We start from the raw sequence: 142956 nt of genomic DNA, 5'->3' as shown, positions 1-142956 counted from the left end.
ATAGATAAGTTGGGACCACATTGTGGAGGACAGTGAACACTTCACGAAGAAATTTGTACTTGAACCTTCAAATAATAAGATATTTTTCTTCTTGCACATTCTAAGGAACATAGAAACACTCTGCAGTAATCTCATCGCTTAGGAATCTTCATGGGCTCTCACAAAGATGTATCCTTTTACATTTTTTAAAAGGGAAGAAATGAAAAAGAATGAAGTATTTATCAAAGTCCCAAACTGACAATAACGAGAAGTGGGAAAAGAAAAGACACTGACATAGAAGCTAGACTAAGTGCAGGGACAAGAGCAGAAGAGAAGGAGCCAAAGTGCACCTGACATTTGCTGGCAGGTGCTGGCTCTCACTGCTGGCTGTGCCTGGGATAATTTACCCTTCGCCATCTCTGTCTGGAGCTTTCCAGTCCTTTGCCAGTAGCCTGATTGCCTAGGATGTTGCTGGCTGTGGATTGTTTTAACCTGCCCCAGTCTTCACCCAAACTAGCTTTGCGAAGCACTGGAAGTCAAGGTATTTCAAGTGTTTATTAGCCTGCCACATGACCGTGAGCTTCAGTCCCTCGCACACACAGGGCGGTCCCTCTTTTCTTCTTGCCAACACTTTCGTTTAGGTCCTCTTAGTTTTTTTACCTGGGTTATTGCGACAGAGTCTCACTGCCCTTCCCTCTCTAGACTTTTTTCCCTCTGTCTGTGCTACATACCATAGCTGGATTAATCCTCAACTACAGCTTTGATGGTGCCACTCCTGCTCAGAAACCCGCCTCTAATCAAAGTAACACTTTTCCTTGATACAAAAGGAATACATGTTCAAAGCAAAAGTGTGACAATACCAAAAAACTCAAAGGAAAGAAAAATTTCCCATAATATCACCACCTACAGATAATCTGTAACATACTGGGTTTTAGTCTTTTTATGTAACTTTTTAATACCTCATGAATTATTTCCCCATATTCTTTGTTCTTTTTGTTTGTTATGTTGACATCAGAGGAATAAAGTTTATGTATCCAACACTTACTATAGGATATTTAGGTTGCACTGAACATCCTTATGTTTACATTTTTGTACATAAATTATGATTTTTTTTCTTAGGAAAAATTCCCAGAAGAGGAATTTGTGCCTCAAATGTATTTATGTTTTAAGGCTTTCTTTTCTTTTAAATGTTTATTTTTGAGAGAGAGAGACAGAGTGTGAGCGGGGAAGGGACAGAGAGAGACACACACACAGAATCAGAAGCAGGCTTCAGGCTCTGAGCCATCAGCACAGAGCCTGATGTGGGACTCGAACTTGCGAACTGTGAGGTCATGACCTGAGCTGAAGTTGGATGCTCAACCGACTGAGCCACCCAGGCGCCCCCCTTTTCTTTTATAATAAATATTGATGAGTTGCCCTCAGAAAGGTATACCATTTTATCCTCCCACTGTGGGTAGGTATACCCATTAGTAGTGGATCAAACAGCAGCATCTTGGCCTTGAGTCAAGCCCCCCCTCCCCATCCTGGCCCTGCTGCCCACAGAGGGTTTTCTCCTTCTCTTCCGCCACAGCCCCACTGCTGTCCTGTGAGGCTAGTCTCCTAGTACTTTACCCATGCTGCCCACATTGTACCAGCAAACATCTCAGAGCATTCCCTAGGGAAGGCAGGAAACCTTGAAGATTAAGAGGGAAGGCTCTGGAGCCAACCTACCTGGGTTCAAATCGCAGCTCTACCCTGTACCTTCCTGCATGTGGGCAACACTATTAACACCTCTATCACAGTGTGGTTGTGAGAACATAAATGATTTCAGACACATAAAATGCTTCGGATGGTACTTGGAAGGTAGTAGGTATTCAGTGAACATTAGCGACCATTATCAGCAGCAATTAGGAACCATGCTCCATCCTGGGTGTGGGGGATCCAGGAGTGAGAAGATGGCCAAGGTCTCTACTTCTGTGGAAATAATCCCAGATACTATTAAGTGCCCAGCAGAGAATAAAAAGGGTGTTTTGATGGTGAGCGATAGGGTGGGAGGTGGGGCATCACATTCAGTGGCTGAAGAAAGCCCCTGTGCAGCAGGTACCTCTGAGCTAAGACCCAAGTGGAGAGATGGAGTTGTCTGTGAGAGTAGGGCTGCCTCAGGTTTTGGTCTCAGATGGCAGGAGCTTCAGAACTCATAATAGGCAGATGACTGTTTTAATGTCCTCCCCATCTGCCCCCACACATTTTCAGGATGATAATACATGGGGGTATATTTTGATCCTTCCTTGTCTTTGTATTAGTCAAGCACCGGGAATCATGTGGCCAAGGCTTCCTCTCCTCTTGCTCAAGTCATTAACTCTGGTGGGCCAATGGCCAAGGCAAGAAGGCCTTGTGGGAGTTGACATGTTTTTACTAATTGCTTCTGCTTGATTTCCTGCCTTGTTAAACCTCTTCCTGATCCTTTTGGTTTTTGAATTTTTTTCCTGCTCCCTTGAAGGACCTCCCTCTTGTTCTCTGAAGTCACTGTCTTCCTGACATGAAAAGGCCTTCAGTGAGCCAAATGCATAATGGTGTTAAGTGGAATAAAAAAGAAAACGTGAGTCTCCAATGGACAATAAGTTTTCTCTGTGCACTGCAATCTTAGGCATGGAGAGGAAGGCATCTTCCTTCTTCCTCCTCCCCTTTCCTTCCCAAACCACCCCAGCCTGAGTAAAGGGAGAATTGATCTGCCCTTAGAAGTATGCTTCTAGCTGTGGACAGCAGCCCGGAAAAGGCTGCCCCCAGTCCTGTTCTCTCTTGTGGAAGTGACGTAAGCAGTTCTGTGTGCTTTTCACTGCCTCTTTTGGGTATCTGATCTTTCAGGGTGGAACGGTCACTGGATGTTACACATGGGGTGGAGAAGCTTCCTTTGGAGGCTCCGTAGTTCCTGGTATGAAAATGTCAGGTCCCTCAGGAAAAGATAAGATACAATCAGTATCTAGGCCAGTTGCTTTCAAACTTTTTGACTCTGACCCACAGTTTACATCATGACCCAGTTACACATAAAATTATTCTTCCTCTCCTTATGTGTGCTACATTGTGATATTTTCTATTTAAAAAAAATATTGGTCACATTTCTCTGAATTGATTTTGCAAACTACTAATGGATTGGACCTGATGTTTAAAAAATGCTGCTAAGTAACTCAAAGGCATACGTGTTAGATCTCGTCCTGACTTCTCTGGTTGCAATAATATAATTATTTAAGTGCCTAAGTTACAATAAGAGGTTTAAAAACTTTGTACTATTTGATCCAGTGATTCATCTTTGAATCTGCCTCAATGAAAGATGGTTACAAGAAGGGGGATCAAGGGACCATCACGCACATTCTGTTTTCAGTCAAATGTTTAACAAGGTTGTGGGAAAGATACAAATATGAAAGTTGGATTTGATTTTAGGCTGTGAAGGAAAATTTTAAACACTTAATCCCATTTCCTCAGATGAAGTATCAGATGTAGTCACAGCTAGTTGAACAACTATACTTAAAGAGTATTTCCTAATAACTTAGCATTAACCTGGAAGAAAACTCCAACATGATACTCCATTGGTGTCTGACTTAAGCCCTAATGCTTAGAACCATCTTATTAGCAATGTCTCGGATGAAGACCTGGAAAACAGTTTAGGCAGTGCCCAGATGGCAACGTAAAGCATTTGGGTGAAAGAACAAGGATTTAAGAATTCCAGCCAGGTAGGAAAGATGGGCCAAAACTATCAAAGTGAACTAATTTAGCAAAAACATAAAGAATCAGTGTGGAAGTTCAGAATGTGAATGGCACAAAAACTGGTAGGTGCTAAAATTTGTGTTTCCTCTAGGATGCGGTTTGGCAGCATCCCCGGCCTCTACCCCAAGTTGTGACAACCAAAAATGTATCCAGACATTGCTACATGTCCTTCAGGGGACAGAATTTCTCCACTGGAGAACCACTGAGATAAACTGATGTGCTACTAGGGAAAAAGATCAAATGGATTTTTGTTTACAGTAAGCGCAGTAAATATCACCAGCAAAAATGACTCAGGGGCGCCTGGGTGGCTCAGTTGGTTAAGTGTCCAACTTTGGCTAAGGTCACGATCTCCCAGTTTGTGGGTTCAAGCCCCGCGTCGGACTTTATACTGACAGCTCAGAAGCCTGCTTTGGATTGTGCATCTCCCTCTCTCTCTGCCCCTCCCCCACTCGCATGCTGTCTCTCTCTCTCTCTCATTCTCTCTCTCTCAAAAATAAAAATAAATAAACATCAAAATTTTTTTAAAAAAATAACAAAGTGGGGCACCTGGGTGGCTCAGTCGGTTGAGCGTCCGACTTCAGCTCAGGTCATGATCTCGCAGCTCGTGAGTTCGAGCCCTGCGTTGGGCTCTGTGCTGACAACTCAGAGACTGGAGCCTGTTTCAGATTCGTCTCCCTCTCTCTCTGTCCCAACCCACTCGCATTCTGTCTCTGTCTCTCTCAAAAATAAATAAACATTAAAAAAAATTTTTAAAATAACAAAGCAAATACAATCTGAGGCTGTGTCATTACTAGCACTAAGAGCAATTAATGATTACTGAGTGCTTACTCCGTACCTGCCACTACCAGAAGTCCTTTACCTGTGAATCTTCACTCAATGCTCACACGGACCCTATGGGGTAGGAATACCACTGTCTCTATTTTGCAGCTGAGGACACTGATGTCTCTGGGTATTAAGTGACTCGCTCAAGGTCTCAGAGCTAAGGTAGTGACAGCCCACACTCTGGCCAGTTGTGCTATGAGAGTCTTTAAACTGTACGCTAGGTACACACACAGTAGCTTCCTGGGAAGAGTCAGTGCCCTCATACACCCAGAGCATGGCTGAGAGGTGAGAAAGAAGCTACCTACCCAGCATCTTAAGCAGGGACTTGCCTGTAGCTGAGGTCACAGCCTCTAGTCAGCTCACTGACTTAATTCATACAAAATTCTAATATGTTCTTTCTTCTATCAGCATGATAATAGAGTAACTTTTGGAAAGACTGTCAACAAAAGTGGTTAATAGCATGTGGTGGCACTTCATAGATTAAGTGTTAATTATCTGGAAACATTTCTCTTCCTGGGACCCTAATTTTGTTTTTTTGTTTTTTTTTTTTAATGTTTAGTTATTTTTGAGAGGGTGAGAGACAGAGTGCCAGTGAGGGAGGGGCAGAGAGGGAGGGAGGGGCAGAGAGGGAGGGAGACACAGAATCTGAAGCAGGCTCTAGGCTCTGAGCTAGTCAGCACAGAGCCTGAGGCAGGGCTTGAACTCACAAATGTTGAGAGTATGACCTGAGCTGAAGTCGGACGCTTAACCTAATGAGCCACCCAGGTGCCCCCTGGGGCCCTCAGTTTTGAGCCCTATAGCTCTGGGTCCAGGTGCAGAGTCACCAGGATCACAATCTTCCCACTCCAGGGTTGGGGCCTGCTAAACTGCCAAGGCTAAGTTGTGAAACTAGCAGGCAGGGGTGGCAGAAGGGCTCAGGTGTAGACAGTAATCCTACCGAAGTCAGAGCCAGGTGCCGCAGAAATGATTGAGAAGTGTTGGGGGATGTTGAACGTGGGGAGCCACAGCTGGGCAGTGACCTGTCTCCTCTCCTGATACCCCTCCAGTGGCAGCCTTGAAGTTCAGGTCTGTGGACTTGCAGAGCCCAAGAAACAACCAGCAGCATCACACGCAGGAGATGGGCCTGAAGCGGCTTGTTGTACGCCGGGGCCAGTCCTTTCTGCTCCAACTACATTTCAGCCGACCCTTCCGCTTTGGGACAGACTACCTCACCTTTGTGGCTGAGACGGGTGAGTTCACCCTGCCCTAAGGCAAAATTCACCTGTAGGGCTCCCACCTCCCCTTCTTGAGTGCTCCCTCCCCTCCCTCTTCCTGGGATCCCCAGGACCCTCTAAGTGCTCACCTGATAAGTGACATTAAAGAAAGATTTGGCCAACTCAGCAAATTGAAACTGTGATGATAACAGCCATTTTTTTTTTAAGTTTATTTACTTTGATAGAGAGAGAACACAAGCTGGCGAGGGGCAGAGAGAAGGAGAGACAGAATCCCAAGTAGGCTCTGTGCAGAGCCTGATGTGGGGCTCTGTGAGATCATGACCTGAGCTGAGATCAAGAGTCAGATGTTTATCCAACTGGGCCACCCAGGCACCCTGATAACAGCCAATTTTTAAATGCACAATAGGCACTGTGCTGAAACTTCATATATACTATATAATTTAATCCCCATGACAGGAGTTTTAGCTTTCAGGTACTATGATGATCCCATTTTACAGGTAAAAATACCTGAGGCCCACAGATCTTCAGTGGCTTGCCCAAAGACATCCAGTGGCAATAAAAGCCTTAAACCAAAAGGATTAGCCAGTGGTGGAAGAAGGTGAGGGTCCTCCTAGCCCCCTGGAATCATGTCACATAGATTTTAAACCTCACTGAGGGGTCATTTGTCTCTCACACAGGACCAGCGCCCACGGAATTGCTGGGAACCCGAGCCACCTTCTCCCTTACCCAGGCTCGACAAGGGAATGTCTGGAGTGCTTCTAACTTCACCATTGACACCAACTCACTCTTTGTCTCCCTTTTTACACCATCCAATGCAGTCGTTGGTCCCTACACTCTGAAGATAGAGATCTCTCAGGGCCAGGGTCACAGTGTGACTCACCCATTGGGAACTTTCATCCTGCTTTTTAACCCTTGGAATGCAGGTACAACTGCTTCACAGGCTGTAATGACAACCTGATCCACTAGGAAGGCTCAGGGAGGTTCTTCTGAGAAAGCCCAGAAGATAAAAGCTGCTTATCTATGCCATACCACGTGCTCACTGCAAACCATCTTTAAAAAAAGAATTTTAATGGCATGATGAAAATGCTTGTGGTGTGATGTGCAGTGAAAGAGATTAGGAAACGGAACACAGTGTGATCTTAACTGTATTACATGTACGTGGACAGAAAGAGTGGCAGGAATATACCAAACTGTAGTGGTGGGTGTCTGTGAGGTGTGGGAATGAGTGATTTTCATTATCTGCATTCCGTCATCCATATTTTCCAAGTCTCGACAATAGGCTTTCTACTTTTACAATCAGGAAATGATAATCATTATGTTTTAAAGTACAGATTATATCACTGGCCTCTAGAAGAGCATTATAGACTTTTAAGGGGTCCAGTTTCCATTTCTATTGCCGCCAACCCATTCCTTCCCCTATTATCCAGCAAGACACTGTCATTACTGTATTTTATTTTATTTTATTTTATTTTATTTTATTTTGTTTTGTTTTATTTTATTTTATTTTATTTTATTTATTATTATTATTTTTTTATTTCTCTGTTTGTCTTTTGCCCCCTCTCCTACTCTTAACCACTCAGAGGATGATGTCTACCTGCCAAGTGAAATACTATTGCAGGAGTATATCATGATGGACTATGGCTTTGTTTACAAGGGTCATGAAAGATTCATCACCTCCTGGCCCTGGAACTATGGGCAGGTAATACTGTCACCAGAAATGGGGCCTGGGGCAGGTCTCCTTATGCTGGTTCTTAATCAACTCTATTAGCTCACAAAAGGCCACTAACAAATGTCACAGTGTGTGGTGCGGGGCCAATTTTCCAACCAGTAAGAGGGGAAAGGAAGGAAGGGGAGATATCTTTCAAGTTTTTAATATTTTATATAAAAAACTTAAAACATTATCCAAGTAGACAGGATACTAAAATGAACCTGTCTCTCAGCTCCAGTAATGAGCAATTTATGGTGAATCTTATTCCATCTATACCAGGGGTTTGCAAACTAGAGTCCACTGACTGTTCTTGTGTGGTTCATGAGTTAAAATGGTTTTTGTGTTTTTAAGTTGTTGAAAAAGAACTCAAAATTTTTTTGTGATATGCAAATTATATGAAGTTCAAGCTGTGGTGTCCATAAATGACATTTTACGGGAACACAGCCATGCTCATTCACTTAAGTATCACCTGTGGCTGTGTTAATGCTACAGTGGTAGAGTTGTGTAGCTGAGACAGAGACCCCACAGCCTGCAAAAGCTAAAATACTTACTATCTGGTCCTTTACAGAAAAAGTTTGCCATTCCCTGGTCTGTACTGTCCCCATCCCTCCAAACTTATCACTGGAAGTTTTGAAAGGAATTTATAGATACCATATCACTTAATAGAGTACTACTTTGATTATAGCTCTAAAAGATAAAAACTCTTCCTGAAAAAGTGAATATTATCATAACTGAAAAAATAGACAACAATTCTTTAATAACATCAAATATCCTGTCAGTGTACAAACGGCAGGACCTTTGGCTCTGGGCAACTTTTCCACTTTCAACCAGTAAATATGACTGGTATACTTTCTGCCTCCCTCCCACTGACATCTCAGCCCCATCCACACTCACCAGGAGGGTGGTGGGGAGGGAGTGGGGAGACTGTGTGCTCCAACTGTGACAATTTGTGTGATTTTTTGAAACGGAGACATATGTCTGCATCCCCACCTCTCCCTCACTCACCTGTGCACATCACAGCTGCAAAGACCCAGCATTCTCCATACTTTACATAGGCATATGTATCAAGTATATGTTATAAACTTATGTCATGAACCTACACTAGCTTCTCCTGGGTTCCCAGCTACAGCTGAACTCCTCTACTTGATTTCAAGGCTCCCATACTCTTCTCCCTCACCTTTCACAGCTGCCCTGTTTTTATCCATCTGGTCTTTCCTACTCCCTCATGTCCTCCAGAAAAGAGAACCTCTAAGCCCCTGTCCTGGGCAGCACCATACTCAAAGACCTCAGGTGAACATCCCCACCCTGCTCTCTTCCTGTCTACCTGGCCCTTCCAAGCCTACTGGTGCTAATGGCCTTCTCTGATCTCTTGTCAACAGGGATCCCTCACCTCCAAATTCTGTCTGCATTTTCCATTAGAGCCACTCAGGTTCATTTTCCAGAATTCTGAATCTCATACACTCCCAATTTGACTTATAAGCTCTTTGAAGGCAGGACCTTGTCTTATATTTAACCCCATCCTCATCTCCAGCACATACACACCATCCCTCAAAGCCTGTGTTATTGACTTGAAGTTTTAGGACACTCTTCTCTTTTCTCTCCCTTGAAATCACTTGGAAGTTTGAAGAGGACATCATAGATATCTGCTTTGAGATCTTGAACAAGAGCCTGTACTTCTTAGAGAACCCATCCAAAGACTACTCCCAGCGGAATGACCCTGTGTACGTCTGCAGGGTGGTGAGTGCCATGGTAAGAACAGAAGCTCTCCCGGCCCTGTCTGAGGACAATCTGAGCTTCCCTAGGGCACTGTGGGGACCCGCCTGTCTGTCCTTTGCAGATCAACAGCAACGATGACAACGGTGTGCTGCAGGGAAACTGGGGAGAGGACTACTCCAGGGGGGTCAGCCCGCTGGAGTGGAATGGCAGCGTAGCCATCCTGCGGCAGTGGTTAGCCAGGGGCAGGCAGCCTGTGAAGTATGGACAGTGCTGGGTCTTTGCAGCTGTGATGTGCACAGGTGAGTGAGGGAGAGATGGGGATGCAGAAGCATTCATTTAATTTTTGTGATGACCCTTTGAAGTCGGGCTCTGGTTATCTCCATTTTCACATAAGTTAACTGTGGCCTGACCATAGCCCCACAGCTAAGAGATGGTGCACACAGGGACTCTCACCCAGCACACTCCATACTCTTGGGGACTCCTGCATATTTTCCTAGGAGGGAGGTTGACCCGTCACAATCACTCTGCAGTCTCCTTGATGGCAGTTAGACTATTAAAATAGTCACTTGGATAAAGAAGAGTGTGGCCCCAAAGTGGAAGCAAAGGCAGCTTCTCTCTGCCACTGCTCAGGTTTCTCAGCTCCTGGTGAGCCTGGAGTCAGGGACAGCTGGGGGAAGCTTGAAGTACAAGCAAATGGTCTGGGAAAGTCTGATCCCACCTGTAGGCAGAGCTGGCGGCTCCCAAATACTTCTTGGAGAGTTTCTTGAGGAGTTACAATAGGAGATTTGCTACTTTGCTAACTACCCACATGGAGCATCAGTGTTTTTTGCATTACCATTTATTTATGATTTAGTGCAAAGGTGTTGATCGGATTATCTGTGAGGATGAGGGAAAGACAGAATACTGAGGTGTCTGCCTGTCTTGCCCCATGCAAGGCAGGAGTACCTTACACATGCTACCTGTTGTGTTGTGATGCTCAGTGTTTGCTGAGTGAATGGGCTGACTCTGAATTGGAGGATGAGGGAGCAAAGAACAGAGAAGACAGAGACAGGGGCCAAAGACAAAGTTCTAGATTTTTCTGAGAGGGGCAGCATAGCTTGGCAGATATGTACAGGTGCTACAGATAGACGAGATGTTTAAATCTGAGTATTCAAACAGAGTGACCTCACTTTGCTCATTCATTTTCCCTGGAAAATGCTCAGCACAGCACCAGCATTTAATACGGCCACATTTGTCTTGGGCTAGGAAGTCCCTGGTTAGGCAGGTGTTGTAGAGGAGAGCTTGGGCCCTTAGGCCCTGGGATGAGAGGGAGAAGGTCTAGGTCTGCATCCTTACTCCATCTTGAAGCCTCTCCCCACTCCCAGGCCCTAAAGTTCTGGGGCCATTGAGGAAGGGGACAGCTGCTCCCACCACACAGCCTCTGGCCACTTGCAGTCCTGCTCTAGCTGTCACCCCTGCAGAGAGGTTATGAAAAGCTCAGGAGATGTGCTGGGAGTAGAGAAGTGACTGTGAGCACATGGCTGGCTCCCTTTGGGACTCTTGAATCAATTGTAACAAAAAGATTGGTCAATCTCAATAGTCCTCTTACTTTTCAAAGCACTATAATCCTCCCAGCAGCCTCAGGAGGCACCCACTGCTGGTCCTGAGCTGGAGAGGGATAGGATAAACTTGTCTGAACTCCTCGCCTCGCTGGCTGAGGTGGAGACCTATGTTCCAAAGGTCACATCTGGCTCTTGGCTTGATTTTACTTGGCCTTGGGAAGGTGTGTGTGTGTGTGTGTGTGTGTGTGTGTGTGCGCACACGCGCTTACGCTTGGGTGTGATGATGGTGTAGGTGATGTAATATCTGCTTTGTGTGAGTAGATCTTAACTACTTAAGTGAAATCTTAAGATCTTAACTCAGTTTTGGGGGCACCTGGGTGGCTCAGTAGGTTGAGCGTCCAACTTGGGCTCTCAGGGCATGATCTCAAGGTTCATGAGTTCAAGCCTTGCACTGGGTTTGCTGCTATCAGCACAGAGCCCGCTTCAGATCCTGTCTCCCTCTCTCTCTGCCCCTCCCCAGCTTGAGCTCTCTCAAAGATAAATAAAACATTTAAAAAAAAAAAAAAGAAAAAGATCTTTACTCAGCATTAAAAAGCCTTTGTAGTACTATCCTGAGATGCCACAAGAGGATGCTGTTGCCTTATCAAAGATGGCTATTGCCTCATTGTACAAGCAAGTTCCCTCTGTCTCTGATGTCTTCCAATTACTTCTATGTCTATCTTGCCCTTCTATCCTTTCTCTGATTTCTTTCTTACCTCCTCCAAATCCTTGTATTTCAGTAGAATTACAGATTCAGAATTTCAGAATTGAAAATCATCTGTTTCAATTCCTTATTTTGTTACACACAAGGAGACTAAGGCCCAGAGAAGTTAAGCCACACAGCTTCTCTTCTAAAACAGGCCACAAGGCCTGAAGTTTTTAATTTTCTTTCAAATTAGCAAATGTTTTAGGTTCTCTGTTTTTAATCTGGAAAGCTGCTGAATGGAAAAAGCGCTACATAATAAATTGAGTTGCTTATTGTTGTTTTAAGTAACCTTCAAACGATTTCTTTTTCCTAGTGGGATGGAGACCATCAATGGGGCAGGTAGGCAGCAGGGTTCTGGGCCTGGGTGCAGTGCTTTGAGAATAAAGGACTTACAGGTATGGATCTGCAAGAATCTTGGCCTTCTTTCTCTCCTCCAGCTTAAAAGTTAGAAAGCATGCATGGGGAGCTAACGATTCTGCTTGAAATGAACTCAGTGATTCTCCATGTTTTCTTTCTCTTTAGTAATGAGATGTTTAGGTGTTCCAACCCGTGTGGTTTCCAATTTTCGTTCTGCACACAACATGGACAGGAACTTGACCGTCGACACCTACTATGACCAAAATGCAGAGATGCTGCCTACTCAGAAGCGAGACAAAATATGGTAAGGGACACCATCTCAAACACATCTCTCTCCATGTCAGGAAGGGTAAGGAAGCTCTGACCTGGTTCTCTCTAGTTTTGAGGCAATATCATCCTTTATCTTGTTGCTGGTGCCCAGAGAGCAATTCCCTAACCTAGGAGACTGTTCTGGCTAATTACATCATCACACTAAACTCCCTTCAGAAATATAAGACTATGGAATAACATTCTGAAGCCCACAACCAAAAAAATTGATTTTGTGTTCTGTGACCACTAACTTCAAAATCTTTATGCATCTTACATGACTCTTCCTTCTTTGAGCCATCTGTTTGTGCCATTCTCTGTTTCTCCTCCGGGCAAAGCCTACACTTGCTGCTTTTGTCCACTTCCTCAGTCTCTCCTGTTTCCTCCTCTATCCACCTCACTCCCTCTGTGTGTGTGTGTGTGTGTGTGTGTGTGTGTGTGTGTGTGTGCCTTTATTTCTGGATCTCTGATCTCTTCCCCTGGCTCCCTTCTCCTCTGCTGTACTGTAAATCTGGTGTCATGTTTTTCCTTTTCCAGCCAGTTTCCAGGTCAGATCTTTGGGTTGTGTGAGAGCTAGTGGCAATCCTTGGAGCCCCTCCCACTCTGAGCTCCTAAAGGGCTGAAGAACCCCCGATTCAATCAGCAGTGGTGTATCTGAGAAGGCTATATCACTTATGTAGCATTCGGTGTGTGAATGCATAACCTGAATCTAATTATGAGAAAGCCTCAGATAAGCTCAAAATGAATATAGCTCTGGCAAATAAATACTGAATTCAAAATTTCAATGTAATAAAACAAAGGCTGAGAAACTGCTCCAGATCAAGGTAGACAAAGGAGACAGGACAGCTAAATGCAATGTGTGATCCTAGACTGGGTGGTAAAGAATGTAATAAAGGACACTATTCGAATTCTACCAAACATTTAAAGAGTTAATGCCTATTCTCTTGAAGCTGTTCCAAAAAATAGAAATGGAAGGAAAACTTCCAAACTCTTTCTATGAAGCCAGCATTACCTTGTTTCCAAAACCAGACAAAGACCTAACTAAAAAGGAGAACTATAGACCAATTTCCCTAATGAACATGGACACAAAAATCCTCAACAAGATACTAGCCAACTGGATCCAGCAATACATGAAAAAAATTATTCACCACGACCAAGTGGGATTTATACCTGGGATGCAGGGTTGGTTCAATATCCACAAAACAATCAATGTGATTCATCACATCAATAAAAGAAAGGACAAGAACCACATGATCCTCTCAGTAGATGCAGAGAAAGCATTTGACAAAATACAGCATCCTTTCTTGATAAAAACCCTCAAGAAAGTAGGGATAGAAGGATCATACCTCAAGATCATAAAATCCGTATATGAAAGACCCAATGCTAATACCATCCTCAATGGGGAAAAACTGAGAGCTTTCCCCCTAAGGTCAGGAACAAGACAGGGATGTCCACTCTCACCACTATTATTCAACATAATATTGGAAGTCCTAGCCTCAGCAATCAGACAACACAAAGGAATAAAAGGCATCCAAATCAGTCAGGAAGAGGTCAAACTTTCACTCTTTGCAGATGACATGATACTCTATATGGAAAATCAAAAAAATTCCACCAAAAACCTGCTAGAACTGATCCATGAATTCAGCAAAGTCACAGGATATAAAATCAATGCACAGAAATTGGTTGCATTCCCATACACCAACAATGAAGCAACAGAAGGAGAAATCAAGGAATTGATCCCATTTAAAATTGCACCCAAACCCATAAAATACTTAGGAATAAACCTAACCAAAGAGGTGAAAAATCTATACACTGAAAACTATAGAAAGCTTATGAAAGAAATTGAAGACACACACACAAAAAAAAAAAAAATGGAAAAAGATTCCATGCTCCTGGATAGGAAGAACAAATATTTTTAAAATGTCAATACTACCCAAAGCAATCTACATACTCAATGCAATCCCTATCAAAATACCAGCATTCTTTACAGAGCTAAAACAAACAATCCTAAAATTTGTATGGAACCAGAAAAGACCCCAAATAGCCAAAGCAATCTTGAAAAAGAAAACCAAAGCTAGAGGCATCACAATCCCGGACTTCAAGCTGCATTACAAAGCCATAATCATCAAGACAGTATGGTACTGACACAAAAACAGACACTCAGATCAATGAAACACAATAGGGAACCCACATATGGACCCACAAATGTATGGCCAACCAATCTTTGACAAAGCAGGAAAGAATATCCAATGGAATAAAAACAGTCTCTTCAGCAAGTGGTGCTGGGAAAACTGGACAGTGACATGCAGAAAAATGAACCTGGACCACTTTCTTACACCATACACAAAAATAAACTCAAAATGGATGAAAGACCTAAATATAAGACAGGAAGCCATCAAAATCCTCAAGGAGAAAGCAGGCAAGAAACTCTTTGACCTTGGTTGCAGCAAATTTTTACTCAACATGTCTCCAGAGGCAAGGGAAACAAAAGCAAAAATGAACTGTTGGGACCTCATCAAAATAAAAAGCTTCTGCACAGCAAAGGAAACAATCAGCAAAACTAAAAGGCAACCGACGGAATGGGAGAAGATATTTGCAAATGACATATCAGATAAAGGGTTAGTATCCAGAATCTATAGAGAACTTATCAAACTCAACACCCAAAAAACAAATAATCCAGTGAAGAAATGGGCAAAAGACATGAATAGACACTTCTCCAAAGAAGTTCGACATCCAGATGGCCAACCAACACATGAAAAAATGCTCAACATCACTCATCATCAGGGAAATACAAATCAAAAGCACAATGAGATACCGCCTCACACCTGTCAGAATGGCTAACGTTAACAACTCAGGCAACAACAGATGTTGGCAAGGATGCAGAGAGAGAGGATCTCTTTTGCACTCCTGGTGGGAATGCAAACTGGTGCAGCCATTCTGGAAAACAGTATGGAGATTCCTCAAAAAATTAAAAATAGAACTACTCTATGACCTAGCAATTGCACTAATAGGTATTTATCCAAAGGATACAGGTATGCTGTTTTGAAGGGGCACATGCACCCCAATGTTTATAGCAGCACTATCAACAATAGCTAAAGTATGGAAAGAGCCCAAATGTCCATCAATGGATGAATGGATAAAGCAGATGTGGTATATATATACAATGGAGTATTACTCAGCAATCAAAAAGAATGAAATCTTGCCATTTGCAACTATGCGGATGGAACTGGAGGGTATTATGCTAAGTGAAATTAGTCAGAGAAAGACAAATATCATATGACTTCACTCATATGAGGACTTTAAGATACAAAACACATGAACATAAGGAAAGGGAAGCAAAAATAATATAAAAACAGGGAGGGGGACAAAACACAAGAGACTCTTAAATATGGAGAACAAACAGGGTTACTGGAGGGGTTGTGGGAGGGGAGATGGGCTAAATGGGTAATGGGAATTAGAAATCTGCTCCTGAAATCATTGTTGCACTATATGCTAACTAATTTGGATGTAAATTAAAAGCTAAAAAATAAAAAAAAAGAAGATGTGGTAGATATATACATAATGGAGTATTACTCGGCAATGAAAAAGAATGAAATCTTGCCATTTGCAACTACGTGGATGGAACTAGAAGTATTATGCTAAGCGGAATTAGAGAAAGACAAATATCATATGACTTCACTCATATGAGGACTTTAAGATACAAAACAGATGAATATAGGAGAAGGGAAGCAAAAATAATATAAAAACAGGGAGGGGGACAAAACATAAGAGACTATTAAATATGTAGAACAAACAAAGGGTTGCTGGAAGGGTTGTGGGAGGTGGAATGGGCTAAATGGGTGAGGTGCATTATTCTTGAAATCATTGTTGCACTATATACTAACTTGGATGTAAATTAAAAAAAATAAATAGGACATATTTGGTCGATTGATAAAATTGAAATATAGACAGTAAATTAGATAAAATATTATATCAATAAGAAATGCGTGGGGTTGATAACTGTAAGGGAAGATCTCCATTCTTAGAAAATACACACTGAAGTAAAAAACAAAAGAAAAAATGTATTGATAATCTTCAAATCCATACTGAAAGAAAGCCAATGATAAAGCAAATGAAGCGAAATGTTAACGATAGATAACTTGGGTATATGGGTATTTTTTGTAATTTTTAAAAATGTTTATTTATTTTTGAAAGAGAGACAGAGACATGAGCGGGGGAGGGGGGGCAGAGAGAGAGGGAGACCCGAAATCCAAAGCAGACTCCAGGCTCTGAGCTGTCAGCACAGAGCTCAGTGCGGGGCTTGAACTTATGAACTGTGAGATCATGACCTGCACTGAAGTCTGACGCTTAACTGATTGAGCCACCCAGGCACCCCTGGGTATTTTTTGTAATATTCTTGCAACTTTACTGTAAGCTTGAAATTACTTCCAAATAAAGAGTAAAAAAAAGGGGGGGATATAATTAGTACATAACAACTTTGTACAGTGCCATATAGTACCTAGATTTTTCATGGGTGATCACTTCATAATTTATACAAATGTTAAATCACTGTTGTACACCTGAAAATAATACAATATAGTATGTCAATTACATTTTAAATTTTAAAAACAACAATATAAAGCACTCAATATAGTGTCTGATACCTGACAAATCCAGGAAAATGTGAATCTTCATTTCCTTACTCTTCTCTGCAGGAATTTCCATGTCTGGAATGAGTGCTGGATGATCCGGAAAGATCTCCCACCAGGATACAATGGGTGGCAAGTTCTGGACCCCACTCCCCAGCAAACCAGCAGCGGTGAGTGAGGGCCACTGTGGAAGGATCTGGGCTCCGTGGGGGTGCTGAGCAGGGGGACTGATCACATGAGCAGGAGGCCAGAAAGGGGTAGTATTTTTTCTTACTTCATTGCCTTCAGCTGGGTGACCCAGATGACTTGCAGGACCTTGTTTTCTCACCTGCAAAGTGGGGAAGCTGATAAATGCCACAGGTGGCTGTGAGGATCGGATGAATTTGTGGGAACCTGAGAGCGCTCGGTGTGTGAGGGTTTTCTCCATCCCATCCCCTTACCTGCCCTCGCCACCACCAGCCGGCCCAGTCCACATGCTAGCAGCTGTCAGCTGTCCTCAACTTCTGTTCCTTCCACAGGGATATTCTGCTGCGGCCCTGCTTCTGTGAAGGCCATCAGGGAAGGGGAGGTTCACCTGCCCTATGACACCCCATTTGTGTACGCCGAGGTGAATGCTGATGAAGTCATTTGGCTCTTCAGAGATGGTCAGGCCCAGGAAATCCTGGACCATAACACCCATTCCATTGGGAAGGAAATCAGCACCAAGATGGTAGGGTCAGCTAAGCGACAGAACATTACCAGCTCCTACAAGTATCCAGAAGGTGCTTGGGGCCCTGGGGTTTCAGGGTGGGTGGACATGACGTCTGTTGTGTTCTTCCCAGTGAGAACGGCTCATGCCTGTTAAAACCAACACCACCTGATCACCTCCTCCTCATCGCAAACTCCCAGGGGCTTTCCTGGACCCTGGCCATGTGGGCCTAGGGCTGCTGGACTGAGCGAATAAAAACAGAGAGTGCCCAGTTAAATCTGAATTCCAGATCAGTTCAGATAAGCAAATATTTCATTAGTATAAGTGTGTCCCAAATATAGCATGTAATATACTTAAACAAAAATTATTATATACCTGAAATTCAAATGGAATGTTCTTTATTATTATGGCAACTCTGTCCTAGGGTCATATCATGGTCTCCTTACATCATGGCAGTGGGGGTGGCAGCAAGGAGGGAGGTGGACACTTAAGGAGGGAAAGGAAGGACACCTGGCCTGTGGAAGGGAGTAGATGTCCCTGTGGAGAAGGCCAGGGTGGCATCAGGCTGCCTGAGTACCAACAATGCTGCTATGTTGGTACTGCTATGTTCCAGTGGTATAAGCCTGGATGTGTTCTTAACATCCCTGTGCCTCCACCTCCTCATCTGTAAAATGGGTTAATGATACCTCAGAGGGCTATTGTGAGGGCAGCTGAGTATACAGAGAAAGCACTTGGAGCAATGCCTCTGGCGCATAGTAACTTTACTAGAAAAGTCCACAATTTGGGATGAGTTGGAGTTCAACCTGAATGTTGAGTAGACCCCAGGAGCAAGAGATGAAGACCCACTTAAAAGATTTGAGCATGTATTTTATTTATTTTATTTTTTTTACCTTTTATTTTATTTTTTTCTTCAATATATGAAATTTATTGTCAAATTAGTTTCCATACAACACCCAGTGCTCATCCCAAAAGGTGCCCTCCTCAATACCCATCACCCACCCTCCCCTCCCTCCCACCCCCCCATCAACCCTCAGTTTGTTCTCAGTTTTTAAGAGTCTCTTGAGCATGTATTTTAGAAGTGAGGATGTTGATGCGGTGGGGGAGGGGGGAAACCTTTGGCTTTGATGATGATGATGGCAGTGATGATGGTGACAATACTGATGACAAAGAACAGTATTGGGTACTTATATTCAGCAACTCATTTAACTCAAATTTTTGGCAACTCTATGAGGCAAGGAGATATATCTGGGTTATAAATGAAAGAATTGAGCACCAAGGGATTAAGGGACACCTAGCTGAGCAAGATTTGAATGCAGCACCAAGCAATATACCAATCCCCTGTTCTCAGCCACGATGCTGTATTGTCTCCTTATGTGGCTCCTTATGTGTACCTATTGTCTCCTTATGTAGCTGTATTGTCTCCTTATGTAGCTTCCCTTTGGGAAGGGAGCTGGAAGTTTCTGGGTGGCTTGTTTCCCAAAGAAGGCCACTGGTCCTCTCAACCCCTCCTCACTGAGGTCTTTCCTGGCTCTCCTTTCTGCCAGGATCCCCTGAGGAGCGATCTGTGTTCATGAAGGCTTCCCAGAAATTGCTGGGCCCAGGAAGGGCCTCCTCACCCTTCCTGGATCTGCTGGGGTCCAGGGGGTCTCAGGATCAGCCAGCCCAGCTGCAGCTTCACCTGGCCAGGACGCCTGAGTGGGGCCAGGACCTGTTGCTGAAGCTGCATGCCCTGAGGGTGCCAGACAGAGTCCACCCCCGGGGTCCCATCAGACTGGTGGTGCACTTCTGCGCACAGGCCCTGCTGCACCAGGGTGGCACCCGGGAGCCCCTCTGGAGGCAAACAGTGCACTTGAACCTGGACTTTGGGGAGGGTGAGTATGAAAAAGGCCTGGAAAATCACCTATAGGGATGGGAGCTGTGGGGTCATGAACAAAGCTGGGATGGTTCAGCCAGATTACACAGAGATCCCTGCACCCCAACACACACGTGCCAGGTAGTGAAGCTGTTGTTGGCAGGGGGTCACATATGCCATGTGCTGTACCTCTGACACTATCCCACTAGGTGAGACATAGCAATGACTTCTGGGGGCAATAGGTATAGGTTAAGTACACTGTATCTTTCTCTTTGTTATGCACACATACTTTCACACACATACAGACTCACACACATAGTCTCTCACACATACAAATTTCCGTGTGTGTGTGTGTGTGTGTGTGTGTGTGTGTCTTTGTTTCCAGACTCAAGATGTCTTTTGTCTGTGCTTAGAGATACAGTGGCCGCTCTTGCTACCCTACGACAATTATAGAAACAAGCTGACAGATGAGAAGCTGATCCGTGTGTCTGGCATTGCCAAGGTGGAGGATGTGGGGAGGTCCATGCTGGTCCTAAAAGATATCTCTCTGGAACCTCCCAATTTATCTATTGAGGTAAGGTGTCTTGGACAGAAATTGGAGCCCGGAAGCCCTTTGACTCACCCGACCCAGGGGCTGGGGCTACAGCAGTGAATGAGATACAGTCCCTGCTTCAGACACCAAATAGATGATTAAAGCACAGTATGGTGTTGTCTTGTCCTCTGTGCAAAGTGCAGGGCAGAGTGGAAGTCTTCCCAGAGGAAGTGACATTTCGTGGAGGATGCATAGGCAGACACTGTCCAGAGAAATGAGATGGAGATGAAAGCATTTTAAGTAGGGAGATAGCTTTGCAGAGGCAGAGAGGCAGGAGAGGCATGGCTGGGAGATTGAGTAGAGGAGCCGGATTTGAGAAAAACCACAAGTGAAATTCCAAAGGTGACTGCAGATAACACAGGGTTGACAGGGAAGAGGGAGGACACATGAAAGGAGCCTCAGATTTGAGTTCTAAGATTGTGTGGCTGGCAAGGTTATTACAGGTGGAAGAAGGATAAATGGAGGGCAGAAATATTCCCCATCTCCCGTTACCAGGGTTTTCCTTCCCTCAAAGCCTCCTTTCTCCATCTCCCCTCCTGTTCTAAAGAACTTGCCCACTGCCTGATCCCAACCTGGCTTTGCACCTGCTGGATTTGTTAGTGGCACACTCCACCCCAACCAGAATGAGTAGCTCCACATCATAAACCATGTGACCACCTGACAGTTTTCACCTGGGCGTGTTGTCAGGCCACGGTGCGGCAAACAGTGGGCAGAATCACAGCCTGGTGCTGAGGCGAGGACCCTGCCCCCATTACCCAGAGCCCTGGTTACAAACAAGATCCAATGCAAACACATCAGAACCAGAGTAGACTATCAATTGGTCCCCACAGTTAAGGGAACTGGGGATGATTTGTGTGAGTATGAAGGATAGGACAAGGGATTTGTTTCTTTCATTTGAATTTTAGAGAAGTCAGGATGGGTTCTTACTTTTTCTTAATTCTCTGTTTGAGGCAGAACATGCCTCGAGTATGATCTGGGTGGTCAGGACCCATTTTAGTTCAACATACGTTCATCAAATATCCACCACCTGGTTGGCACTGCACTAGGCACTGGGCTCGAGAAGTGAGTAGGATAGAGACCCTGCCTCCCACTCACAGGCCAAGGCCATGCTGCCCTATGACACAGACCTCATGTGGGATGCACAGAACACACCTGGGGAAACTCAAGAGTGTTTCTACTGTCAGAACAACGTGGGGGAAAGATCCTGGCTGGGGTCTGGGACACCTGGCTCAGGTCCTGGCTCTGCCATATCACGTGACATTGGCCTCAGAAGGATAGTGCTAGGGGTACCTGGGTGGTTCCGTCAGTTAAGCATCTGACTCTTGGTTTGGGCTCAGGTTGTGATCTAGCGGTTCATTAGTTTGAGCCCTGTATCAGGGTCTGCACTGATGGTGCTGAGCCTGCTTGAGATTCTCTTTCTCCCTCTCTCTCTCTGCCCCTCCCCTGCTTGTGGTCCCTCTCTCTCTCAAAATAAATAAGTAAATGGAAAAAAAAGAAAGATATCACTGATAGCATATGGATGGTGCATATAGCACCACTTCTTATCCCATGCCTGTGTCAGACGCTACTAGTCAGTCGTAACTCTCTGACTCTGGATCTGTCCTCAGGATCCTTTTCAACACGCCATTTCTATTAGCCATGATGAACAGATTGGAGCTGGCACTTTAGTTGAAATCTAATTGCCATCCTGAACTAGATGGTGGGGAGGGAAATAGATTTCAACTTGGTGCCAATTCCCAATTGGCAGTGGCTTCCTGAAGCATTGTGACTTTCTAAGACAGGTCAGGATATTTGTTAACCTTGAATACTCTTCGGCTTACATTCTTCTCTCCCAATTGCAGTGGTTTAGCAGTAAGGAAGCAGTCCCTGGTGGTGAAGAGAAGGACAGTGGAATGAGGGTATTGAACTGGAGTGTGGAAATGAGGCCAGTTGCCCACAATATCCCTGTCTTCTCTCCTCACAGGTGTCTAAAAGGGCCGAGGTGGGCACGGCACTGAGAGTCCACATCACCCTCACCAATACCCTAATGACTGCTCTGAGTAACTGCATGATGGTGCTGGAGGGAAGTGGCCTCATTGATGGGCAGATATCCAAAAAGTAAGTACCGTCTGTCTCATGCTGGTCTCTGACAAGGGGTAACTTGTGGGGTCATAGGTCGGTCCTTTGTCTCCTGAATGGTGCCTACTCGCCCCCACTTTCCCACCCTCCTTGGGGAAGGTTGACCTTGGTGGTGTTGGGGGGTGGGAGGTGCTTACTCCAAGAGGGGTAACTATATCACCCATCCCAGCAGTTACTTAAGGCTCTAACAGGCTCTTTTTGACTTTCAGCATTGGGACTCTGGTGGCTGGACACACCATCCACATTCAACTGGACCTCTACCCCATCAAAACTGGACCACGCCAGCTGCAAGTCCTCATCAGCAGCAACGAGATCAAGGAGATCAAGGGCTATAAGGACATCTTTGTTGCTGCAGCCAGGGTTTCTTCAGCCCCGCCCCGCCCTGCCCCGTACTCTCCCAACCACCCCCTCCCGTCTCTCCCTGAGCCCAGCACCCTTCCTACTGCTCCCCTCTTCATCCCCTAGCCCCTTCCCTACCCCCCACTCCTGATACCTTTCCAGCCCTCTGGCAGCCCCACCTTGGCCTTTTCTGCTCCTGAAGGTGTAATGTTATCTTTGCCCCTTCTCTGTCCGGTTCCTGGCCTGCTTGGGGTGAATGAAGCACTATTAGAACCTCTGTGCATCTTGGGAAGAGACAATAAAGACCTCTTAATTTATCAACAGTGTTCTCTCTTCTGTGCTAAGAACCTACTTATTGCTGCTGGCTGGTCCCCTGGCCTGGCTGCCAGCTGCATTGGCTGGGCCCTCTCTGCTCTTCCTGTCTTATCTCTCTCCTGCCTTAAGTCCCCAGTCACAAAATAAGGCCAATATGATTCCCTTAAATCAGCCTCTCTGGAATTAAGGACCCCAGGTCTCTCCATTTAAATGGTCTTAGCCTGCAGATGGAGGCTGGAGGGAAGTCTGGGGAGGGCTGCCTGGGAAGACAGTGACTGTGCCACCAGGGGACCAGCCAGAGATACCTAGCAGGACTTCTCTGCTGTCCCCTGAGAGCACAGGGATGGCTGGGCCAGTCCCACTCAAAATCATTTGTGCTCATTCTAGATAATTTGGAAAGACCAGAAAGGTGAAAAGAAACAAAAGAAAAATCACCTATAGTTCCTCATCCCAGAAGAAATCTCTGCTAACAGTTTGCCACATATCTTTCTGGCCTTCCTCCCACTATTCATTGTGATTTTTTTTTTAACTGATTTTTTTAAAATTTTTCTTAACGTTTATTTATTTTTGAGACAGAGAGAGACAGAGCATGAACGGGGGAGGGTCAGAGAGAAGGAGACACAGAATCTGAAACAGGCTCCAGGCTCTGAGCTGTCAGCACAGAGCCTGACGCGGGGCTCAAACTCACGGACCGCGAGATCATGACCTGAGCCGAAGTCGGACGCTTAACCGACTGAGCCACCCAGGCGCCCCTGTGATTTTTTAAGTTATCATTAGGGGCGCCTGGCTGGCTCAGTTGATAAAGCGTCTGACTCTTGATTTCAGTTCAGGTCATGATCTCATAGTTTGTGACTTCAAGCCCCATGTCGGGCTGACAGCGTGGCACCTACTTGGGATTCTCTCTCTACATCTCTCTCTGCCCCTCCTCCCTCCAATTAAATAAATAAACTTCAAAAAATAAAGTTATCATTACCTGGCTATCATTAAAAGGTAAGAGATAATAAGTGTTGGTGAGGATATGGAGAAGAGGGAATCCTTGTGCATGTTGGTGGGAACGCAAACTGGTGCAGGCACTGTGGAAAACAGTATGGAGGTTCCTCAAAAAGTTAAATATAGAACTACCATATGTCCCAGCAATCCCACATCTGGGTATTTATCCAAAGGAAATAAAATCACTATCCTGAGAAGAAACCTTCATTCCCGTGTTTGTTGCTGCATTATTGACAATAGCCAAGATAAGGAAACAACCCCAGTGTCTGTCAGTGGATGAGTGGACAAAGATGTTCACACACACACACACACACACACACACACACAGAGAGAGAGAGAGAGAGAGAGAGAGAGAGAGAGAGAGAGAGAGAGAAATATTATTCAACCATGAAAAAGAAAGGAAATCCTGCCCTTTGCTATAACATGGATGGACTATGAGGGCATTATGCTAAGTGAGAGATAAGTCAGGGACAACAAGTACTTTATGATATCACTTATCTGTGGAGTCTAAAAAAGCTGAACTCCTAGAAACAGAGAGTAGATTGGTGGTAAGTGGGGGCTGGGGGTGAGGGAATTGGGGAGATGTTAGTCAAAGAGAAGAAACTTCCACTTGATAGATAAATAAATTCTGGAGATCTAATGCACATCATTGTGATTATAGTTAACAATAGTGTATTTTATACTTCAAATTTACCAAGAGACCAGGTCTTAAATGTTCTCACTGCAAAAAAGAAATAACTGTGTCATGATGGAGGTATCAGTAACACTACGGTAGTAACATTACAACATATAAATGTATCAGATCAACAGGTTGTACACCTTAAGCTTACACAATAGTATATGCCAATTATATCTCAATTAAAAAAATTAAAATATAGTTATCATTATAAATTGGCATATTTGCATCATGGAAATTTTGGAAATTCCAGAAACACAGAAAAGGAGAGCATGCTCTTGCAGGTTTTCAGACGTGGGCCCTTTATCCTTGCCACTGCTCACCTGCTCAGTGGCTCTGCAGGTTCACTTGGCTTATCTCACCACCCTCTCCTCCTCCTCCTTCTCCTTCTCCTCCTCCTCCTCCTCCTCCTCCTCCTCCTCCTCCTCCTCTCCCCTCTCTCCCCTCCCCTTCCCTCTCATCTTTCTCCTTTCTCTGTTTTTTAAAATTTATTTTGCTTTCACAGGCTGCTTTGTGAAGGAAGGGCAGGAGCCTGCACACCCACCCTCCACCCTGTGTGCTGGCTGCTCTCGTCCCCACTGAGTGCCGTTGGGCATTTCTGTGGGGCTCTGTCACTGCTTTGTCACTGCTGTGTTCCAGGTGGCTCCTTGCCCACCTGCCGGAGAAACTGAGCTGGCTCCTGTGGAAATCTGAAACCTTGCTCCACCTGCCAAGTGCCTGGGCCTCCTTTGTTTAGTCAGTGCCCCTCCTGTCAGGTCAGCCTGGGGGCCTGGCAGTGTCACTTGTGTCGCTGGAGGGAAAGAGTGGACAGGCTTCCTACTGGGCCTTCAAGGGCCTTCCATAAGGGCATTAGCCATTTCTACCTTCCCAGTTGACCTTTCAAATTTTCCACTCTCCTTACACAAAAATTGGCTGTAAAAAGTGTACTCTGTAGTGTTTTCTTTTTCTTTCATGTAGGCAAGCCTGTCTGGCTTCGTTTCTCTACCTCAGCTGGACAAGCTAGACAATCTCAAAGTCCCTTCCAGCTCCAAAGGCCCTCAGGACCCAGGATGCTGGGGCTCATGCCCCCTGTTGCAGAGTGCCTTCAGATTAGGTCCTGGCCAACCCTCCTTCACTGTCCTCGCCCTCCCCTTGTCTCATAAAACCCGGTGTGCTGGCCTCCCAGGCAGTGGTGCCCACAGACAAACTCTGAAAGAAATGTCCTGGCTGTGCAGCAGGGGGCACAAAGCAGACCAGCTCCCAGGTCTCCTGACTGCTGGTCTTCCCCAACAATTCCCCGCCATGTTCATGTCCCCAGCAATTCCCCATATGCTGCTCAGTGTCACTGTGTGATATAAAGCACAGAGCTCCGGGGCCAACTTCTAGGTCCCTCAGGTGCAAGACAATAGTAGCAGTGCCAGCCCCCAGAGGGTTACTGTGAGGATCAAATGAGAAAGTGTGTTCTAAAGGGCTTTGTAAGTTGTGAAGTACATTCATGTGCAGAGGTCCCTGATTGGTTTAGTCACCTCTTCTGAGTGACTGTCTCCATTTCTGATCATAGAAAAGGAAGGAGGCAGGGGTGCCTGGGTGGCTCAGGCAGTTAAGCGTCCGACTCTTGGTTTCAGCTCAGGTCATGATATCACGGTTTGTGAGTTCGAGCCCCGAATCGGACTCTGCACTGACAGTGCAGAGCCTGCTTCAGATTCTCTCTCGTGTCTTTCCCTTAGCGTCTCTCACTCTTGCTCTCTCAAAAATAAATAAATAAACATTAAAAAGAAAAGAAAATGGAGGAGGCAGAGGAACCCACCTGGATCTGCCAATTCATGCTTCCCTTTGCTACTGTTTGGAGGGAATCTCCCATGGAGCCCATGGACCCTGATTTTACAGACAAGGAAACTGGAATGTGGCTGAGGGCATACTGGGAATTCATGGCAGGGCCAAACGTTAGCATCCTAGTCTCTCTGAGTCTTAGAAAGGTCTGGAGGTACCCCACCCCCATCCTGGTAGAGCTGGTTCAGGGGGATGGCAGGTGAGCCCACACCTCCCTATTTGAGTGTCCCAGGATCTGCTCTGTGCCCTTCCCCTGCAGGTCACAGCCCTGCTTCCCTCCAAACAGGAAGGTGCCCATCAACTCTGCTGAGCTTCCCTGGCTCTCCTCTGCCTCCCTTACCCTAGACAAGCCACTCTGACCAGAGTTGACTCCCTCCCCCAGCACACACACAACACACACCTTCTGACTAATGATTTGTAGGAATCAAATGAAAAGCTAAACCTATAAGCCAGCTCCTTAGCTCAGTGCCATGAAATAGGCTGCTGTTGTCGGATGGCCACTGGGCACCTTCCTCTTTGGCTCCTTCACCTCTCCAGACCCACCCGCCCTCACTGCACTCACCTTCCTGTTTCTCCTCACAATTAAGCTCTCCTGCCTATGCCTCCTCCTTCTCCCCAAGCTAACCCATTTCCACTAGTGTGGCAGTGGGTTCAGGCACGTATCCATTTGTTCGTGTATGGATCATCTTTTAATTCATTCAATTGCACGGTCAACAAATATGAACTGGAAAACTGGCCATGCTTCAGATACTGCATTAAGCATTTATGCACGACTTTGGAGTCTGACTTTTGTGTGCGAAATCTAGTTCCACTAGTTCTTAGTGATCTTAGGAAAACTATTTAATACCTTTAAGGCTCGATTTCCTCACCTGTAATATAGGAACAATCATAGTACCTAACTCAGGGGAATGGCATGAAGATTAAGTGGGATGATGCACTGGAACTGAAAAGATGTCGCTAGTTCTTCCGGTAGTTTCACTATTAGCCATTATCATTAGTAAGCACTGGGGATAGATTAATAAGATATAGGCCATGACTTCCCGGGGGATTGGTGGGGAAATAGGCTAAGTATTTATAACGTGGAGTATGAGTAGGCTAATAGGGAATGAAAAGGGGGTGCCCCTAAATGCCTGGTATGCCTGGCGTGGTGGAGAGGGGGTGTTAGGAAGACCTCCTGGAGGGGCAGCACTTGAGCCTGGATCTGAGAAAGGTGAGAACTGAGAGAAGGACATTTCAGAAAGAGAGAGACTGGCAGGTGCAGTAACAGGTGCAGGAAAGCAGATCTGCATCTGAGAACGGCAGATATTTGGCCTGAATGGACTCCAGGCAGGAAGGAAAGATCCTGAAGAGATTTGTGGGCAATGTTGAGAAGTTTGGACTCGACCTACTGCTGGATTGTAAGCCAGGAGCAACCTGGCTGAATTGGCACTTCAGAAACATCACTGTGATGGCTCATTTGGAAAAAGGACGGGTGGGAGACTGGTTAGGAGTTGTTGTCCAGGCACGGGGTGCTTCAGTGAAGGCAGGGCCAAGGGTCCAAGGAGAATAGGCTAATTTTAGGAGATAATCAAGAGTTGGACTGGCAGCACTCAGTGGCTGATGGGCTAAGGGAGGTCAGGAAGACAGAGAAATACGAGATGGCACCCAGGTTTCTCCCAGAGTGACTGGATGATGGACCAGAAATGCTGGAGGAAGGGGAGAGGGGAGTGATGCCATTCTGGAATGAAGGTGTGTGTGTGTGTGTGAAGTAGTGAATTGTATATGTGAATGGATACTAATACTGTAAGAGCAGACTGGGAACAAGGAAAGTAGAAAATACAGGAAGGAGGGCAGATGGTGGTGAGTGAGGTTTCTGAAGAGGGAGGTTAAGGGACCCAGAAAGCAGGGAATGCAGTGGAAGTTCCCACAGGAGGGAAAGGCAGGGTGGGGGCGGGGGCGGGGGCTTTTAGGGTGTCCTGCCCACTCCCTGCTAAGGGCCCTTTCCCCTCCTTCTATCTGTCTCCTCCCATCTGTGCTTTTCTCCCTGCATGCTCACTCCCAGGACTTGTACTGTTTGTTCTTAATAGAACCAAGGACATCCACTGGCATTCCTACATTCTTACTTATTTCCAGAACTCCTCCATGCATCTTCCCAAGTTTATTTCCTCTACTCCTTTTATTTGAGATTCGCCTTCACCTGGGCAGTCTCACCCAACACAATAGCTCTGCCCCAAAAACTAATACCAAAAAAATCATACCAAGGGTGATCCAGAGTGGGTTCTCTTGCATTTGACATCTAGAAAGTGGCCCTTCAGGATAAAAGCAAGCCAGAGTTCTAGGCTTGAGAGGCTCTCCCAGCTGTGAGCTGTAGTCTTGGGACCCTGGTATTCTTTCCTGTAGGGGCACAGCCCCTTGCATCCCCAGAGAGGCCATCAGCTCACCTCTCCCACCTGGCTCCCCCACTATAGTACAACACCTGCCATGGAATGCTTCATTGCCCAAGAGCTATCAAATGCTCACATGGCATAAGGCCCTGAGAGTTCATTGGCTTCCACACTTCTTCCCAGCTGAGCAACACTGCCAAGAAAAACCTGAGGGCAAGTGAGAAAACCAGTTGTGATCTGCCCAGTAAGCAGGTGGCAGTGCAGCAGCCACCCTGCCTTCGGTGTCTCTTGGAGTCTTAAAGATGGAAGGGGGAACAAACGTACCAGGACCAGTTTCCTGAAGCTCCAAGCCACCCAGCTGTTCTGTGAAGAGTGGCCCAGGAACCAGAGACAGCGGCCATGGAGCAAGGTAGGGGAGGCTCCCTGGGGCTGCAGGAGCTAAGGAAGAAGGAAGACAGAGAGACTGTAGGAAGTCAAGGGGAGAATGGATTCAGAGGAAGAAAGGAGTAAATAAAGAACTCAGGCTGAAAGAACCCAGAAATTTCAGAATTTGTTGATAGTCAGAGACCCACGAAACGAGCTGGAGGCCGGGTGGTAAACATAGCCAAACAGCTGTGTACCAGCATGCCTGCTTCCATAGCCCAGTGGGACGGGGCAGGGCCAGGGATTAGTGGGTCAGGGAGCCTGTCCTCTGCCACTTGCTGATGCCTTAACATTTAGCAAGTCACTTCTCTAGTTCCCAGCCCCCATGCCTGAAACGTGAGGGGGCAGGGTGGACAGGATGAACTTGAAGTTTTCTTCTGGCTCTGAAATTCTCTGCATCTTCAAACCTTCTCTTTTTCCCCACTTCAGAAAGTCTGTTCCTCATTTCAGCTAATATGTTCTGTCTATATTTCCTCTCTAGAAAGCTGCTTTGACGATTAGTTCGTTAGTTGAAAACATTTCTAAAAATGAGCTCAAATTTCTACATATTTAACAGCTTCACCTTCACTTACTCTTTTTGTTTAAATTTTTATAATTTTGGGGGTGCTTGGGTGGCTCAGTTGCTTAACCATCTGACTCCTGATTTTGGCTCAAGTCATGATCTCACGATTTGTGAGATACAGCCCTGAGAGTAGGGCCCTGTGCTGACAGCATGGAGCCTGCTTGGGATTCTCTCTCTTCCTCTCTCTCTCTCTCTCTCTCTCTCTTTCTGCCCTGCCCTGCTCACTCTCTCTCAAAAATAAATAAATATTTAAAAATTGAAAAATGATTTTTATCTACACAAGAAATATATGAATATGCAGTTGAAGTAAAATAAGACAATAATTACAGATAAAGTTACAGTCCCTTGACCACCACCACCAACCCCAGCCTCATCTCCAGAGAGGCCACTGTGGTCATATCTAAGAGAAATCATGGTTACTAGTCTTTTGTCTACATATTTATATTTGTGTGTGCATATGTGTGTGTGTGTGTGTGTGTGTGTGTGTATAAGATCAGTACATATGTAAAATTATATATATATATATGACTAGCTTTTTTGGTATAAGTATCATAAATATCATGGTATAATCACATTGTACATATTTTTCTACAACTTGATTTTTTTTTTCACTCAACAGTATGTGGTTGGAGCTCTACCCATGCCAATTAGTACCTTTAAATCCACCTCAAAAATTTCCACTTTGCAAAGTACTCCATAGTACGGGTGTAAGTAATTTATTTATCCATCCCATTTTGATGGGCATTTAGGTTGTTTCCCATTTTCCAGTTATATAAGCAATGCTGCAGGGCACATTCTTATGTATGCCTCTGTACTCATGTGGGAGTGTCTCTCTAGGATTGATACTGAGATCAATTACTTTGAAGATTCTACCTATAATTTCCTTTCTATTTCTCTGATCATTTTACTCCCCTTCATCCCCTCACATCAAGGAGAACAAATATGCCCAATAGTAAATGTACTTCCTATTTGAAAGTCTGGTGTGTGGGGTGAAGAATAATCCCAGCATTATATGCAGAAGTTAACTTGACCCATGATGTATCCAGAGGATGAGATTTGGCCCCAGTGCTGGCTGTCAGGCAGATGTTGCCATACCTAGTGAGGAGTCTAAGTCATCAGCCCAACCTGAATTGGAGCCAGTAAATGATCTGTGTAGTCAGCTGGTCTCCAAAAGGGATGAGCTTCTTTTTCTACTACCAGGGGAAAGCCAGGTGCTCTCCCAGCTATCAGTGGCTGGTTCCTTTCTGAAGACCAGCAATGGCAGCAACTGTTGAGTAATGGAAAGAACACGGGACTTAGGCCAGTAACCCTAGGTTCAGCCTTAGAAAAGACATTTAATATGCCTGAACCTTGTTTCCCATCTCCAAGTGTGAATGACATGACATTTCATCCCTCCAACATTGTGGTGAGGACTCAATGAGATAGAGTGTCTAGGATGGTGCCCAGCACATAGCAGACAAGCCTTCAGTGAGGTGTTGGTTGAATTTGAAATAAGTGCAGAGTGATTATGGAAAAGATAGAGAACTCTATTCAAACTAGCAAACATCTTTTGGTACCTACAATGTGCTGATCATTATGCTTATATTTCTTTCATAAGAAACCCCATACCCAGGGTACCTGGGTGGCTCAGTCGGTTGAGCATCCGACTTCTGCTCAGGTCATGATCTCGCGGTTCATGGGTTCGAGCCCTGCATTGGGCTGACAGCTCAGAGCCTGGAGGCTGCTTCAGAATCTGTGACTCCCGCTCTCTCTGCCCCTCCCCTGCTTGTGCTCTGTTTCTGTTGCTCAAAAAATAAATAAATGTTTAAATGATTAAAAAAAAAAAGAACCCCATACCCTGTAGCAGTCATACCCCATTTTCTCCTACTTCCAGCCCCTGGTAAACCCTAATCTACCATCTGTCTCTATGGGTTTACCCATTCTGAATATTTCATATAAATTGGATTATATAGGGCAACTGGGTGGCTCCATAGGTTAAGCATCTGACTCTTGATCAGGTCATGATCTCACAGTCCTTAAGTTTGAGCCCTGCATCAGGCTCTGTGCTGACAGCACAGAACCTGTTTGGGATTCTGTCTCTCCCTCACTTCCTCTCTCTCTCAAAATAAGTAAATAAACTTAAAGTGAATCATATAATATGTAACCTTTTGTATCTGGCTCCTTACACTAAGCATAATATTTTCAAGTTTCATCTATATTATACTGTATTCAGCATTCCTTTATGTGGCTGAATAACATTCCACTTTACAGATATACCACATTCGTTCATCCAATATCCAGATGGTGGTCAATAACCAGATGGTTGTTTCCATCTTTTGGCCATTATGAATAGTGCTGCTATCAACATTCATGTACAGGTTTTGTGTGAACAAATGTTTTCAAATTCTCAGGTCCATACCTAGGAGTGGAATTGCTGGATCATATGGTAACTCTATTTTTGACATTTTGAGGAACTGCCATACTGTTTTCCAAAGTGGCCATACCATTTTACAATCCTATCAGCAATGTATAAGCGTTCCAATTTCTCCACATCCTCCCCAACACTGGTTATTTTCCGTATTTCTTATTAGAGCCATTCTAGTGCATGTGAAGTGGTATTTCATTTGCATTTCCCTAATGATTAATGATGTTTAACATTTTTTCATTTGCTTATTGGCCTTTGCATATTTTTTTGGAGAAATGTCTATTCATATCAATTGCCCATTTTTTATTTGTGTTATTTTTTTAATCATTGGGTTGTACACATTCTTTATATATTCTTGATACAAATCCCTTATCAGATATATGATTTATAAATACTTTCTCTCATTTTGTAGTTGTCTTTTCACTTTATTGATGATATCCTTGAAGCAAAAAATTTTTAATTTTGATGAAGTCCAACTTATAGGGTTTTTTATTTTGTTGTTTGTGCTTCTATTGTCTTATCTAAGAAACCATTTCCAAGTCCAAGATAATGAAAATTTACCCCTATGTTTTCTTCTAAATGTTTTATGGTTTTAGCTCTTACATTTAAGTTTTAGATTAATTTAGAGTTTATTATTGTATATGGTGTAAGGCAGGGTTAAAACTTCATTCATTGCAAGTGTATAGAAATATAATTAATTTTTGTATATACATATTGTATTCTACAACCTTGATGAATTTATCTGCTAGTTCTAATTTTGTGTGCAGATTTGTTAGGATTTGCTATATTCAAGATCATGTCATACATTAATAAAGACAATTTTACTTATTTCCAATGTGTACTGGCTAGAATCTCTAGTAAAATGCTGAAGAGAGAAGATACCCTAGTCTTGTTCCTAATCCTAGGGAGAAAAGTATCTAGTATTTCATTATTGTGGATTTTTCATAGATACTCTTTATCAGTTTCAGCTAGTTTACTTCCTTTCTTAGAGGTAATTTACTTGTTGGGTGTTTTTTATTATGAGAAGATGTTGGATTTTGTCAAATGTTTTGTTTTGTATTTCTTATAATCTAGAATACAGCTGAGACAAAACAGCTAGGCCTGTATCCTCATTGGCTTACATATTGTGGTAGAAGGCAAACAAATGAAAAAGTAACTACATAAATATCTGAATATTTCTTGCTGATCCTGAAATTACTGGCTCCCAGTAAAAGTTTGTTGATAAAAAATGAACAATTGAGCATGATATTAACTCAATGAAGCAATTAAGTTTCACTATAAGTGATGCAGTTAAGTACTCTAGGCCAGTGGGAGATGGAAAGAAGGGTGGGTCAGCTCAGGCAGGCTTCATGAAAGAGGTGGGTCTTCAACAGGCCTTGGAGGACAGGTAGAATTTGGTTAGATTTTGTTAGGACAGACGGAATGAGAGGGCACTCTAAGTTGGGGTTACAGCAGGATCAAAATACGTGGACAGGTAGGGCTACCATTTGCTTGGGCACAGATTGGTTGGAGGAGAGGGCCTATGCTTGGAGTGTTGAGAAGCAAGAACGCAAGTAAGTGAAGGCCAGGTGTGGAGGGTCATAAGTGTCAGGTTAAGGAGTGTGCCTTTTGTATGGTAGGCTGTAGGGTATCTCAGAACTTTTAAAGCAAAAGGATGGCATGATTAAATTGTCTTGAGGAAAGATAATCTGGTGATGTGTTAGGAGAGGATGGTGTAGGAAGCAGGACACCTAATGGAAGTGGTTATGGTCACTAGGGTAAAGTGAGGAGGTCAGAATTATGCAAATGTGGAAAGGGTCAAGTGGACACCAGAGATGTTTTCATGGAATGAAGGGACGTGTCCACATATGAATGGAAAAAGACCAAGAAAGAGATGGGTGAGCCAAGTGTGACTTAAAGGTTGTGAGCCCAGGTGCCTGGAGACCACTGTAGGACCATGGCCAAACACGGAGAAGTCAGAAATGGAGTCCTTCTTGGGGAGACACACTTGGAGAGTAGTGAGATCAATCTGTGTTTTATCAGAGGCTCCAGAAGGCTGGGAGTGGGACTTTCTTTGACTATCCTCAGCATCCCAGCTCCCAGGGCATTAGCCATGTGACATTAGTGGTGGTCAGGGAGCCAGCAAATTGCTGAAAGCATAGTAGTTAACTACCAGACCTGGAGGCTGGCACAGGGGCAAGTGACATTGTTAACTTGAGTCTAAAAACTGGATGCTGGGGTGAATCTGGAGACATGCTAGGCTGAAGGGAGCAATCAAACTTGGCCAGGACTATGAAAGAGGTTGGACAGAGGCAGAAATCCATGTACCTCTGGAGGGCATAAAAGGGGAAGGGGATAGAGGGTTATAAAAGCAAGAAAGAGAAGGAATAAGGAAGTAACAAAGAGGCAGTTGCAGGCATGAAGCCTCATTTAATCCTCATACCAATGCTGTAACACTGGTATTATGGATTCTGTTTTACTAACTTGGAAACTGAGGCTCAGAGAGGCTAAGTTTCTTTCTCAAGTTTGTACAACTAAATAGTGGTGGGCAAGATTGGACCAGACTCTACAGCCCTGCTCTTTCATATGCCCCTGGCTGCCCTGTTGCAGGGCTGGAGGTGGCCCTTACAGACCTCCAGAGCTCCTGGAACAATGTGCGGCACCACACAGAGGAGATCAGCTCTGACCGACTCCTGGTTCGCCGGGGCCAGGCCTTCAACATCACTCTGTACTTCAGGAAGCGGGGCTTCCAGCCAGGCCTGGACAATATCATCTTTGTGGCTGAGACTGGTGAGGACCCCTGAGGGCTGTGTGTGTGTGTGTGTGTGTGTGTGTGTGTGTAGGAAGATTCTGGAGGGTTGAGAGTTTACTGCAGAGAGCCTGAGTTCTGCTTCCCTCTCAGGACCCCTACCAGACTTGTCCAATGGGACTCGAGCCCTGTTCAGCCTGGCAGGTCATCATGGTCCCAGCCCATGGATTGCCTCTCTGGAGACCAATGGGGCCAGCTCCCTGGAGGTGAGCCTGTGTGCCCCTCCCACGGCAGCCGTGGGTCGGTATCTCTTGAAAGTTCATATTGACTGTTTCCAGAAGTCTGTCACAGCCTACCAGCTTGGGGAGTTCATCCTGCTCTTCAATCCCTGGTGCCCAGGTAAGGTGGGGTGTCTGTGTGTGGGTCCCTTGTCTCTGCCCCTTTGTCAGTGCCACAGAGAGCCAGGCTCAAGGATTTCTAGACCCCTGTTCCCTGACTACCAGAAACCTCCCAGTTGTATGCACTCAGCATCTACTCCCAAGCACCAGAAACAAGGCAGGAAGAACTTGCTATTTACTTATTTAGAATTTTTAAAACATGAGCAAAGTCATCTTTACTTAAAAAGAAACTATTGAGGGGCACCTGAGTGGCTCAGTCAGTTAAGTGTCTGACTTCGGCTCAGGTCATGATCTCATGGTTCATGGGTTCAAGCCCTGTTTTGGGCTCTGTACTGACAGCTCGGAGCCTGGAATCTGCTTCAGATTCTGTGTCTCTCTCTCTGCCCTTTCCCCATTCGTGCTCTGTCTCTGTCTTTCTCAAAAATAAGTAACATCAAAAAAAGAAAGAAAGAAAGCTATTGGGACACCTGGGTGGCTCAGTTGGTTAAGTGTCTGACTCTTGGTTTCGGCTTAGGTCATTATCTTACGGTTTGTGAGTTTGAGCCCCGTGTTATCAGTGCAGAGCCCATTTGGGATTCTCTCTCTCTCCTCTTTCTGCTCCTCCCCTGCTCATTCTCTCTCTCTCTCTCTCTCTCAAGTAAAAAAAAAAAAAATGTTTATTTATTTTTGAGAGAGAGATAGAGTACAAGCAGGGGAAGGGCAGAAAGCTGTCAGTGCAAAGCCCGACATGGGGCTTGAACTCATGAACCATGAGATCATGACCTGAACCAAAGTTGGACGCTTAACCAACTGAGCCACCCAGGCACCCCAATAAAATAAACTTTTGAAAAGAAGACTAATATAATTAACTTTGACCACTATTAACATCTACCTTTACCACACATTTTTAAATTAACTTGTGTCTTTTCATTCTAAGAATAAGAAGTGTATTGCATTGAATATTTGTGGAATGAAGTAAAGGAAAGAAAGAAGAAAGAAAGAAAAAGAATGAAGGAAAGGAAGGAATGAAGGAATGAAGGAAGGAATGAAGGAGAGAAAGAAAAAATGAAAGAAAGAGGAAGGGAGGGAGGAAGGAAAGTATAAAGTGAAAAGTAAAACCTTATCCCAAACTCCAAGTTCCATCTTCCAGAGGAAAATTCTGTTAGCATTTTCTTGTGTAGTCTTACAAAACTGTTCCATGCTTAATCAAATATGTATTTATGCATATATACGTATGTGTGTGATTATACAGTTGTACCACAAGTGGGATTATATAGTACATAGCATGATTTAACTTGCTTTTTTTATTCAACAATTCAACTTTGAATATATTTTCCTATCAATATGTTCTTTTTAATGGCTACAATTACTCCATTGTTTGGACTACCAAATGTTTTTAACTAGTCTCCTATATATGGGTATCTTGGCTGTTTCCAGTGTTTGTCCTAGACAAAGATATATGGAATATCCCAGTACCACCTGTCCTACGATCTCTGTAATCTAAATCCACCTGAGGGCAGAGTAGTTATACAGACATACAGACATGGTATGGGCAGAATGAAGGACAAGTCAGGTGGAGAGAATGGGAAGAAGGGCAGGAAGAGTTGAGAGTTGAGAATGTGTCTGGTAGGCTTTGGAGCAGAGGCCAGACTCAACAGTCCTATTCTAGTTGGAGGATATCCTCTCTCCTTCCTCCCTCTCATTCTACCTGCTCCTCCAACCTTATTCTAAGGGGGCTAGGTGAGTCATACCAGAACCTGGCTGGGATCTAGCATCTCTAACCACCTCCTACTGCCCTGTCATTGAGTGGCCCAGAGCTCTTACCCATTAGCCATATGAAAACGCTCCACCACTGGGTCAAGGAGGACAGTTGTCTATCTGTCTCTATCTCTCTCTCTTGTATACACACACACACACACACACATGTCCTGGCCTCCAAGACTGTGGGTTTCAGACTTGTACTTAGGCCTCTCCTGAACTGTGAGGAGGAAAGTAATCACTGTAGGGCCTTTTTTTTTTTTTTTTTTTTTTTAAAGCTGTGCCCCATCTAGGTCCCAGAAGACTCAATATGGGGCTAGGGGTTGGTAGGCCCTGAAGACAGGTTCAGTGGCTACCCCATCACCATGTCCAAGATATTGGCTAGGGACCCCCACCCTGCAGTGCTGGCCACTGCTAGCCCCTGCTGTGAGGAGAATATGTGTGGTCTCAATCATGAACCTGCAGATCTGGTCACACTGGTGCAAGACCTCATTAAAATGGATCTTCTCTAGGAGTCTGACTCTACCAGAGTCCATGCAGGCTGAGTCTGAGGCTGCCTCTGAGGAATTGAGGAGAGTACTTTTACCTACAAGTTAGGTGGGCCTTCCAGATTGTTCTAGGACACTGCAAAGAGGACACTTACTCCCATGGCATTTATTTGTTCATTCTCAACTTAAAAAAATTTTTTTTTATATCATGAAAGCAATATGTGCTCATTCCAAAAAATCTAGAGAATACCAACAGGCAAAAAGAAAAAAAAATTACTATCAACATCTTTTAGAATAGTCTTCAAAATCCTTGGTATAAATATGTTTTAAACAAATGTCAATTCATGCTGTAACATTATTATGTAACCCATTTAAAACTTAACATATCACGTGTAGATTTCGATGCCTATATGTACAATTTTGTAATCTTACATTAATCGTGTATGTACAGAATTCTGTGGTGGACATGGCTATTTAACAAGCTCCCAGAACCAGGCACTTAGGTTGTTTCCAGCTTTTCAGTGTTACAAACAGTACTCAAATAAACAGCTTAGCATCCAAATCTGTGTGTACTTCCTAAATGCTGTCCTTAGGTTAAATTCCTATAAAAGGCATGAGAAGGTTAATGCCAACCCCTAAATTCTGGTTTGCTCTTTTCCAGTCAGGTTTAGTTGAATGTAGCAGAAAAATCATGGAATATGGTGACATATGGACTGTGTTCAAACTTCACTCTGTGTTTACATGTGATTTGGACAAGTTACTTATCACTCTGAGCCTGTTCCCTCCACCCTTAATTAGATCAGGATGTAAATGTGCTTTGAAAACCAAGAAATTCCACTGAAGGTAAATTTTCACTATTCAACCTCATGTTCGTATTGAACCTGCTGCTGGTGCTGAGGGATTGTAGAAGGTGGGTCTCTCCAAGAAACCTCCTCTTCTGCATTTTGGTGACACCCAGTGCCATCCCCAGAGCTCAGTTTCCATAGGACTTTGCCTTCTGGGGATGGGAATGAGGTAGGAAGGGAACGATAACTTTTTTGCTTTGTGTCCTGCCACTTTGATTCCTAGGGGATTCTGTCTACTTGGACAGTGAGCCCCAGAGGCAGGAGTATGTCGTGAATGATTACGGCTTCATTTACCAAGGGAACAAGAATTGGATCCGCCCGTGTCCCTGGAACTATGGACAGGTGAGTCTCAGCCCTATTCATAGCCCATCCAGGCCCTGGGCTTGTGGGAAGTGGGGAGCAGGAGCAAGGTGGGAGGGTTCTTCTCATGCAGGGCTCACCCAGAATGGACAAATGGTAACATCAAAGTGTGAGATGACACTCCAGGGAGCTAAATGAGTCGGAGGATATTCTTTGCTGATCACGTCTGATTTGAACATCAGGATCTAAGGGGGAAGGACAGCTAAAGGCACCCACCAGGGAGTTCTATTGACCATGATGATGAGGACAAAGGGACAATAATGAGGATGGCCATGGCAGTGCCTGGTTGTTGTTTGTTAAACTGTTTCCAGTTGGGCCCCATTTGCCTCTCTCCCTTCATCTTCATTATCTAGACCACAGACCCTAGAATCAGTTCCGTCACACTGAGGAAACTTGTCCCTGAACATCTCAGCCAAAAGCAATGTTAATGAGCAGTGATGTACTTCCTTCCCGGTTACTATTGCATCTCTCTCTGTCTCAAAAATAAATAAACATTTAAAAAATTAAAAATGGGTACTTAGAACACAAAGGGCATGCTAAGCACCATCACCAGAGTGGTGTATGTTCCTCCATGTTTTGTTTCTTCTGCATATTCTAAAACGTGATTGTATTTGTAAAAATGGCATCATATTAATCGGAATGTGTTGCAACTCCTGCCTTATTGCAAGGCCTGCCTCCCACATAAAGCTCAGCCTACAACAGGTGCTCCAGGAAGTCCAGGGCCAGGCCAGGGAAGAGGGTTCTTAAGACTGGGATCCGGCACCACAACACTGTTGGAGGAAGAAGACTAGTCTTGGCTGCTGGATGGCTGTTGGCTGGGAAATCTTAGGAGCCTTTGTGGAGCCTTGTGTCTGTTTGATATGAGTCCCTCTCCTGGACTTGCCCAAATAGAACTCCAACACATGTGGCCTCAGGCACAGCCTAGGCCTCCTGAGGTGGCTATTTTCAAGACGAGACGTGGCAGCCTCAACTGGTGCCAACTGACCTCCCCAACCCCTCACTCAGCACGGGCAAATGAGGATCCAGAGAGGCCCTGTAGACAGGAACCTACCATCATCTGTGAGCAACAGAAGTGAGAAATTGCTTTTTTTTGAGCCCTGGCTCCTTCCCTTTCTTCCTGTCTCTTATTCAGTGAACTTACATTGAATGCCTGCTGAATATCAGGCAGAGTACAAGATGTTAGGGATATGAAAATGAATTGAATGCTGTCCCTGAGCTCATAGTATAGTGGGGACTCAGTCACATAAGCAGGTTACTTACCATGCAGTGGGATATGCAAAGACTGAGATGGGCACAGGATGTTCTGAGAGCCCAGAGGAGGAGCACTTGGTTGGGAATGGAGTCATCGGGGAAGCTTCCTAGAAAAGGAGATGCTTGAACTGAGTTAGCCAAGTGAAGAAAGGTGGGGAAGCATGAGCAAAAACACAAAGGTGAGAAACAGTTTGGTCTGCTGCAAGGGTTACAAGGAATCTGGTAATGCTGGAGCAAAATGATGAAGCAGGAGGAATTGAGACATGAGGCTGGAGAGGTACAAGGGGCCATATCAGGGAGGGTCTTATGTGGCTGTTAGGGGAGGTTAGAGTTTTGATTCTGAAGGTCTAGAGGCCTCTGAACATTTTAAAGCAGAAAAGTGAACTGATTAAACTCTCCCCTGGGGAAGATAGGTCAGAGAAAGTTCCTAAATCCTGTTTATTGTCCAGTGGGAATATTACATGGGGATAAATGCATTCATTTACTCTCATTCAACCAAGATGCATGGAGTCCTTACTATGTGCTGGGCACTATGCCAGGTCTGGGGCATACAGTTACAAGGACAGCTGGAGACAGACAGAGTATATGCTCAGGCAAGCAAGACAGAGCTTGGCTCCATCATTATAACTGACGTTAAACCAGGCTCAGGCTCAGGGAAGGCCTCAGATAAAATGTCATTCACACCAAGCCCGAAGGACAAGTCAGCCTGCTTTGGGTGGGAAGCTTCCATAACTCACACACTATTAGTCATTCCAGAGCATGACTGAGTCACAGGTACCGTGGCTAGTTCGTGCCAGTACCTCAACAGTAGCTGCCAATGGTGAGTTGGGGTAGCAAGTGCAGGTAGAAGATGAGGCAACGTGGTTTTAGCAAGAACATCCCATAGGCTCCAGGAGTGAGAGGAGAAGAGGGAGAAACTGACTTTTTAGCCAGTCAGACTCATTGGAAAGAACCCCAGCGATTTGATTTGTAGGACATACAAACTGGGTGAGTTGTGACACCAGAGCTCAGAGATCCTGCACCTGCTTAGGAGGCAGTTTATGTCCGTGCTACTGGACACAGTTACCTTACAAATGGGATCGTATTCCGCAAACCACTCCATTGGAGAGTTGGGTGGGATGGGTCATGAATTTCTTGTCATATCTACATGTGCCAACCATGGGAGCCTTGCTTCTCTGCATCTCCCTTATAGTTTGAAGAGAATATCATAGACATCTGCCTGGAGCTACTAGACAAGAGTCTGAACTTCCAGATTGATCCAGCTACAGACTGTGCCCTGCGGGGAAGCCCCGTCTACATCAGCAGAGTGGTGTGTGCCATGGTGAGATTGGGTCTGGCTCTGCCCACCCGGGGTATGTCTAGGGAGGGAGGAAGCTGTGTGTGTTGGGGGGTGCCCCCTGACAATTGTCTCCTGCAATGGGGGTGGGGTGAAGAGTGGAGAGCAGGGACCCTCTGGCAAAGCCAGTTTGGATGAGGCTAATGAAAAAATATGGGTAACAGGTTTTCTCAGCTGAATTCCGAAATAGCTGGGTGTGGGCCATTACCTTCATTAATTCCAAATTAATGTTTCAGGAAAGGCTGAGTATAACTTTGGTTTAGGAACTGATCTTGTTTTTTTTTTTTCTTTTTCTTTTTGTTTTTTTTCAAAATTTCCTTTGCTCTGAGGTATTTTTAAGAGCTCTTGGAGCCAACCTCTAGCTTTGCAGGGGGTAGTAGAAATAGAATGATCAACTAATTAACAGTAGAGACAAGTCAGAATGGCCAGTTTCCTACCCCCACCACTTCCCTAGCAGGTCTGGAAATTCCCAGGTAAAACCAGTTCGAAGAGTCCTTTGTGTCTCAGGCCCACAGACCTTGCAAAGCAGCCCACACATCGCATCTTGCTGAGCAAAAGAATGCTTCTAATGGTTCTATATATGGTTTCTCTTCAGATCAACAGCAACGATGACAATGGGGTGCTTAATGGAAACTGGAGTGAGAGTTATTTAGATGGCATCAACCCTGCAGAGTGGACCGGCAGTGTGGCCATCCTGAAACAGTGGCATGCCACAGGCTGCCAGCCAGTGCGCTACGGGCAGTGCTGGGTCTTTGCTGCCATCATGTGCACAGGTAGGGAGTGGAAAGGGCCACATGGAGAGAACAAGTAATGTACTGGCTCATGTCTTAGACCTCTGAACCATTCTTGTCCCAGTCTTGCACAGTTCCCACTAGAGGAATGTTTGGAAGGAAGCCCCTCTGTAAAAATGTCTTCTCACTGACCCCAGCTTCATGTATCTGGACTTATTTCAGAGGATGGTTCTGAGGCAGAAATTAAACACTTTCCTGTCCTTTCTCTTCCTCTGAGTTTGGACAACCTAGGAGCCTGGCTGGAAATTGTTTGGTCCAAGATAGGAATGAGATGAAAGGCCAAGTATTTAGAAAACTTACAAACTGATTAGTGCCCTTTCTGAGCACAGAGCGTGGTCTTGACATGGGAGGGAAATGTATATCGGAGTGGTGGTATGGGCCATGGGGCCAGGGAAAGATGGAAGTCGACATAAAATGACCTTGAATTTGGAGTTGTCTCATGCTCAGTAGGCCTGGAGGCCTGACTCAGGTCAGAGAGGTAGGGGATGGAAGAAAACAGGAGATCAGCTTTTTTCTGATAGGAAGTGGATGCTACACTAGTAGAAGGAAAGCTAAAAAAAATATGTATGGGAAAAAGAAGGCAAATGGAAGTTGATTTGCAGATAGCAGGAGGAGCAAGCAGAAGAAAGGGGTGGCTGTGAATCTTGAGGCAAGTGACACCTAGAAATGAGTCACATATAGAGACAGCAGGAGGAGGCCTTCTGCTTTACCCAGGGTCCAGCTTGCTATTGGCTCTCACCCTCACCCTGACCCCCATACCTAGGCTGCTCTCAGCCTCCAGGCATGCATATCTGTATACCTGACTTGGGTCACAGTCAGGAAGTTCTTATTCTTCTTAGTTAGGGAAAGAGGCCAGTAGCAGCTTTCACTCACAGGAGTCTCTAGTCCATTCCAGGGAGACCAGATCTGCCACAGCTTCATGTTTATTGCAGACTCAGGCCTTTCGTGTAGAAATTCCCTGTATGACAAAGCCTGGTGCAGTCTATGTGCTTGTATGTGCTGAGCCCATCTCTGGGCTCTTGGAGGAAGCCTAGAGACAGCCCGGCTGTTGAGCTGCCGAGGAAAGAGCACCAGAGCTCTGTTCAAGGGCACAAGGAGGTTTCTGTCAATACCCACAGAGGATGACTTCAAATAGGTTGGTGAGGAGCTCTTCCTCCTTTTCAAGTGCAGGGCCCCATCTTGAGTTGGAGGCTCTGATTGCCCAGGGACAAGAAACTAGGAATTCAACAGCTTTGATACCCAGAGCCACAGAGATATGGGTGACCTGGGATGTCTGAGTCATCCAGGGAGCAGGCACAGGACTGGTAGGCAGAGAACAGATCAGTCTTGTGCATGTTGGAGAGGGAACCTTCCTTTGTGCGGAAAAGCCTAAAGACTAATGGGCCAAGTGTGCATGTAGAGAGGGAGAGGACCAGGGTTTTGGGTGTGGTTGTCTGGAACTGGCAATGAGAGGGGTGGAGCCAGTGAATGAAGATTGTGTAATGAGAGCAGACCAATTAAAATGTTTATGAGAATCATGGCCCCTTTGTGACCTGGGAAGCAAAGGGCTGAGCAAAGTGGGTCAAATGTGGCTTGATCCAACTATAGCTCAGGCAACAGCAGCTTTTCCCCCAAAGGGCCACCATGGTGTATATTAATAAGTATATCTGTTTGAAAACTCATTTATTCATCCAGCCACTTATTGAGTCCTTATTCTAAGCTAGGCACTGTGCTTTAAGTATTCTTAGATACAAAAATAGGTAAGACCCAACCTCTATCCTCCGCTAAAATTAAGGATTTATCAAATTCCTTAGCCCAACAGAGCTACCAAGGCACATTTATTAGTAATATTGTTTTTATTTCACAATCACTATAGCTGATGTGCATTGCAGACTTCTTTTGTGCCAGGCACTGTGCATTGGGGACTTCTTTTGTGCCAAGCACTGTGTTAAAATCTTGACAACCTAGAATAATAGTGAGGCATGTGGACTCTGGAAGTAGACTGCTTTCAAATACCAACACTACCATCAAATGGCTGAGTAGCCTTGGGCAAGTCAGACTAGTGCCTCAGACTTATGATGGGAGAAAGTAACAGTACCTACTGAATAGGGTTATTGAAGGACTGAGGTATGTGGAATGTGCTAAGAATTAATAGTGCCTGGCTACAGTGAATGTTCAGTAAACATCAGCTAGGATCACCTCATTTGATACCCTCAAATGACTATATGGGGTAGGTTCTATCATCATCATCATCTCCACTTTGCAGATGGGGAAATGGAGCAGTAGAGCCAGTCTCACATCCAGGTCTGGTATGCTGTAACCACTAGGAGATACTAATACATACATATCGCTAGCAACTGCTACTTACCCAGCATCCTCTGCACTTCAGGCATATGCCGGGCACTTTTACTCTTTCTATCCTCACAACCGTCTGCAAAGTAGATATCATTACCATTATTTTACAGATGAGAAAACTGAGGCTTACAGTGAACAAGTGACTCTTGTCTGACTCAGAAATGCATTCCCCCCCCCCCCCGCAGCTCTGCCTCGCAGAATTGCCTTTTTAAATGTCAACATATTGATGTCAAGTTCCTAATGAAAAATCACCAAAAGGAAAACGTGCATGCATCAAATTTTGAACAGGATTTTTCTTTGACATTCAATTAATTGGCCGTTATTTGGGGAATTTCAAACAAATCTCTGGTCTACCTTTTCTGTACTTAGGGCTGGCCACCCACAGCTCTCAGTCATCAGGCTTTTCCTGTTCTGGCCATCCACTCTCTGCTACAAGGGACCTGGAGAGAGTTCCAGCAGCTCCCCTGCCATTTGTCAAGGTTCTAGGGCTGGTTCTTTTATATTCCAATTGCTCTTTTATACTGTGGCTTTTTTTTCTGTGCTCCAGGGCAGACTAATCTTTTCACAGTCCCTCAGTACTATCCCTTCCCACTGCAGTTTACAGCGTCAGAGTGGGGATTCCCTTGGTCACCAAGTCCCCCTCTCTCTTGCCACTCTCTGTGTGGTCTATTTTTTGTTGTGCAGAAGCTTTCAGTCAGCCCTCAGTTCTTCTTCAAGAGGAATTGCTCTATAAATATGTGTAGATTTGGTGTGTCTGTGGAGGAGATGAGTTCAGGGTCTTCCTACATTGCCATCTTGGACCAGAACTCCTGAATTGTACACTTTACAAGGGTTCTGGTATGTGAATTATATCTCAATTAAGTTGGTTTTTTGCCTTTTTTTTTTTTTAAGGCAGTCATCCTGGGAATATGCCTGGTCTGTTCCTGCCCACAGCTGCATGGGTAGGGATAGGGTCAGCAGTGACTTGGAAGACATGAACATTGACTGTGAACAGGTCTATGGGACATAATCCCCTGCTCTATAAAGTAGAGAGGTGGCCCAGGAGACATGGGGGGAAGGATGGTGGGAAATGGTGTGGGAGATGAGGAGGTTGTGTTGCTTAGAGCTAGGCCCTCCTCTCTTCACCCAAAACTACCCCATGAGTACACTTTGTATATTGGATCCCCACTTAACGCTTTACCTTGCATGTAGGGTCCTCTACTTAAAATTTTTTGAACACCCCTGGGCTACATGTCACCTAAGATTTCTTCTCACTCAGTTGTGTAGTGGCCTCTATAAAGTACCTCATTATCTTCATTTGAATACAACTCTTGTCCTCACTGTTTTCACTGAGCCCTTAGCTCTCAAAGAAGGAATCTCAGCCCCAGTCCTGGTGAATTTTGTTGCCTCAACCTTTCACTCAAACACAAATCTACTATTGTTCTCCATTGATTAATGAGACATCAAGGCTTGTGTGGAATGTTCCCTTACCAGGTTGTGGGTTAATATTTGGCCAGTACCTAGAAAAATGCCTGGCACATGGCTAATTTTACATAAATATTAGTTATTATAATTAGCCTGATACTGTTTTAATCTCAGCTTCTTGGGCTCCAGAGGTCTGACTGGATCTTGCTCACAAGGTGTTTCTAGTCATCCCCCAAAATTCAGTTCCCCATCATCTGTCTCACTTTTTTACTTTATTTCCTTCTTTCGTTCCTTGGAGTGTTTAGGGTTAATCAATCATATTTCTCATTTCATGATATTTATCATAATAGGTCTGGTTCAGGCCCCTTTTTAAAAAATTAATTAACTAATCAATTAGTTTTTCCTCACTTTTGTCTTGCAACCCATTCCTATTCACCTTCCTCCATGATAGGGAAATATTTTGATGTATTTAATATGTAACATTGTCTCTGAATGCGTTCTTACCAAAAAAAAAAAAAAGTATATTGTTATAGTGCAATATTTTGTCCAATATTTATATGTTATATTTTTCATCATTAGAAGTTCCACTGGATCTTCTTTCTATCTTCCATTTCTCTTCTTATGGTCATGTTTTCCTTTACCTCCTCTTGAGCATAGTTATAATATTTAACATAGCTATTTTAAGGTCCTTGTCAGCTAATTCAATCTCTCTGTTATTTCTAGATCTAGTATATTGATTGACATTTGTCCTGGTTATGAGTCATATTTTTCTGCTTCTTTGCATGCCTGGTAATTTTTTTAGTGGACATTATTTTTTTAAAGCAGTTTTAGGATTCATTGTCATTGCAGACAAACAAGAACAGTTCTAATATGAACTTGTGAAGGCGTATCTGAAAAACCAAGACAATATAACCATCTTGGTTTAAGGAACAATTAGAAGCATGGGAGGAGAAGATACTTTTACCATTTGGAAGCTTGATGCTTCCGGGGAGAAATTAAAAGATGCTAAAAATCATCATATTTAAATGGAAACACTTCAACTCTATTAGCTGAAGTTTGACTGTATTCTTCAGTTTAAGCCATAGAAGTGTGGCAGCAAAGCTGATCAAGCGAATTTCAACAGATTTAACTCTAACTTTCCACTGATTTCTCTTTTAAAATTGGTGCCACATTTCCACATGGGGAGCTGGTGGGAGACAGGGGAGGAAAACGAACTGGTGAGAAGATTTCACAGCTAGTCCTGAAATAGACTCCATGTTTAATACACCATCAGGATGATGTCCATCACCAGTCAAAAGTGAAGCTGCACTCCTTGAGGACAGGAATGTCTTTCATTTTTGTGTATGCATCTAACCCATTGCCTGGTTAATCACAGGGGCTTGACATGAGCACTGGATGAGTGCTGAATGGCTGAGTGAAAAGACATAGTAATTCATGCTGGGAGTGTGGTGTGGTGTCATATACCTTGGGAACTCTGCAGGCCTTTCCAGATTCTGATATCTGGTCCACCTTTATCTAAGCATGACTGTGTGAGGGTTGCGTGCATGTGTGTACACACACACAAACACACACACTTCCCTTTTATGTAGTACTCAGTTCCCCCAAAATTATTAGTGAGTCACCTGAATCTCATGTCAAACTGTGAGTCATTAGGACTGGTAGTCTGCAGAAATCTTATTCACAGGTTAAAGACAATACATGTCAACACAGATTTAATGAGCATCTACTTTGTACCCAGCACTGTGTTGGAAACAAAGAAATATCAAGAAAAGCATCTGATATAAATCCTAGTCTAGGGGGATTTGTAATCTGGCTGACAAGATAAAACAAATACAGGAGATCACAGAGAGCTCCATCCAGTGATAAAATATGCAGCACAGGTGACTGGATTAAGTGAGAGCATGAGAAGGGAAGTTAGTGTGGCATGAAGTAGTCAGTGAAAACTTGACAGAGGAAGGTGCATTGAGAATGAGTTGGTGCTGTGATGCCTAGTGAAGTTGCAGTGGTGTGGCTTGTAGCTAGAAGCATGGGGATGTTTTGAGATCAGAGAATGAGGGGCTTAAATCCTGCCCTGGCTCTCCTCTTTCTGCCATGTGACCTCAACCTCTCTACACTTCAGGTTTCTCCTCTTTAAAGTAGGGATAACCACAGGGTTTGGGAGATGAATAAATGAGATCATGCCCATGCAATGCTTGGCACCATGGCTGGCACTATGATGATGATGATAATGATGTCATCAACTGGCAAAGAAGATGGAGAAGACTGAAAGACAAGCTCAGTTGGGCATGTGTCTAGAAGCAGCGAGGTCTCCATAGAGGCTCAAGATTCAAGTTCAGGAGTTGTGGGCACAGAAGTAAGAGGTGAATCCACAAGACAAGATGAGCTATTGGTGGGAGGACAGAGCATGGAGGACAGAGGGAGCAAGACCCTGGGAAAAATATAGTGTATGACTTCATGCAAATCTGAGTGCTGTTAGCTCTCTTAGTGTGGTATGGAAGCAAGGCCTCACTCACTCCCCATGTGAGCAACCATTCTAGCCTCACCATGGCTTTACGGTGACAGGCTGTTGTCCTCCATGATGACAAAAGCATGAGAACAGATCAATGCAAATCCATCACCACTCAAAGCTTATGCTCTACTGACAGTCAAGCTTGATACCTAAAGCATAGGGCGCAGTCATTATGAAAGTGCTGTGCAAAGTCAGAAATCATGAGAACAGGCAGAAGATTTGTGAGACACTCATTCAGCCTTCTAGCAATGATGCACCATCAAGTTTCTGCAAAACAGGCCTGGCTCTGTGTTGTTAATGGTCATATAATGATAACGACAAATATCACACAATCCCTCTCAGGAAGGCAGACTCATAAACAAACCATCACAAGTCATGTGCTAAGTCACGTAAAGAACTTCAGAGTGCCATGGGCACAATGCCACGTGTTCAGGTGGAAAAGGTTCATCCAGCCTTGTTGAGCACAAGCTGATACCACCACTGACGGTTCATGTGGCTATTTGTGAATTCATCACTTGGTGTGAAGAATGGAGGCTTGTTTCCTGCTTTCCCTGCCCATCCCTCCTTGGCACCTTCTCTTATTATCAGAAGTGTTACCCACCCTCCTGACTGTAATCTTAGCACAGATGTGCTCACGCAATGCTCCTGAGTCACCTGAGTGCTCTTGCCTTATTCCTGTCCCATGTTCCTTTAGTGGCAGCTTTTCCAACCTCACCCTCCCCTCTGAGGCGGTCCTGTGTTACCTCCACCTACAACTCACTTGTCAGCTCTGCTCACTCCCTGCCCTCATTCCTTGGCCTTGCACAGAGCTGTGCCAAGGAGAGCTCCAGGTTCCCTTTTGGGATCCTCTCCCCCTCTTTCCGAGCTATATCCAGAGATGTCTCTACACCCTGACCTGGAGAGGCTTTGTGCAAATAATTGTTAACATAGGAAAATGCATGAAATGTCTAATAAGGGAAAAATACTAGAATGCTGAACTGTGTGCACAATACTGGGAGGTGGGCTCAGAATTGAGTACGAGCCCAGCAGTGAAATCGGGATTTGAGTGATAGGTCTGCCACTTCCTAGCCATTTGACGTTAGTCAAGGTTGCCAACTTTTCTTAGCCTCTGATTTTTTTAAAGTTTATTTATTTGTTTTGAGAGAGAGAGAGAGAGCATGCACACCTGTGAGGTGGGGAGGGGCATAGAGAGAGGGAGAGAGAGAGAGAATCTTCAGCAGGCTCAATCTTAAGATTGAGCAGGCAGAGAAACTGCCCCCAAGGAGGGGCTTGATCTCACGGTTTGTGAGATCATGACTTGAGCAGAAACCGAGAGCCAGACCCTTAACCAACTGAGCCACCCAGGTGACCCTCTTAGCCTCTGATTCTTTTTTTTTTTAATTTTTTTAACATTTATTTTTGAGAGACAGCAAGACAGAGCACAAATGGGGGAGGGGCAGAGGGGGGGTTACACAGAATCCGAAGTAGGTTCCAGGCTCTGAACTGTCAGCTCAGGGCCTGACATGGGGCTCAAACTCACAGACTGCGAGATCATGACCTGAGCCAAAGCCGGCTGCCCAACCAACTGAGCCACCCAGGTGCCCCTGATTCTTAATCTTTAAAATGAGGATAATAATGGTAGCTTCTGTGTAGAGTCGTCCTGAGGATAATATAGCAATATGCCTGGCTGATATTATTGAATTTTATTATTATTATTATCATCATCATCACCATCATCATCATTATTATTAAATGGGGTGGGCTGCCAATGCTGGACTTGAAGGGACAGGGTCCCCAGGGCATCGGCAGTAGGATGGGCTGGGGGATATTGCTATGCTTAAAGAGTGCAGAATGGGGGAAATATGGCAAGGGACAAAGCACAGAAGTTGGCTGGCAGAGGGAAAGATGCCCTCTCAGGAATAAAAACAATGTAGTACCTCCTTTCTAGAATTTCTCTACTGGGTACAAACCCTCACTTTTCTAAGCTTTTGTTACACAGTTTCCTTCCTTTTCTGCCTTCCTTTGTGACACTTTCCTTTATAAGCTTCCAAGACAATACACCCATAGAAAAGGAGGAATCCAAGCCACAGACACTTTGTCTAAGTATCTGATGGTCTGAGCTGAAATTCTAGCATTTGGTTTGAAGATGGAGATTCACAGCCAAGAGATGAGCAAGACCAAGTTAGGCCACTGAGTAGTCTTGCCAAAGGAGTCGTGCCTACCCAGTCCTGCTTGCAAAGTCAGGGACTCACAACTTGCTGGAGTTTCTGTCAGCCCTGGCAGTGCTTCTCTGAGCAACCAGAAGCCCAGCCTCTGCACAGTGTCTCTTCCATGAGCCCCGGAGAGGAGTTCAGGAAGGTGGGGAGAGAGGTTGTCAATATCATCAACCCAGTGCTCCAGACAGCTCCCCTGACTAGTCCTGCAGGTGCCAAAGAATGGTTTCCCTGGGCCCAGGGCCCTACATCCAGGAATCCATAGAATTCCTGAATCCACAGCCCACAGGAGTTTTGTTTTTGTTTGTTTGGTTGGTTGTTTTTTTTTTTTTTTTTTTTTGCTCTTTCTGCAGTAATGAGGTGCCTGGGGATCCCCACCCGTGTGATCACCAACTTTGACTCTGGCCACGACACAGATGGAAACCTGATCATAGATGAGTATTATGACAGCACAGGCAGGATCTTGGAGAATAAGAAGAAGGACACTGTCTGGTGAGAGACCACCTCTCTGTCTCTTTCCAAGGCAAACTCCACCAGCAGATAGTGGGGCAGGACTGTGCCCACAAGCCTGCTATTCTCCCAGACCCGCCTCACTTTTACCAGTCCCAGGGCCCTGTATCCCCACCTCGAAGGCTGAGACATAGCTGAACACAAAAACGATTCTGAGTTTAGAATCCTCACATCACAACAGCTTTCTGCCCTGGGTGAGATTTCCCTCTTTGCCATCTCCTTCATTTAATACTCAGCCTATAGTTCTGACTACAGGAGGGCCTGAAGCCCCACCTCAAGACACACCCATGTCTGCCCCTGTGACTCAGCAGCACACACAAGAAAGGCCATGAGGACCTTTGGGAGAGAGAGAGTGAGGGATATTTAACTTCAGTTAATTCCAGTTAATATAGAGTTAATACTCTCTATTCACAGAAGAAAGCTCTTTTCTGGGCAAGTCAAGGCTCACAGGAGGAAAAGCTGCCACTACTCACCCATAGAGTTTGAAGGCTTAGGGTGCATTAAATCTGTCTTTCTATTTAGCGGTCCATGTACCCATCGGCCCCTGCCTTGCTCTGGAAAGAACACAAGCACTACAAGCTCTCTCTTGCCTTCATTTGACACTGACTCCTCTGGCTTCTCCTTCAGGAATTTTCATGTGTGGAATGAGTGTTGGATGGCCCGAAAGGACCTCCCTCCCGGATATGGAGGCTGGCAGGTGCTGGATGCCACCCCTCAGGAGACGAGCAATGGTGAGGCTGTCCAGAAGAAAGGTGGAACCCACTCCCCAGAAACCGCTCTTACCCCTGCCTGACCCTGCAGCAATGACCCATCGTGGCTCTTCTGTTCTCCTTCAGGCCTCTACTGCTGTGGCCCTGCCTCTGTCAGAGCCATCAAAGAGGGAGAGGTGGATCTGAACTATGACACAGCCTTTGCCTTTTCCATGGTCAATGCTGACTGCATGTCCTGGCTTGTCTACGGAGGGAAGGAGCAGAAAATTCACCGGGACACAAATACTGTTGGCAATTTTATCAGCACCAAGAGCATTCAAAGTGATGAGCGAGATGACGTCACAGAGAACTACAAATACATAGAAGGTATGACTGAGTCAATCCCTGCCAGAGTCCAAGTCCTGTGGGCTCCTTCCCCCCCACCCCAGGGAACCTCCCAGCCAGCTGGGGTGGCCCTCTGGGGAACCAGAAGGCATCTGAGGGATATAACCCAGGTCCCCTTGTCTCCTCAGCCCTTCAGTTTTAAGGTCTCAGTTGAGATGTTCCCATTGCCTCACTTCCTTGTGCTCACCGCCCCACATCCCACAGGCCAGTGAGCAGCCTCCACAAGATGGTCACATGGACCTGTAGGGCCAGTAACAGGCATCCCACCAGTGTGGGATGCGAATCCCTCATGGCTGCCTTCTTGGAAAGTTACCCTCCTTCTGAAGATGGCAGGGGATCTGTAAACCCTATCATATTAGTTAATTTTATTAATTTCATGTAACATATTGATTAATTAACTTTTAGTGAGTGTTTGGAGGACAGTCCAGACCCCCAACCAACACCAAGGCCACATGTTTACTCCCACCCCCACCTGCTGCAGAGGACGGTTCTGAGAGGTGGGAGACCTGGCAGGGGCTTCTTACTCTAGTCAGCAGGGACAAATAGTTAAGGTAGTCAGGTGTGAACTAATTCCCAAAATTTGAGAAAGACCAAGCACTAGGTCCAACCCCCTGGGAGGCCAATCAAAAATACGCAGTCCATGAAGGCCAGAAGCTAAGTGAGGAGGAAAAGCTAAGCAAGAGTGAATCAGGAAAGTGGGGGAGCAGCAGTTAGCTGAGCAGGTGCTAGGAGTGCTGGCCAGTAGGTATCTATGGTTTGTCTATGTGGGCCTTTGGGACCCACAGAGAAGTTCCAGAGTCTGAGCATAGGAAGGGGTTACACAATGAGAGGCAAGCAATGAACACAGCTCAGCATGCTGTTCATCACCCCCTTCCCCTCCATCCACTCTGGGGCTATCTTGTTCTGGGTGCCAGAACAGATCCTGAGGCAAGGATTCAAGGACAAGTGGTTTATCTGTGAGGCCATCCAGGAACTCCTGGAAGGAAGGAGAGTGAGCAAGGGAGATAGGGGAAGGGAGGAAGCCAACACAGGGCACCTCGTCAAGCTGGTTAGCAGCACAGGCAGCTGGAGCTCAGCTGCTGCTGGGGAGCTCTGCGAGTGGGGTTGCCAGGGAAAATACAGGACAAATAATGCTTTAGTCTAACCATGTCCCAAATTCTTTGTTGTTAATCTGAAACTCGATTTAAATGGCCCTGTATTTTTATTTGCTAAATCTGGCAACCCTATCAGGGATTCAGAGTAAAGTGTAGAACAGCACCACAGATTTATCCCATCCAAGAGGCAAGGGGCTAGTCAAGGGTTGAAGCCTGCTCCTTGCCGTGTAAAGTCCCTAGCACTTTTGGCCTGTTCCATGCACCGGCTAAAGCAGCTCTGGTGGCAAACAAAGCCTCAGACAAAGAGTGGAAAGTGCTAGAATTTGAAAGTAGGGCACATGGGCATTGAACAAGCAAGCTCCAAGGGGATGTAGGTGGGCAGTGACAGCATTCACTAGAAGTCCATGGGGTTCCACTGTGAGCTTGGGGGTTTGGAGCTATATTCCTTTGGGCCTGAGGGTGCTGATTAGTCAGGCAGTATTTGGTCTTCTCCCACTCAGCCTGTAGAGCCGACCACAGGTGAGCTAAATCTGATTCACATCTCCCTGGGCCCACTCTTGCTAAAGCAGATGCTTTGAGATCCTTTTCTGCCTGGAACGAGGCTTAGAATGACCCCCAGGGCAAGAGGATAAAAAAGTGGCCTCTACCTGGGGAGATTGTGGGGATGCACTGGGGTGGGGGTGGAGACAGTCACTGGGGATAGTGATTGCTTAGTGAAAGCAGTGGGGGGATTATTAGGGAAGCATGGGTGACTATTCCTGCATATCTTGGCTACAGTGCCTCCCCAGTACTAAAGCCATACCTCTCTGGGAGCTCAGCTTGCCTAAATACTTTTCTTTTCTTTTTCTTTTTTTCCTTTCCTTTCCTTTCCTTTCCTTTCCTTTCCTTTCCTTTCCTTTCCTTTCCTTTCTTTTTCTTTCTTTCTTTCTTTCTTTTTTTCTTTTTAAACTGTGGCTTCTCAGTTTCTCATTTCCAGGAATTAGTCTACACTTCACCAATCAATTGGTTCTAGAACAGGAAAGCACACCGTGCTGCTATCTTTAAGAAGCTTAAAGGGCCTTTGTCTTTCCCGTGAAGAAGGCAGGATAGAGTCTAGGGGTCATGAGCACAGATTTTCATGCTGGGCAGATTTGGTTTCCACCTGGATTCTGCCGTTTGCCAGTTGTGGAATTTGGACAAGTGATGTGACTTCTCTGAGCCCCATTTTCCTCATCTGTATATGGATTATGTTGGTGGTGGTGGTGGTAAGGATGTGGAGAAAAAGGAACTCTCATGCACTGTTGTGGGAATGCAAACTGGTACAGCCACTGTGGGAAACAGTATGGAGGTTTCTCAAAAAATTAAAAATAGAACTACCATATGACCCAGCAATCACACTATTGGGTATTTGTCTGAAGAAAATGAAAACACCAACTTGAAAAAATATATGCACCCTCATGTTCACTGTAGCATTATTTACAATAGTCAAGCTATGGAAACAGCCCAAGTGTCCACTGATGGATGAATGGCTAAACAAAATGTAGTATATGTATACAATGGAATATTATTCAATCACAAAAAGAAAAAAAAGATATCTTGCCATTTGCCACAATACGGATGGACCTTGAGGGCATTATGCTAACTGAAACGAGTCAGACAAAGACAAATACTGTATGATTTTCTCTCTTATGTGTGGAGTCTAAAAAAAAAAAAAAAAACACGGAAAAGAAACCAAGTTCATAGGTACAGAATACAGATTGGTGGTTACCAGATGAAGGGGGGTGGGATGGGAGAAATGGGTAAAAGGGGTCAAAATGTAAGTAAGTAAACAAGCAAATAAATAAAACAGTGCTAGTGATTTAAGAAAAAACAGTTCTAGGCCTTTCATGGAACTGAAGAGAAGGTCTAAAGGGCCATCTTATCTCTACTGGGGACACCACTTTCACATGGGCACTGCTAAAAAATAATAATAATAATAAATAATAACAATACATCCCTCTCATGGTTGAGGTGAGGATGAATGGTGTGAAATGCTCAGCAAAGCTGACACTTAGAAAGCTCTTGATGCAAGGTAGGCAGTGTTCATTGTTGGAAATGAGGGTTTTAACACACCTGCGGTGTTCAGCCAAGGCTTGCACCCCTGGGTCAGACTGGTCCACAGCCGGTGCCATCTCTGTCCTTCCAGGTTCCCCCCAGGAGAGGCTGGTGTTTATGAGAGCTCTACAGAAGCTGAAGGCTAGAAGGTCTGAAGGCCCCCACAAAGCAGACTCACAACATTCCCCACCTGTGCCATTGAACGGGGACAGCTCTCGGAGCCTGCATATGCCTTCCCTTCGGCCCAGTGATATAGTCCAGGTCTCCTTGAAATTCCAGCTGCTTGACCCACCCAACATGGGCCAGGACATAAGGTTTGTCCTGCTGGCCCTCAACATGTCACTCCAGTTCAAGGACCTCAAAGTGAACCTGAGTGCCCAGTCCCTGCTGCATGATGGCAGCCCCCTGCCCCCTTTCTGGCAGGACACAGCCTTCATCACACTTTCTCCTGAAGAAGGTATGGGCTCTGGGTATGGGCACAGGGGTGGTCTGTGTATACAGAGTGGGTTATGGAAATGCCAGTGGGGACAAGCCAGCCAACAAGGATTCTGGGGACACACCCTTGTGACACCAGTCTTCCTAATGTCCCCTTCGGCACAGATTCCTTCTCCCCTCCTTCCCTCCTTTCCTCTCTCTCCCCCTCTCTCCCTCTTTTCCTCCCTCTCTTGTCTTCTTCCTTTTCTTCTCTCCTTTCTTTTCTACCCAATCCCTTCCCTTTACTACTTCAAGGAAAGGAGCCTGGTTTAATAGGGGAAGCCTGAGCTTTGGAGGCCTCCAGACTTTGGTTAGAACCTCAGCTTATCCATTTACCAGTAGAATGACCTTGGGGAAACCATTTTGCCTTTCTTAACCTCAGCCTCTCACCTGAAAACCTAGTGCCTGCTTCAGTGGGGCTTAATACATGTTTGTATTAAGCCACTTTCCCAAAGAAAGGTCCCCCAGATCCATCCAAGGCCTAGCTGATTTTCCCAGCTACACTCATCTTATCTTTTTGTTTTCTCCCTAGCAAAGACCCATTCCTGCAGAATTCCCTATTCCCAGTATAGCCAGTACCTGTCAACAGACAAGCTGATCCGCATCAGTGCCCTGGGCGAAGAGAAGAACAGTCCGGAAAAGATTCTGGTGGACAAGATCATCACCTTAGCTTATCCAGGCATCATGATTAATGTAAGTGGCCTGGGGGCCCCTGGAGATCTGGCTGGGGTGGGAGCCCTCTGAGAGTCTGTTCAGGAGAGCAGGCTCTGACTCTTGCCTCTGACTCTTCTGGTGTCCCCAAATACCTCCCTATCAGACCATGAGGCTCAGAACATGTTTTCATCTGAAAACATTGGACAGGATGTCCAATGCCTCAGAACATGAGGCATCAGAACATGTTTTCATCTGAAAACATTGGACAGTATGTCCATCCTTTTGCACCATTAAAAGCCTTATGGATGGACCTTGAGCAGGTTTCATGGAAAGGACAAGGAGAGATGCCTCCCTTGTGCCACCTTCTACTGATGGCTTTCCCCAGGGTCAACATAAGGAACTATGAGCTCAGATGGGAGAAACCTGAGTGGGGAGGAAAGCACTGACTGAGATCAGCTTAGGTGTGATTTGCCATTTCCTGGCTGTGCATTCTTAGACAAGGCCCTGGGTCTCTGCTTCTTGAACTGTCAAATGAGAGGATTAGACTAGCTGGCCTCTGAGGACACTGCCTGCTGTGACATTCTGTGGTCCTCTGAGTGGGAAGACTTCATGGATCTCTTCCAGTGCTATCTCCCCAAGGCCAAGCAGCCTCCTAGACCCTGCCAAGTGGGCCTGTGGGGCCCCATGGTGGGGTGTGTCTGGCAAGCCCAGCCACGAGAGTCTGTTTTAGGGAGGGTTTCCAGGTTTGCTTCCATCTGTCTACAGCCTTGAATGTCCCATTGCTTTTCACTCACACACTGGTGTGAAAAGAAATGAGCCAGTTATGTTAAGAAGAAGAAAAGGGATGGAGAGGAAGTGCAATAAAAAAGTGCCAAAGAAGATTCTATCCACTCAAATTATGCATGAGAATCCTTGAGATTGATTAGTTTACACTTGGATGAAATCCTTGGAGCAGAGGAAACATCACTAGAGACTCCAATTTATCAGACTTTTCCATATGCTGGGTTGAGGGATGTAAAATATTTTGTACAAACATCTATGCATGTATAAATGAAACGAAGTTTTACATAACAATATCTTGTGTGATATACACTAATATTTTCTTCTATTTCATTCTTTAAAAACATTAACAACAATCCATCGAGTTGGTTTTAACCCATAGTTGGAAAAACCTGGGTCACAGAAGTCCAGCTCTTCAGGAAATACAACTAAGGAGCAATTGCTTACACAATTGCACAGCTAACATTCTTGAATTCATAACAGAAAAAGTGACCTATAAAATGCCATCAGCACAGAAACTCCCCAGTATGATGATATTTCAGTCATAATAAATTGGGGATTATGGAAAAGAAAGGAAACAGTAAGAAAGATTTTAAAGTCCTAGTCTTACATATAGAACTCTACAAGGAAAAATTTCCAGCAACTATAATAGAAAGCATTAACAGACACTGAAGATACAAGTCATCTTCCTGTTGAAGTGGGCCCAATCAAGGGTTTAGTGAATTGGGGAATGAGATTAATTTTCTGTTCCCTTCCTCTTCCCTGGATTTCTCTGTTTAGGTTTTAGGAGCTGCCATTGTGAATCAGCCACTCTCCATACAGGTGCTGTTTTCAAACCCCCTCTCAGAGCATGTTGCAGATTGTGTGCTGACTGTGGAAGGAAGTGGTCTCTTCAAGAAACAGCAGAGAGTTCTGTGAGTTCTGGGGGTATTCAGCCTTCACTTCCATCTTGTCTTGGGGTTATCACTATCCTTCTTTCTGGTGACAGGTGCCAAGGCCAGTCTCTGAAAACACGATGAAAGAAAAGCCCTGGTTGCTGAGTGGAAAGAGATTTGGAGTTATCATATTGGGTATGATTTTCTAACATTCTGTTTTCTATGCTACAGCATTGGAGTCCTCAAACCTCAACACAGGGCCAGCATCACCCTGGAGACTGTCCCCTTCAAGAGTGGCCAAAGGCAGATCCAAGCTAATCTGAGGAGCAACAAGTTTAAGGACATCAAGGGTTACAAGAATGTCTATGTAGACTTAAGGTTATAAATTTTGGAACAATGAGTGAATGCACAGATTTTAAGCTTCAGGAGAAGGAGCAAGTTCAAATGCAAGCTGTGCCACTCCACAACAGGAGCTTTGTAGGGGTTCCGAAGTAAGCAACAGAGGAGATGTCAGCAATGGATAGTCCCCTGGACCATTTGCACAGCTCCCAAGGAGTCTTATCAGAGACCAGAGAGTCTATGGTGTCCAATCCAGAGTTGTGAGATAACACCCAAATGTCTGAGGGCAGTGGTTGGACTTGACCATGACTTACTGCCCCCTCAGAAGACTGACTGAGCAGCTCACTGTCATTTTGTCACTGCAGTGGCTAATGTCCTAGTCCCAATAAATTTCAGTCCTTTGCACCCATGTAGTCATCACTTTCCCTCCAGCAACCCCTACCTATTCTCCGGATGCTGGGAGTGTCCTATTGTTTTAACACCTGAGCCCATTCAAGGGTGAATTTCTGAGTGCCTAGTATGTGCCAGCTGCTGTTCTGAGTATAGGAGAGAAGACAGTAAACAAAGCAAAGGTTCTGCCCCCATGGAGCTTACATTCTATTGGTTGTGGTGGGGCTACAGAAAACAAACATGTCAACAGGTAAGTAAGGTACTTACAGATAGTGTGTCCGTCATGATCTAGTTAGGAAAACCAACCCCTGTAAATGTTTCTACATACTACCTCTTTGTATCTTGGGGGAAAATGAGATCTCTCATTTGGCCTTCCTTTGAATCCCTTTCCATGTCACATCCAAGATGTCCCTCAATCCTAAAAGTTCCAGCCTCTTGGCTCAAAATCTGCCAGTGCATTGTGGTGCTGGATGGACCTGGAATGACTGTGGTTCCAGAGAAAACGCCAGCTGATGATGCAGTGAAGTAGATTTTTGGTAGGAAATGAAGTACTCTCAGACCCTTATAATGGCTATAGCTCGTATGTATCCTCCTTGTGAACACAAAGCCACTCCAATAATTATCTCCTCTCAGATGCACCTGCTTTCTCATGGCACCGTGCCAAATTTGGGATGGAGAAAGGCATGATGCACCTGCCCTCCAGGCACTGCTACATGACTAAGACAGCTGTTTTGGGCATATATTAAATGCACACACATTAAATAAATACTTCTATTATATATAAACAAAATGGTAAGTGTAACTGACCAGAGGGAGAGAAGAGGGTGTGGTGAGAATTGCATAGTAGGTTGATGGCCCTATTAAAGAGTAGGCAGAGAACCAGGAGAACCCTAACAGCAGGGACCTGGAAGTAACATATAATTATTTCATTCTGTAGTTGTTGCCTAACAATCATGAAAAATGGTTTCAGGAAAACATTGTGGATGGGAACATCTTACAGAGACAGTGACCTCTGAAGTACTTTTCAACTACCACACCCTCAGACTCTTTCAGGAATCTTGATTTTAACAGTACATTCATTAACTCTTCCACTCGACAAATATTCAGAGTTTCTATAGGGGCCAGGTCCTGAGCTAGGCACTGAGGACACAAGAAGGACCAGGGTCTGCCCTCAAGGAGCTCAAGTCTAAGCATGTGGAAAATGAAAAATGGACAGGAGGTTCTAACACAGAGTGGTGATAACCACCATTGGAGTGAGTGCAAGGTGTTATGGGTGCATAAGGAGAGGCAACTTGTCCAATCTTGGGATTGTGAATTAATGAAGGCTTCCTGGAGGGGAGTGGCATTTAAGCTAAAATCTAACAGACAAGGAGTCAAAGGGGTTGGAATGGAGTAAAGCAGTCAGGAACTGCAAGTCATTCTGATAGCTAGAGATAAGGGTGAGAGGTGGCAAGTAGCAGGAAAAAGTGAGTCTAGAGCCAAGGGATGAAGAGCTTCAGGCAGGCAGTCTAAGGAGTTTGGACAGCGATCACCTGCAGGCATCTGTTTCCTTTAAGTCTTGGATCATGGTCTTTGCCTGAAATGTCAGTGCTTAAAGTTGATTCTATTTTGCGGAGCTGAGCAGACTTCATGTGATTTCAGAAGCACTTAAAGGACAAATAGTTCTCCATCCTGGCCTGTCATAGAGGCTTACAACTCCCATCAGAGCATTCCTTTGAGCTAAGGCCTTCCTTGAATGTCAAGGTTGTCTTTCAACTATTCATTTAACATTTATTGAGTACCTATGTGTTGAATATTCTAGGCCCAAGGATAGAGCAGTAACAAGGCAAACAAGGCAAAGGATTTGAATAGATGTCTTTCCACAGACACTATACAAATGGCCAAAAAAAGCACATAAAAAGATGCTCAATATCACTAATCATGAGAAAAATGCAAATCAAAACTACACTGAGATATTAAAAGTAGAAATACCACACAACCCAGTCTACTACTGGTTATTTAATCAAAGAAAATGAAAACACTAGTTCAAAAACATATGAACCCCTATGTTTGTTTGTTTAGTGAAATAAGTCATATAGAGAAAGATAAATTCTATGTGATTTCACTTATATGTGGAATCTAAGAACAAACAGACAAAAGAGACAGACCCACAGAAAACAGACTAATGGTTGCCAGAGGGAAGGGAGTGGAGAAGTGGGTAAAATGGGTGAAGGGGAGTGGGAGGTACAGGCTTCCAGTTATGGAATGAATAAGTCATGGGAATAAAAGGCACAGCATAGGGAATATAGTCAATGGTACTGTAATAGCGTCATATGGTGACAGATGGGTAACTACACTTGTGGTGAGCATAGCATAATGTGAAGACTTGTCTAATCCCTATGTTGCACACCCGAAACTAATGTGTGTCAACCTTTTATTTTTCAAAAAAACCCTCTACATTGAGATATTACATTACATCCATTAGGATGGCTATTTAAAAAAAACAAACAAACAGAAAATAACAAGTATTGGTGGGAATTGAGAAGTTTTTGGTAGGATTGTAAAATGATGCAACCACTTTGGAAAACAGTATGGCAGTTACTCAAAAAGTTTAAAATAGAACTACCATATGATACAGCAATCCCATTTTGGGTATATTTTCAAAAGAATTGAATGCAGGGTCTCAAAGAGGTACTTGCACACCCATATCCACAGCACTATTCACAATAGCCAGGAGGAAGAAGCAACCCAAATGTCCATCATAGGATGAATGGATAATCAAAATTTGGTATATACATACAATGGAATATTCAGCCCTAAAAGGGAAGGGAATCCTGTCACATGCTACAACATGGATGAACCTTGAGGACATTATGTTAAGTGAAATAAGCCAGTCATAAAGGGATAAATACTGTATGATTCCACTTACATGAAGTATCTAAATTAGTCAAATTAATGATATAGAAAGTAGAATGATACTTACCAGAGCCTGAGGGGAGGGAGTATGAGGGAGTTCAAGTTTCAATTCTGCAAGATGAAAAGGTTTTGGAGATCTCTTTCACAACAATGTAAACATACTTAACAATACTGAATTGTATACTTAAAAATGATTAAGATGATAAATTTTATGGTATGCGTTTTCTACCACAATAAAAAAAAATTTTAACCATCCTATACTGTTTCAACATTTACAACTTTATTAGATAAACAATAATAGCATCCATAACAATGTCAGCAGGAATAAAAATCTCCATTAAATGAGTGCCTAAAAACAAACAAGCAGAACTGGGTTTCAGTCTTTGTAAGCATTGGTCTATTTCCTATTACCTTTACTCCTGGAGTAGAGTCCTTCAGGGGTCCTGATTGAAAACCTGGGGTATTTATTGAAGCCCTTAATCCTGGTGGCCCTGGAACTCCAATTTATATCCTCCATCCCTGCGAGATTGCCAGAAGATCTGCTCAGATTCTCAGGCTGTCATCCACCAATTGTCACTCAGCAAATGTCCTAAAGGGAAAAGTGACACTCTGTCAGGCTTACCTCTCTGTGCTTCTCTTCTCCATGAGATCTTGATCCCTCAAATCCTTGATGCCTTGATGCCTTCAGGCAGATATGTGAAATATTTTATTCAGTTTTTCTGGTTATTATCAACAGGGGCTATAGTATCAAACTAGTTTGCTCTATCTAGAAGCAGAAATCCTTGAGAGGTATTAAAAGAAGCCTGAATAGAGAGAACTTCCTAGTGGTAGTTTGGATTATAGGCTAATAATGAAGTCGAATGTATGTATGGGACCTGAGCTGGACCTGACCTATGTTTGAGTCCAGTCTTTACCACAAACTGTGAAATCTTGGGAAATCAGATCCTGGGAGGCTGAGAGATAAACTTCTAGTGTGTGGACACCATGTTTACAGATAGATTGTAATGTGCATTTTTAGTCTCATTTTTGCTATTTTATCTCCATCTCTATTCATCTTTTGCATCATTTTAATATATGCTCTTCTTTTAAGGTTTATTTATTTATTCGAGAGAAAGAGAGAGGGAGAGAGCAGGGGAGGGGCAGAGAGAGATGGAGAGAAAGAATCCTAAGCAGCCTACATGCTGTCAGCACAGAACCTGCTTGGGATTCTTCCTCTCTCTCTGCCCCTTCCCAGCTTGTACTCTTTCTGTCTCTCAAAGTAAATAAATAAAGACTTTTTAAAAAAGTGTTTTAAAAGTCAGAGGTATAACTGACTGAGCCACCCAGGTACCCCAATATATGTTCTTTTTTTTTTTTTTTTTTTTATTATTTATTTTTGGGACAGAGAGAGACAGAGCATGAACGGGGGAGGGGCAGAGAGAGAGGGAGACACAGAATCGGAAACAGGCTCCAGGCTCCGAGCCATCAGCCCAGAGCCTGACGCGGGGCTCGAACTCACAGACCGCGAGATCGTGACCTGGCTGAAGTCGGACGCTTAACCGACTGCGCCACCCAGGCGCCCCTATGTTCTTTTTTTTAAGTAGGCTACATGGCCAACATGGGGGCTTAAACTCATGACCCTGAGATTGAGAGTCAGATGCTCCACCAGTTGAGACAGGCAAGTGCCCCTAAGTTCTTTTTTTTTTTTTTAAGTAAGTTTCATGCCAATGTGGGGCTTGAACTCACGACTCTAAGATCAAGAGTCACATGTTCTACCAACTGAGCCAGTCAGGCACCACAATATATGCTTTTCTGAAACATCATGTTTCACTGTTAGTCATCTTAAATTCTTTCTGGAAGGAGGCAGTATGTTAATCGATTTACTCATTAATTCACTCATTAAAATAAATATGTTTACTCCCTGGACCTGTTTCCTCACCAATAAAACAGGAATAATGATCTCTTCCTTAGTTTACACAATTGAAGTTTCAGATCATATGAGATAATGTATGTAAAAATGCTTTGTAAAGCAATGTACCAGCATCATTAATTTATTTGAAAGTAGGAGTCCTGTTGAATATCTTTTCTTCCTTGCCCCCCATGACCCAACCATTAGTGTGTCTTACCAATTTCATGTCCTGCATTTCTGTCAAATCAGTCCACCTCTATGTTCACCATCACTCCCCTGACCAGGCCACCATCATCTCTCACTTAAATCATTATGGCAGACTCTTACTGGTCCTCTCTTTTCCACTTTGGCCCCCAGCCAGCGTGGTATTTTATTTTTTAAATCCATTTTAAAAATACTTTTATTTATTTTTGAGAGAGAGAGAGAGACAGTGCAAGCAGGGGAGGGGCAGAAAGAGAGGGAGACAGAATCTTAAGCAGGGGCTTGAAGTTGTGAACTGTGAGATAATGACTTGAGCTGAAGTCAGGAAGCTTAACTGACTGAGCCACCTAGGAGCCCCAGAGTGGTATTTTAAGAAATGCTAATGTGATTGTTACTCCATTGCTTAAAGTCCCATTTGTTAACTTCCCAGAACTCTGAGGATAAAATTCAAAATCCTTAACTCAACTCTGCAAAATTCAGCCCTTGCCTTACTTCTCATCACAGGCTTTGCTCCATCCAGTCCCTTGACCTTCCTTTGATTGTTCCTTCTCTTAGGGCTTTTGCATATGCTGTTCTCTTTCCTCCTATACCGTCCCACCCCTTGCCCCATTGCCTAGCTATCTTTCCTGTTTCCTGGCTTAAATTTGCTTTGTCAGGGAAACCTCCCTGGACCTCCACACCTAGGTCATAGAACTTGAAACTTTTCCATTATAGCAGTTATCACAATGGCAAGCAAATAATTAACAGTATAAGCACTTAATACTGTTTCCTTCTGCTGGAATATAAGCTCCTTGTTGGTAAGAACACATCTATCTAATTTATTACTGTATTTATTACCAGTTTCTATTACAGTTCCTGATGAACAATAGTGTTCAATAAATGTTTGTATCATGAATGAATAAATGAATCCTTCTTGGGTATACACTGGCCACTTTGTTTTTCTGCCAGAGGCTGGGAAGTTGAAAGGTGTGGATGTAGTGGGAAGCAGGACTGAACTTTCTGGTCACTCATGCCTCCATCTTCCTCGCATCTCCCATTCTCCTTTCCCCAGCTCAACCAAAACATAGCAATATGTCACAGGCTCCCCCAAAATGCCCCAACTGAAATACTGCCAGAAAGTGGGTGTTTGTGGAGTTCCCTGGGAATTGTATCAGGAGAGATTATCTCTATTAGTACCAAAAGTGAAACAAATCCAAAAAGGGATACCAGCCCATGACTCCCCCATTGCTCTCCCAGAGCCAGAGGACTCACTGTGGTGAAAACAGTCTTTCAGTCTGTCTTTTGGAAAGAAAACAGCCTTTTCTTTCTCTTGCAAGTTTTTGTTATTTTTCAAATAATTACAATACATTGTTGTGGTATAAAGATACTAAATGTGAGAAGTGAGATGATTCATATTCAGAAATACCAAATAAAAGCTGTGCTGTCTAGTTAACAATAGGTTTACAACCTATTGGAAATATGTATCACTCTTCGGCTGGCGCGCGCGCGCACACACACACACACACACACACACACACACACACTGGAGTCCCAAACCCTTAGATACCTGACTTCCTGGTTCTCCTTACTCTCTCCATTTCAGGAGCTTATTTTTCACGGGCTTTGCAATGAGCATGCGCCAAATAACTGAGGTCTCTGCATCACCTCAAGAAACGTACCTTTGCTCCCATTAAACTACTTTTTGCCTTACATGGGCATAGGCGACTTCCCGGTAAGGCTGTAACCTCTGTTGTACTCAGCCAATGAGGAATCAGGGGAGGGACTTGCATGGTAGGAGATAAATTGCCTGCTGTAACCACCCCTAGTGTGCCTGTCCATCAGACACCCCTCTTGCAAGAATGTTGATTAAAGCCTCCCTTCACTGTGCTCCGAGTCTCCTCTCCCTCCTTTGACTGGGTCAGTGGGCTTATTTCTTACACTAAAGGGTATACAGAAAGCCTTACACCCAGGCACTGAATTGCCCTACACCAAAGCAATAGCTTTCCAGAAATATTCTACATAAACACAAATTCATATATATTCTCCCCCCACACCATTTATGCAAAGCTAGTATACTATTCACACCTTGCTTTTTGCATTTAATGGTATAACTTGGAGATGATTCCATATTAATTCATGTAGAGCCAGTTCATTCTTTTTCACATTTGCATGGTTGTCTATTGAATATAATTTATCTATCTAGTACCTTATTTATGGATGTTTATATAGTTTCTGATATCTTGCTATTGTAACTACCAGTACAATCAATATATTTCTATAAATTTCATTTTAAATGTTTGGTTATTTGCATTAGAATATGTAGAAGTGAAATAGCTGACTCAAAAATATAGACACTTAAGGTTTTGGTAGATATTACTTAATTTCCCTCTATAAAGCTGAATCAATTTACATTCTTACTAGGATTATAAGAGAATAACACTTTCCCACACCATCACTAACTCAGAAAGTTGTCAAACTATTTTATCTTTGCCAATCTGATAGGTGAAAGAAATGATATCCCAGGGTAGTTTTATTTTGCATTTATATTAAATAAGGGTGGACATATTTTTATGTATTTAAGAGAGACATTTGAATTTCCTTTTTTGTGAATGGTCCATCATATCCTTCACCCATTTTTCTATTGGTTTGTTGTTCTTGACTTATTGATTTGCAGATACCTTTTACATTAAGGAAAGTAACACTTTGTGGTACAAGTTTCAAACATTTCTCCCAGTTCATTGTTCTAACATTCTCCCAGTTCTCCCAGGTCATTGTTCATATATTCTAACTTCGTTTATATTAATTTTTTAAGTTTATTTATTTTGATAGAAAGAGAGTGAAGGGAGGAGGAACAGAGAGAGAGGGAAACAGAATTCCAAGCAGACTCTGCACTATCAGTGTGGAGCCTGACGCAGGGCTCGAACTCACAAACCGTGAGATCATGATCTGAGCAGATGTTCAAACAAATGAGCCACCCAGGCTCTCCTAACTTTATGAGTTTTTCCAACTAACAAAATTATAAGGAATGAAATTTATCTATTTTTTCTTTATGGCTTCTGGGGTTTGTGTTATATTTTAAAAGGCATTCCCCAGGCTGACTTAAAAGTAAGTGTCTTATCTTTCCTTTCAGTACTTTCAGGAATTAATTTTTTACATTTAGAGTTTTGATTCATCTGGAATTCATTTTGGTATATGGTGCAAGGTAGGAAACCAACTTTATTTTGCAAGCTTTCTGTACCCAAACAAGTTACTAGTGAATCCTTATCTTCCCAATGATTCAAAGTGCCACATTTAGCTCATACTTAATGCATACATTTTGGATGATGTGCTTTCTCAAGTGAAGTGATGTCATACTATGTTGTAGTATCTAGGAATCCTGGTTATACTATATAAGGAGTTAGAAATGTAGCATGACCAGGCCTACTAGATATTAAAACACATCTTAGATGTTGTAATATAAAACATCTTTATATCTTTAGATCTTTTTAGATTATATTTTATATCTTTTAGAAACTTCCTTTTGAACCTTAGAATCAGCTTTTCCAGTTTCAGAGAAAAAACTTGTTAAAATTTTTATGGGGACTGCATTAAACTTAAGATTAGCATACTAAATTATCTTTTATAATAATTTTTTAGTAGATTCATGGTTTCCAGGTAAAAACCACTTCATCTTCAAATAATAAAAAATTTACCTCTTCATTTCTTGTGAAGAATCATTTTTTTTGGAGGAATAAGAAGGCAGAAGCTTCATTTTTTTTAACATAATAAGATTCCTCAAATGGGCAATGGTTCAAAGTTTTAAAAGTATAAAATTGTAAACAGGAGAAAAATCACCTTCCTATTCCATTGTCCAGCTCTCCTCCCCACGGGCAACCAATGCTCTTTGTAGTTTCTTTTATATCCTTCTATAGATATCCCATATGCATGCAGGCCAGTATTCTTGCCCCTGAGCGTGCTAACAGTCTTGGAGAAGCCCCAGCAAAAGCTGGGCTTTAGAAGACCAAAGAGGGCCAAAGAGGAGGTCCTCTCCTGTGTCTTGTCTCCTCAGTGACCAAACAAGTAGAAATAGAAAAAGATATAGGTCTTGAGTCCCAAGATAGTTTTCCATCTTCTCTGCTAGAGTCCCAGATCTGGTAGGCTTGGAAGAGCTGGGGCTCTGACTTCTACTTTTAGGATATTTGTTTTTCACCAACAAATTCTACCTCCTTATCTCCTTCACACAGATGATCTCCAGACATACAGGTTCTCTCTATTACCAAAATAGCCACAAACATCTAGCAACTTGAAGCCCATGATATGTTTAGGGCCTGAAATTTGGAGTTGAATGTGAGCCTTCTGTTTAGAGTCATCTCTTCCATAATCTTCTCTTGTTGTCCAGGTAATATCTCTGAGGGTCTCTTGAAACCACTGAAATGACAGGCTTAGAAGTTTCCTCTTGGCTTCTCTAGCTGGCTGATCTTCCTCCATTCCACCCACTGCTCCAGTCTGGCACAAGAGATAAAATGAAAAAGGGTAACTCCCAGCAGCTGGTCCAAGAGATACTAGTGGGGAGGGAGCAAGAGAAAAGAAATATGTGGGGGCCTCACAGGAGGAGTGGAAGAAAACTATACTATTTATAGATTCTTAAACCAATGAAAATACCTCCATCATTTTCTCTCGGGACAGATTCAGAGAGGAAGCACTGAGCAACAGTTCAAGACAGGCATTTCCTGTGGTCGAGTGGATAAGATCAGCCTGCAGCCATGGAACAGGGTGAGCCAAGCCATCTATCCATGGGGCTTACTTGACTCTCAGTAGCTCCTCCATCATAATGTGTTTTTATTACAATAAGTAGGATGGTGGTAGAGGTGATGGGGGGGGGGCTACAGTGGGTGGTAGTAGTGGGTGCTGTGGTGGTGGTGGCAGTGGTATGGCTATGGGTGGCAACATGGTAGCTCATTGGTGGTAAATCGTTGGTCATAGTTGTGATGACAATGATGGTGGCTAACATGGGTTAATGTTCTTACCCTTAACATGGATTTATGGCATCACAACATGATTATCCTCTGTAGGTTGTGATACATATGGAAGATAACCCTGGGAAAGCATGAGGGTGTCACAGCCTCAAAGCTAAGTGGGAGAGAGGTGCCTAAGATGGCTCAGTAGGTTAAGGTTCTGACTCTTGGTTTCGGCTCAGATCATGATCTCACTGTTCGTAAGTTTGAGCTCTGCATTGGGCTCTGCGCTAAGGTGCAGAGCCTGCTTAGGATTCTGCTCCCTCTTTCTCTGCCCCTCTCCTGCTCGCTCTCTATCTCTCTCTCTCAAAATAAATATAAAAGCATGAAAAAAAAAAGCTAAGTGACAGAGAAGGGGAGGTAGGAGTCAGGGAATCCAAATACAAGGGGCAGAGGCCAACATAAAGCAAGGGAACAGGTAGAACTACAGGATGCAGAAAGCTCAGGGGCCTCTGCATGTCTATTAGTATATTTACATGGCTCATTGTCAGATGAGAACTGCCTGATAGACTGTAATAATACTCTCAGGCCCCCTCCTTGGAGAGTTTTTCTGGGCTGCATGGTGCCATGGGTTTGGTGAGCCTTTAGGTGAAAGAGCCAAGTATGATCTCAGGTGAGTTGGTTCTACTGTCTGGGCCTCACTCTTCTCATTTATAAACAAGAGAATCAGCTCAGTGATTTCCAAACCAGCTCTAAAAATTATTTGTGTTTGAAGAAGAAAGGAGTAGGAACAAAATTCTGGGTTTTATTCATTGGTTTTGGATTGGGACCAGAAAAGGAGGTCAACAATGAGAGCAGGCATTGCTCTTTTAATAATAGTAATAGTCCCATTTAATGAGACTTCCTATGTGTCTTACACTGTGCTAAGTGTATTATATATGTATTACTTCATTTAATTCCCCCAACCCTGAAAGAGGGATGATTCCTTAGTCTAAGGAAGAGGAAAATGAGGCTCGGAGTGGTTAAATCACTTGCTTTAGGTGGCACAGTTAGTAGGTAAATTGAGCCAAGGATTTGAACCCCAGTTCATTTATGACTCCAGGGTCTCTGCTTTTGTCTCAACTTATGTCGTCACATTTACCTAGTCTCCATGACTTCTGTTTTCCACAGTAGCCCTGGGGATCAAGAACTGTGACTTCCAGGCAGCAAAAAACAATGAGGAGCACTACACCAAGGCCATCAGCTCCCAGCACCTCTTTGTGAGGAGAGGGAAGCCCTTCACCATCATCCTGCACTTTCAGGCTCCAGTCCACACATTTCTGTCTACTCTGAAGAAGGTAGCCCTCATTGCACAAACTGGTAAGTGGGGCAGACCTAGACCTTCTTGGTGGCAGGACTGGGGGGTTCTTCCTCCAGCATCTTCTCAGGGAACAAAGGCGCAAATGAGCCACACTGCCCTGAGTCTGAGGAAGTCCTGCCCACCTGGCAGAGCTGTTGTGAGGATGAGATAATGTGCCTAAAAAAATAGTGTTCTGATTCAGAAGCTGCTGAGCATCATTAACACTAAGGGGTTCCTTTTGGTTGCAAATATAATGATCAGTTTTCTATAAAACCCTGAATGAATCTAATCTAGGCTTATGATAACATTTAGTTGCTACTGTTTCTTGAATTTGTACTACATGTCAGACATTGGGCCAAGTACTTCACATGCAATATCTCATTAAGGCCTCACATTCACCTTACAAAGAAGGCACACTACTACACACATTTTATGCATTATGAACCTTTTCTAGATGTAGGTTCATGAGCACTGAGAACTTGTGCTCTCCCATCACCCTTTATTGCCTCCCATTACTGGATGGGCTGCTTTCATTCTCACCAAAAACCAATTTTCACCTGTTCCAACTTTGTGATACTTGAGTTTATTACTCTCAGTTGTGACCAAGAGGTCCAAATGACCAGTTCTTCTCTGTGTGACTGCAGGAGAGCAGCCTTCCAAGGCCAACAAGACCCAAGCCACATTCCCAATTTCCAGTATGGGGGACCGGAAGTGGTGGAGTGCAGTGGTGGAAGACAGAGATGCGCAGTCCTGGAACATCTCTGTGACTACGCCCACAGATGCTATCATTGGCCATTACTCGCTCCTGCTGCAGGTCTTGGGCAAGAAGTCATTTCCCCTGGGCCGGTTCACAGTGCTCTTTAACCCTTGGGCTCGAGGTGAGTTTAGACCCAAACCAGCCTGGGCTGCACAGGGACTCAAGGCACAGGAGTTGGGGCACAGCTCTGGCAGGGAGTGACAGGCCCAGGCTCCAGTGGGCAGCTCCCTCTAAGGATAGCACCAACACACAATTACTGTGTCGTCTGCTTCCTGGATGAATGGCCTCTCAGACCCAGGGTCTGTTTTGGTGTCACCCTTGGCAGAAGCAGCCTGGGGCCTCCCACTGAAAGCAAAGTCTTATCTCACCACTAAACCCTGGTGCTGGGTCAGGTTATTTGACATAGGAGCTGAGATTCACTGAGATGACCCTAGAAGAGCTACTCTTTGTCATGACAGTACAGGGGCTAAGAACGGGAAAGTGGTTCAGGAATGGATACAACCTGAGTGATGGGCTTCTCTGTCTCCTCTCTGGGCTCCCATAGTCTGTCTCCAGGGCAAATCCAGGTTTTGTGGGACCTGAGATTTATATAACTTCGTGGACCCCCTTTAAGAAAAACAATACAGGGGTGCCTGGGTGGCTCAGTCAGCTGGACATCAGACTTTGGGTTAGGTATAATGGATATAATCTAGGCTTATGATAACATTTAGTTGCTACTATTTATTGAATTTGTACTACATGTCAGATATTGGGCCAAGTGCTTCACATGCAATATCTCATTAAAGCATCACATTCACCTTACAAAGAAGGCACACTACTACACACACTTTATGCACTGTGAAACTTTTCTAGATGTAGGTTCATCAGCACTGAGAACTTGTGCTCTCCTATCACACGGTTCGTGAGTTCGAGCCCCGTGTAGGGCTCTGCCCTGACAGCTCAGAGCCTGGAGCCTTCCTTGGATTCTGTGTCTCTCTCACTCTCTCTGCCCTTCCCCAACTTGTGCTCTCTCTCTCTCTCTCTCTCTGTCTCTCTCTCTCAAATCTAAATAAACATAAGAAAGAAGGAGGAGGAGGAGAAAGAAGAAGAAGAAGAAGAAGAAGAAGAAGAAGGAGGAGGAGGAGGAGGAGGAGGAGAAGGAAGAAGGAGAAAGAAGAAGGAGAAGGAAGAAGAAGAAGAAGAAGAAGAAGAAGAAGAAGAAGAAGAAGAAGAGGAGGAGGAGGAGGAGGAGGGAGAAGAAGTGGAAGAAGAAGGAGGAGACAGAGAAGGAGGAGGAGGAGGAGGAGGAGGGGGAGGAGGGGCTCCTGGGTGGCTCAGTTGGTTAAGCATCTTACTCTTGATTTCAGCTCAGGTCATGATCTTACAGTTCATGAGTTGGAGCCCTGCATCAGGCTCTGCACTGACAGCACGGAGCCTACTTGGGACTCTCTCTCCCTCTCTCTCTGCCCCTCCCCTGCTCACTCTCTCTATCTCTCTCTCAAAAATAAATAAATGATTTTTTTTAAAAAAAGAAGAAAAGAAAAGAAAACTAATACAAAATATTGAATTGCTCAGGCCTAAAGGGGTCTGTGTTAGTGAGGGGCCCAAAGCTTCAGCTTCATCAGCTCCACGGTAAATCTGCCCTGTTTGGTTGTCTCTGCTTCTCTCCACGTGTAAGTTCTGTTCTTACTACAGGCTGCTGGGCCCTCTCCACATTGACTTGTCTAAATATATGACTAGAGCAACAAAAGGCTAGTGTTCCATAGGTCAGCAGACTAACGGTGGGCTTTCCTGAGATCAGGTGACCTTCTGCAACCCAACCAGTGGCCACCGCTGGCAAAGCTCAGCCTTGGCTATTGGGGTTATTTCACCTAAGAAAGATCATCAGACATGGTTGACATGCCCCAAACATGAGGAGGGCATCTCCTCTTCCTCCCCCTTCTGAAGGTTGAGTCTGTCTTTACTTTTTAAATCTGCCACCCACCACCTTAATCCTTGGGGCTCCCTGAATGGTTGTTTGGGGAAATGGAAAACATCTTTGATCAGCCTTCCTGTCCTCACTACCCCAGATGACAAGTGAAGAGCCTTTTCTTTTCACAAGTTTCACTGCCAGCCTGAGGGGCCGTCATTATAAGGCAGGGCTGGGAGACAAAAGGAAACAGGGAAGCAGAAGAAATCTTCCCAATTTTCTCCAGCCAGTTCCTGACTCCTTTTCTATGTGGCATCTGACCCCCAGTGGGCTCCCTCTCTCCATTTTTTTGCTAAGCATTCTCCAATACCCCCTCCTTCAGATAGTCCTGCCAATCCTCTGTTTAGGCTCTTTCCTGATCCAAGGGGGTGATCAGATAGAGCAACAGATGAGAACAAATGTCCATTTAGGTGCCCCATCCCCATGTGGGTGAATGTGGAATCAGGGCCCCTTCAGCTGAGGGAGGACCCATGGCCCTCAACATATTGGCAGAAAGACCCTCAAGCCATTTCCTTCCAAATTGAGGCTCCAGTACATCTGTCTCACTGACTCAGATCCCACATCCAGAGCTAGGCCCTGGCAGGTAGAACAAAGACAAAGCAAAGATAGTTCTGAGACAGTGCTCAGTTCAGTGGGAACTCATAGTCTTGACTCCATGCCAGGTTTCTTGCCTCTACACTTGGCTTGTAGGGACCTGCCTAGGGAAGTCCTTTCCATGTGAGTCCAAATGGAGATGTCTGTGTGGGCAGGAGTGAGTTATTGTCTCTGCTTACCTGGGAGGTGATTAAGAAATTTTCAGGTTATCTGGGACTCAGTCTCATCTTAGCATTCTTGGAGATGGGACTCTCCCAGATTCAAAGGGAAATTTTACATGCTATAATGAAAGTCCTTTTCGTAAGCAGGGAATTTTATAAAAGAGGGCTGCACCCCATCAGGGAAGGGGAAGGTGATGTTACCCATGCTCTGATAAGGTACCTCCCAGAGCCTTCAGAGTTTGGGGCCAAACACCTGTTTGAAGTGATTTCAGAGAGAGTACTCAAGATGGAGGGGCAGAAGTCAAGGGCTCCTTGAGCACATGGTTCTGTGATTTTAGGCCCCAAGTTTTCAGGGCTTCCTGAATTTAATATCCTATTCTTCTGTTTCTTTGAGTACCCTCATCCCAGCAGATGTCTGGGGGAATAGTCTGCAAAGACTTTTCTCTTGTTAGTCCCCAAGAACCAACCTAAGCACCCTATTTCCCCCACTCCCACCCAGCAACAGGTGCAGAGAGAGACACATGGCAAGCAGAGCACATCCCCCTGCTGCTTCTGGCTTTCTAGAGTATCCTCCTTAAAGACCACCATCCTCCTCATGAACCCCAGCCCAGCCCATTGAGGAAGGCAGCAGGAGAGGCTTGAGAGACCATGGGAGTCTTAGACCCACTTGGATGCCACCAGGGTAGAAAGCCAATGCTCTGGCTTCTACTTTACCCAGCTCCACTATTCCCTCTGACCCTGTCTTACCAGATGCTCCTCTTTCTTTCTGCTCACCCCTGTCAACCTATGTTTGATTGTTTTTTTCTGAAGCACCATTTTTAAATTTAATTTATTTTCTTTTAAACATTTTATTTATTTTAAAGTTTGTTTATTTTAGAGAGAGAGACCACAAGCAGGGGATGGGGCAAGGAGAGAGGGGGACAGAGGACCCAAAATGGGCTCTGTGCTGATAGCAGAGAGCCCAATGTGGCGCTTGAACACATGAACTGTGAGATCATGACCTGAGCTGAAGTCAGACGCTTAACCGACTGAGACACCCAGGCGCCCCTGAACATTTTATTGTTGAGTAATCTCTACAACCAACATGGGGCTCAAACTCACAACCCGAGATCCAGAGTTGCATGCTCTACTGACTGAACCAGCCAGGTGCCCCTAAAACACTATTTTTTAAAATTGAACTTGTGAAAGAGACATAATAGGCACACTGGGAAGTTCTCTGAGCTGTTGCCAAATTATCTTAGGCCAAAAGCACTCTGGCTGCACATGTCTTCTGGGAACCAGTAGGCTTTTTAAGGTTGGCTTGTTACTATCTATCTGGCTGACCATGAAGGTCACCTTGGCTGACAAGGGACTCTGACCCCTTTCCCTACTCTGTACCAGAGAAGAGTCTGGGTTGCAGTAGAGAGTCAGCGGAAAGAGGGAGTTCCTCCTCAGTCTTCATCAGGCCCGGAGCTGAAGGGAAGACCTACAGCCAAACCTGACTGGGCAAGGAGGGCAGAGGCCTGGATATGGAGGGCAGGCCTACCACCCCACAGAACCTCATCCCTGCCTGTTTTTCACCAGAGGATGCTGTGTTCCTGGAGAGGGAGTCTCAACGCACAGAGTATGTGTTGAACCAGAACGGCCTCATCTACTTGGGTACAGCTGACTGCATCCAGGAGGAGCCCTGGGACTTTGGCCAGGTACAGGGACCTCTGGGGAAGACAAGGGCCAGTGATAGCCACATAGCCTTGTTCAGGCCAGACAGAGCTGGCATGTCCAAAAGCCCTTAAGTCATGAGGCCTTTTCTTTTCTTTTCTTTTCTCTTCTCTTCTCTTCTCTTTTCTTTTCTTTTCTTCTCTTTTCTTTCTTTATTTTTTTAAGGATTCAGTCCATAAGTTTATTTGCAAACATATCAAGTACGTTGAATTCAAGAGTTTGATCCAGTTTTCAAAGACTGCACCTCTTAAAAAGCTCCCTTTCACATCTGTTTAATGGATTAATTAAAACACCTGTATTCCTTAAGCAGTTAGTATCTTACTATAAAAAAAGATGAAGCAAATTCAGATCCCAAGTATATAGTCATTGGGGTACCTGGCTAGCTAAGTTGGTGGAGCATCTGACTCTTGATGCTGGGGTCATGAGTTCAAGCCCCATGTTGAGTGTGGAGCCCACTCGAAATAAACAAACAAACAAAAAGTACATAATCCTCATAATTAGTAACAGCCACTTGTTTTCCACTAAAAATGGCAAATTCGTCCCTGGGTTCTCTTCATAGTGGCTCTTACGGACCACAGAGGTTGGGAACCTTCAGATGCTCTGTCCCAACATAACGCTGTTGGAAGTTCTGTGAAAGGCACCCAGACCCAAGATGGAAGAAATGGTGGCACCACACCAAGTCCTCCTTTTTCACAACCTTGTTCCCTGGTGTGTCAATGAGTCTGTTTCTTTCGGCAGTTTCAGCCATGTGGTGCCTCTCTTTCCTTAGGGCCACGTCAGACCTTCCTCCACAGCTTCCAGAGTTAACTTCCTAAACACCACAGCAAATCAAACCTCTGTTAAATCCCCACTGTCTACAGGATAATAACTAAATTCCCTGGCTCGACACATTAAGGCCCTTCATAGCCAGTCCAGTACTTTTCTTTCCTCAAGAGCTAGGCATCCCATGCTCCAGCTTCTAGCCATCCCCTGAACAGACAGGTTGAATATGTCTGGAATACCTTTCCTCCTTTGTCACCCCCAGAAAATTCCTACCCATCTTTTCTTTTTTTTTCAATGTTTATTCATTTTTGAGAGAGACAGAGCATGAGTGGGGGAAGGGCAGAGAGTGAGGGAGACACAGAATCTGAAGAAGGCTCCATGCTCCGAGTTGTCAGCACAGAGCCCTACACGGGGCTCGAACTCATTAACTGTGAGATCATGACCCAAGCTGAAGTCGGACACTTAACCGACTGAGTCACCCAGGCACCCCCCTACCCATCCTTTAACACTGTCTGGATGTTTTTCCCAGGCCCCAAAGGTAAGAGTGACTCTCTCTGCTGTGCCCTCTGCTCTGGGTTGGCATCTCTCCTAGAACCCAACCATGTTGCTGAGATTGTATTCTAAGTGCCTCTGTGTCCCTCCCTACTCCTAAACTGCAGGTTCCTCAAGAGCAAGAGCTGCCTTGGTATCCTCCCCACGTGGGGCAGTGCTGGCAGGAGCTGTAGGAGCACATTAAATGGAAAATGATAGAAATGAAACAATACAGCCCTGGTTGTCAAGGGCTCACACCCTATTGAGAAACTCAGACAACAGAAGAGGCAAAGGACCAGTCTGCCCATACACACAGACCAGGGGGCACAATGGGAGGGAGGGAAAAGCCAGAACTCCCATGGGAGACAAGAAGGCATGGCAGGAAGGAGTGGAACCTGAGTCTGGAAGAAGGATGAGGTGATGGTGGGGGGTGAGTACCCAACCTGGAGGCCGTTTATCATGGTTTTGTGTGCTCCTTACAGTTTGAGGTGGATGTCATTGACCTCAGTCTGCACTTACTGAGCATGGACAAGCAGGTGGAGGAGTGGGGCAACCCCGTGCATGTGGCCCACATTTTGGGCGCCTCGGTGAGTGAGGTGGGAGGGAGAGGAGGCCAGCGTGGGGAGATGAGACAGGAGCTCTCTGCCAGAGCTGCCCATCTTTATAGCCCTGGAAATCTTCAAATCACAAATGGTCTCTTCCTCCCAGGTACTTTGGTGCTTCCCGCTGTTCCTAAATGTCCTTTCAGAGGAGTAATGAGTTTCCCATTTCCTCTTGTGCCTCTGGACTCCCCTCTGAAGAGGTGGAGAGGGATGAGGTCAAGCCGTGAGGAGGTGGAGGTGGAAGCTTGGGATAAGTGGGCCTTGACGTCCCAGGTGCAAACACCCTCAAAGGAACCAGGGCCAGGGCAAGTGAAGGAGCAGTGAAAGCAGCCCCCAGGGAGAGGCAGCGCTCTTGCTCTTCTTGTGATGTGAGGCTTGTTTGCCATGTGGTCTACAAGTCCCTGGCTTCCAGAGGACTTGATAAAGAGGAGAATTCTCCGGGCCCCACCCCTAGAGATTACAACCCAGTGGGTAGGGTGAAGCCCACGAATATCCAAGTGATTCTCATGCAGTTGGCCTAAGCCCTCTTTATTCACCCCCTGGAGGCTATTCTGTCTTGGGCCCCATGTATCATCCACACATTTCCACAAACAGCTGCATGCTTTCATGGAGAAGAGGGTCTTGCCCACCCCACAGACCCACACCATCCAGGAAGCGGCCTTGCTGAACAAGCGCCGGGGCAGTGTGCCCATCCTGCGGCAGTGGCTCACAGGCCAAGGGCGACCTGTGTACGACGGCCAGGCCTGGGTGTTCGCCGCAGTTGCTTGCACAGGTACAGAGCCAGCTTGCCTGCCACACCCCCCTTGGCTACTGTATGGAGCGTCTGCCCTGCCTCTTGGGTTGTCCTGCGGCTTTCTCCCTGAAACTTTCCCTGCCTTTGCCCCAGTAGAGCAAGCCCCGGTGCTCTGGTGAATATTCGGTAAGCTTGCCCTGGCTGTACACTCCGCCTGCTGTGTAAATTTTTTGCACCTCATTTCTCAGCCTTTATGCATCCTGTGCTGTGTCAGTGCTAACTTCCTGGTGCCTGTGTCCCTCCTCTTTCCACAATGTCAGGTGGCATTTAAGACAGTGCCTGCCCAGAGGAGACACTGAAAACACTAGCTATACATACCCAGGCCTCTCTGGCTCCCCCTGACTCTCTGGCCCCTTCCACGCAGTGCTGCGGTGCCTGGGAATCCCTGCTCGCGTCGTTACCACATTCGCCTCAGCCCAGGGAACTGGCGGACGCTTGTTTGTAGATGAGTACTACAATGAGGAGGGCCTTCAGAATGGAGAAGGCCAAAGAGGCAGAATCTGGTGAGAAGCTCAAAGAGGATGAAGTCTCAGACATGGAAGGGCTCCAAACCCACATGGTATAAGCCCCCCACACCCTGAGTGACCCTCGCACTGAGAGGAGGCCCTCAAGACTATTATACGTGGGACATGGATGGTCAGTGGTGCCATGCACCACCCCCCCCTTCGTGGGAGCATGGCAGCCACTTTTAGTGTCCTATGGCAATAATGACTCTGATTTCTAGAATGTCTTCAGCTTTTCAGAACTACTTTTGTCCCCATTTGAATTATTCACTTTGATGCCTTCAGGATCTTCCAGACTTCCACAGAGTGCTGGATGACCCGGCCTGCTTTGCCTCAAGGTTATGATGGATGGCAGATTCTGCACCCAAATGCTCACAGTGGAGGTGGAGGTAAAGCCTGGGGGTAGGCCCCCATACCATCCTAGGCTGCACAAGCTGAAGGAGTCCGTGGGAGAGGAAATATGAGCAGCAGGAGGTCCCAAGAGGGTCTGCATCCCCTAAAACCGGATGAGTTTTAGGAAGGAATGATAGTGGCCAGCAGAATGCTGACCTGAAGCCAGTAGGCTGAAAGGAACAAAGGTGTTAGCTATTTAGGCCCGAGGCTGTGGGGAGACTAGCCCTACCTCAGAACAACTGGCAAGGAAGCAGAATCCCAATGAAGGGTAGAGGGTCTTAAGATAACTGGTAGATGTGCTGGGTTAGGGGCTTGTAGGTGAGATTTCTGAGGTTCTGGATATGGGTAAAGAGGGTATCAGGATAGGCTCAAGCTCAGAGAAGAAATCTTCAAGAGCCATAAAAGGATCACTCTTCCTTGCTCAGCAGCAGAATAGTAATAGAGCCTGGCACATAATAAGTGCTCAATAAAAGTGAACTATTCCTAACTATAGCCATAGTCGAGCTGGCTAAGCAACTCCTGTGTACTATGGTCCTCTGAGGTTCTACCTGTCCAGTTTCTGAGAGGGCTCCTGCCACAGGCCAGGACCAAAAAGGATTGTCACTACATAGTTGTGAATTTCACCTCTGCAATGCCCTTTCATAAACTCTGCCTAGTGCCTACCTCTGACCTTGATCTTGGGGAAGGGAAAATAGGACATAGGATGGGGACTAAGGTTATGCAGCTCTGGCTCAGGAGAGGTCTAGGTATGGTTCCTCTTGCTCACTGCCCTTTTCCTCCCTCAGTCCTTGAGTCCTGTGATCTGGTTCCTGTCAGAGCAGTCAAGGAGGGGATACTAGGACTGACACCTGCAGTATCAGACCTTTTTGCTTCAGTAAATGCCTCGTGTGTGGTCTGGAAGTGTTGTGAGGATGACACACTGGAGCTAACCAACTCCAACACTAAGTATGTTGGCAACAACATCAGCACCAAGAGTGTGGGCAGTGACCGCTGTGAGGACATCACTCAGAACTACAAGTATCCTGAAGGTATTGGGCAGGGTTTTTCAGCACCTGAAATGCCAACAGAGGGGAAGGGATGGCCAGAAAGATATAGGCCAGAGAGAGTCACAGTCTTCTCCATATCCCATAAAATGCATTTTTTAACCCCATTTGATACTCTTGACATTATGGGCCGGATAACTCTTCGTTGTGGGTGGCTGTGCATCATAGGATGCTTATCAGCATTCACTAGATGCCAGCACCCCACCACCATGGGCAGTGACAACCAAAAAGTTCTCCATGTGCTTCTAAATGTCCTCCAGGGGACAAAATAAAACAACACATTTAATACCAAGTCCAGCTGCCAGAAGTTCTCCCTCTCTTCTTCTCACCCTCTCTTCCAGTACCCCAAATCTGCTCTGTCCTCCATATTGGTTAATGGCACCACCATCACCTATCTGTCCAAACAAGAAGGCTTGCACCCTCCTCAACTCTTCCTCCTTCATCACCCCACATTACTCTCACATCCGTCTCCTCATCTCCTTCCCCATTGCCTATAGATAATTCAGGCCTCAACATCTCTTGTCTGTAGCATTGTAACAGCCTCCTAACTGGACCCCTGGGATCCAGTGTCTCCATTATTGTTCCCTTTCCAATTTACAGTTTCTAGAATGAGCTTTCTAAAACACAAAATAATTGTTACTCCCCTGCTCTAGAATATTCCATGGTCCCCACTGCCCTTGGAATAAGTCAACTCCTTCACTTAGGAAGATCTGAGTCCCTACAGACCTGTCCTCAGAGACAGTAAGACTTGTCCAAAAGCTTGCTCTCCCACCATTCAAGGGACAAATGCATAGCACTTGAAGAACTTGGTCTTTGAATAAGTTGGACAAGACATGCTGTATCTAGAGTGGATCTGCCCAACAAAGACCTTTTTTGTTTTTTTTAAAGTTTATTTATTTTGAGAGGGAGCAGGGGAGGGGCAGAGAGAGAGGGAGAGAAAGAATCCCAAGCAGGCTCCTCGCTGTCAGTGCTGAGCCTGATGTGGGGCTTGATCCCACAAACTGCAAGATCATGACCTTAGTTGAAATCAAGAATTGGACATTCAGCCAACTGAGCCATCTAGGTGCTCCAGACCTTTTTATTTTAAGCTTTTATTGAAATTCCAGCTAGTTAACAGTGTAATATTAGTTTCAAGTGTAGTGATTCAACAATTCCATACATCAGCCAGTGCTCATGATGACAAGTGCACTCCTTAACCCTCATCACCCATCCCCCCACCCACCTTCCCTCTGATAACTGTCAGTTTGTTCTCTATAGTTAAGAGTCTCTTTCTTGATTTGCCTCTTTCTTTTTATCCCCCTTTGCTCATTTGTTTTTTTAAATCCCACATGAGTGAAATCATATGGTATTTGTCTTTCTCTGGCAAGATTTCATTCTTTTTATGGCTGAGTAATATTCCAGTGTGTGTGTGTGTGTGTGTGTGTGTGTGTGTGTGTGTGTATGTATATATAGATATATCTTGTCTGTACAAGAGATGTGTGTATATATATATATATATATATATATATACATACATACACGTGTACAGACAAGATATATATATATGTCTGTGTATATATATATATATATATATATATACACACACACACATCTTTTTTTATGCCAAATGTCATCAGTTGATGGACACTTAGGCTGCTTCCATACTTTGACTATTGTAGATAATGCTGCTATAAACATTGGGGTGCATGTATTCCTTTGAATTAGTATTTTTGTCTTCCTTGGGTAAATACCTACTTGCAATTGCTGGATTGCAGGGTAGTTCTATTTTTAACTTTTTGAGGACACTGCATACTGTTTTCCAGAGTGGCTGCACCAGTTTGCATTCCAACATTGCAAGAGGGTTCTCCACATCCTCACCAACACCGGTGATTTCTTATGTTGTTGATTTTAGCCATTCTGACATGTGTGAAGTGATACCTCATTGTAGTTTTGATTTGCATTTCCCTGATGATAAGCGATGTAGAGCATCTTGTCATGTGGCTGTCAGTCATCTGTATGTCTTCTTTGGAGAAATGTCCATTCATGTCTTCTTCCCATTTTTAAATTTGATTATTCATTTTTTGCGTGTTCAGTTTTATAAGTTATTTTGACTGTTAACCCTTTATTGGATATGTCATTTGCAAATATTCTCTCCCATTCTATAGGTTGCCTTTTAGTTTTGCTGTTTGTTTCCTTCACTGTGCAGCTTTTTATTTTGATGTAGTCCCAAAAGTTTATTTTTGCTTTTCTCTTGCCTCAGGAGGCATATCTTTTTTAATTGTTTATTTAGTTATTTATTTTGAGAAAGAGGTGGGGGGCAGAGAGAGAATCCCAAGCAGGCTCCGTGCTGTCAGCCCAGACCCTGACACAGGGCTGAATCTCACAAACTGTGAGATCATGATCTGAACCAAAATCAAGAGGTAGATGCTTAACCAACCAAGCCACCCACGCACCCCTCAGGAGACATATCTAGAAAGAAGTTACAGCCTGTGTTTTCGGATTTTTATGGTTTTGGTCTCATGTTCGGACTTTTTTTTTTTTTTTTTTTTTTTTAAGCTAAATGTGGTCTTAGAGGGTTGCAAAGCTCTTATGATTTTGGGATTTGAGTAGCATTGGGTAAATGAATCTTAATCCTGGACTTTTATTAGAAGAGTCTATACCCTCTGGATAAGAGGCCTGTTTTATTTCCTCCATTCTTCAGGATCTTTTCAAGAAAAAGAAGTGCTGGAAAGAGTCCAGAAAGAGAGAATGGAACATGAAAAGGACAGTGGCATCCATCCTCCCAGGCTCAAGACTGCTGAGCCTCTATACCTGTTCTTGGAAGCACCCAGCTCCCTATGCCTAGGAGGGAATGCCCAGTTCTCAGTGATCCTGGTTAACCCCACTGATGAGGAGAAGGCTGTGGAGCTGGCAATTGGGGTGCAGGCAATGTACTACAATGGCATCCTTGCTGCCAAGCTCTGGAAGAACAAGCTGTTCCTCACGCTTGGTGCCAACATGGGTAATTCTAAGGCCTTGCCAGACCTCCTCAACCCCCAGCTCCTACCCTGGGTAGGCAACAGCCATGGGGCACACCGGAAGTTCTGAAGAGGTGGCTTCTAGCCCCTGGTGTGCCCTCTGTCTGTCATTCAACACATATTTATTGAGCTTCACATAGAAAAAAGCACTCACAATTCCAACTGCAGTCAGATAAGTAAACAGACCATGACTGCAGTATAAGAAGTATTTGATGATGTAAACAGAGTACAATGGCAGGGGATCATGTCACCCAGGTTGGAGCAGGCTGCTCCCAGATACATCAGACTACACCGAGTCTGAAAGGATGAGTAGGAAGGGCAGCGACAGGCAGAAAAGTGAGTCACGAGTATTCAAGGCAGAAGGAACAACATGTACACAGGTTCTCCCTCCTCCCCCAAATTCCTACTTAATTGGTCTGGGATGGGGTCCAGGCAATGGTACTTTTTAAAAGCTCCCTATGTTACCCTGGACTAGAGTAGTTGTTCTTAAACCTTGCTGCATATACGAATCACCCAGGGAAATTGGATGCTCAGCCTGAACCCCAGACCAATTAAATCAGAAACCCCATGGTTTGACCCAAACATCAAAAACTGTTTAAATTCTTTGGGTGATTCCAATGGGCAGGCAAGAGACAATCAGTGGACTACAGCTTGTCTACATTATTGCAACAGTCTCCTAACCAGCCCACACAGCCCCCAGTTTCTCCACCATGTTTCCTTTTTTGCGGGGTGCAGGGACTTGGATCATGCAGGGACATGTATATCATGCCAAGGAGTTTGAATTTTGTTCTCTAGGCAGTGGGGAGCTAGGAAAAATTGAACTAGAGGAGCAAATGTGATCAGAAATTCATTTTGGCAGAATGGAATGGAAAGGGTCATATTAGAATACTGGTTCTGAATCTTGGCTACATGTTGAATCACCTGGGGAACTCAAAAAAAATTTTTTTTAATGTTTATTTATTTTTGAGAGAGACAGAGGCAGAGTGCAAGCGGGGGGCGGGGGCAGAGAGAGGGAAACACAGAATTGGAAGCAGGCTCCAGCTCCCAGCTGTCAGCACAGAGCCCGACGTGGGGCTCAAACTCACGAACCATGAGATCATGACATGAGCCTAAGTTGGCCACTTAACCAACTGAGCCACCCAGGCACCCCTTACCTGGGGAACTTTAAAAATATTGCTGCCTGGGCCTCACCACAGAGTCTGATATAATTGATTTGGTGTGCAGCTTGGCATTGGGATCATTTTATAAAGCTCTCTATATGACTCTAATGTGCATGTAATGTTGAGAAACACTGGATCAGAGGTTGGAAAGTTTTGTAATAACCAAGTCAAGGAATGAAGGAGAAACCAGAGTAGCAGCACTTCAAATGAAGACATATTAAGGAGGTGGGATAGATTTGGACTTGTGAATATGTATGGGGGGGTGGTTAGAGGGTTGCTTTCAGTTTGGATGAACCCCTAGAATAGGGAAAATGAGGAAGAATAAGTATAGGCCCATTGGGTTCGAAAGCCCATGAGACATCCAGAGAAGGCCAGGAGACAGCTGGAAACCTAAACCTGGCATTCAAAATAAAGGCCTTGGTTTGAGACCAGATGAGGAATCCCAGCACAGAGGGGGGCTGCCAAGTCAGGGCATCGATGAGCTCATGGGGGTAGAAGAAGGGGTGTGAGAAGAGAAGAGGGTGAAGGCAGGCAGCACCAGCATGTAGGGGGAAGGCAGGGAAGGAGCAGAAGGTGAATGGAGAAGTCAAAGACAGGAGGACCACCCAGCAGGGTCAGGAGAGTAGCCACAAAATGTCAAGACTGAAAAGTAGACACTGAGGGAGTGGTCTTACTGAGAAGTGATGGCAAAGGACAGCATCCTAGGGGTTAAACTGATTGAGAGTTGAGAAAGCAAGACACAGTGTGCCAGTCCTTCCTGGAAGAACAGACAGAAAAAGGAAACAGGATGAGTGGTTGTCAGCCAGGGACACTGGGTAGAGAGAGGGTGGGTTTTTTGTTTGTTTAAGATGAGAGAGCAGAATCTGCTTTCGTGCTGAGGAAAATAATCAACAGAGAGGGAAAGACTGAAGCCTCAGGAAAGATGGGTTAAAATTGGTGGTGCAACCCTTGGGGAAAGGAGGGGCAACTAGAATAACTGTAGCTTATTTTTGGCAAACATAGGGTTAAGTGTGCATTATGCATTATATCATTTATCCTCACAACAACCTTAAGAGGTAGCAACCAATGGTATCCCCACTTTACAGATGAGGAGACAAAGACAGAAAGCTTAAATAATTTGCCCGAAGTTACACAGCAGGCAATAGTGGGGTCAGGATGGGACACAGACCTCAAAAGTGGAGGTTCAACTTGGGGAGGGCGGACACTTCATCTTCCGGGTGGCAGCAGGGGTAGAGGTCTATGTCTACGGGGTTGGGAATGGGAACATGAGCTTGAGAAGATTCCTCAAGGATGAAGGATGGCTTCATTTTCTCTGCAAAAGGGAAACTGAAGAAACAGAATAGGGAGGAACTAAGTAAGCATATATTTAGCAACGACTATGTGGTAGCATCTGAGATAAGCACTCAGTATCTCATCTAACACAAGCTATCCCACCAGGTAGGCATTCTTATCAGACAAGGCAACTGAGGCCAGAGAGCTTAACTCATTCTAGTTTACAGGAACCTTCCACAACCCTACTGAGGAGGTCTGCCAAGAGCGCTGGCGGAGGCAGTGATGGTGGTGGGAGTGGGGTCTTGAGTGAGTTCCAAGTTTGAAATTGCTGTGAGAAATGGGGCATCTTGCTGGCTTCAGTGCGATACTTTGCACTGTGTGTAACTATTCCTTCTTTCCAGGGCACATGCACTCATTCCTTTGCACTGACTCTGCCTGTCGTATGTTTCAGTTTATGAAACCACCACCAACAGTCTGTCCTTCTCCTGTTTTGAGCAAAGCCCACCAGAGAACAGCTTCCTCAGACTCACGGCCATAGCCACGGCAACGCAATCTGAGTCCAGCCTCAGCTGCTTTGCTCAGGAAGACATTGCCATTTGTAGACCACGCCTAGTCATTGAGGTAGGCACCAGTCTTTCCCCGAATTGCTATCCTTTGCTCTGTTTCAGAAGGAATCAAAGCCCCTCAAGCTTCAGGGCAAATGACTGTGCTGTAGGATTACCCGAAAAGGCTAGGTTGACAGATCTCTCTTAAAAGAGATAGTTTTTTACATATGCTATTAAGGTTTACATCTTCCAACTTTTTTTTGGTTAAAGATTTTTTTTTTTTTAACAGTTAATCATGGTCTTCATTTTTTTTTCTTTTTTTTTTTTTAATTTGCATCCAAATTAGTTAGCATATAGTGCAAGTGATTTCAGTAGATTCCTTAGTGCCCTTTACCCATTTTAGCCCATCCCCCCTCTCACAACACCTCCAGTAACCCTCTCTTTGATCTCTATATCTAGAGTTTCTTATGTTTTGTCCCCCTCCCTGTTTTTATATTTTGTTTCCCTTCCCTTATGTTCATCTGTTTTGTCTCTTAAAGTCCTTATGAGTGAATTCATATGATTTTTGTCTTTCTCTAATTTCACTTAGCATAATACCCTCCAGTTCCATCCATGTAGTTGCAAATGACAAGATTTCATTCTTTTTGATCACCAAGTCATACTCTATTGTATATATACACACATTTTCTTTATCCATTCATCCATCGATGGACATTTGGACTCTTTCCATACTTAGGCTATTGATAGTGCTGCTATAAACATGGGGGTGCATGTGTCCCTTTGAAACAGCACACCTGTATCCAGTGGATAAATGCTTAGTAGTGCAATTGCTGGGTCGTAGGGTAGTTCTATTTTTAGCTTTCTGAGGAACCTCCATACTGTTTTCCAGAGTGGCTACACCAGCTTGCATTCCCAGGTTAAAGATTTTTATGAGGATCTCCCCAGTTGCTGCCTTCATAGTTAGAAGGATAATACCAGCCAATGTTTATTTAGTGCTTTATACATAGGCCAATGTATTTTCAACTTCTTTTAATACAAAATCCCTGTGAGGTGGAACTATTCCCATTATTCAGATGAGGAAACAGTCCTAGAGAGTATCATGCCCATGATCATAAAAATGGGATGTTTCAAAGGCTTATGGCTTTTGATTTAATCCTCTTTCCATGTCTACCCTGGCCAAAATTAATGCAATCTGGCCCCAGCCCTCAAGGAGGTTATATTATAATTAAGTAAAGGAGACATAATGTTTGGTCTTTTATGTAAGTGCTTAAATAGAGGTACAAAGTCACTATGGGATAAGTGAAGTAAGGGGATTAATTCCAGCTGGTTTGAGGAAGACTTAATGGAAAGAGATGGCATTTATGCTGGGCCTTGAAAAATAGGTAAGCTTCAGTGCAGAGGTGGAGGAAGGCCACTGCAGGCAGAAGACTCAACACAGAGGCCCAAAAGAAGGGAGCCTGAGGGGTGTGCTGGGATGGGAAAGTGCCCAGGGTGGCTGGGATGTCGTTTAGTTGAGGGAAGAACAGGTGAGGCTGGCGAAGGAGATTGGGGTCAGGCCACGAAGGGCTCTGAATGCCAACCAAAGATGAATTCTGAAGACAATAGGAAACCCCTCACCTTTTTTTCTTTACAATAATTTTTTTTAATGTTTATTTATTTTTGAGACAGAGAGATGGTGGGGGGGTGGCAAGGTAGGGGCAGAGAGGGAGACACAGAATCTGAAGCAGGCTCCAGGCTCTGAACCATTAGCACAAAGCCTGACATGGGGCTGGAACTCATGAACTGTGAGATCATGATGTGAGCCAAAGTCGGACGCTCAACCTACTGAGCCCCCCAGGTGCTCCTACCCCTCACCTTTCTAAGCGGAGGAGAGGCACCATCAGAGATGGCTACTCATGAATCAAGGGTAAGAATAAATGCAGGAAGACCAGATAGAGGGGTAAAGAAGTCAGCTGTGGAGTTTGGGAAGGAAGTTTGGAGTTTGGAGTCCAGAAGGCAGAGGCAAAAGAGTAACTGAAGAGAGTACAGGGAGGATGCCTAGGAGGGGAAGCAGTAACTGTGCCTCTGTGCTCTTGACATCTGCTTCAGGTTTTGCCTCTTCCCACAGATGCCAGAAACAACAGAGCAATATCAACTTCTTAAGGCTTCAGTCAGCGTCCATAACTTCCTAGATGTTCCCATGCAGGACTGTGTGATCTCCATTTTCGGAAGGGGGCTCATTTACAGAGAGAAGAGATACAGGTAAGAGACTACAAGCTTCTCATCCCGCTAAAACACCTCAACTAGTCAGAAAGACAGGGACCCAAAATTAATGACTGCCTTTTTGCCATGTCCATTGAGACAGAGGAAATACCTCTGCAAGTTGAACTAAAAGAATTAGGGCCTCTCTCATCCTGGGAGACAGGAGTGAGGGAGGCTACATGCCCCTTGGGCACCCACACGACCCTGATCGCTGCTCTGCAGTCAGGGAGGTTAGGCCTGAGTACTAGAGACTATCACAGGGAGGGTAGGCTGCCTCTTGGTGCAGCCAGTGAACTGCATTCTACTAATGACAATCATAATACAAAATTTTGTTTAAATATTCCTTTTTATTCCTGTTCCCACCAGCCCCTTTTGCATTCTTTTGTAAGTGTGTGTATCCTTTCATCAGAATGTGTAAAAAGTGTGCTATAAGACAGTATTTTTTTATTTTTAATCTTTATTTATTTTTGAGAGAGAGAGAGAGAGAGAGAGAGACAGAGCACAGGCAGGGGAGGAACAGAAAGATAGGGAGACACAGAATCTGAAGCAGGCAGGCTCCAGGCTCTGAGCTGTCAGCACAGAGCCTGACACAGGGCTCAAACCCACGAACTGTGAGATCATGACCTGAGCCAAAGTCAGATGCTTAACTGACTGAGCCACCAAGGCGCCCCTATAAGACTGTATTTTTAACTTATGTACATTATATCTAATCTTATTTTTCACTCAGAACTGTTTCTGAGATTCATCTGCATATGTTGCATCCATTGCTTCTGCAACATAATGCTTCACTGTGTACATCCCAGACTTCCTACCACTCTCTTTCCACAGTGATAGGCACCCAGAGTGCCACCAACTCCCAAACACCACAAATACTATTGCAATGAACATCCTCGTGCATCTTCTTATTGCTAGGTCACAGAATATGACCTGGTTTGACTGGGTACTATCAGATTTATTTGCAGAATGACTGCAGAAGTCCACACTCCCTCCAGCAGTACATGAGTTTCTGAATTCCTACCATTCCTCCACTCTTGGCAACACCCTGCTTTCTCTTCTCTTCTGGGCTAATAGAAAGAAGGTAATATCTCTATCACCTCATTGTTTTAATTTGCAACTCTTCATATATTTATTAGCTTTTTCTGTTTCCTCCTCTGTAAAAGGTGTGTTCTCTTTGCCCACTTTTCTTTTGTGTTCCAGCTTTTTCTCCTTGTTGATTTGTAGGAGTTCTCTACATTAGTCCCTTGTTGGTTTCAGTATGTTGCAGGAATCTTCTTTCATTACCTCTTCTCACTGTGTCACTGTATCCTTTGTTGAAAACACAGTATACAATTTAGAGTTCATGATACTTACTCCTACCATCCCTGAAATTGCTGACAGTTGTCTGGTTATTGAGCGTGTGCCTCAGCCTTATGAAACTCAATGAATCACTCTTGCCAATAAGTTGAGAGGAGGGACTGCCAACATTCAACTACATTTTTGTGGTATCCCTGATCAACTGTGGAGAAAGCTCCTCACAGGGAATCTGCACTATGCCCTTAGTCACTGTAAGAAGGTCCACAGGAAGGCCAGGAGGTTCTTGATAGGGCTCCAAAGACCACCTGTTGTCATACTGACATCTTCTGTATATGTCCACTGTATTCTCACAGCACTTAGCAACACAAGGGTTCCAAAACCAAAGCTTTCCCAAACATACCCTGGGTAATACCAAGAGTGGGACCAGACTGAAGTCACAGGTGATAAAAGAAATAACAGGGGCACCTGGGTGGCTCAGTCGGTTAAGCGGCCAACTTCGGCTCGGGTCATGATCTCGCTGTCCGTGAGTTCGAGCCCCACGTCGGGCTCTGTGTTGACAGCTCAGAGCCTGGAGCCTGTTTCGGATTCTGTGTCTCCCTCTCTCTGACCCTCCCCTGTTCATGCTCTGTCTCTCCCTGTCTCAAAAATAAATAAAACGTTAAAAAAAAATTTTTAAAAAAAGAAATAACAGATGCGGCTTGGAAGCCCTTAGAATAGGATGTTTCTCTTCTCAACCATGCAATTGTTCACCATAGGGAGGCTACTGTCTTGTATTCCCTTAAAACCTCCTCTGTTCATTCCTTCGTTCCTTCGTTCCTTCCCTCCTTTCTCTTTCTTTTTCTTGAAATTTATTGTCAAATTGGTTTCCATACAACACCCAGTGCTCATCCCAAAAGGTGCCCTCCTCAATACCCATCACCCACCGTCCCCTCCCTCCCACCCCCCATCAACCCTCAGTTTGTTCTCAGTTTTTAACAGTCTCTTATGCTTTGGCTCTCTCCCACTCTAACCTCTTTTTTTTTTTCCTTCCCCTCCCCCATGGGTTTCTGTTAAGTTTCTCAGGATCCACATAAGAGTGAAAACACATGGTATCTGTCTTTCTCTGTATGGCTTATTTCACTTAGCATCACACTCTCCAGTTCCATCCACGTTGCTACAAAGGGCCATATTTCATTCTTTCTCATTGCCATGTAGTATTCCATTGTGTATATAAACCACAATTTCTTTATCCATTCATCAGTTGATGGACATTTAGGCTCTTTCCATAATTTGGCTATTGTTGAGAGTGCTGCTATAAACATTGGGGTACAAGTGCCCCTATGCATCAGTGCTCCTGTATCCCTTGAAAACCTCTTCTGTTTCAACAGCAGGTACTTAAATGTTTATTTCTTCACAGTTCACCTCTTTAAGTAGGGAAAGAGTCACAGGGGCCAGCAAAGCAATGGGAAAGAACTATCACCTGCCTTTTCCTTTATTTCAGATTAGCTTCAGTGCTGCCCAGAAAGACCTTGTACACCCAATTCCAGTTCACACCGACACAGGTGGGGCCCCAGAGGCTCACTGTGGAAATGGACTGTGATATGTTCCAGAACCAAACCAAATACAGAAATATCACTGTGAAAGCCCCTGAACTTCCCGCTTAAACTTCCATTAAGTATCCCATGATTAAAGTCTGATGCTGATAACATGAACTTGGCCCACTGGAGAAATATGAAAACTATTAACTATATAGGGAATAAGTACTGGAAGAAAAAATAAAAGAAGTGGACTCCTTTTGTACAAAGTTGTAATTTTTTTTTGTTTACATTGTTTCATTGCTTTGACACTCTCAGTGTGATTTTAGCTCCTTCTGTTCACAACTCTTATTAAACTTATAGAATGGCACTTCATAAAAGTAAATTAAAACTCATTTGACATAAGGAATTTCAACCCAAGTACACACTCATGGCTCAGAAGAATGCCTGCTGTTGCTGATTATACCTAAAAAGACCGCGGGGACATCAGAAGGGCAGACGGGGTAAGTTACATCTATGTAAGGCAAAGAACTGGCATTAGAGGTTGTGGAGACCTATAGCACATGCACAAGGCCCAAGTCAGGTCACCAGAATACACATCACTACAGGCGATGTACACCTTGCTTCCCAGTATGTGATCGTCCAGACCAATGCAAAAATATAATGAAGGTTGTGCAAAAGGACTAACTGAAAGCCCCTTAAAATTATATAAACTCTCTTATACGTTTAAAAATTTTTGATTTATAAAAATTTTGTATTTACATTTGGAGACACATGTAACATATAACCAAACAATAATACAAGTATTTATAAGAAAACTAAATCTGTTCAATAAAGTGGACAAACCTAACAAATGAGCTCAATACCAAAAAATAATTTTGGAGACTGGGATGGAATAATATTCAGAAGGACTTAATGATAAGAATAATAATATTATATAACACACTGAAGTACTCACAGGGGCTTTGAAGTCATCTTCTCTAAAGAAGTAAAGTCAAGCGTTTTTGTTCTAAGTACAGTTCTGATCAGAATCAGACCGTTAGACCTATAAACCCAAATGAAAGCGATGTGCTAGTCTCAACCCACTGTATTTCTGACAGAAAGAAACTTTGAAAGGTTACTTATTGAATTACCAGCAGGTCAACATTTTATTAAGCCCATCAATAGGTTTAACAATGAATTAACACACTTTATTGCAAATAGGGAATAAGGCAGCTTCTGCAGGAATCTCTGAAACACGATTCAGAAATGCAAACTCATGCAATTATCTTTTGTATCTAGCACAGAAAAATATATCAGACTTATGTAGTATATAAATAACTGCCAGTCTGGCCTAACCAACAATCTTTGGTAGTAGCGTCTCTTGACAAGGATGGATAGGAACTCCATTTTGATCCAGAAAGCATTCTAGCCCCATTTTAAAAGCAGACATCAGAGGCTACCTGTGATATAAGGAGAATGGAGAGTGCAAATGAGCCTGAAAACTCACAGTTCAAGTTCATTCTGAGTGAGTTCCTTGATTCTGTTCATGCAATGATCAACGGCATTAATGAGTAAAGGGATCCAACTATCTTCTGGCTGTGGGGTCACATGACTCGCTCTGAAAATGGAATGGGGAGAAAGAGAAGTTAAATTTATACTGTCAAGGGAAAACCTACCCACAAAAGGAGCACAGACGAAACTATAGTAAGAGAAGGCAAGTTTCTTTGTAGAAACTTAGATGCTCCACAACTCAAGTGGAAAGAAAACATCACACCCACGTTCTTCTACTTCTTAAAATGGGGCTTTGGGAGCTGAGAATGATTGGATAGGTTTATTCTCAAAAAAGCTATTTGGGGAGAAGTCCTCATACTCACTTAGTAATTTCAAGTGCCTTCTTTAAGACAGATACAAGTTTTGCAGACTAGAAAAGAAACAGAGAAGTTACTCACCCTGAGTCCTACTATAAAAAGGAAAGGAAAGCCAAGATATATTAAGACTCAAGTAATAAAAAAACAGAAAAAAAAAAAAAAAACTTGAAGGAAAGTGCAAAAACAAAAATTCTGGTTACATTACGGTGGTAGAATTATAGGATTCTTTTCTATTTAGCAAAATCTTATTAGTATTGCTACTTTAACATTTTATAAATTTTAAAAATTTGTTAATACTTTTAAATTTTTAAAAAATGAAAAAAGTAAGAATATAACCTGAATTTGTCCCAACTGCTGATAGCTTTGAATATATAGCAGGAACAGCTGAAGTTCCTTTTTAAAAAAATTCTATGTACAGAATTTTAAGCATACCGGTAACAAGGTAACATGAGGATATATATATGCCACCAATATATAGTACATCTTTTAATTTTTTTTTTATTTGGAGTAATTGACAAGGCATATTGCTAATGATGTTTATTTCTTGGGAAGTCAATTTATAAAAGTGAATGTGAAAAAAGAAGTTAATGCCCAAAAGGATCCTATTCTACTTTAAGGTATATGCACACTGTGAAGATACATTTGATGAATTTAATTTCCACTATCTAATTTATCAAATATTTTTAGGATTGAAAATTCTGAATATAAGATATAAGCCATTTGGTAGTTTTACTTCTTTTTCCAGTAACTGTAGAGATAATCTGAGTCTCTAAAAATAATAGAATTCTCTCTAGCACAGGACTCAGGACATGAAAGAATACAATAAAGTCAGATTTTTATAAAGAGCTTGACCTTTTGTAGTTAAATCACCCAATGTGTTTATATTAGAACAGAGTATGTTTCTGGAACACTTGGTTTTGCCTACACCAGAAATCAGGCATTTACAACTTCAGGTTGAGAAGATACTAAAGTACTGTGGTAAATCAAACTTTCTTTTTCAAAGTAGCATTTTCTAAGGTCTTTGGGTTTTTCTAAGTGACTGCCCAAGAGGTTATGGAAGAGAGTAGTACCAGAACTCATGGCTATTAGAATTCAACTTCAATAAATATTTATCAGGCAGAAATACATGTAAGAACTGTGACATTATTGTTGTACTGGCATCCTAGTGTAACAAATAAATATGTTTCCTATAGCTTAAAGGAAATATTAGTAATTAGGGAAATTCTACATTTAGGTCAGTAGCTATTCCCTCAAGTTGGTACTTACATTGATTCGCACAGTCAAGTGGCACATAGGTGGGTATATACTCAGAGCTAAATCATCCACACTAAGGACAGAAAGCAAAAATAACCATTAACAAAAAAAGGAACAAAGCTGAACTGGGTGGTTTTCAGTACACAATTAAGGCATGAGAGAATGTGAGAAATGTCCCATAAATGCCTATTAATTCCTTAAATTGAGCAACCAGAATCAATTCAACTGATATGTACTAAATATCTACTTACCCCATTTCCCTAGGAATCTGGGGGGAAAAACTCCCTTGGCCTATATGATAGGACATGATTAATTCAGTTAAAAATGGGAGGATGTGAAACCATCAATTTAATAACTGTGGAGTTCATCCATGGATGTCACTCAAGTGGGCATGACTTTACCCAAGTGATGCAATTTAGTACCACTAATAATGGGACAAACTAACATTATGCACCTGCCCAATATGATACAATGAGAAGCACAAAATACTCAAATATGTGATCGCCTTGCCAAAAAAATATTTAACTTGAATATAATCTATAATCCTTGCCAAAAAAATATTTAACTTGAATATAATCTATAATCATACAAAAGACAATCACATGAATCCAGATTTTTGGATATTCTGTGAGACAACTGACCTAGATTCTTGGATAGGAACTGTTATAGTTGCAAGAGACTACAACCAAACCAGACTACTGCAAGAGATGACAACCAAATGCACTGTGACACTATGACAGACCCCTTGATAAAAAAAAAAAAGGCTTTAAAATACATTTTAGAGACAAATGGGGACATTTGAATAGTAACTATTTTCTATTCAACGTTATATTTCGCAGATATAATAATAATGTCTGTTCTTAGAGATACGTGCTGAAGTATTTAGGGGTGAAATGTCACTGATGTCTGCAACTTACTCTCAAATGGTTCAGGAGAAAAATGGCACATCTAATCCATTGAGAAATAAACCAATATTGAAAAAAATGTGAGCAGGTGAACATAGATGAAGGATACATGGATGTTCAATGCAATACTTTTATCAACTTTCCTGTAGGTCGAAAATGTTCAAAATAAAAAACTGGGGGAAAAGCTTAAGGTGACAACACAAGCTGAGGTCACATGCTGCTGCTCACATGTTTCAAGTGGGGATTCCACTTACCTAGGGCTGATCTCGTCAGAGATATCCACAATGTCGTCCAGTTGGGCCACCTGATCCTTCTTCCCATTCTCTGCCACTGAGATCCGGATTTTCTTCAGGCAGGCTTTTGATGCTCTCACCAGTGCAAGGCATGGGATTATGAGCTCTTGATCCTCCTCTGACCAATATAAGTCCCGATTGTTTGGATACCCCAACCCATCATCCTCTTCATCACCGTGGTTATCAGAGTTGTCCTCAGTGTCATTCAGGAGGCCACAGTACGGGTCACATTCTTCCACGGCCTAAGACATGCCATGATATATTTGAATGCCAAAAAAACCCCAAAAAACAAAAAACCAAGGCTTTTACACTTTCAGCATCATGTCTGAGTTATCCCCAAACCTCAGCCAGCTACTTCACTAATGGCTACAGAGTTCAAGCACCCTGTTCTCACTCCCCTTGCCCAGCAGTAGACAGAGGGGAGTGGTACTAAATCACACACTGGTGTGGGTAGGAGATGGGAGTTGAAAGCCAGGAGTGAAGATGGGACTTATTGAGTTAATGCTCAGGACATTTCCTTTCTTTATAGTATCATCTATGATCATGGAGTTGTCCCCTCACCTGCTCCATTTCCTCATGTGCATCCTTCACAAAATCCACATTCTTCGTCAGCATTGAAAGGGCTGCAGCTTTGTTATCTACGAGTGAAAAATCAGAAGCACTAGAATTAGAGGAGAAACCCAACAATTCTGTGAAGTCTGCAAATGGCAACCAATGGTGTTCCCATTTGTGAAGAGTGCCAAGGATAGTCAACAAGAGCAGTGGTTTAATAAAATTTTTCTCATATTCATCCTCTGGGTAACCAGAGGAGTTAAAAAGCTTTTCATCATTCACCACTAGAAGAAATAAAATGGTAACATGATGTTCCTCTTCATGGTCCTCTTGACAAACACTGCTTTTGGCCCAGCTGGCACTACCTCATAGGGGCTTCAGTGTGTCCCATAATAATGCTCCTGGGGCAGGACCAGGAGAACAAATCACATTTGTTCAACAAGACACGGCCACAGAAAGAGGGCTAAAAACGTATGAGAACTAGGTCGCCTGGGTGGTTTAGTTGGTTAAGTGTCTGGCTTTAGCTCAGGTCATGATCTCATGGTTCGTGGGTTTGAGCCCCATGTCAGGCTCTGTGCTGACAGTTCAGAACCTGGAGCCTGCTTCAGATTCTGTGTCTCCGTATCTCTCTGCTCCTTCCCTGCTCACACTGTCTCTTTTTGTCACAAAAATAAATAAACATTAAAAAAAAATTTTTTTAAGTATAAGAGCTAAAAAGACTGTCAAAAAATGTTAATACCTATTTTTTGATGTTACTGATAAACTATATGCATTCCACTAAGTTGTAAGTTAAAATATACACATGCTACAAAACTATAAACTAGATATGAGAGAGCTATCTGCTTTGGCCAGCAGAGTCAACAGCCCATTTCCCACTCTCACCCACCTCTTGGTATCTGAGGAACCTGCTGGCATGCAGTCCAGACACTGTTGTAGGAAATAAGGTCATTGTTCTCTGAGCTGGGGAAAGGAATCAATAAGGATATATGAATAACCAATGTTCCTCTCTCCTAAAAAAGAATGATCTTGCTCGACATCATTCTCAGCTATTAGTAACTTTGCTGTTGAAATGAGTTTTTTTCCCGCTCCCTGAAGCAAGGAACCCCATTAACTGATAAACCCAATTGTAGCATCACTACCTCTGAGTTGGAGTCATGAAAAGCACATCCATAAGTTGAGCCATGCCATCTACGATGTCCAGAGTGGTGCTTCGTACCAGCTTTCTCAGAGTGATTCCTGTAGCCAAACCCAAAGACTAAGCAGCCTGGTCTCCTTTCTGGAAGTCACCATCTGCTTTCTTGAGAGTTTAAGCCCTTCAGAACTTAAAGTAATGTGAGTACCAACACAAAACTCAGGTCTTATGTATTTCCCCATGTCTTTTTCTTGCTCCTCCCACCATTTCTGAGTAGTGCTCTCCAAAAGAGATCTGGAACAAAATACTTCCATGACAGCATGTATCCATTCGTTAAGGTCAATGGTCCCTTGGCAACTGTGGCTGAAACACTTGAAGTTTAAACTATCTCTGAGTAACCCTAAAGATCCATGAGACATGCATTCATTTATAATTTTGGCATGGTTATAATCAAGGCATTACCCTACAGGCAGGGCTGGAGGTCACTTAACTTGTAAAGGAGCTCAGAAACAGTGTGTGATGTCATATGGGTGGAGGAGACCAGGGAGGCCCCTATAGATCCAGCATCTATAGTGGTTATAATGGGTTAGAGGGGGAGGAGCCAGTGAAAACTAAAAACCTTTGAGTCAGGCAAAGCAGGGAAGATGGTAACACAGCATCCATATCTTAGCATAAAGCATTATTTATGGAGGTCACTGATATTATATTATCTTTGAGGGCATTTTACGTGAGCAAGTTACACTACATGCTCAAATTGAAGAAAAGGTAATAGTCTCAGGACAGAAGCTGTCATATTAGCAAAGATCTGATCTATAAATCAAACATTTATGTGTATACAGTGGCTTACCCTGATTCTTGGGAAGTGAATAATATACTGCAATCATTGCCTTGATGGCAGCACGGACTTGTTCACAGAACCTCTGTGTTTCCTATGAGGCAATGGATCAATTTCAGAATGAAAAAAAAAGAAATGGATTAGATTCATCAGTCCATTTGCTGTAGAAGAGAGCAGACATCTGTACAGCATCATCTATAAACATTTTCTATAGTCCTATTCTGAGTTAGGAATTGAACTATTCTCAGCACATAGCAGAGAGGAATTAGCTGGCCCCGTGACTGAGCTGACAACTCAATAAAACATTAAGGAACATCAGGAAAAACTTATTCCTAATATTTTACATCCCAAGATACTCATGATCTGCTGTGAAGTATTCACCATATCTTAGACCAGGAGTTGGCAACTATGGCCCACGGGCCAAATTAGGCCCACTGACAGTTTTTAGAAATAAAGTGTTACTGGCACACAGCCACACTCATTTACATATTATCTATAACTGTGTTCACATTACAAGGGCAGAGTTAGGTAGCTGGCCTGCAAAGCCTAAAATATTTACTGTTTGGCTTTTTACAGAAAAATCTGCCAATCCTATCTTAGACCATTAACCAGGTGTCTGATCTCTCGCTCTCTCACACACACACCTAAAAGAAATTAGCATGGACTCTACAAGGTTGACTATTTTCCTTCTAAGCAGTCACTGGCTTTCTCCTGTCTTCCTTGTCCTCATTTTTCCGCTATATTCTAAGCCAGTGCTACATAAAATGTGGTCCACTGATTGGGGCCAGTCCATGAATTGTTATCAGTCTGGGATGGTGGGTAAGTACAATGTGTGAGAATAAGTGTTTAAAGCTTTATATTCATCCTCTGGGTAACCAGAGGCAATTGACATTGCTTCAACATCCAAACACATAAAAAACAAAGCCATACTTCTGTAGGACTAACATGTTAAGATCCTAAGGAAGCAATCATGATTCAAACACACATAATTCAAACAAAACCAAATTCTAACTTTTTTTTTTTTGTAAATTTTTTTTTAATGTTTATTTACTTTTGAGACAGAGAGAGACAGAGCATGAACGGGGGAGGGTCAGAGAGAGAGAGGGAGACACAGAATCTGAAACAGGCTCCAGTCTCTGAGCTGTCAGCACAGGGCCTGACGCGAAGCTCGAACTCACGAGCTGTGAGATCATGACCTGAGCTGCAATCGGACGCTTAAGCGACTGAGCCATCCAGGTGCCCCCAAATTCTAAGTTTTTAACTGTAAGTGAAACCAATGTCGGAGGCATGTACAGAAAAATAGTTCATGCTGCCTCCTCATGGTATCCTATCAACTGTGAATATTAGCAGCGAATCCCAAATATATTTGAAAGAAAAGAGACAACAGGTAAGGTAATAGTCATACTCCCCTTGAAATAAATACTGACTTCCTTGCACAAATCTTTTAAAATGCTCTCAAATAATTCATTTCTTATTTTCTCATCATAGATCTCTAGGGTATTTAGGGGGAGAGTTTATCATTGTAGGTGCAGCAAAGGAATATTTTTTCATTTCGAAACATCTGGATATATAGACTGAGAAAGAAAATGAAACTATTATGAAAAACAAATAAGGTAATGAATATGCCATTTTAAAATAACCTGATTCCCAAATTAAGTATACCTCATTCTAGAAAAACTGGCAATAAAGCACACCTGGTTATAACACCATGTTTATTTTCCTCAGTTTTATAATAAGGGGTTATTTATTTATTTTTTTCTTTTTTTATATGAAATTTATTGTCAAATTGGTTTCCATACAACACCCAGTGCTCATCCCAACAGGTGCCCTCCTCAATAGCCATCACCCACCCTCCCCTCTCTCCCACCCCCCATCAACCCTCAGTTTGTTCTCAGTTTTTAAGAGTCTCTTATGGTTTGGCTCCCTCCCTCTCTAACTTTTTTTTCCTGCCCCTCACCCATGGTTTTCTGTTAAGTTTCTCAGGATCCACATAAGAGTGAAAACATGTGGTATCTGTCTTTCTCTGTATGACTTATTTCACTTAGCATAACACTCTCCAGTTCCATCCACATTGCTACAAAAGGCCAGATTTCATTCTTTCTCATTGCCAAGTAGTATTCTAATGTGTATATAAACCACAATTTCTTTTTCTTTTTTTTTTCAATATATGAAATTTATTGTCAAATTGGTTTCCATAATAAGGGGTTATTTAAAAATGCATAAATTCTTGCTCCAGAAATTCCACTTCTGGGATTTTTTTTTTTTTTTTTTTTTTGCTGATATACATGCATACACAAAGACTGTATTAGGCAATTTACCACAGCATTGTTTATAATAGTTACAAGTCTAAGCTGGAAACAGCTTAGATGTTCACATAAAGTACCAGTTAAATAAATTATGGTTATAACAACTCTACTGAATACTATGCAGCATTACAAAGAACTGAGCAACTTTATATGTGCTGCTAAGAATCAATTTGAAGGGCAACTGGGTAGCTCAGTCGGTTAAGCGTCCAACTTCCGATCACGGCATGATCTCACGCTTTGTGAGTTTGAGCCTGCATCAGACTCTGTGCTGATAGCCCAGGGTCTGGAGCTTGCTTTGGAGTCTGTGTTTCTCTCTTTCTTTCTGCCCCTCCCCTGGTTGTGCTCTCTCTCTCTCTCTCTCTCTCTCAAAAATCAATAAATAAACATTAAAAAAAATCAATTTGCAGGCCATGTTAATTTTTTTTAAAGGAAGGTCCGGAAAAGTGTGTATGGTATCCTAACATTTGTGTAAAAAGAAGCAGGCATATACATGTAAGTGTGTACATGCATCAAACACATATGGAACAATACAAAAGGAACCGGGGAGGGGGGATATAAACTTTTCAGCACACTTAACTTTGACATCTTCTGAATTTATACTGTTAATATGTTACTGATTAAATATAAAAAGTAATTCAATATAAAAAGAGTATTGTGTAGTATAACAGAAAAGGTGTAGTTTAGACATCAGATAGACCCTAATTTAAATCCTAGCTCCACTGCTTATTTACCTGAGCCTATAAGCCTGCTTACTCAGCTGTCAGATGGGAATCATGGATGTGAAAACACCTAGCAAACAGCAAGTGCTTAAAAAAAAAAAAATAAATAAATAAATAGATAAATAAATAAATAAATATATATATGTATATACATATATATATATATATATATGTATATACATATATATATATATATATCAGAAAGGAAATAACCAGGATGAACTTCGCATTGAACCAATACCTATTTAGAAGATCTGCCTAGTCCAGGTAAGGAAGGCACTTGGCAATTTGGTCTTCACAAGAATCCTGTGAGGTGAGAACTGCCATCTTATTTAACAGGTGTGGAAAATAAATCCCCTGGCTTGAGTGGAAAAGGTGGAAAGAAAATGATTGGATTCCTAATGAATAACGAGGCAGCACAAAAATTCCAAAAAGTAAAGCCCACCTGTGGAGAGGGCAGTGGAAGATGAGAGAAGACTTCAGTCAGAGTCGTAGCTTCCCTTGACACGTTCACAGCTGCCTCATCTGTGGGATGACAGAGGAGGCTGGAGCCAACATGTTAGTGCCAAAAAGATAAGCCTGCAGCTGCAGCTGCAGCAGGGACTTTGCGGATGATGCGTTTCCTCTCAACCCTTATCGGCTGAGAAGCCTCAAAAACACCTCCCCAAATCTATGTTTTATATTCCAACTTCCTAAGTGCTCAGGATGAGGAAGGTGAGGTATCCCCACCGAGAGGATGCGGCAGGGCAAAAGCGGGAGGGAAAAAGGGCTAGGACACAGGAAGGGATGAAAAATGCAAGTCCCCAACAGGAGAGGCACTCACTGAGTCTCCTCCAAAACGTCTCAGGATTAAACTCCTTGGTGGTCTCCAGGGCTTCGCCGACTAGTGGGTGTGGCACGCGGGCCAGGCGAGGGGCAAAAGGAAGAGCAGAGATAAGCGAGGCCACTCCCGGCCCCCACCTTCTCCGCCCGTGTCCCCGCCCCCGCCGGCGCCACAGTCGGCCTGTTCCCTAACCAAGCCCGCCCCTGCCGTCGCCCGTCCCAACGGCATCAGCTCACCCCGCACTCCAGGTATCAGCAGCCGCAGCTCCTCTGCCAAGTGCCGGATCTGCTCCAAAGGCGGAGCTAGGGTGGGGACCGCCGCTGTAGGCGCGGCTGCGTTCGCCATCTCAGAAGATTGCCTGGAACTTCCAAACAAAGGCAGCCACGGAAGCTGCCGAGCCGCTCTGCTTGTGGGCGTTCTACTTCCGGGAGTCACGGACCCGGGTTCGTTTCCGGCAACAACAACCTACCCCGCCCCAGAGGCTGGGTCACACCTGTGCTCCTCCCCCAAGGCCCGGCCACGCCTCCTCCCGCCCAGAGGCCGGGCCACACACACACACACACACACACACACACACACACACACACACACAAAACTCAGTCAGAGTTCTTACCCATCATTCATTTATTTGATTAGATTGAAAAAAAAAAAAAAAAAGAAAAAACCACCTAAAGAAGCAGAGAGCCCATAACCTCGAGGGAAAAGAAGACTGGGAGCTAGTACCTCAAGGGTAGTCAGGGTAGGGCCCAAGTTCACACTGGTTCCCTGCCCCTAAAGTGGCACCCTTCACAGCTGCGGAGTTCCACACACTGTGCTAGGTACTTTACGTGAAGTAACCGTAAAAAATACAGTGGGCTTCTGATACAACCATTCACACACCCAGCCCCTGCCCTGTGGATCTCCTGATTAGGACTTTCTCTTCACAAAAGTAAATCAACTCTTTGCCTTCTTGGAGAAGGAAGGAATCATGGCATTATTTAGAGATTTTTCTGCAGTCCATTCTGCAGGAATCAGTAGTGGGTAATCCTCCCCAACTCCCAGGTGTCCAAGGTGCAGCAGCTCCCTGAAGCCTGCCCACCAACACTGGCCTTCCACCTGCTGCTGGGCCAGGGGCCTGGGCTACAGAGGCAGATGGTGAGGCATGGCCTTTAGGAGCTTAAGTGGCTTTTTAACTGTGCTATGAAGGTTCCAAGCTTGGTAGAGTTCAGTGTCCACACACAACGAATGATAACAGGTGTCAACAGTGTCAACCAGGTCCGCAAAGGGGAGAAGAAAAAAGCTAGAGTGCCATATGTCATATGAAGAAAATAGCAGGAATAAATCTGCCAGATGTACAGCAGTAACATAAGTAGGTGAACAGGTATAACCTTCAAGTATTTGCCTTGACGGAGATGGGACCGAAAGTTGTGACCAAAGCACCGCTGCAACAAGCTCCAACACAGGTAAACCATCAAGGGGATGTTAAAAAATGCCAGCTGGAAAGAGAAGCAGAACAGGGTATTATCTTATTAGCAAGACCTTAGGGGGCCAGGTCTCATTAACACATTATTGGTGGCTCCTAACAATATGTTGCTCTCTTTCTTGGGGGTTGATTCTCTGATTGTTTATGCTTCAATCACAGTTGCTTATAACACTCAGCAAGAGGTGACTTATAGTTAGTTGTACATTTGCCTGTATCCTTTTGTTCATCTTAAAAGTAGGTATCATTTATGTTGAAGCCCTCAGTAATGTTTAAGCTGGAAATGAACTGAGTATATGTACATACATACACACACTCCTTTTTAGCAGAGTGAGGGGGGACGTAGGCATCACTATTTTTTTTAATCTCTTATTTTATTATTCTTTAAAAAAAATTTTTTTTACATTTATTTTTGAGAGAGTGAGACAAAGTGAGAGTGGGGGGAGGGGCAGAGAGCGGGAGACACAGAATCCGAAGCAGGCTCCAGGCTGTGAGCTGTCGGCACAGAGCCTGACGTGAGGCTCAAACCCACAAACCATGAGATCATGACCTGAGCCTAAGTTGGACACTTAACAGACTGAGCCACCCAGGAGCCCTATTCTTTTTTTTTTTTTTTTTAAAGTAAACTCTACACCACACATGGTGCTCAAACTCATGACCCCAAGATCAAGAGTTGCATGCTCCACCACCTGAGCCAGTCAGGTTCCCCCATTATCTCTGTATTTTAAAAGTTTATTTATTTATTTGGGGTGGGGGGGGGGGGGGAGAAGGGGGGATGAGTGGGGAGGGGGAAAGAGCAAGGGAGCGAAAGAATCCCAGGCAGGCTCTGTGCTGTCAGCTCAGAGCCCAACACGGATCTCAATCTCATGAACAGTGAGATCATGACCTGAGCTGAAATCAAGAGTTGGATGCTTAAGCAACTGAGCCACCCAGGCGCCCCATGTATTTTTAATTGAAGTAGCATGCTGAATACTGGAATGCGAATCAGAAGATTTAAGTTATAATTCAAATTTAAATGCCGTGTGATTCATTCATTCATTCACCAAATAATTACTGTGCTCCCAATACATGGCAGGCACTGTGATAGGCTCTAGGTTGAGGACACAGTGGTGAACAACTTAGAAAGGATGCATCATAGAGCTTACACTCTAACAGAGAGAGAGAGAGAGAGAGAGAGACCAAAAAAATAATCATTATAGATTGTGATAAATTCAATGAAGGAAATAACTGGGTCACAAGAGGGTAACTGAGAGATGGGTTTGCTGAGGCCTGAAGAACAGGAATGACTCAGGGGAATGAAGTGCATTCCAGGCAGAAGACACAAATGTAAACCCCTGAGGTGGGAGAGGTCTTAGCCTATTTAAGGCCCACGAACGTGGAACATGATGAGTGGGATGGAAATTAGGGCAGTCAGCGGGACCAAGATCATGTCACGACTCTGCTTAAAGGTCTTTAAGCTCAGGAGTGAGCTGATTAAGCTTTTGAAAGGACAACAGTGGACACTGTGTGGCAAACTGACAGTAGGGAGGCAAAAGCAGCAGTGGGAAGACTAGCCTGAGGGTCACTGCAGTAGCCCAGACAAGAAATAATTATGAGTTAGACTAGTGTGGTGGTAACAGAGATGGAAAGAATTGATGGATTCAAGATATGCATTGGAGGGAGATCAAACAAGGGATTACTTGCTAATGAATTAATACAGCATATTACAAGGAAAGGGAAAAATTAAGGATACATTCTAGAAAAACTAGGTAAATGGTGGAGCCATTTATTGAAATTGGAAAGAAATGAGGGAGGAACAGGTTTGGGGTAGAAACTAAAGTTCCTATTAGACATGTAATATTGAGGATGGCTGCTAGAGATTTAAGGAAAGATGTGAAATGGCAGTTGGATATATAGGCACCTGAAGTGCAGAGAACAAGTCAAGGGTAGGGATAACAGGTTTGGGAGCCACAGGCCTAGATGATACATAAAATCCAGTATTAGTGTACTATTTATTAAAATATGAATATAAACACCACCTTTTAGTAAGGCTCAGGTTTTACTTGTTGTAAGAGTACTCCTGAGAGACAGCCTCCTTACGTATTTATGTAATAATACATAAAAGAGAACTGAACCAGACTCGGGACCTATGCACACATAAAATGCTGCTATACCAGCAGCACTTTCAACAATAGCCAAATTATGGAAAGAGCCTAAATGTCCATCAACTGATAAATGGATAAAGAAGGTGTGGTTTATATATACTATGGAATACTACTTGGCAACGAGAAAGAATGAAATGTGGCCATTTGCAGCAACGTGGATGGAACTGGAGGGTATTATGCTAAGTGAAATAAGTCAGTCAGAGAAAGACAGATACCATATGTTTTCACTCATATGTGGATCTTGAGAAACTTAACCGAAGACCATGGGGGAGGGAAAGGGGGAAAAAAAGCTACAGACAGGAAGGGAGGCAAACCATAAGAGACTCTTAAATACTGAGAACAAAATGAGGGTTGATGGGGGGTGGGAGAGAGGGGAAAGTGGGTGATGGGCATTGAGGAGGGCACTTGTTGGGATGAGCACTGGGGTTGTATGGAAACCAATTTGACAATAAGTTATATTAAAAAGAATAAATACTTCAACCTAAAAAAATTAAGTAAAATAAAATAAAATAAAAATAAAATAAAATAAAATAAAATAAAATAAAATACTGCTATACCAAGAATGTTGTGGTCTTTGGTCAGTGTTTACTAGGCAGAAGTCTTCCCTCTTTGTCTATAATCCTGCTGATTATGCTTTATTGCCCTGTTATGAGGCTGTTAACTCATTTTTAACAATGTTTTTGGATCTCTTCCCAAACATGAGATCATCATTTGAGATTTTAGTACCTTAGTCCCATTAGGTGAGTAAAATAAATAAATAGGTAAATACTTTTCAAACCTATATACAGAGATTTGCTACAGGTCAGTTTTTTATTTGTGTGTTTGCTTTAAAGGAATTTTAATCCAAATGTAAACCTAACCTATCAATGTTTTCCCAAACAAGTATGCTGCTAAGACATCACTAAAAAGCCTAGGCCTAGTTCTTACCCAGTGCAGCTTCCATGGGATAATTAACCCATTTTGTGTGTGTCTATTTTTCCTTTCTTCCCTCTAAAACATTTTCCTTCTTCATTATCATAATCAATTTTGGTTTACTTATATTTATTCTACTATAAGTCCCATATTTCATTTTTTATCAATGGAAAAAACACAGTAAAACAAACTACAAAAACAAAAATCTATTTCACTTTTTATAAACCCTGACTGCAAAATGTATTTTAGATGTTTATTAGAGAGTAGTGGAACAGCGAGCTTAAGAAGCACTCAAAAACAAATAAAACAACAAATATTAAAGATTACCCTGCCAGTAAATTAGAAAATATGATCTATAGTGTTTGAGACTGGATTTAATTCAAAACTGTTATGCAATTAGTCCAAAAAGCCAAGATGTTTTAAAATTCCATTTCTGACTTCTTACCTGCAGAATTCCAACTATAAATGTTAGGCTGCCTTGTAGGAAATGTCCATCAACAAAGATCCCAAAGGAAAAGCAGCAACCCAACTTGCCTTCAATGATTTCACCAACAAACCATGGTCCTGAAAGAGGCAGTGGACAGGAAAGCAGAAGATTAAATAACTGTGATCATAATTATATACATCACGAGGTACATTTATGGGAATAATAAGTGTGAGAGTAGTCATCTATAAGCATTGTACTAGTGGGGCGCCTGGGTGGCTCAGTCGGTTAAGCATCCGACTTTGGCTCAGGTCATGATCTCACAGTTTGTGAGTTTGAGCCCCGTGTTGGGCTCTGTGCTGACAGCTCAGAGACTGGAGCCTGCTTTGGGTTCTGTGTCTCCTCTCTCTGCCCCTCCCCGACTTGTGCTCTGTCTCTCATAAATAAATAAATGTAAAAAAGAAATTTAGAAGCATTGTACCGGCATAGCTTTTTTTCTTTGCTAATCTCTACGTTGTACCCTATGTCCTAGCTAGCCAACCATTTGCTCCTTTGCTCCGTAATTGTCTAATTATAAAATCGTCTGAGTACATGCTGTACCTGAATAGATTCCAGAAACACATTGGAGTACATTCAGAAACTTTAGAAGATTCTGTTGCAATAGTAACCTAATATAATGCATTACCATTTCCTTTAAGAAGCAAAGTGTATGGGAACTAATTTTCTAGGTAACTACTATTTACTCCTTTAAGCAATAAACTTCAACCACTTTGATCTTTCTAAAATGGACTTCTTCTCTTTTTATTAATATTAATGAAGTATTTTGACTTTTACTTGCTGACCCAAGCCATTACTTTGTACATCAACTACACATTCAAGGTTAACATGTACAAAATTTAACTTGCTTTTCATTTAGAATGTCAGAATGACTTTTCTCTCTGCCCTATTATTTACCTCCCCTTCTCAGTGTGTAGGTTTCTGGAACTACTATATTGTCAAGAATGATTAATGGACAGTCAAGACTTCCGTTCTCAAAATGCAAATACCATCATTTGCTGGTAATATTAGGGTTCAGCTTTAAAAAGTCATAGGTAATTTTTTCAGATGTATATTATTTAACCTCCAATGGATACAGAGTCTAAAAAAGTTTTCCCTGCAAGTTTCAACTTTTAAACATGGAGCAAAATTCAGCCCATTTAATGTTTTCTTTTACAGCCAGGAACCAAATCACTTGCTTTACCTTCTAGTGCAAGATAAGTGTCTAAAATAGCTTCAACCTAGCTTAGAACAAGGAAACTGACCTCCAAAGGACCATCTGCCATAGTTTGTTACACAGAATTCTAAAGTGTTATATATTTTTTAATTTAACTACTTTCTGTTCTCTGGTGGGAGTTTACTAGTGAGCAAAGAAAAGTCCTGAGGTCAAATAAAAGCACAAGACTAAGTAACAAGTAGGCTAATCTACTCCTAATTGACTTTTAGTCACTAAGGAACATCAGTAAAAAGCTTTAAAAAGAGATTCACAGTGTTTTCTGTTTCCCTAAGTGGCTAAGTGACTAAGTATTGGTTATAATAATATAACAGAATAACTCGGATATGCCTGAACTCACTGCTCATCTCAGTTTCTTTCTTTTTTGAGCTGAGTGTTTAAGAGCCACACATTACTAAATATTCATTGAACTATATATAACACATTGTGCTTAGCGCTGGGCATAGAGCACTGAACAAGACAGATTAAGACCTCATTGGATATTCTAATGAGAGAAGAGATGATTAACTCAGAAGATAATCATTATGATTATCATTATGATGATAATAAAGGGAATAAAAAGTGTGATGAAATAAAGGATAAAACTTTAAGGTAGTCAAAGAAGGTTGCTCTCTACACACTAATTCCTTAACGGTCTTCTCAGCTTAAGTTAACTCGGTGTCAACTAAATGTTCTTTAAACATGTTAGGAAAGAACTTTATTTCCTAAGACCATGTTCCAGGAAATGATTTATACAGAAACTATGTGCTGTTCATTACATTCTCAAGAGCCTAAATGACTCTATTGTCAAAATTCTCCATATATGGCAGAATTCTCCACAATCTCAAGTTTCCTAATTGACTTACCCAGTGCTGTATATAGGGTTAGCAGCAACACAGAATAGTAGAAGATGTTTAGTTTGCTCAAGACGTGGAGGGAAAATGAGGCCAAATTTATAAATCCTGGAGACCCTAAACAGAATAAATTTGAAAAACCCAGTAAGCACACATACAGTTCATTTTCTAGAAGACTTCCATGGACTATTATACATTCAGCAAATCTTTTGTTATATGATAACTATACAGATGATGCCACTTTAAATTCAGAAGTTGGCGGGAATTCTGATAAGCCAGTTCACTTAGAATTGTAGAACGTAGGAAGTTCAAAGCAATGGTATAGCTGTGAGACACACATGTGCACACACGCACACATATGCATGTGCACATACCTTTTTCCATGATTAAACATGTAGGTTTGAAATATAGTGCTATGCTCAAAATATGACAAGTCTCTGTTTTCTGTGGGATTTAGTATCCAAATGTACACACTTCCAAATGATATATGAAAAGATATCAAAAGTATATCAAAGAAATATCAAAATTTCTCCAGTCTAATATTAAGTATGAATATCTAATACTCCTCTCCCATATGTGACACAGCTCTTAACTCACAGCTATCCTCTTATTCCATTTGAAAGAGATCTCTAAAGCTCTTCAAATTAACTTCTCTTAAAATATAGTGCCAAAAGTGCCAAGTGTTTGGGCTTCACACAGAGAAGGTCCATTCTGTGGCCACAGACTAAAGGACCACAGATCCTCAAGGGAGGAGAAAGTGTATATACATTTGCAGTGGTTACATAAGCAAGGTGACTGACCAACTACAGCATTAATTTTCAGGAAGGACGATAGGGATTCAAAGAAACAAGAGTTCATTATGATCTGGAATGGAGAAAATTGTATGAAAAAGAGGGGTTGAGGTGAGCCCTAAAAGAAGCTAAGATTTAGATAAGTTTATAAAAATGAATTAGAGATAATAGCCTCGGTAAAAGCCCAGAAGCAGAAATGAATATGGTATGTGTAGAGAACAGTGAAAAATTATCCAGGCTAAAATATAGGTAACTGGTTGAAGATATGGCTAATTAGATAGGACCTGACTGTGGAGGATCTTCAATATTTGGCAGAGATGTGTGCTCATTTTGAGCTATATTGTGATATCTCCCCCCCCCCGCCCCGATTCTGGTTGAGCTTCATATTATTGCAATGTAGCACCAAAAACCTGAATTTTTTAAAAAAGATCAAGTAGTGTGGAAAACGTGTAAGTTTGAAGACTGCACCTCACAGAGCTCAGGCAAAGACAATTTATGTTGGTATTTATATTGGTGGTGGTGAGCACATTATATGACACTTTAAAATGAAGTCTCCTGGGGCGCCTGGGTGGCTCCATCGGTTAAGTGTCCCACTTCAGCTCAGGTCATGATCTCACGGTCCATGGGTTCAAGCCCTGCGTCGGGCTCTGTGCTGACAGCTCAGAGCCTGGAGCCTGCTTCGGATTCTGTGTCTCCCTCTCTCTCTGACCCTCCCCCATTCATGCTCTGTCTCTCTCTGTCTCAAAAATAAATAAACATTAAAAAAAATTTTTTTTAATAAAAAAAATAAAAAAATAAAATGAAGTCTCCTAAGAATAAAAGGAGCCATGACTACCTTTATGCTCTGGATATCCTTGACACCTAAAAGTAATGAGAATGGTGAGCTGGACCAACACAATCATCACAAAAAGGACCCGGGCCTGCAGAGAAATCAACGTTAATGTGAAACAGATACAGGGGTGCAACTTCATTTAAGGTTTTTAAAATGGCCTCATTAACAAAAGTGGAAATGACATCACTACCAGAAATAACTATATAAGAAAAATATACGACCAAAGAGAATCAAAACAACTGATCCATCAAAAAAGAAAATTATAGATTGCCTCAGCATTACTCTTTCAGAATTTGGATAGTTAGACCCATATTGAAACATGGTAGTTTTATAGTTATGCGAAGTGATCAAATTAAAACAGTCCACCTTCACTGTACCCGAAGTACAATATGTTTTATAAGAATAAAGAAAAACAGTGCACAGTGCACTGCAGGCTGAGTGAACTGAGACTGCAGTTTCTTTAGCTTTCTCCAACAAGACAGCATTCACTTGGAGATTAACTCACAGTGAAGAGACATAATCTAGGTTCTTGTTTCTCAAAGTATGGTGGACCTCAGATCATCATTGGGATCCCCCTGTGCCTGTTGGCAATGCAGAATCTCAGGCACTATCTCAGCCCTACTAAATCAGAACCTGTCTCTTACTCATGTTCCCTGGTGATTCAGAAGTACATCAAAATTTTCAAAGCTGGATCTAGGTGACTATTAAAGATCCCCAAAGAAAAATAAATGACACACAAAAAACTTGTAAAAATGAGATACAAATGCTAGTTAGTCATATTCCTAAAAAGCTTAATCACACAAGTAATAAAAGTAAATTAAAATAATAATAAATTTACATTGTAAGTCTGTGATGATATATAGTAAAGCTATATATATCTAGAAGGTGAAATTAAAAGAGGCTTGAATTTTCTTCTCAACACTGTAGAGTGTGTCTTTTGACGTGTTTTTTGTCAGTACCTGGGACAGGTGAGATCTGAGGGAAAAAGAGGATACATTGCCAAGCTTCTCTGGAAGATAATTTAACAGTGCATATGAAAAACATTTTTTTTTTAATTTTTTAAGACTATTTTAAAAATACCCTTTTATTCATCCAAGAAATATTTATCTGGGGCCTACTCTGTGTTAGGCATCAGACAGACAAAGACCCCTGCCCTCATGGAGATTATATTTTAATGAGGGAAGATAGATGAAAAATGATGAATTTAATAAATAATTTGTGTAATTATATAAGAAAGTATAAAGAGTAATGTGTCCACTCTTTTATCTAACAATTCACTTCTAGGAATTTATCCCAAAAAACTAATATAGTTTTTAGTTGCAAGCAGCATTTATATAGTAGAGGGAAATATTGGAACCAAATGTCCAACAAGAGGTAAATGGCTAAGTAAAGGTATATTTATGACAAAAAACATCATGTTATAAAATGTAAGTTGATGTCAGAAAATAGTCATAACAAATTCCTTAGTGGAAAAAAAATTAGCAAAAGAGAATAGAAATTACCTTTTTATATTAAAGACTCATATACAAAATTTATATGAGAAAAAAACAGAGTATCATAATGACAAAAACAATGGCTATAATAGGTAGTATGATGAGTAATGTGGGCTGATTTTACTTTATTTCTAAATTTTCCAAGTTTTCTACATTAAGCATATATTATTTATGTAGAAATAAATATTATTTTTAAAAGATCCTTAATCCAATTTTATGCAGTTCCTGTAGTTCCCTTAGTTATCCTGGTTTTATGGTAGTGGTTAGAACCAGGTTCCCAAACAGGTATTAGTTGTCAATGCCTCTGCTTCTTTTAATTCAAATCAACTTTAAAGAATTTTATTCTTCTAGACAAACAACTTAGTTTTATTGATCCATCTTTCTCATTACATGATTATATGACGACTTTGGACCTACCACTAGATTGGACCGAATCTAATCTCAAGTTGAATTTACTTACCACGATGCCATGGTCAGTAAGGAGAATAAATGATGCCAGGGGATCAAATCTGAGATGAATACCCTCTTGAAGAGAAAATATGTGGTGAACACTCTTACTTCTCCCAGCAGAATCCTAGTTATAAGGAAAGCAGAGAAGTGACTCTTAGGCACATTTAAATATGTATAATGTTCCAAGATTAAGTTTCCAGTAACTTTTGTCAGTTATCTCTGACAAAGCTACATTTTTTCATTTATTTTTGCTTCTTCCTATAAGCACTTTAAATATAACTTATTTTAATGCCTGTAATTCTAGATTTAAATTGGGAATATCAGCATGTACTCACAATGTATTTTCTCTTAAAGAAAAATATGTATTTTCCCTCTGCTCACTGAAAAGGCCTAAAAATAGTAACAACCCCAAAGCAATGATCTAGCTGAGTTAGTGCCCAGATTGTAGTCTCAAAAATAAAATTTCTCACTACAAGGAAATAGTTGATTCCAGTTCTTTTTCTTTTATTTTTTAAGTTTATTTATTTATTGTGTGTGTGTGTATGTGACATTGGGAGTGCTGGAGAGTGGCAGAGAGAGAGAGGGAGAGAGAATCCCAAGCAGGCTCCTCCCTGTCAGCATAGAGCCAGATGCAGGGCTCGAACTGCCAAACAGTGAGATCATGACCTGAGCCAAAACCAGGAGTGGAATGCTTCACTGAATGAGCCAATCAGGCACCCCTGATTCCAGTCCTCAAACAAGAAATACACAGGAAGAGTTTAGAATATCTTCATGCCAGAGAGTAAGAAAACAACAAAGACTACTAAGATTTTATCAAAGGACTTAGTGGTCAACCTGGAAAGGCTCCCACTAACCAAAGGTGGAATAATTTGAGCATTAACAAGAATAAATGCAATGGATTGAAACATACCAGATATATATAAATATATATATATTTTTTAAAACTTGAATTCATAATGATGCTGAATGTAAAAGATACTTTTGGTTGCCTTTGGAAGATGCTAGAAAAGCAACTCATTACCTTTAAAACTGGTTTAGAAAAGGGAGGGTGGGGGGAAGAATTTAGAATGTAACCCACCTTTCCCGTATGGACTTCTAGATCTTTTCTTTAGGGAACCATTCAAATTAATACTAATTTTACAAGGAGTGACAATTTGAATACCACCATTTTATAACTCTAATGAAATAATGGATCTACATTTCATCTAGACCAAGGCCATCAACAGCTGCTAGAAATCCTTCAGTGAAAAGCTGATTAGGTACTTCATAATGAGTGGAGGGAGAAGCCAGCAGTGTGCTCAAGCTGGCTTGACAGGCTCACAAAAGCCAACTGTTAAATTTTCAGGAAATTTGCAGGCCAGATGACATGTTAGTAGCTTAAAACCAGCTATGGTAAAAATATTTATACTATGGAAATTGGAATAAATCAGAGAAATATTACAAATCAGGGTTCCTCCTTCATACCTGCCCCAGGCTGGTTGTTAGTTATTTATCAACATAACAGTTGCTGGATAAAGTTAACAACACCTGAATAAAATGGCCAATCTTAACAATACTAAAAGAGAGAAACCAGGTCTCATAGGCTTCTGATAAAAGCATAAAACATCAGGGGTGCCTGGATGGCTCTGTTGGTTAAGCATCCAACTTCCACTCAGTTCATGATCTCCCGGCCTGCAAGTTTGAGTCCTGTGTTGGGTTCTGTGCTGACAGCTCAGAGCCTAGAGCCTGCTCTGGATTTTATGTCTCCCTCTCTCTGCCCCACCCCCACTTGCGAGCGTGCACGTTCTCTCTCTCTCTCAAAAACAAATAACCGTTAAAAAAACTTTTTTAAAAAAGCATAAAACACCAAATGAAGTATTCCTGCCATAAAACAGACTCAAATGTGATCAACCCCTAAATCTAACTACCAGTTATAGAAACTAGAGGGGATGGAAGAACATGCTGAATGATACGTGAATGTAAACAGCCAAAATCTAGAATAGAGGAAACTCTACAGGATAGAAGATCCAGTTTCCAAAGCAAAGAAATTGTAAGGAAAAATAAAAAATAACAAGGAGATAAGAGAGGGGAACCTGTAGATGAAAAAAGAACTCGAGACAAATCAGCTAAATTCAGGATGTGAGCCTTGTCTAAATTCTGATTTGAGCCAACCAAATACAATATATATATTCACATATATATGATTAATTGGGAAAACTGAACACAGGCTGGATAGTTTGATATTAAGGAATTACTATAGATTTTTCAGGTGTGTTATGGTATTATGGTTACATTAAAAAATAATTCTTATCTTTTAGGGACACATGCTGTCATGTTACAGATAGAATACTATCATGGTGTAGGGAGGAGTAAAGTAGGTGGGGTATAGATGAAATAAGATTGGTCATGAGTTGATAACTGTTGAAGTCAGCTAATGGATACATGGGAATTCATTATAGTATTATCTCTTGCATATATTTAAAATTTTTCCCATCATAAAAAAGTTTTAAAATAGCAAAAAGAACTTGCACTCATGTTTATCAAACTTTTATTGCTCAAAATGTTCTTACTTTAAGTTACAAGTTGTTTTAAAGCCCAAGTTTTCTTTAATTTACAGATTTCTGGAGTCTATTCTTTCAGTTAGCAAAGTAGGTACAATAATCTAAACTTCTGATTCTCAAACTTTAGTGCACATTGGAATCACCTGGATGGACTGTTGAAACAGATTGTTGGGTCCCATGTCCAGAATTTGATTCAGAGGTTTGGTATGGGACATGAGTTTTTTCTTTTCTTTTTTTTTTTTTTTAATTTTTCACATTTACTTATTTTTGAGAGAGACAGACAGACAGAGTGCAAGCAGGGGAGGGGCAGAGAGAGAGGGAGACACAGAATCAGAAGCAGGCTCCAGGCTCTGAGTTGTCAGCACAGAGCATGACGCAGGCTGAACCCACAAACTGTGAGATCATGACCTGAGCTGAAGTCAGACGCTTAACCAACTGAGCCACCCAGGCGCCCAGGGAGTTTACATTTCTAACAAGTTCCTAGGTGGTGCTGATGCTACTAATTCAGGAACCACACTAAGAAGTGATCTAAAGGTCTAATCGCTACTAGGCTAATCTTTTAACTAATCTATAACAGATCAGTGGTTTCCTGGAAATGAGGGTAGAAGGAAGACAGCTGCAAAAGAACACAAGAAAACTTCTGAGGGTGATATATTGTATTGATTGTAGTAATGGTCAAGGAAGTCACCAAATTATACTCTTTAAATATATAGAGTTTTTTTGTATATGAATTATACCTCAATAATATAAGAAATATTAAAGATATAAAATGTATATTTAATTTCATATTTTTACTAAGGATTTAACTAAGCAGCCAGAAATGTTTCAGGGAACATGAGCTATGTTTTTTTTCCTCAAAAAACTATAGAAGCTGGGGTTCTGAGGCAATCCAAGGATTAGGGGATTCTTCACTCCTACAGTGAGGTCTTCTATGGCCACTCCTACTTCTCTTGCCTAATTGTAAAGACAGGGAATAATTTATTCTAGGTACCTCAGGTTTTTTCTTGTACCTCAGGTTTTCTTCAAATGATCCAACTTCTAGTAGGAAGGACATTAAGAGTTCATCCCAGGAGCACCTAGATGGCTCAGTCAGTTAAGCATCTGACTCTTGATTTCAGCTCAGGTCATGATATCACAATTCGTGAGATGGAGCCCTGTGCCCAGCTACATGCTGACAGTGCTGAACCTGCTTGGGGTTTTCTCTCTCTGCCCTTCCCCTGCTCTCTCTCTCTCTCTCTCAAAATAAATTTTTCAAAAACTTAAAAAAAAAAAAAAAGAGTTCATCCAAGCCATCAGTCCCTTCCACATTCTCCCTATGAGTTTCTTCTTCCTCCTAAGCACAACACTTCAAAGATGGGTGGCATTGCAAAATGCCTTTTCTTGTTTTACTCCTCTATGAATTGAGGATAAAACTACCCACCATATAGGATTGCTATATGGATTAAGTAAAAAACTCCAAGTGTCCAGCATCTCCTTAAAAGAGCTCAGTAAATAGCTCCTCCCTATTCAAAATCCTTCTCTGCGACACACACAAAAGATAATGAAAAGGGGAGCCTGGGTAGCTCAGTCAGTTAAGCATCTGATTTCGGCTCAGGTCAATGATCTCACAGTTTGTGAATTTGAGACCTGCATCGGGCTCTGTGCTGACAGCTCAGAGCCTAGAGCCTGCTTCAGATTCTGTGTCTCCCTCTCTCTGTGCCGCTCCACTCTCAAAAATAAGTAAACGTTAAAAAATTTTTTTAAAAAGATAATGAAAATAATTACATGTGTTTCCTGAAGGATTACATGGTAATCTTCAAACTAAGACTTAACATTAGAGATGAAATAGTTAAAAACTGTCATCAAATCATGAAATTGTAGGATTTTTTTTTCAGAAACTAATTCCTAAGCACAGTCTATCCCCTCAAGAATTTCACAGTGTTGATGAAAGTGATCTTTTTTTGGTAACTGTGACCACTTCCTACTCTGGCAGGTGCTGGTGAATTAAATGCCCCCTAGCTGAATTGGAATAGACATAGGCAGACTGTTACTACATATACTATCAGTGTATACTCCCCAAATAAACAAAAAAATTCTCTGATGCCTTGAAAATCCTCTATCCTAGAGCTTTCAAAACAGTGACAAATTTTCCTGTACTTGGAGACAGCAAGCAAATGCATGGATACATAAATCCGTGTTTTCCGACTTACTCTATTATCTTTGGGTATGTTGGGGAATTTGCTCCCATTACCAAAAGACTCTGGCCAACGTTGAAAAGAATGGTTTCCTGTGGTTCAGAAATGGGGAGACTATGGCCAGGAGTTGCACATTGATGAGTCCATTTTTTTGTCTAACAGAATTATTCCTGAGTGCCCATTTTCAGAATACACTAAATCTAGTGTATTCAAATTTTTAATTAACTTAGTTCCATCTCTATCAATTGACTGGGGGAAAAAAAAAACCCACATCAGAGTTTAGTGTGGTTGCAGCCAAATCATTTATATAGTAAGTTGAAAATTACTAACTTACCTGGACAATTACTTCTATGTTATGTGTCCCATTACTGTAGTTTCTTGGGTTCCACTTCAGTATGAAAATAGGACCAGACAAATGAATAGCTTGCCCTAAATGGATTCCATCAATCTTAACTGTGACAGAAGTAATGGAGGATAAGGAAAAGGCCAAGACTCTAAAATGAGAAAATACATAAGCATGTGGTTTTAGAGACTTATCACTATACTTAGAATGGAGAATAACCCTATTATAACCTGAAATTATATAAATGTAGGCAGAACCATCACACTGTATAACCATTCGTATGACTGCTAGTCCCAAGATCTAGTGGCTTTCTGAATCATGGCTCTTGGAGTTGTATAAATAAGCAAACCTGAGTTGGTGAGAAGCTAGAAACTATTCTTGTATTTTTTTAGAAAGGAAAATCAATTTTCTTTTGACAAATAAATCTGCAGTAGATCCCAAGTTCTTTCTGAATAAACTGCTTGAAGTCCTGGTTTTTCATATAGGAAAAGAATATTGGTTAGACATCTCAATTTGTTAATCTAATGTTAATCCTATATCCACTCATTTGATTCCCAGTATTATCTGCCCAAAAGAAACAATGTCATAAACAGAGCTAAGGCTACCAGGCCCTTTCAGAGAATATGATGTCTAAATCAGATGTCCAACTCCTATCCAAAAAACCTGACTGAGAGATATAGATTTCACTTCACTACTGACCAAAAATCAATCAATCAATGATACCATTTTTTCCAGATTAATTAGTACATCTTTTAAAAGTACAATATCCAAAAATGATAAGAGTGCTGTGAAACTGGAACTCATATTGCCTGGTAACATTATAAATTAGTATCTGTTTTAAAAAGTAATTGGGTACCTTATGCACTGCTGGTGGGAATGTAAAATGGTACAGCCGCTATGGAAAACTGTATGGTGGTTCCTCAAAAAATTAAACATATAATTACCATGAGATCCAGCAATTCCATGTCTAGATATATTCCCAAAAGAAATGAAAGCAGGGATTTGACAGAGTATAGCCCTGTTCATAGTAGCATTATTCACAACAGCCAAAAGGTGAAAGCATAAGTGTCTATCAACAGATGAATAAACAAAATGTGATATATACACACAATGGAATATTAGCCTTAAAAAGCAAAAAAAATTCTGACACACTCTACGAGAGGGAGGAACCCTTAGGGCATTATGTTAAAGAAGCCAGTCACAAAAGGACAAATACTGTATGAGTCCCCTTAAATGAGGTTCCTAGAGTTGTCAAATTCATAGAGACAGACAGTAGAACGGTGACTTCCGCGAGCTGGGGAAAGGGGGAAATCAGGAGTTATTGCTAGATGGGTACAGAGTTTCAGTTTTGGAAGATAAAAGTTCTGATGATGAATGGTGGCGATAGTTGTACAATATCAATGTACTTAATACCATTGAACTGTATACCTAAAAACCAGTAAAATGGTAAATTTTATGTTACATATATTTTGCTGCATTTTTTTAAAAAGAATGATTTTAGTTGCCAAAAAAAAAAAAAAGTAATTGAATAGTGTTTATCAATAGTCTTAAGGGAATTCATATTTTCACCTAGAATTCCACTTCTAGAACTTTAGCTAAAGAAATTATTCAAATGAGTGTTGCCTGGGTGCCTCAGTTAAGTGTCTGAATCTTGATTTCGGTTCAGGTCATGATCTCATGGTTCATGAGTTCAAGCCCTGTGTCGGGGTCTGTGTTGACAGCATGGAGCCTGTTTGGGATTCTCTCTCTCCCTCTCTCTCTCTGCCCCTCCCCTGCTTCCACGCCTTCTTGCGTGCGCGCGCTCTCTCTCTCTCTCTCTCTCAAAAATAAACAAATAGGGGCGCCTGGGTGGCTCAGTCGGTTGAGCGACCGACTTCGGCTCAGGTCATGATCTCACAATTTGTGAGTTCGAGCCCTGCGTCAGGCTCTGTGCTGCCAGCTCAGAGCCTGGGGCCTGCTTCTGATTCCGTGTCTCCCTCTCTCTCTGACCCTCCCCCACTCATGCTCTGTCTCTCTCTGCCTCAAAAATAAATAAACATTAAAAAAAATAATAAAAATTAAAAAAAATAAATAAACATTAAAAAAAAGAAATTATTCAAATGAAGAAAAGAACCTACACACATCAGATGCTCATTCCCAAATTAGAAAAAAACATAAAGGTTCACCAATAAGAGAGGAAAATGGTTAGATAAATTGTGGTACATTCTCTCTCTTGAAAGAAAAAAAGTAGGAATTAGAACAGACTGTGCCCTACTATTACAATGATGGAAAAACATGCCTCAAAGAGCATGCCTGAGAAGAACTCAGAAATGTTAATAACAGCTCTATTTGGAGGGAAGGGGAGGGAAATATGATTACAGCAATGTAAAACGCGAAAATGAAATACACAAAAATTATAGTGGTAGGATTGTGGGTTTCTGGATTTTTTAAAAACTTTCAGCAGCTTAGGGGCATCTGGGTGGCTAGGTTGGTTACAGGTCCAACTCTTGATTTTGGCTCAGGTCATGATCTCATGGTTTGTGGGTTCAAGCCCCGCATCGGGCTCTGTCCTGACAGCATGGAGCCTGCCTGGGGTTCTGTCTCCCTCTCTCTTTCTGTCCCTTTCCCACTTGCTTTCTATCTCTCAAAATAAATAAAAGTAAACTTAAAATTTTTTTTTCAGCAGCTTCAAAAATTATATATATTTTAACTGAATGGGAATTAAACAGTAAACATTTCCTTTATATAATGTTTACATTGTTGAGAAAAATAAAGTGGGGCATCTCAGAGCTTTTACATAGGATTATAGTTGCACTCACTTATTCTCCATTAATATCAAACTGAAAGTAAATTCTGAAATATTGCTACATACCTGATGTGTGTTGAATGAAGGAGTCTTTCTAGTGGTTCATGTGTAGCACAACTATATAGGAGTGACTTAGGATTAGTGATAAGAACCACAGGCCAGTCGCCAAAGATCAAATCTGCAAAGCTAAAGAGGTCATGATCAAAGGCAAAGATCCGGTACCTAGAGACCAGAAGACAAAAAGTAATTTAGTCACTTCATATTATAAGAGGGCATGAAGGTTATACACAAAACAAATGTAAAAATATAAAACTATACTTTGAGATCATGAATTTGAATGCAAAGTAAATTAACACTGTGTTTCTGTCCTTCTTCCCTTGCTCTGACCACTTTATACTTCATATTAGTCACAAATGGGATCTGAGTGAAGAAATGAATTTAACTGTGCCTTAGAACAATGCCTCGTACATAGCATGCACTCTTTCATTTTTAAATAAATGCTTGTTAAATTAATTCATTTAATTTCTATACTTGAAGACTGTTTTGAACCTAAGACATCATCATAAGCTAATACTTGATACTCTTCATCTCTTCAAAAATGCTAATATTAACACAAACACAACTAGAAACGCTTCAATCTTCTTTTAAACCTTTATTTCTATAATTTCAAGGAAATTTAACCGAAGTTGTTTTGGTTTTCTGAATGCATGGTGAAAGGTATAAATATTCATTAAAGAATAGCCAAAATTTTATATTTTGTACTTTTAAAACTGAGAAGAGAAATGATTAACTATGGCAGAAACAATAGTGCTCACCAAATACTCCACGTGCTCCCCTGCATTTCCCAGTCTCCCTGGTATTAGGTTGGGACCATGTGACTAGTTCTGGTCAATGGGCTGTGAACAGAAGTGACATGTATCACACTTCTGGTCCAAAGTACTTTAAGAGTGGGTCTGAATTCTCCATGCTCTCTTCCCTGCACTGGAACTGAGATACTGAGATAGTGGCATTATAAGACAGATGAAGTCTGAATCCTTGAGTCACCCCACGGAAGAGAAATGCCTTGACTCATACCAGATTTACATAAATGAAAAAATAACATCTGTTGTTATGTAAAGCCACTGATATTGTCTAGATTTATTTGTATCCATAACAAAGCCTAGCCTAATATTACTAACATACTTTTAAAAACTCTTCTATTGTACTAATACAACTTAAATGTTTATAAGGCAGGTATAGGTTAGGTCCTTTAGTAAAACTCCAGATAAAACCCCAGGGTTGGAACACAGGAGAGCAGGTGGGAAGAGAAAGAGAGGAAATGGTTTCATAATATCACTTAACTTGTAACTGTAGCATTTATAAGAAATAAATAAGCTGATCAAGGGTGAGGAAAGCTATCTGGTAAGAGGCAATCCCAGCCCAGCCTACAACCTCACAGTCATGAATAGACAGACCTTAACTCACAGTAATTACGGTTGCCAAATAATTACAGGCTTCAAGCATAGCTCTTAGTTTCTAGTGGAGCCAAGTGAAATGAATAAGTACCTTCCAAGATGTAAAGCTATCTTTTTATTAATGGAAGTAGTTAAAAATAGAAAAATAACATATTCAGCTCAACAAATATTTATTTAGTGCCTAATATCTTCAGAGAACTGAGTCTGAATAAATTAAACAGCAACTGATAATAATTAAACAATGAGATGATATTCGTCTATATTTAAACTATTGTACTTATTCTCAAAATATATAGTCAGTTCTTTTCTATATACATTTAACGATACTATATGCTTTTGATAAACAAGTTATGTTTTCTCAAAGAAAGACTTTTATCTTTATAAAACCAACTATCATGTATCTGAAGAACTTATATCACTAACATCTTATAGTAATAACTAGAAAAGGTAGATATAAAATTCAGGAGGAAAAGTGTTACATTTTCAGTTCTAGTGTTTCTCAAAGTGTGGTCCAAAGAGCTCCTGGTGGGCTTTAAAAAAATTCAGTTTCTTGCAGTTCTAGACCAACACAAATTCTCTACAGATAGGGCCTCAAAATTTTAATTTTTAATAAGCTTCTCCATAATCCTTGAGCACACAAGAGTTTGAGAACTATTTCCTAATGGATGCATCTTAAAAACCCAATGTAACATAGTGATGGCAAGCATAACTGTTACAACAAGGTTTTTGCATATCAACATACATAATATATATATTACTTTAAAAATTTAGAGCTATCAGGGTGTCAGGGTAGCTCAGTGGGTTGGGCATCTGGCTCTTGGTTTTGGCTCGGGGCATGGTCTCAAGGTTCGTGGGTTGCTGAGAGCACAAAGCTTGCTTGGGATTCTGACTCACTCTCTCTCTCTCTCTCTCTCTCTCTCTCTCCCCCCCTCCCCCATGCATGTGCACTCTCTCCCTCTCCAAATAAATAAATAAGCATTAAAAAAACAAAACAAAAACAAAACTTAGAACTATCACAAGTTTTTCCTTAACTGGGATCACCCATGATAGCAATAAGAAACCTATCATTGCTTCATCAAGACTCACATGTGTAAGGTTTATTTTGTGGGGTAGTTCCCTTACCTTCTGTTATCCTTCCAGTCTCCCACCTCAAGTTCCAAAGTGCCCTGGAGGTGACGAGTGTGCAAAACAGGCATCAGTCCGCCTAGTGTATGGAGGTGCCCACACAAATACGCTGTAGCTGAACTAACCAATGAAAAATAAATGGAATAAATGAGCAGATAACTTGTGATGCCAAACTAATAAAAAGACCTCTTCAGGAAAACAAGATGGGTTGAGTAACATAAAAGAATTACAAATAATTAATTTTGATTTTGGAATCCTGCCTCACCTCATTATTGACCGAATTCCTGGTGATGGAGAAAGGATAGTGGATGTTGTATAGTGTCCGAACCAAATACTGTGATTGCTCCGACTACTTTCCTTAACGAGTAATAGAAGTTCCTCCATCCGTTTCTGAAATGGGAGAAAAACAGAAGGATCTTTAATTAGGGCTCAGGCTGAAATGTATAGATTAAGCATCTCCCTTGGAGTTTTATAAGTATATTATGTCTAGGGCTTAAACCCTACTAATTAATGACCTGTATGGTCCTGTTTTAAACTGTTTTCACATACATTGTAATTCATTTGGTCCTAAAAATACATCTATGCTAGGGTGCCTGGGTGGCCCAGTCAGTTAAGGGTTCAACTCTTGATTTCAGCTCGGGTCATGATCTCACGGTTTGTGAGTTTGAGCCCTGCATGGGCCCCATGCTGACAGCATGAGGCCTGCTTGGGATTCTCTCTCTCCATCTCTCTCTGCCCCTTCCCTGCTCTCATGCACACATGAGTGCACTCTCTCTCTCAAAATAAATAAATAAACATTAAAAAAAAATAACTCTATGCTAAGTAGGGCAGGTGTTATCCCCATTTGATGGATAAGGAAATTGAGAAGAATAATCTTTAAATTACATAAGTTTCTTTCTTTTTTATGATAAATTTCTTTATAGAAATAAAAAAGAACCTCTAATCTTTCAGCCCTGTATACTACATTGCAATTAATAAGGAGAATCTTGAGGGGGCACCTGGGTGGCTTAGTCGGTTGAATGTCTGACTCTTGATTTCGGTTCAGGTCATAACCTCACAGTTCGTGGGAAAAAGCCCTGTGTTGGGCTCCATGTTGACAATGAAGAGCATGACTGGGATTCTCTCACTCTCTCTGCTCCTCCCCAGCTTGAGTTCTTGTACTCTCTCTCTCTCTCTCTCTCTGTCTCAAAAATAAAATCAATAAACTTAAAAAAAAAAAAAGAGGATCTTGAAACTAAACTTCTAAAATAAGATGTACATATGTCCACAAAAAGCCTTATACCTAAATGTTCAAAACGGTTCTACTCAGGATAGCCCAAATCTAGAAACCATCAGTATATCCAAACAACAGAGTGCTATGCAGCAACAGGAAAAGAGCTATTCGAACACACAATAGTATGGATGAGTCTCAAAAACATTATACTGAGCAAAAGAAGCTAGACACAAGAGTAATACTGTATGATTTCATTTACATAAAATTCTAGGGGCGCCTGGGTGGCTTAGTTGGTTAAGCATCTGACTTCCGCTCAGGTCATGATCTCATGGTTTGTGGGTTCAGCCTGCATCATGCTCTGTGCTGACAGCTCAGAGCCTGGAGCCTGCTTCAAATTGTGTGTCTCCCTCTCTCTCTGCCCCTCCCCTGCTTGCACTCTGTCTCTCTCTCTCTCTCAAAAAAAAAAAAACATTATAAGAAAATTTTTAAGAAGATTAAAAAATAAATTCTAGAACAAACAAATCTAATCTATACTGACAGAAAACCAATCAGTGGTTCCCTAGGATTGGCGTGAAGACTGACTATACAACTTCCTGGGATGATAGAAATGTTCTATCTTGATTGTGGTGACAGTTATACAAGTATATACACTTGTCAAAATTCTTCAAACTCTTTAAATGAGTGCATTTTATTATATGTAAATCATCCCTCATCAAGTCTATATCAAATATAATGTGTACATGTATAAATATAAGTGAATGATCTGTAAAGTGCTTACAGCAATGAATTCCTGGGCTGTACCTTCAGGGTTTCTAATTAATAAGTCTCTGCATTTTATAAGACTCCAACTGATTTTCATGCAGACCTGATGTTTGAATATCTTAAAAAACATTAAGGAGTAGGCTTTGATAATTGCAAGATAACAAAATATACCTTCATTAAATAAAATGCCTACTAGAAAACAATGCATTGCACAATATTCTGTTCACTTGATTTCAAGCTCTTCTGAATCCTCATATCACTCTGAATCTCCTTCAGCACTTAGCAAATTCTGCCCTTATTGTAGTTATTTCTGCACTAGCCTTATGCCCCTCTGCTAGATTAAATATTCTGAGATGAAGGACTTGACCTTATCACTTTTGTATTCTTACATATGAGCACATTTGTCTTGCATGTGGGCATGTGCTCATTAATGAGTAGACATTTGTTGTACTAAGAAATAATGAGAGGGGTGCCTGGGTGGCTCAGTCGGTTAAGCGGCCGACTTTGGCTCAGGTCATGATCTCGCGGTCCGTGAGTTCGAGCCCCGCGTCGGGCTCTGTGCTGACAGCTCAGAGCCTGGAGCCTGTTTCGGATTCTGTGTCTCCCTCTCTCTGACCCTCCCCTGTTCATGCTGTGTCTCTCCCTGTCTCAAAAATAAATAAAACGTTAAAAAAAAAAAAAAAAAAAAGAAATAATGAGAGTTTCTCACGTGATATTCCAGACACTTTTAATCTAGCAACAGTTTTCATCTAACTTACAAAAAAAAATACTTTAAAAGAAACTTATTTACTTCAACAGTTGCCCTTCTCCTATTAAAAAAAAACACAGACCATTAGTTAGAAATGGCAACTATGGGGATTTAGGAATATACCATATAGTTTAAAAGCTGTATGCCCTACACCTTGCAAAGTGCATGTTGCTCTTAGTACATATTTAATAAATGTCTACTGAATTATATAAAATGTGAGGTACTTCTTTGCCAGATTTTGGGGTAGGGATAGCAATGAACAGGATAGCGATGACAGTGCTAAAGTAGCCAGTGATTTCTTCTAGCCATACTTGTAATCACAGTAAATGTTTTTTTCAAGAATTTCTTGATTAGAATTTGTTTACCTAGGATAGTTTTAAGAGAGCCACATGTATCCAAGAAAAAAAACAGGTTAGCTACAAAGGGAAGTGAGATTTTTACTGTACCTCATCTAAAATTCCAAAGAAATTATAGGGTCTCTTGGGCCCTGGATTTTGGGTGGCATCCAAAGAGATGAAAGAATAGTTGCCAAAGGGAGTACTGTGGACATAATGGAAAGAGCCATCCCTACGTACGGCAGAATATTTCCTAAAAAATACAAGACAGGAAAGTTTTAATGCAATCACAAAAAGACAGAATGAGTTTAAATTCCTTCCCTTGTATCACACAATATTTTGCCTCCCTTTGAAAAGAAAATTTCCTGATCAACAGAGAAATACACTAAACTAGATCTGCAATAAACTGATTAAAAGAAATTTTAAAGTTTTTCCCATTGTCTACAAAGATTCAAGCAATCTAATTAATCAATAACCAAACAAAAGGTCATCAAGCAAAGCAGAGAAGTAGGTAGCTATTTTAGGCAGTTAGAAAGAGATCAATTAGAATCCAGCAAAATGGTATTTACCAATCATTGAAAAATTTAGTAAGAAACTACTAAGTACCTAGGAGAATTCTTGGTGTAATGAGATACAAAAGGTGTTTACATCTTGAAACAGGACTACAGAAGCTTAACTCACAATAAAGCCTTGCAAAGATGAAGTCATCAAGCCAGGAGAAAAATGTTAGTTAGGTCTGGGTCAGTAAATCTTTTTCAGTTCCTAAAAATGTATTGGTAACATACACAGGGCACACATTTAGTAATGAAAGTCCTCACTACCTAAGTATCAACAGTGTTCAGGTGTTCATAAGGTTGGAAAGTAAAGAGCAGGGGGAAAGTACACAGAACAGAAACTCATTAAGATTTGTTGAATGAACATGGAGGAAGGTATAGATTGCATTGGGGACATATTTATATTACTCAAATGCCAAATGTTATAAGAAAATAGGTGTCTTATATGACACTTTACCTAAAAGCACAAATAGAAAATACAAATAGGCTTCTGAAACAATGTGTTATCAGAAAGCTATATTTAAGCCACAACAGTCATCAAATATATCATAAAATAAATATATTGTCATACATATTATAATTAATAGTCAATTAGTTCTATTGCCTCTCTTCTTGGTATTTTTAAATTTTCTATATTGGGGGTTTTTTCCTCATTAAAATTTTTATTTGTATTTTTCCTGCTTAATTTGTTTTCAGAGTTATTCTTTAGGATCTTATCATCTCATATATGTTGTTTCATTTCCTACATTTTTAACATATTACAATCCAACTATCTAAAAATAAACCCCACTACTTGAAAGCAGAGGTTAAAATATATGATACCTATTAACATTTTCTAAATGCTGGATTCTGGCATTCTCTGGGACATTTTTAAAATCAAGATTCAGCTTTAAGATTTTTTTTTTTCCTTCAGGTTGATGTATCTGTAGTGTCTATTTCTCTAGCAAAATGCCATTTATTAAAAATTCAGATAAAGTTTGGGGTGCCTGGGTGATTAAGTCAGTTAAGTGTCCGACTTCAGGTCAGGTCATGATCTCATGGTTCGTGGGTGTGAGCCCCACATCAGGCTCTGTGCTGACAGCTCAGAGCCTGGAGGCTGCTTCAGATTCTGTCTCCCTTTCTCTTTGCCCCTCCCCTGCTCATGTTCTGTCTCTGTCTCTCAAAGATAAATAAATGTTAAAAAAACATTCAGATAAAGTTTAGGTGTTTAGAAACAAAAACATAAAGGTAAGAAACTTTCAAGTGACTAAAATCCTCACTCTCCCGTTAACAACCCTAAGTCCTGTTAATTCTTCTTTGAAAATGTTTCTTAGTTCATCTCCATAGCCACCATCAAAGATACAAACAGATAACAGAAAATTTTCATCTCTGACCTTTTCCTTCCTCACATTAACAAAAGAGGACAACTTCATTCTCCAAGTTATGTTGACTCTAATTACATGTTAGTTAACCAATGCTTTTTGACCTACCACCTTCTAGCTGATGTCATAATCATCATATCTATGTACTTTGTTAGATGGGTTTGTCTCCTATCACTTCAGGCCCTTCCATATCATGACGGGACTATTATAGGACTCTCCTGTTTGCTCTACAAAACTCCAATCTCCCTCTTTTTTCCTTATTATCCCTATCTTTTTTCTTTTTTTGCTGTGTGATTGCCCTTTATAAAATATTATTTCATTATGTGACTTGTCTCCTTAGGAATCTGTACTGAATTATGAACCATTACTCAACACATCTAAATTTCTATACTTGTCACTTAAAATCTCCATAAATTGGCCCTAAGCTACCTACCCAATGTCATACCAGTCCTCAAAATGGTCCTTTATTCTGGTGATGCCAGTTTCCCTACTGTCCCTAAAAGCTCATTCTAGCTTTTAAAGCTCTGGGGTTTTACCTAAAATATACCCCCTGGGGAGCCTAAGTGGCTTAGTTGGTTAAGCAACTGACATCGGCTCAGGTCATGATCTCACAGTTTGTGAGTTCAAGCCCTGCATCAGGCTCCGCACTGCCAGGGCAGAGCTTGCTTGGGATTTTCACTCTCTCCTCTCTCTCTGCCCCTCTCCCAGGTGTGCTTTCTCTTTCAAAATAAATAAACTTTTTTAAAAAAAATGTAAAATATATATATATATATATATATATATATATATATAACACACACATACGTATACATACATATACATATATATCCCTTAAAATTTCTTACTTCCCCAAATGCTACCTATCTTTTAAGACTGAATGCACTTTTTACTTCTTTTATAATGTCTTCTCTAACTTGCAACTAGTAGATACATAAGTTCTGGAGATCCAATGCACAGCATAGTAATTATAACCCACAATACTGTATTATAAATTTGGAAGTTACTAAGAGACTTGGGGCGCCTGGGTGGCTCAGTCGGTTAAGTAGCCAACTCTTGATTTTGGCTCAGATCATGATCTCACAGGTTCGTGGGATCAAGCCCCACGTCAGGCTCTGTGCTGACAATGTAGAGCCTGCTTGGGATTCTCTCTCCCCTTCTCTCTCTGCCTCTCTGTCAAAATAAATACATAAACTTAAAAAAAAAAAAGTCAATAAGAGACTAGATCTTAATTATTCTTATCACAAAAAAGAAATGATAATTATGTGTTGGTAATCAAATTATTAGCTAACTCTAAGGTAGTCATCATTCCACCACATGTAAACGTATCACATAAACATGCTGTACATCTGAAACTTACACAGTGTTATATGTCAATTAAATCTCGATAATAAAATAAAATGAAGTCTCCTCTATGTCTGCCCTATGCTGACTTCTGCCCTTTCAGATTTCTCATAGTGATTATCATGTGTACCAAATAATCTAGCATTTCATCAGTCATCCCTTCATTGTTCTTTTCTAATTGTTTCCTAAACAATTCTTATCTTCCTTAACTGGACTTCCTTGAAGGTAGAGGCTACATTTTTTAATATTAGCTCTTGTATCTTTCACATTACCCAACTAATGATGGGCTCTCAATAAATTCTCACTACTTGAGTGATTGACATTGTAAGACAAAACTATCAAATACCCTGGAACTGAAAGTGAAATTACAACTAAAAGAAGCCCAACACATTGAAACTAGAGAACTGGTCTCTAACTTAAACAGCCTTTCACATTCACAGTCTTTTTCACATTCACAGCAGATAAAGAAAATTCTAATATTTCTATGGCATACTGGGACAAAAGGACAGAGCAGCCAGGGTGACCAACGATGCTCCTAGAGGCTGAGAGAATCAGTTTCTCAGTATTCCTAAAATCCACAGTACTCTAGTGACAAACTCTAACCTAAATGACTTCTGATGTATAGCATGGTGACTAGAGTCAAAAACACTCTTGTATATTTGAAAGTTGGTGAGAGTAGATTTTTAAAGTTTTTATCACAAGAAAAAAAAGTGTTTTAACTATGCGTAGTGATGGGTGTTAACTAGACTTATCGTGGTTACTATTTCACAATATACACAAACATCAAAATTTCATGTTGTACACCTGAAATGAATATAATGTTATATGTAAGTCATACCTAAGTAAAAAAAAACTAAAATTAAAAAAAAATGACTTCTCCTATGGATCAATGGCAAAAAAAGTTTCTGTGAAATAGTGAAAGTATTTATTAGGCAATAAAAAAGTATTAAAGTATATGAAATAAAAGGAATTAAAGAAAGAAAAAGGCTTGGGAGAAAAAAAAAGAATTTAATCTGTCACTGAATACACAAAAATTCTATATTACCAGAGGGTCTTTAGATAAAATTTTGTCACTTAAAAAATGTTTTTACCCATTCATTGACTTGACTGCACCCTCCTTGTACTACCTCATGGTCTTCTGTTCATTACAGTACCTGTAATAATTCTCGGCACTCTCCAGACTTGCAATGTTGAATACATCTAATTAAAAAGAAAACAACAAACATCATCTATATTAAAAAGTTTGATACAAATATGTTAATGACTAAAGCAAAATGGCAATACTTTCAATAACCCTTTAAATGCTAGAATGCCAATAAATTAGCTTGATAATTCTTAAATCTTGATAAAAGAATTCATACTATCTGGAAACTTAAGAGACCTACTATACTAGAGAATAATAAATACTTTGATACTACGTACTATACAGTATAAATCAATTTCAAGTTGTAAGATTGGACTGTTGTTGCTGCTGTTTTAATCCTGTGAAACATGCCTGATACAAAGATCCATACCAAGTGTTTCTGAACAGCAGATCACTTTGATAACAGGGCCAAAGTCCCTCTCTTCTTAAATCTCAAAACGATTCAGTAAGAAAAGAGTTATATAATGGTAACGGGTAAGGTGGTCCTAGAACACTTATCTGGAAATAATGATGATTTCATAGAGCTTGACTGCCTGGTTGCAATAACTAAAATTATTTACCTCAGCTTGGAATTCCAAGAATCTACTACATTTCTAATAACTTCAGAGAATAAGTTGTTAAGTCCAATTTAGGACAAAAGAAATATTATTGTGTATGTAATCCCCTTACTAAAAGAACTACACTGTTATAGTTAATCTTAATAAAAAATAGTTTCCTCCTATCTTAACACAGTATATAAACATGTATAAAAACACATGCCATAAGCATTTGTGCCTATACAAGTCAAATTAGATTATCATGAACTCCAAAGGACAAGTTCTGTTCACAAGATCTAATCACAAGAGTCTGATATTTATTACTTGAAATAAAGTAGCTTGGCCTGAAAAAATTTTTTAAATATGTACAGGCATGCTTTTTATTGCAAAAGAATTTGATCTCTACCACTAATTAGGATTAGGAAAAAAGGGAAATGTAAATACAGATCTTCCTCAATTTACAGACAAATCCACTATAAGTTGCAAATATTTAAGTAGCCACCTGGGTGGCTCGGTTGGTTAAGCATCTGACTTTGGCTCACATCATGATCTCACGGTTTGTGGGTTCGAGCTCCATGTGGGGCTCTGTGATGACAGCTCAGAGCCTGGAGCCTGCTTCAGATTCTGTGTTTCCCTCTCTCTCCGCCCCTCCCCTGCTCGTGCTCTGTCTCTCTCTCTCTCAAAAATAACTTTAAAAAAACATAAAAAAAGAAAAAAGAAAAAATGCATTTAACACACCTAAACTACTGAACAAGAGATTATCCTCACCTACTTTAAACATGCTCAGAATGTTTAAAGGCATTTTATAGGCATTATATAGGCATTATAGGCATTATAATGTTTATAGGCATTAGCCTATAGTTTGGCAAAATCATCTAACACAAAGTCTGATTTATAATAAAGTGTTGAATAGCTCATGTAACTTATTGAATACTATACTTAGAGTGAAAAACGGAATAGTTGCATGGGCACAGAATGGTTATAAGGTTATTGGCTGTTTAACCTGGTGATCATGTTCAGCATTACCAGAGTATCATACCGCATATCACTAGCCCAGGAAAAGATAAATATTCAAAATTTGAAGTATAGTTTCTATTGAATGTATATCACTTTCACACCACTGTAAAGTCTGAAAATCGTAGGTCTAACCATTTTAAGTTGAACCATGGTTAGTTGGGGCCAAACTTATGGGGTATACCAGAGAAAGTTGCAAACCAGATATCCCAACATCAATTAATGATTCCTAGCTGTTTTGTAAGAACTATTTATAAAGAGGGCATTTTCTGATCAAACCAATAGCTGTGCATTTCACCAGATAGAATTATCTGTTTCAAATGATAGCTTTAAAAATATATATATAATTAGGTACACAATAGCAATTAATAATCAAATGAAGCAAAGTACTTAACCATAAGGAAGACAACCTTTATAAAACAAACCTACCATTAGAACACTTTGCAGAAGAGTTCATTTCCCTACTAACACTATAATAACAATCTAAAAAATGGGAAGGGATTATCTATTTCTCTCCTCATGCATATGGAGATTTATTTGCCATTTAATTTTTTAATGTATACACAGTAAAATTCATTTACTGTGATGTACAGTTCTTTGGGTTTTGACAAATGCATAGGTGTATCTACCGCCACAATGGAGAACAGTTCCATCACCTCCCAAAATTCTCTCATGATGCCTCTTTGTAGTCAGCCTCTGTCCTAACCCCAACCCTTGGCAACCATAATCTGTTCTCCACAGTTTTGCTTTTTCTTGAATGTCATATAAATGAAATCACACAGTACGTAGACTTATGGATGGTAGTTTCCTTCAATCAGCAAAATGTATTTGACTGATTCATTCATTCATGCATTCATTCATTTATTTAAAGTACCCTCCATGCCCAATGTGGCTTGGAGGCTACTTCAATATGCCCAATGAGATCAAACTCACTACCCTGAGATCACAAGTCAAATGCTTTACAACTGAACCAGCCAGGTGCCCAAAATGTATGTATTTTTTAAACAACTTCCTGCATAGGAGGAAGCTAGAAGCTTTTCTTCATGTAAAGAAAGGGCCATACCAACTTTCCCCTCATAGGTTAAAAGTGACATGTGATGTTTTAAATCACATAATATAGTTGTATTTCAGAGTTGTGGCCTTCAGTCTATCTAAACCTATGTTACAACATTCCCATTTTATACTTTTATAATCTAAATTGGAGAATGTAGGCCCTTGAAGGGGGAAAAAAACTAGTTTTGATTTTATGTGGGTCTTGACTCTTACCATGATTTCCTTTGATATCAAGCCACTTGGTTTTTTCCAAGACCCTTGTCTTCTTCAGAATACCATGGTAAGTTTGCCATTCTACCTCATGCTGCCTGGATCCAAACTGTTCCTTTGTTTTGGCATCAGTGAGATCTCCTGTAGATTTATATATAAGACTTGAATCACAATGTAAAATAAGCCCCAGGGGGTTAAAAATTGTTTTTAAGTGCACACTAAAGGAACAAAGACACTTAAAGTACTCAACATGTATAAACATAACAACTTATGAGTCCATCTATGTCCACAGCAAGCCATTTAAAATAAGATTTTCTCAGCAAGGACTTTGTTTCTTCTGGGTTAGCAAGTGCCTGTTTAACCTCCTGTGATATTAGAAATGGGTTCTGAAAAAAAATTATCTTTAAAGAGAGCAATACAAAATGCATCATGAAACTCTGATAAAAATGAAAACTATAAGAAATTCCAACACTCTGGGCAGAAGCCTGATATCTATGACAACCATATTTCCACACCGCAAATCAGGGTATGTAATCTGACCAAGTGTTATTTTCACAGCAAGAAGCAATCTGGAAGATGTGGTTTGGACAATGAAACACCAACATTTCTAGAAAACTAAGTGTACAGTTGAAATTGAGGTTTTCCATAAAATGAGGACTGATACTCTATCATGTCAGCAGAGGTGTTTCAGTAAGGTGGGTGGGATATGAATCCCCCAGTAGACAAGACAGATGCTTTTTTAGCTTGTCCTCCAACACATTTTGGGAGCAGTTAGTCCGGAGAACCCAAGCCACAGAAGTACCAAGAGATGAAGAAAAGTGTCCTGAGTCACTTTAAGCCTCAAACAATTGACAACATAAGGTTGACTAACGTTGTAAAACAAACAAACAAACTGTAAATGTTAGTTAAAAAAAAAAAAAGATAACTTCTGATTTGTGGTTAAAGGACTTTCCCTAATCCTCTCTCAAATCCAGAACTACAACGACGACGACAAACAGGTACAGATATAAGATATAGTAAACGGCATACTAACGGGTATCACGAGCCTTGCTTCTGCTTTGAGGGAACCTTGCTACTGCAAAGTTACTTGGATCTTGACTCAGTTACCCACGGCAAAGGTAACTGCAATGTCCCATCTCCTCTACAGAAGGACTCACTGGGGGCTGGGGCTATAGTGTTCCCAATGTCCCCGAAGTGAAAAGCTGCAGCCCAGGCTAGCATTCTACCATTCTGATCACAGAACAACACGACCACACGGCAACCCTCCCTACCTGTTGCCAGGACGAGAGCTGGTTGAATGATGCCAATAGTTTCTGAACAGAACTTCTCTAAGTCTACAGCTCTGCCTGGATCGCGAAACCTGCTCAGGTGAATGTCGGATATCTGCCGAAAGCAGGTATTAAACAGAGATACCTGAGTCAGGAAGAGGAAGCACAGACAGCAGGCGACCCGGCAGCTCTCTAAAGGCGGACGGAAAAGGCAAGGATGCAATGCAATAACGAACCCTCCCAAGGAAGGACAGAGTCCCCAGCCAGAAGTTTGGGGCCGCGGCAGTGACGCCCCCGCGGAAACTGCCCGCGTCTCACCCCGTCGGGCAGGCTCTGCACCCACCCCCCGCCGTGCTCCCGCTGCGTCACCTGCAGACCCCAGAAGATGTTGCTGGCTCCGGGGCCCGGAGCGGGGTGCGGGCTCCGGGGGGCGCGGGGCTGGGGCAGCGGTGAGGGCTGACCAGCCAGGCCATAGTGCTCCAAGAGCACTGCCGCCAGTGCCGCTGCCGCCAGCCCCGTGACCACCTTCATGGCCAGCATTGCGGCCATTCCGCCCGCTCCTGCGCTGCCCTCCCGGTCCCGCGTTCCCCCGGTGCGGCGCCCCCGCGAGCTGCTCTGGCCGCACTTCCGGACTCTATGGTCGCGCGGGGCCTAAGGCTCAGCTTGTCTGCCGCGGCTGCACCTGCGCCTCGCAGCGCAAATGCAGCTCGCCAGGCGCCCGCGTCTCGGGGCAGGGTTTGCAAACCGAATGCGGGGGAAGAAAAGGAAACTGAGACCTCCAGCACCAATCAGGGTTGCCGAGGAGTGGCAGGGAAAGGTCCCTGGTCCGGGAGGCGGAAACTAGAGTCCGGGCTCCGCCTTAGTCAATCATTCCTGACCCCAGTGGGTCAGTTTCCTTACCTGTAAAACGGAGTTAATAATGCCTCCCGTGCGTACTTCACAGGTTTGTGAGAATCAAAGTATGTATGAGGACGCCTTTTAAATTACTGTACAAATGTGACAGATGGCTTTCTTTCGGCCCTTACGATTATTAACAACGTGCTTCCATAGGTTTTCAATACATGTATTAAGTATGTTTTGTGATGTTATTTTTACCTAAATCTGATTTCATATGCACTTCGCTATATCATATCCCGTTAGTGTTATACCTCTCATTTGATAAATTGTAAGTACTCCCTATGGGCAGGCACAGGAGAAGAATTAGATTTGGGTCCTGCCCTTGATTTATCTAACCATTCTGTTATTGTTGAACTTTTGGATTGTTATGTTAGGAATGTTCTGAACAAACATTTTTGAATAAACATATCGCTGTTCTGAATAAACATTTTTTATACAAATAGCATCTTTTTTAACCCCTCTTTGAGTTATTTTTGGGGGGATATGTTGCCAATATTGGAGTTATGCCAATTTCAATTTATTACATACTTTCCTGTGTACCTTTGGAAAGCAAGACATTGTTATAAGCAGAAAATATAAAGAAACGTAAATGGCTAAAAAACCATGGTTCTTTATCTTAGAAACTTATGTAGGAGACAAAAATACACAAATAAGTTTAATATAAGACCAATATGCCATTTGGCACAAGAGACAACCAGATATAAAAAGCTAGAGAAGGTTAAAACCAGTACAGATCACATCTTTGGAATCAGGAGGAGTTTAATTAAGGAAGTGGTATATAGAGGATGGATAGTATTTGAGTGGCAGAGATTGGGGGTGGGATGAGGAGAAGCACTTTCCACCAGGACCTAACATGAACCAAAGCATTAAGGTGAGAAAATGCAGGACAGCTTGAGGAGACAGTGAGTACTTCAGTCTGGGCTTGGGTATGCATAGAGGAATGGTAGTAATTGGACCAGACCTTTAGTTTGAGCCACATTTTAGAAGGCCTGTATAAATGTTAAGAGTGAAGATAGATCTGACAACAGCTTAGGGAACCGACTGGATAGAGGAGAGCTATGGCAGACAATCCTGTTAGAAGAATATTGGAATAATCTAGTGCTATGATCTGAATGTGTCCTCACAAAGTTTTTATGTTGAAATCTTAATACTCAATGTGATGGTATTTAGAGATAGGATCTGCCCTTGTGAACAGAATTAGTGCCCTTATAAAAGAGACTCTAGAGAGATCCCTCCCCCCTTCCACCATGTGAGGAGACAGTGAGAAGTCAGCAATCTACAACGTGGAAGAGAGCTTTACCAGAATCCAACCATGCTGGCACCTGATCTTAGACATCTAGCCTCCAGAACTGTGAGAAATAAACTTCTGTTTGCAACCCACCATTCTGTGATATTTTGTTTCGGCAGCCCAAATAGACCAAGATTGCAGGTACTGCATAATTATAAAGTCCTGAAGAAGGAAGATGGGAGAGTGACATTGAGATTAGAAAGGAAGCCTGGATGGCTCAGTCAGTTAAGCGTCAGCCTTCTCAGCCTTTGGCTCAGGTCATGATTTCATGGTTCATTAGGTAGAGGCCCGCATCAGACTTTGGGCTCACAGCTTAGAGCCTGGAGCCTGCTTCAGATTGTGTGTCTCCCTCTCTCTCGGCTCCTGTCAAACTTTCCCTCTGTCTCTCTCAAAAATAAATAAACATTTTAAAAGAAGGATCAGATGTAAAATAATTGTAAAGACAGAAGCTACAGAATTTGACAGGTGATTGGATATTTGAGGAGAGAAAAAGAGATAGTTAAAACTTAGTGCCCAAAATTTGGAACCCAAGTGACAAAAGAACTAGGGCTATGGTGTATATATGGACAGCACTGTCCATATGAATAAAGTTTTAGTTTTGTCTAATACTGCACTAGAAAAAAAAATCTGTATGGATATCTTTAAACCAAATTTGGAGGATATGGTTGAGATGATCTGATTTAAAACAAAGGCAATGTGGCATATAATATGGATTTGAAGAGACCTTGGAGGAACCTTAAAAATATGAGAATCAGGGGTGCCTGGGTGGCTCAGCAGGTTAAGCGTCTGACTTCGGCTCAGGTCATGATATCACAGTTTGTGAGTTCAAGCCCCGCGTCAGCTCTGTGCTGACAGCTCAGAGCCTGGAGCCAGCTTCAGATTCTGTGTGTGTGTCTCTCTCTCTGCCCCTCCCCTGCTGATGCTCTCTCTCTCTCTGTCTCAAAATAAATAAAGATTAATTTTTTTTTAATATATGAGAATCATTTTCTAGAAATAGAATACAACAAGAAGCTATGTGATAGATGATAGGAACAGACCTGCTGTTAAGACATTTTGGACTGAGAAACTTGGTTTGAAGTCACAAAGGTCAGCGGTCTGGATTGCAGACACTGAATTGTCACCAAGCTGCTTCACTCACAGTGTTCAAAGTGAGTAGAAACAGGAATTATTAATTTAATGATGGTTAATGATTGTCCAAGGAAATACTGGTTTGACAGCTAATCACTACACATCATCATAAAAGGTGATTCTCAGTTCCTGTCAAAGGAGAAAGGTAGACTTCTTGTTATCTCATAAACAGAGCAAGTAGCATTTCACCATGAAAGCAAACTTTCCTAGAACTAAAGTCAAGGGGGAATGTATCACTTGGGCATTTCACAAACAATGTATATTGTCATCAATAGTCATAAATTGAACTATGTGATTCTCATAAACATAAGTTGTTGAAATTACCTTCAGATCACTACCCAAACTGAAACTCATTTCAGTACCCATTAAATATTAACTCTTCATCCTCCCTCCCCCACCCCTTAATATAATGTTTTGATACATGTTATAGCATGTGTCAGAATTTCCTTCCTTTTTAAAGCTGAATAATATTTCACTGTATGAAAATACCACATTTTCTTTATTCATTCATCTGTCGATGGTCATGTCGATTATTTCCATCTTTTGGCTATTGTGGACGCTGCTCCTATAATCATTAGCAGGTACCAGACAGTTTTTCAGCTTTTTAGGGAACACTACATTCACTCTTTAGAAAAACGAATTTGAGGATAATTTTATCTAGGTAGTTAAGGCTCTGCATAAGGAACCTGAAACTCCTGCAAAAGTAAGAAATCACAGATCAAGGAAATTCTCACACATGCTACAACATGGATGAGCCTTGAGAACATTATGCCAGTAAAATAAGCCAGTCACAAAGGACACATACTGTATGATTCCACCTACGTAAGGTACTGAGAGTAGTCAAATTCACAGACACAGAAAGTAGGATGGTGGCTGCCAAGGACTGGAAAGAGGGGGAAATGAGGAGTTAAAGTTTAATAGGTACAGATTTTCAGTTTTGCAAGATGAAAATGTTCTGGAGATGGATGGTGGTGATGGTTGCATAACAACATGAATGCACTTAATGCCACCACACAGCTAAAATATACACAATGTGCATTTAAAAATGACTAAATTGGTAAACTTTATGTTACATGTCTTTTACCACAATTTAAAAAATATAAATAAATACTAAGTTAAAAAATAAATGTGGGAAGCTTGATCTTAGGTTACTATTAAAATGATCACCACTTATAAGTCATTTTATGGTTGGGTAAAAGAAACAATGACCCTACAGCCACTTTGGAATGAGGCAATCACGGCAGGTTTGGATGACCTTAAATCTATGCTTCACATGTGTTTAAATGTATAACATGGATGGAGAAACAGTCATAAGATTGTCAGCTTTCAGATTCCTGGGATACAAGTGCTACTCTGCCATCCCTGCAATGAGGCATGAATCCATAAGCCTTAAAAAAAAAATGCTCAGGGTATGGGTGGCTCAGTTGGTTAAGTGTCTGACTTTTGATTTTAGCTCAGGTTTTTTTTTTTAAGTTTATTGATTTCATGTAGTGGTATTTAGAGATGGGCTAATTAGAGATGTCTCTCTATTTAGAGAGACAGAGAACACGAGTGGGGGAGGGGCAGAGAGAGAGAATCCCAAGCAGTCTCTGCACCATCAGCACAGAGCCAGACTTGGGGCTTAAACCCATGAAACTAAGAGACCATGACCTGGGCTGAAATCAAGAGTTAGACACTTAACCAACTGAACCACACAGGTGCTCCAAGTTTATGTATTTTAAATGTATTATAAAATATTCTTCCTTTGACCTTTTTTCAACCATCTAAAAATGTTAAAAGTATTCTTAGCTTGAAGGCTGTATAAAAATAGACTGCAGGACGGGGCGCCTGGGTGGCGCAGTCGGTTAAACGTCCGACTTCGGCCAGGTCACGATCTCACGGTCCGTGAGTTTGAGCCCCGCGTCGGGCTCTGGGCTGATGGCTCGGAGCCTGGAGCCTGTTTCCGATTCTGTGTCTCCCTCTCTCTCTGCCCCTCCCCCGTTCATGCTCTGTCTCTCTGTCCCAAAAATAAAAATAAAAAACGTTGAAAAAAAAATTAAAAAAAAAAATAGACTGCAGGTGGATTTGGGGCCATATTCTGCTAACTCCTAGTACAGCTATTCTTTGCTTGCACAACTCATTTTCCTGCACTGATAAATTATCTTGATTTTTCTATGTGTTTGGTCTTCCACATTCTTATCACTAATTCAACCTTAAAGTCTTCAGCAGTTGTCTAAACCCCTACTTGCCACTTTTAAACTCTTGAAATATTGTGTCATTTTTTTTTTTTTTTTCAGAGTCAGCTGCTCCCAGAGCTTTCTGACTTCTAAGCCACCCTGGTTGATCACCATGTCTGGTGCACAGCTTAACAGCTGTATCTGGTATCTGCTTTCACTCTGTGCCTAGAAATGGATTATTTTTGCTGTTATCTACTGCATTTCATGTATTGTTCATACTCATCTCATCTACCCTTTAATGCATGCAACCTTTGCCTAAACTTTTCTCTAAAGTGCCTAACACAGTGCCTAGAAAGACAATGCTTAAATATATATATTTATTTTTTACCATCATTTATTATTTATTTTCAAATAATTTTAAAAGAAGAAGATGCCCGGATAGAATATACAGATGGTTAGTAGGTTGTATTGACAAGTGCTCAAACCATGATGGGTCCAGCTTAGGTCCTTTTTCCAGAATTTACTCAGATGCTAGACAAATAAATTTGTTCTTGTCTATTTAATCTGTTCAGCAAAGCACTTGAACCCCAGTATTGTTGCAGTCTGCTGCAAACTGAGGCATACAACTCCTTCCACAGACTTGGTGGAAGGATCCACTTTGACTCTCCCCAAACCAGATTTTATTCTCCTGGTAGGTTGAACCATTTTCTGCATGTCTAAACGAAGTTCCTTCCATTGAGTATTCAGTCTCATTCCTTCTCAGTCATGTGCATATTTCCATATCCTGGCTCCTCTGTGAACAGTATGCTCCCTGGAGTTGTATGGATCTTGACCCACATCCTGATTCTCTCTTCCTATTTGTACTACCTTTGACAAATTCTTTATCTGTATATTCCTCTTTTCCCAGACTTTCCTCCCTTCTACCAGGGCTAAAATGCTGTTGTGGTTGATCACCTGAACAGACAAGATCCTCTGACCAGCAGAGCCCTTAAATGAAACCTTTGGATCCAAGGCTGAGGGTGAACCCAAGATCCATGCCTATTTATGACCCCTAACCTAGGTCCAACTCAATTTGAACCAGCAATCTGAGTTTTACCCCAGAAATGACTCCCCAGGCATGGACATCCTTCTTTCTAAAATGAAGCTAACTGCTGTAAACTTAGGTCTTCAAGCCAATCCCAAAAATGAAATCTCTGAACCCAGGACCAATTTTTCTAAAACTGATGCTCAAGCCTCCAGTCTTGACTACTTTATCACATTCTCAGGCCCATTCCACTTCTAAAATAGGGCTGATCTCCCCACAACTGCAGGAATGACCTTAGTCCAAGACTGATAACTTCTGTCTTAACGAAGACTATCCCCTCTCCATCCTGGTTTTGACCCTAAAAACCCTAATGATCCCTGCTCCTCAGCTCAATGTGGGAGCCTCTTTTTTCAAGTATAATCTGCCCCCTACATGGGGTTGTCATGGTCCACAGACTTCCTGAGAGGACCAGAGAGCCCAGGCCCTTTCCTTAGCTCAGAAACCAGCACTCTTGGGACAGCTCCTTGTAAGTAGTAGGAGTAGAAACTTGAAGTCATAAGATGAGGACAGTGGTACCACTCTATAGTTTTTTTGTTGCTTGCTTCTTTAAAATTTATATGTCCTTTAGTAAGTGCAAAATCTTGGCTTTATATTGTTTTCTACACTAATCATGAGATAGTAGCCCAGACCCTCCTCTCTGAAGGGTCTGGGTTAACTTTTCCTCCAAAATACTCCAAAATAAACAATCATCAATCTAATCAATAAACATTCACCATATGGTAAATGCTTTTTCAAATTTACAGAAAGTATACTGAACTGTCTCTGAACATGCTTCATTTTACACCTATGTTCCAACACAGCAACATTCAAGTTGCTGCCATTTATTTTTTATTTTTTTTCAACGTTTTTTATTTATTTTTGGGACAGAGAGAGACAGAGCATGAACGGGGGAGGGGCAGAGAGAGAGGGAGACACAGAATCGGAAACAGGCTCCAGGCTCCGAGCCATCAGCCCAGAGCCTGACGCGGGGCTCGAACTCACGGACCGAGAGATCGTGACCTGGCTGAAGTCGGACGCTTAACCGACTGCGCCACCCAGGCGCCCCAAGTTGCTGCCATTTAAAAATCATGCTTGAGGGGTGCCTGGGTGGCTCAGTCAGTTCAGCATCTGACTTTGGCTCAGGTCACAATCTCATGGTTTGTGAGTTCGAGCCCCACGTTGGGATCTGTGCTGGCGGCTTGGAGGCTGAAGCCTGCTTCGATTTCTAGGTCTCCCTCTCTGTCTGCCCCTCCAGTGCTCATGCTCTGTCTCTCTTTCTCTCTCAAAAATAAATAAACATTAAAAAATAAAATAAATAAAAATCATGCTTGAGGGGCACCTGGGTGGCTCAGACGGCTGAGTGTTCGACTTCAGCTCAGGTCATGATCCCACAGTGGGTTCATGAGTTCGAGCCCCACATGGGGCTTGTTGCTGTCAGCCTGTCAGCACAGAGCCTGCCTCAGATCCTCGATGCAAAAGCAACGATGAGACTAAACGGTGTATATGGGAAATAACAGTGTAGATAGTTTAAGGTAAGAAGTGGCAAGGGGGATTAGACTAGCAAAAAGTGTTTCAAGACAGATTGAGAAGGGCTGTGAATGCCATGCTTAAGGGTTAAATTTTATTCTATAGGGTAGTCATCTAATTTACTTAAAAGAGTCGTATGACCAGGTTTATATTTACAAATATTTCTGGCAGGAAAACAAGGGATGGATATGAACAAGGGCGTGGAAATAAAGAGATCAGATAGGATGGTTGCTCTTCTCTAATCTGGATGAGGAATATTAAGGATTTGTACCAGGTAGGAGGAATCATGTAGTCACTACTATCATCCCATATAAGAAAATATCCTAGAGAAAGAAGTCCATTAAAATAGAATCACTGAGGGTTTCCCAACTCTGATTGCTCATTAGGAGCACTTGGAAGAGGTTTTTTTTTAAAAAAACGATACTCAGGTCTTACTCGTAAGTAAATCAGAGTCACTAGAGTGATTAGAATTAGTATTAGAATTTGTTAAAAGTTCCAGGTGATCCTTATGTGTAAACAGGGTTGAAAACCTCCAGCACAACTCACAATGAGGAGTCTAAGGAACACATAGTTTTGAGTATGGCTGTCCTAATTATGTCATCCTGGGGTTTTGAGAAAGCTAATCAATGTATATTAGTTGTTGATCATACTTCAAACAGTAAAATGACACCTGAAAAATGACCCTGCAACTTACTCACAGAAGTTATTTAGATGCCAATGCTAATTTAAAAAGAAATATGTATTTGCAGAAGAATCAAAGAAATTCATACTCCTGTTATAAAGTAGGTCAAGCCATACCTTGGTCTAGATCAGAAAAGAGCAATGATCATTCGTAAGTTTATATCTACTTTATAAAATCCCTATAAAATATTTAATATAAGTATACTAGAATGTAAAATGTGTGCCAGATACCTGATAATTTTGTTTATTTAATAATAAGCATTGCAATCACAACATATAAAGTGGTAAAAGAGACTCAAAAGGTTTTTTTTTTTCAAAATGTTTTTTAATTGGAGTACAACAGTGAAGCGGTTAAGGACACAAATTTTGAAGCCAGATAGACCTTGATTTTGA

At 42.3% G+C, this 142956-nt stretch overlaps 5 protein-coding genes across 15 annotated transcripts in view; 3 read left to right on the top strand and 2 right to left on the bottom strand.

The window, feature by feature from the left end:
- TGM7 (transglutaminase 7) overlaps positions 1-22472 on the top strand; it is a 22629-nt gene extending 157 nt beyond the window's left edge. Inside the window, exons 2-13 of the mRNA XM_049614129.1 lie at positions 5589-5771; positions 6434-6679; positions 7337-7455; positions 9085-9213; positions 9302-9479; positions 11989-12127; positions 16824-16927; positions 17276-17518; positions 18990-19316; positions 19711-19871; positions 21853-21986; positions 22217-22472. Of these exons, the coding sequence (XP_049470086.1) occupies positions 5589-5771; positions 6434-6679; positions 7337-7455; positions 9085-9213; positions 9302-9479; positions 11989-12127; positions 16824-16927; positions 17276-17518; positions 18990-19316; positions 19711-19871; positions 21853-21986; positions 22217-22472 (2219 nt within the window). The remainder of the gene's footprint in view (positions 1-5588; positions 5772-6433; positions 6680-7336; positions 7456-9084; positions 9214-9301; positions 9480-11988; positions 12128-16823; positions 16928-17275; positions 17519-18989; positions 19317-19710; positions 19872-21852; positions 21987-22216) is intronic.
- A 4979-nt stretch (positions 22473-27451) lies between these two features.
- TGM5 (transglutaminase 5) lies at positions 27452-58528 on the top strand. Its single transcript, XM_049614128.1, has 13 exons — positions 27452-27533; positions 34364-34657; positions 34770-35015; positions 38308-38426; positions 40888-41016; positions 41627-41804; positions 50615-50753; positions 51399-51502; positions 51608-51847; positions 55124-55489; positions 56039-56199; positions 57721-57854; positions 58047-58528. The coding sequence occupies exons 1-13, from the start codon at positions 27452-27454 to the stop codon at positions 58198-58200; spliced, it is 2346 nt and encodes a 781-aa protein (XP_049470085.1). The 3' UTR covers positions 58201-58528.
- Positions 57807-102098, bottom strand: CCNDBP1 (cyclin D1 binding protein 1). 5 transcript variants are annotated; one of them, XR_007453803.1, is made up of 14 exons: positions 101492-102098; positions 101256-101315; positions 100878-100957; positions 97420-97501; positions 96580-96676; positions 96327-96400; positions 95450-95526; positions 94850-95130; positions 93703-93763; positions 92443-92489; positions 92076-92186; positions 61851-62028; positions 61507-61550; positions 57807-57944 (listed from the first exon to the last, which is right to left on the bottom strand). XR_007453803.1 is itself a non-coding variant. In XM_049613478.1 (12 exons), exons 1-12 carry the CDS (start codon positions 101598-101600, stop codon positions 62013-62015), a joined length of 1095 nt encoding a protein of 364 aa, XP_049469435.1. In that variant the 5' UTR covers positions 101601-102098; the 3' UTR covers positions 61706-62012. The 5 variants fall into 5 exon arrangements, 4 of the variants coding, with proteins under 4 accessions (XP_049469435.1, XP_049469434.1, XP_049469436.1 ...); XM_049613478.1 differs by lacking the exons at positions 57807-57944; positions 61507-61550 and having other exon boundaries at positions 61706-62028; XM_049613477.1 differs by lacking the exons at positions 57807-57944; positions 61507-61550; positions 61851-62028 and adding an exon at positions 82800-85047.
- Positions 68159-90742, top strand: EPB42 (erythrocyte membrane protein band 4.2). Of its 3 annotated transcripts, none has more exons than XM_049613468.1 (13): positions 68159-68259; positions 69612-69800; positions 70425-70658; positions 74804-74922; positions 76714-76818; positions 77428-77605; positions 77991-78129; positions 78415-78518; positions 79308-79550; positions 82246-82545; positions 85445-85614; positions 87646-87779; positions 90553-90742. In XM_049613468.1, the coding sequence occupies exons 1-13, from the start codon at positions 68250-68252 to the stop codon at positions 90713-90715; spliced, it is 2088 nt and encodes a 695-aa protein (XP_049469425.1). In that variant the 5' UTR covers positions 68159-68249; the 3' UTR covers positions 90716-90742. The 3 variants fall into 3 exon arrangements, with proteins under 3 accessions (XP_049469425.1, XP_049469428.1, XP_049469427.1); XM_049613470.1 differs by lacking the exon at positions 68159-68259 and adding an exon at positions 69027-69114; XM_049613471.1 differs by lacking the exon at positions 82246-82545.
- Positions 102099-102195: 97 nt separating the features above from the next.
- Positions 102196-134668, bottom strand: TMEM62 (transmembrane protein 62). Of its 5 annotated transcripts, XM_049613472.1 has the most exons (14): positions 134193-134668; positions 133827-133938; positions 132559-132696; positions 129753-129798; positions 125454-125595; positions 122550-122674; positions 122282-122404; positions 119772-119927; positions 116912-117071; positions 111874-111987; positions 109924-110008; positions 108310-108414; positions 106216-106334; positions 102196-102730 (listed from the first exon to the last, which is right to left on the bottom strand). In XM_049613472.1, the coding sequence occupies exons 1-14, from the start codon at positions 134370-134372 to the stop codon at positions 102404-102406; spliced, it is 1932 nt and encodes a 643-aa protein (XP_049469429.1). In that variant the 5' UTR covers positions 134373-134668; the 3' UTR covers positions 102196-102403. The 5 variants fall into 5 exon arrangements, with proteins under 5 accessions (XP_049469429.1, XP_049469433.1, XP_049469431.1 ...); XM_049613476.1 differs by lacking the exon at positions 133827-133938 and having other exon boundaries at positions 134193-134450; XM_049613474.1 differs by lacking the exons at positions 129753-129798; positions 132559-132696; positions 133827-133938; positions 134193-134668 and adding an exon at positions 127270-127323.
- Between the last annotated feature and the right edge of the window lie 8288 nt (positions 134669-142956).

This window comes from Panthera uncia (genome assembly GCF_023721935.1).
Source record: "Panthera uncia isolate 11264 chromosome B3 unlocalized genomic scaffold, Puncia_PCG_1.0 HiC_scaffold_1, whole genome shotgun sequence".
Lineage (NCBI taxonomy): Eukaryota > Metazoa > Chordata > Mammalia > Carnivora > Felidae > Panthera > Panthera uncia.
The sequence above is the reverse complement of the archived record's forward strand: the minus strand, read 5'-3'. Positions and strand labels throughout refer to the sequence as shown.

Bases quoted from the DNA above. Each gene is read 5' to 3' on its own strand.
- TMEM62 (XM_049613472.1), bottom strand. From the start codon at position 134,372: ATGGCCGCAATGCTGGCCATGAAGGTGGTCACGGGGCTGGCGGCAGCG. The intron at 108,415-109,923 runs GTAGTCATGGCT...TATTCTGTTTAG, and splicing joins AGGATATCCAGAGCATAAAG to GGTCTCCAGGATTTATAAAT. The intron at 102,731-106,215 runs GTAAGAAGTCAG...TTCTCTTTCCAG, and splicing joins TTATAGTTGGAATTCTGCAG to CTGGCATTTTTTAACATCCC.
- CCNDBP1 (XM_049613477.1), bottom strand. From the start codon at position 101,600: ATGGCGAACGCAGCCGCGCCTACAGCGGCGGTCCCCACCCTAGCTCCG. The intron at 100,958-101,255 runs GTGAGTGCCTCT...GTCATCCCACAG, and splicing joins GACGTTTTGGAGGAGACTCA to ATGAGGCAGCTGTGAACGTG. The intron at 95,527-96,326 runs GTGGGTGAGAGT...TTTCACTCGTAG, and splicing joins GGTTCCTCAGATACCAAGAG to ATAACAAAGCTGCAGCCCTT.
- TGM5 (XM_049614128.1), top strand. From the start codon at position 27,452: ATGGACTCCAGGCAGGAAGGAAAGATCCTGAAGAGATTTGTGGGCAAT. The intron at 35,016-38,307 runs GTAAGGTGGGGT...TTTGATTCCTAG, and splicing joins CTTCAATCCCTGGTGCCCAG to GGGATTCTGTCTACTTGGAC. The intron at 41,017-41,626 runs GTGAGATTGGGT...GTTTCTCTTCAG, and splicing joins GCAGAGTGGTGTGTGCCATG to ATCAACAGCAACGATGACAA.
- EPB42 (XM_049613468.1), top strand. The intron at 78,519-79,307 runs GTAAAGCCTGGG...TTCCTCCCTCAG, and splicing joins TGCTCACAGTGGAGGTGGAG to TCCTTGAGTCCTGTGATCTG. The intron at 87,780-90,552 runs GTAAGAGACTAC...CCTTTATTTCAG, and splicing joins TACAGAGAGAAGAGATACAG to ATTAGCTTCAGTGCTGCCCA.